The sequence below is a fragment of the Pecten maximus genome, chromosome 13, assembly GCF_902652985.1.
Source record: "Pecten maximus chromosome 13, xPecMax1.1, whole genome shotgun sequence".
NCBI classification, from domain to species: Eukaryota; Metazoa; Mollusca; class Bivalvia; order Pectinida; family Pectinidae; genus Pecten; species Pecten maximus.
Genome location: NC_047027.1, coordinates 28,475,928 through 28,620,106, shown reverse-complemented (window position 1 = coordinate 28,620,106; position 144,179 = coordinate 28,475,928). Strand labels below are relative to the sequence as shown.

At 36.6% G+C, this 144,179-nt stretch overlaps 5 protein-coding genes and 1 long non-coding RNA gene across 8 annotated transcripts; 4 read left to right on the top strand and 2 right to left on the bottom strand.

Moving 5' to 3' along the window:
- Positions 1–14,316: 14,316 nt before the first annotated feature.
- Positions 14,317–15,374, bottom strand: LOC117340971. The gene is made up of 2 exons (XR_004535525.1): positions 15,277–15,374; positions 14,317–14,804 (listed from the first exon to the last, which is right to left on the bottom strand). It is a non-coding gene; the product is annotated as an uncharacterized LOC117340971 (long non-coding RNA).
- A 39,290-nt stretch (positions 15,375–54,664) lies between these two features.
- Positions 54,665–55,213, top strand: LOC117340621. Its single transcript, XM_033902385.1, has one exon. The coding sequence runs from the start codon at positions 54,665–54,667 to the stop codon at positions 55,211–55,213; it is 549 nt and encodes a 182-aa protein (XP_033758276.1).
- Positions 55,214–55,527: 314 nt separating this feature from the next.
- Positions 55,528–56,265, top strand: LOC117340620. Its single transcript, XM_033902384.1, has one exon. It carries the CDS (start codon positions 55,528–55,530, stop codon positions 56,263–56,265), a length of 738 nt encoding a protein of 245 aa, XP_033758275.1.
- A 4,845-nt stretch (positions 56,266–61,110) lies between these two features.
- LOC117340619 lies at positions 61,111–61,949 on the top strand. Its single transcript, XM_033902382.1, has one exon. The coding sequence runs from the start codon at positions 61,111–61,113 to the stop codon at positions 61,927–61,929; it is 819 nt and encodes a 272-aa protein (XP_033758273.1). The 3' UTR covers positions 61,930–61,949.
- Positions 61,950–65,506: 3,557 nt separating this feature from the next.
- LOC117340618 (uncharacterized protein F54H12.2-like) lies at positions 65,507–66,037 on the top strand. The gene has a single exon (XM_033902381.1). The coding sequence runs from the start codon at positions 65,507–65,509 to the stop codon at positions 66,035–66,037; it is 531 nt and encodes a 176-aa protein (XP_033758272.1).
- Positions 66,038–77,595: 11,558 nt separating this feature from the next.
- On the bottom strand, positions 77,596–116,126 carry LOC117340949. Of its 3 annotated transcripts, none has more exons than XM_033902744.1 (11): positions 115,814–116,126; positions 114,195–114,497; positions 112,945–113,082; positions 110,536–110,569; positions 103,945–103,961; positions 103,020–103,055; positions 91,766–92,002; positions 91,523–91,555; positions 87,424–87,468; positions 85,779–85,891; positions 77,596–80,744 (listed from the first exon to the last, which is right to left on the bottom strand). In XM_033902744.1, exons 1-11 carry the CDS (start codon positions 116,040–116,042, stop codon positions 80,580–80,582), a joined length of 1,350 nt encoding a protein of 449 aa, XP_033758635.1. In that variant the 5' UTR covers positions 116,043–116,126; the 3' UTR covers positions 77,596–80,579. The 3 variants fall into 3 exon arrangements, with proteins under 3 accessions (XP_033758635.1, XP_033758636.1, XP_033758637.1); XM_033902745.1 differs by having other exon boundaries at positions 91,775–92,002; XM_033902746.1 differs by lacking the exon at positions 87,424–87,468 and having other exon boundaries at positions 91,775–92,002.
- Positions 116,127–144,179: the final 28,053 nt, after the last annotated feature.

The window sequence follows — 144,179 nt, the reverse complement described above, 5'->3', positions numbered from 1 at the left end:
ATGTATTGGTCGGCTGATCTTTTCCTCGATTTGCGTTTTGATTTCCTTCCCTCTTACTACGTAATTTCTCAATTTCTTTCTTGAGAGCGTCAAGTTTAAGGTGCATATCAGTCAGCATTTTCTCTGTCTCTCCCTTTTCTGTTGGAACAGGGTTGCTTTCCTCTGATGTAGCTGTCCTTAAATATGAGCGTCCATCTTTTCCGTGTTTCTCCGCTCTATTGTACGCCTCCAACTCGACCGCAAGTCTAATAGCATTAGTCAGATCCTGGGGCCTGGCTTGTTTAATTCTGATCCTCATTTCAGAGTCTGCCAGCGATTCAATAAATTGCTGCTTAGCCAGTGTGTCGCGTACATTACTTGGCACAGTAGGATATGCCAGGTTCACCAGCCTCCGTATTGCTTGACCCAACTCTGGCAAGGATTCTGAAGCTTTTTGTCTTCTTTCCAGGAGTTGCACACGGTAGAGCTCGTTTTGATCAGGAGGAGCAAACCTTTCCTGTAATGCTTTCACCAAGGCTTCATAATCCTCCTGGTTTCCTCGTGGTAAGTCACCGAGGATGCCTTGTGCTTGTCCACGTAAACTCACTGCTAAGTACAGCCCTTTTTCCCTCTTTGACCAGCCGTTGATGCGAGCGCATGCCTCAAAGTGTGCCTTGTAATCCAGCCAGGCGGACGTACCATCATAAGTGGCAGCCTTCACTGAGACTGTCCTTGAACGTCGTCTCCTCCCAAGCGTCTCGTCATTATCACTCTCTGCTCCCTCCAATTCTGATTCCAACTCCTCCTGAGCATGTCTCCTTCGTCGAGTTGAGACAACACTCGGCAGTACTAAATCAGCCTCACCCATACCTTCGATTCTGTCGCTTTCGTGGGTAGAAAACCTCACTCTTGACCTTCGTCGGTTGGGTGTACCACTATAAAAAGTAGGTAATGGACTAGCAGTCGTTTCCCTCGTGCTCCGGTTTTGTACATCAAGTTTATTCAGCTGTGCTTTGAGCTGCTCAATTTCCTCATCAATTTGATTGGAAATGCCCCTATCTCCATCATCATCACTACCGAACCCCAACCCAGGGTCAATACTGGTGGTTCGTCGTGACTCAAACCCGGAATCTCTAGGTAAGTTTAGAGTCCGTGGTAAGGAGGAATATGTGGTTCTGGGGGTGCGAGCTTCTAAGCTAGGTGTTCTATCACGGCTAGCTGACTGCTGACGGAGACCGTCAAGGCGCTCATTTATTGATTCCATGGCTTCTTCATAAGATGCCATTCTTTTAGGTAATTTAACAAATATTAATTACTCACAGAATACTGCTCAAAATATATCTACCAGTATCAACTGATATCTACATTGATAAAAATAAAAATAAATTCAAGTCACAGGGATCCCACCGCTGCCACCAGTTTTTGTAACGTGTCGGGGGTCCGTACCCATGTTACTTCTTGGGATCCCTTATATGTGCTCTTACCGGGTGCTCAAAAAATTGCCGATATATACAAAAATATATTCTGAGCATGCCTTGCTCAAGAATGGTAGCAATAATAAAATATATACACACACCCTTACTGAGCAGAACTAACTAACAATAATTACAGATATTAACTATATGTAGAGCAAAGGGCAAAACGTCTCTACCTATATCTGCTCACTACTTAAACAACACTAAATATCAACTATTAATACCAGGTAAATTATAAGAGAGAGCAAGTAATGTTACGGCTATGTCAGACCCCAGTACTCGATCCCCGAGTACTCCCACCAGACTACTACGCCGGTACGCTCAAAGGGACATAACTCTTATAACACCGATCAGCACGCACACACACAACAGCTACAATGCACCGCTGCTCACAGTCACAGCCAGCCTCAGGTACCAGTGCTCAGAACACTCCAGAGCACGCGTTACAGCGTCTGCTCACTACAGCAGGGCCCGTATATTATTTACTATACGACCGCTCTAACCTACGGGATGCATGTGAAGAGGGCAAGACTGAGGGAAAGCACTATTTCAGCTACGTCTACAGTCTGCTCACTCACTTCAACTCGTAGTTTATTACCGTACCTTTTTAGTGCTGCTGCCTGGTCAGTCATCGAAGTCTGGTCTAACTGACAAGCTAGCAGACGGCTTTATATACCCTCTCAAACCCGAAGGTAGCGCCGTCTATGTTCCCGCCGGAACTTTCCTATACTATATCTTTGTCTTTAAAATGTTTGAATGTTACGCGCTCTAATCACGCCATGCTACAAGTTTATTATTGACACCGAGGTTGTATCAAAATACGGAAGTAAACAGGTATTGTAACATTATAAACTGTATAACATTTGTACAAATAAACAAACAGCTGGATAGGTGAAAATATGCTTGTCACACTACCCACGCCTCCGAGGAAAGCGTCCTCGCGTCCAAAACTAAAAACAAAAACACATTCAAATTTGTATTTGAGTAACAACTTGTAATAACGATTGGAACACATATTGTTGATAAAATCACATTATGAGCAAAAGGACTCGCGCCGCCTGCCGAAGTCTAACACCTATCTGGAGTTGCAAACTAATAAAATCATAGCACATTGTCTTGCAAATGTTATGGTTCATATGGAAACGCAGTTTCAGCTAGTACCCTCACTGCAGCTGGACACATGTGGGACAATAGGGCCGGGCCTCCTCTACTTCAGTTTGCTCCACTTCTGTTTCACCTTCCCGAAACCTTCTGATTGTTTTGCGCGTTAGCGTTATCATCATCGGGTCGGTTTGTACTCCGGTGCTTCTGGTTGTGATCGTTGCTGTAGATCCCGCCATCAACCCTACCTTAGGAGCAGACTGGGTAGTCTGAGCGTAGTGCTGAGCCAGTTTCTTCTTAACTTCCCTCATGTTGGGCGCTGGTTTTGAAACTTTTGCCACTTTCTTTGGAATAGTTCCCGCCAGGTATTTGGCGGACACGGTTGTAGGACAACTTTCATTTTTCCTTTTCGGAGAAAATACTTGACTGGGCTTTGTTGGCTTTGAAATGGTTCTCCCCAGCTCAACGGTTTCAATAAGTTCTGGTTCATCAGGCTGAGGGGATACTACATGAGCCCGAGGGTCCTTTACCTCCTCATCCTCGCCAGATTCTTCGTCACTAGGCTCGCTTGAGGTGATATACCCAATAACACTTCCAAGATCTCCCGGGTCGGCTCCCTTCCATGATTCCACATCTGAGTCTACTCTCGCTTTCTGCGACTCAGGATCTGACTCATCTGCTAGGGACGTGATGGGATCCTTGATATGTTTCTTCTCGTGTCTGGTTAAGTTGTTTTTTCTCATTGTAGTAAAACTACATTGGGGGCACCGGAGTTGCTTACTCATTTGTTTCAAGCCACAGTCAACCATGTGTGCTTTCAACTTTTCCATGTCAATCGTCTGATACCTGCACATGGGGCACTGGTGCTCCTTGCGGGAAGTGGTTTTTGTCTTCACCATATCCACTGGAAAGACATAAGATAGGCAATTATTTATTGGTTGTACAGGAACATCAGCAAAACATACTGAGTTAATACAGAACGCGGAAGTGAAATCTGAATGCCATCGAGGCGGTCGACGTGTACGCCTGGGGCTGACTGGGACTGTTTCGTTCTGATCATTCGCACTCTTTTTGTCGTTATTTTCACTTGGAAGTGCCTCCCACTTTTCAGCATCAACGCTTTCGTAACAATCAGTTTGCTCCCCACCAGCTATGGATTCCGGTTTGCTCACTTTCGTTCCCACATCTCTCATACCTCTTATCTCTTCCTGCCCCTCACCATGTAACACTTGCCAGTGTTTCTTTCTCATTCGGTCAGCATGCACAACCTGCACTTTCCCTTTGTACCCACATCTAACTTGATAGTTGACCTCAGACATTTTCCTGACAACCTTGAATGGCCCCCTTCACCTACCTGCTAATTTGGAAGTGGTGCCCACTTTAACGTTTGGTAAAAAGACAAATACAGAGTCCCCCTGCTTAAAGGTATCATAGGACAGTTTCTGGTCATGATGCTTTTTCTGCCAAAGCATGGCGCCTTTAATATTTTCCCTTACAGTCTGATGGGCATCTTCCATTCGTTCTTGGAGTTCCCAGGACCATCGATTCTGAGGTAGCAGTGTACAGTAAAAATGCCAAATTCTGAAAAATATGGCACATGCTTTAGATATGTAAACATTGCCAGTTAACCTTACATATAACCTCTAATAAAGTATATATATTTGAAATCTGTACAACATTTGCAATTTTAATAGAGCTCTGAAGGATAAGTAAACTGATATTTTCTGTGATTTTTAGAGCTGTGAATACCATGGTAACAGCTTAAAAAATTCTCAAAAATTGCAAAATATTATGATATTTGACCCAAAATGGCACAATTCTCTACACAATTTTTTTTCTGAAACCTATTTAAAATTAAATATCTCTATCCCAAAGACAGAATTAATCTTGTTTGGACATATGTTGTAAATTAAGTTTTTCCGCTATCTTACCTTTTCTGTGGGCTTCCATTTTGCGCTGTAGGCGAAAATAAATTTCCTGTGTAAACACACGTTCGGAAAATCCGGAACCAATTTATTGATTTTTGTTTTAATAAATGTGAAGCCTGTATGTACTACTTCATACTGGATATACCAATTATAGTGTACATTTATTTTTTCATTTTTTATACATATCATAATACAGGAGTTATTTGCTTAACAAAAAAATTGCCCATGGCCAGGCTGTCTTACTGTGGTGTGCTACCTTATACATCACTTTTGTTAATTCTAATTTTATTAAAAACCCCATGAATGTCTAGAATATGTTCCGACGAACAAAATGACATATCGGGTTACCGTGTATCTTTAATAGTCACCGAGTATTGCTGATTTCCCTGACAGGTGTATTTTGACAACTTTTTCTCCCAATCCAGTAATAAGGGGAGGTAATTTTAAAGATGAAAACTCCCCTAATTCTGTATATCTCTTGAATAAAGTTGTGTTTTGAGTTGAATGTGGTACTTTGAGTCTCTGTGCATGTAATCAAGCAAAAAATACTATACAACTATCAAATTTAGCCTTGTAATATGACGTCATAGTTACCATGACGTCATCAGTAACTATGACGTCATCAGATGGTATCTATGACGTCATAAATACTCAATGGTGTCATAATAAATAACCAAATTCCTTTCCAAACCTCAGCTTAGCAACACATGCAATATTCTAACTGATAAATCATGACATGACATCCAAGATTTCAAAATGTCATGCCTATGACATCACAGTCATCTGTTTCCACCCCGGTAATTCAGATATGTACCAATGATCATATGAAAGTGTCCGCTGATCCCATTTTATGCGGAAAATGCTATTTTTTCTGCTTTACCGAAGGAAGTGACAATAATTGACAATATTGTATCAACCGTACACTCCATCAATTGAAATTACATGCTTACCAATGTATAAATAAATTGAAAATAATGGTTTCACCAAATATTTCAAAAAATAACACTTACTGTAATAGTTTCCATGGATACGGGGTAATAAATCAGGTAAAACAAACCAGAATTCAGTCTATATGGTTTGTTAGATACCCAATAAGTTATTTTGGGTTTGTTATAATACATAGAATATCTTTTCAATTTACACTGACTCATTAACATTATGCTTAATTAACCCACCCTTAAAATGGGCAAATATGCGAGTTACCTCCCTTGATTCCTCTAATATGACAAGCCAGATAATAAACAAGTTTTAAATTGTTTTTATGCATTTTTGAGCAAAAATGAACTAAAATGAAGCTTAAACAAGCATAATTAAGCACAATTTCCAAAAAATAACATTTTTCAGCCCTTATAAGGTAGCAGTGTACAGTAAAAATGCCAAATTCTGAAAAATATGGCACATGCTTTAGATATGTAAACATTGCCAGTTAACCTTACATATAACCTCTAATAAAGTATATATATTTGAAATCTGTACAACATTTGCAATTTTAATAGAGCTCTGAAGGATAAGTAAACTGATATTTTCTGTGATTTTTAGAGCTGTGAATACCATGGTAACAGCTTAAAAAATTCTCAAAAATTGCAAAATATTATGATATTTGACCCAAAATGGCACAATTCTCTACACAATTTTTTTTCTGAAACCTATTTAAAATTAAATATCTCTATCCCAAAGACAGAATTAATCTTGTTTGGACATATGTTGTAAATTAAGTTTTTCCGCTATCTTACCTTTTCTGTGGGCTTCCATTTTGCGCTGTAGGCGAAAATAAATTTCCTGTGTAAACACACGTTCGGAAAATCCGGATATTTAAAATCCGGAACCAATTTATTGATTTTTGTTTTAATAAATGTGAAGCCTGTATGTACTACTTCATACTGGATATACCAATTATAGTGTACATTTATTTTTTCATTTTTTATACATATCATAATACAGGAGTTATTTGCTTAACAAAAAAATTGCCCATGGCCAGGCTGTCTTACTGTGGTGTGCTACCTGAGGTATACTCTTTAGATTTCTTGGCATGGCAAATTGGACATCCAACGGAGTGCTCACCTCCCTTCCCAACATGACATAATTTGGGGAGTTCTTTGTGGTTTCATGCTCCGTTGATCGGTACGCCATCATGACGTAGGGCAAATGCTCATCCCAGTCCGTTTGGTGTGTGTTAACGAACATGCTCAGCATATTCACGAGGGTCTTGTTAAATCTCTCCACCATCCCGTCGGATTGTGGATGGTATGGAGTGGTGCGAGTTTTGTTGATTCTCAACAAGTGGCACATTTCCTGAAACAACTCGCTTTCAAACTGAGAGCCCTGGTCAGAGTGCAGACTGCTCGGGACTCCAAATCTTGCCACTACTTCCTCTACAAACACTTTTGCCACGGTCCTGGCTTCCATGTTGGGCAACGCAAAGCATTCTGTCCATTTGGTATAATAATCTGCAATTACTAAGATATGCTTGTTGCCTCGAGAGGTAAGTGGAAGCTCGCACAGGATGTCAACGGCCATCCTTTCCATGGGATACCCCGCTGGTGCTATTTGCATAGGAGCACGTTTTGTTTGAACGGGATTTTTCCGTCTATTGCATTGATCATAGCCCTGCACATAGTTTTTAACATCGGCCTGGAGCTTTGGCCAATAATAGCTTTGTCTAATTTTGGCAAGGGTTTTGGTGACCCCCAAGTGTCCAGACGTTTTGTTGTCGTGGCAGTGAGTCAACACGACCCTTTTTTCGGAAGCTGGAACTATGGCTTGAAGACATTGCTTCTTGTGGGGGTTTTCCCGATAGAGCAAGTCATCCTGGAGAATCAAGGATTCAAACTGTGACCAAAGGTTGGAACATTGGACTTTTCAAGGGAAAGATATAGATGTAGTTGATACTTTTTGTTATTTGGGATTAGTTTTTAATTATAATGGAAGATTTACTGTGGCACACAATACATTAGCATCGCAGGGAAGGAAAGCTTATTATCTTCTCAAAAGTAGAATTAAAAATTATATGCTTAATGCCGAAACTAAATTATCACTATTCGATACATATGTGTCATGTATACTTAATTATTGTTGTGAAGTATGGGGACATCACCCAGCACCTAAGATTGAAGCTGTACATCTTTTATTCCTTAAAGGATTACTAAACGTGAAGAAAACAGTCAATAGCTCCATGGTGTATTTTGAGACTGGTAGATATAGTTTACATGTACAACGAAAAATAATGATCATGAAGTATTGGTTAAAGTTGTTAAAGACAAATAATTGTATATTGAAGTCATGCTATGTGGCATTGCTAGAGCTCAATATTAAAAAGCCTAATTGTAAATTAAACTGGGTCTATGAGATAAAAGATGATTTATGTAGACATGGCTTTAATTACGTTTGGATTGCTCAAAATGTTAACAATGAAAAACACTTTTTAGAATTGTATACGCAACGCTTGCATGACATTTATACAAGATTTACATAGTTCCTTTAATAATTCTTCTAAGTGTCAAATTTATAAATATCTTGCGAATGACTTTGAACTTCAATATTACCTGACGAAATCTCTTAATTCTAAAACTAAACAGATTTTAAGTAAATATCGTATGCAGGCACACTCTCTTCATATTGAGTCCGGACGCTATAATGCAGTTCCGAGAGGTGAGCGAATTTGCACTGTGTGTAACAACAATGATATTGAAGACGAAATGCATTTTATTTTATTATGTCCTGCGTATGTAGAATTAAAATTAAATTTTTAAAGAAATACTATTACAAACATCCTAGTGTATTCAAGCTAATAGAATTATTTTCATATAAAAATATTAAAACATTACGTAATTTGGGTAAATATTTGGTACATGCAACAGATCAAAGAAACAATCTAATGAATTTATGAACCTATGCGGTATCGTCTATAGTGCTATATTGTACTTCATTATTTTAATGATATTAATGGTAATGAGTATTAATATTAATTTTGTACATGTATAAGGAATTATCCTCCGCCATCTTGGGACATTCTATTATTATGATTCTTGTATTATGTATTGATATATACCTATATGTTATATGACATTTGGTAAATACAAAACTTGAACTTGAAACATCACAAAGAATTAAACATAAGCTTGGGGACAAGATTAATTATGTTCCATACAATGCATTGAAACCGATATTGGTACAGGTAAACACAGATTGAATAGAATATAGGAACAATGAAAACATATCGGAAAGTTCTCTATGATAACTTCCTTTTCGCTCCAGAAGACTGTCCCAGAGTCTAAATGAAATGACACATATCCAAACATAAATAATGTCCTTTTAAATGTCCGTTTAACTTCCACTGAAAAAAGTCCGTGATATGAACACAATATATATATACATTCTTTTTTGTATATTGTCTTTTGAAATAGCACACACATTTTGTGTGTACAGTAAGGACCTTAGCTTTTAATACTTCTGCCCTTTCCCCCGCGATTTATGGTGACGAGTGTACATGGAGAAATAATCACCGTGTTTCCTGGTGATAGACCAATTATGCCGATCGATCACCGGGGTTAAATCATCAAAGATCGCGGTGACCAAGCGTGCCGCGGTGAACCTCCGCGATCGAGACACTGAGGATCACAGAGGATCACAGAGGATCAGCAGGACTCATCGGTGCTGACTCATGCGATAAAATTTACCTGTAATATGAATCGGTATGGAGTAATTACATGTATATAACTGACACCCATCAACGCTATGATCGATGTGACCAGGGACGTACGGTATAACCATTTGCCATTGGTTTTAATTGTTTCCATCTCTTATAAATGCCGTATAATTAAACATCAGTTTTACCTAGCTTGAAAATATGATTTTTTTTTTATTTGTCACTATAGTCGTAGTCTAGAGGGGACATAGATAATGTGTAGTATATTTAGATATATAAAGAACTGTAAAAATTCCGCTGTGTGTCGCTGACAGGTAAAAGAAAGTAGATTTGATGGAAGTTATTTCTTGAGTAGTAGATCTAAGAATCACTGTGTGATGATCATTTATCATTTCAAACAACTTTAATCCAAGTAAGGATATAATTTGCATACATTTCTGGTGTAGGGCCAGAACGCACTAGCCTACTATATGAAAACATTGAATGTTCCGTCACCGTTTGGTGTCGCTAAGATATAAGGTGTAAATACAATAAAAACCGGTGTGAAATCGCACGTATCTTACCAATATGGATAAATGAGATATCTATTTACCCCAGATCACCCATTTAGTCCCACCTAGGTGTTTTATTCCGTCAGTATAGACCCTTGCTTTACGCTAGTAAAAATTTCACGCTATTGACCTGCCATTTTGTAAGTGACAGTACGACTAACAACCCGAATCGGAACGCAATGGACCGAAAAGACCACATATAATTTATTGTGTTTTTCTTCTAACGTAGTTTGAATCAAGAAAACTAAGCTTATTATTTCACAAAACCTGTTATATTAAATTCACAAATTCATAATTTCTTAATTATAAGCGGTAAAATCTATAGAAATAAAAGTTGTATCATCGCACATGGATTAGGTAATTAGGCCGACCGCGACCTACAATGTATAGTTAGCAACATGGCGTCGAATCCAGAATGAAATATTGACTAGCGTAAAGGGTGGGTCTATAAGGACTGAATAAAACACCTAGATGGGACTAAATGGGTATACTGGGGTAAATAAATATCTCATTTATCCATATATGTAAGTGTTATGTCATTCCCGATTTTATTGTATTAGGACCAAACTCTTAGCGACATGCCACATGTCAGCTGTCGGAGAATTCCACGTTTTCAAATCGTAGTGTGCCAGAGGAGGCCAATAGAAACTCTGGCTAATTCCACATATGAAACTGATCAAAAGTGGGAATAACACTAATTATGTGTTATGATACTGGTTGCATAGTCAAAAACCTGCAATATATCGTATCTTAGGGCATCCATATAATATGGGTGTTAAATGCACCGGCTGTTTCATGTCTTCACATTAATATCATGTCACTGAGTTTTTTTGTTTTTTTTTTACTCTGGCCTATTTTCTGTTTCTATCAAAAATGTGATTTCAATGATTTTTATAAAATCATAATACTTGTACATTTTATTACGTAGCGTCTTATAGAATACAACACGTTTTCATTTTGTGATGAATCAACATGATAGCCGTCATTGGTGGATAGTATCCATCTTGGCTGTCTGTCAATCAAACGCAATAGAAATGGGTACCTGGCCGTACACGAATTTCATCGGTTGGATTGACAAGTCACCTTATACAAAGCAGATGACACCGAAGTTCGTCACACCTCAGTGAGCATTGTTGCTGTCAATCAAACGCCACGGAAAGGCTTTGCGCGTATTTCATTGGTTGATAAGAATGATTGACAAGTCATTATCCGTGCACAGGTAAGATTTACAAGACAGTTACGAAATGTCTTGTTATTACTATGTATCAATCTTTTACAGATAAATATATTTGCAAATAAATGATAACTATTCTTTTAAAGTTTTGCTATCAGAAAGTTAGTTTTATCACGTTTATGACCATAACGAGTTAAATACATGTATATCAATCCATAATTTTACCATCGATCATTGAAATTGTGGAAGTTATTTAATTCATGTTACGGTGTTTGTCTTGTTGAGTACGGCAATAAGATGCATGTTAAAAGCACACGATTTTTAAATGATCTCGATTTCGATAGTGATACTTCACGTATACGAAAGTCAGTACATGGTATTACATCAACAGTTTCTTTGGTATTTTTGATAATAAACATTATATTTATTTAACATTATTTAAGAAGACAGTACGGTGGTTTTTAGAAGATAAAAAACATATTTGCTGATTTTGTCATGTGATAACAATAAAATTTCAACGTATATTTTTTTCTGAAGCGTGTGATTTAAATATTAAGCTGTTAAAGCATTTCTCTATTTTATAATCCATGTGACACAATCAAATGTTTTTTGCTAGAGATCATATATATTTATGAATATATATGAATTATATAAATTGTATTTGAAAGTTCATTGCATTATCTAAAAACATTTTCTAATAAAATATTTAACATAAAATGTGTTTGTTTTTAGTCATACATGTATATAAAACTTTAGTCATTTCAGTATATATCACAATTGGTACATATACAGAGTTAAAGTTCTTGGTGTTCAAATGCTGACGTGGTGAAACTCGGTGTTAAAGTGTACCAAGAACAAAAAAAAACGATATTCAAACATGGTATTTTTTGCAAAAACCAAAGAATGATGTCGCGAACCACATCAAAATCGGTTGGCCGAGTGCCGAGATAAAATCTATGCATTATATTCTATACAAAACCCGCTTCAAGTCATGAAGAACACTTAATTCAGAAAGTAATATATTATATTCACCATGATCTACAATAGACTAAATCTCTCACGTATGAATACCATTGTTGGAGCCTGCAACAAGCTTCTACATATACAGATTTTATACCGAGGGTATTTTACATGTCATGGTCTCATGGATAACGGACGATTACATTCTTGAGAAAGATATAATTTTTATATGATCGTTGTCAGTGAAATTAAATAAAAGTGATTCGCAACAATTATAATATAATTGATACTTTATGTACAGGTACATAGTATAGGTTCTTATTAAAACCATCATTTTCGCTCAGTTTTCTAATATATATGTAGAAAACATACAATTTAGTTCATCGTGATTAATCATAATTAATACCAAAACTTATTAACTCGCAATAATTTTCGTGTATGAATTTTTCAAATTTTATTTATTTCTTTTTTATTATATATTATCATTATATTTTTTTGTTTTTTTGTTATTGTGTCATTATTGTGAAGTGATCGAGATCATTGTGGTTTTACTTTCCATTCGTGTGTCACAAGTCATATCTTCACTTAAAACAGGACTTTAGAAGATTAGAAACATGTTCGGAGAATTACGAATTGAGTGGGTTAGTATAACCGCTAAACAATTACCAGGTGTGAAATTATGGTCCACAAGCTCTCACACCTGTCACTGCACTACAGGTGTCTGGTGTTCTAATCGGCACACGCCGATAATTCTTGTGAGTTCTCGCGTTTGGTTTCTATGTACTTCCAAAAAGTTCCGAAGGTATACTTTCACATGTTGTACGTAAATTGAGCTTGAATTTTATTAAGAATTGCGTGTTACTATAGGGAATGCATTTTTAAGTTGTTGAAATCAAACATATTATTTTTGGAATTCAGTGGGTTTCGTTTTCCTTTCAAGCGAAAAAAATGTATCTCAAAGGTTTGTCTATAGAATGATTAACCTAAGTTGCCTCATTCATAAACCCACGATGTTGAAAATTTACTCTATGAATTTTTCCGAAAATCACAAATAACGGTATCTTCAAGTGTATTTGCAACATATCTATTGCTGTTTTGGCTAATAAAAATTATATTTTATTTCACATCGTGTATGAATTGTATTTTAAACTTCTATTACTAGAAGTATTATAACCGAAATCAATATTGGTATGTAACAACCCGGTAATGCCCTCATAATAAAGGCTATATGATGTAAGTCGTTATAAACGGCCCATTATTCAAATGTCATATATGTTACAGCGACCCGTTAAAATAGAAAATTATTCAAATTTTACATGTTATATACGACCTGTTATAATAGAAAATGAGTAAGATGATACACGTTGTATTTGGCCCGTTATAATAGAAAATTAATAAGATGTTACATGTTGTATATGGCACGTTATAATAGAAAATTATATGCCCCTGGTTTCGGTAACATTTGTTATTAACTAACTCACAAATATAAGTCAAAAAGTTTATTCAGCACTTTCATTATTGTTGTCTCATTCACATTAATTGCAGGCACGTGTTCACGTTTGTTTCTATATATATTTCCTATATGACGGCTCTGATCCCGTTAAACCTCTGATGTCACAGGTCAGAGGTCACCGAAACGTAGTCAACGGCTCTGGGTTCGAGAAAAATCGCAATTACTCTAAAACTAAAGTCGCTGTGAAAGTCGGCCTTTCAGCATTTTTAGTTTCATCCTAAATCACATTTAAACTTGACATAGCAAATCGTTACGGGTACACTTTAAGACCACCACGTAATTAAGTCAATTACGCTATGAAGGCTATTTTCACTCCATTCAATTTCATCTCATCTTAAATTGTCCTTATTTGTATTAATTACGAAAGAAATGCATTAAACCTCATAATTTTATGAAAACCTAGCATGTTCAAATTAATAGAGCTGTTAACAAGAAATAATAGAAATGATATCTCAAATCTTGCTAAATATATTAAATTTGCAAGGAAGAGAAAATTAGAATGGCTTAATAACCAATAATTATGTATAGTCATATAATGTTTCTCATACATATGTTGTATTACTTTTATTAGTAGTTGAGTTGTCTGTATGTGCAATTCCAGCACAAATCTATGATAGGACATTGTTTATGATGTAAATAGTAAATTAATCGTTATATACATGTATATAATCACATATCACTATGTGTAAGGGTATATATGTATACACGTGTTGTAGTTTAAGTTTAAACATATTTTATTGATATACAGAAATGACAAAGGGATTAGTCAGCAAATTTAACCAACTTATAAACGACTTATCCCGTAAAATTAACAAAACAATGATTAATAACATAGTCACATGATGGTACAATATACAAGAATATTCAATTCAAAAATGTGATAAAGAAGAGAGTATTTTGGATTAAGTTGCTTTTGAATGATACGTGTTGTAACGCGGGACGAGCCTCAGCTTGGTTATTCCAGAAATCAACACAAGGAATCTAACACCATTTTCATATATACAAATTTATTTACATATAATCACAAAAAAAAATACCAACTCATTCACTCTCCCAATCACCCTCTCTACTATACTACATTTATTCATATATCACTGAGTCTACAGTCTCTCCACACGACAGGAATGTCGTTCACTTTTCCAAGTGCTTGTGACGATTGGTGTCACGATCAGTTCACCTCGGTAATGTCAATCACGCAAATCATTCCATGTTTCACGGTGAAACAGAACAGGAAACAAACAATAAACAGCATCCGCAGCATCCGGCAAACGGATTACAATAATGGTCCTCTACTGGCGAGGATATGTGCAGTGGATAGCAACCACTTCTCCTTCTGAACCATTAAATGGCCCTATACTTGTCTTCCTGGCAGTTGACCTCAACCTCTGGTCGGCCCTGACACTGCATCATGGAAGACCCGTTGTCTATTCAGGTTGACCCATATCAACATCTGGCGATCATGTGCCCGTCATGTGAAGCTTTATCAAAATGAAAAAAAAACACTAAACATCCATTCTTTCACACTCATAATCAACATATGTTAATAACCTAAAATGTTATCTACAGTTTACCAATACGTATTAAATTATTGTAAACTACCAATAATTATATCCTAAATGTCAATGCAATACTATACAGTAATACAAAACACTAATATCTACGGTGCGTGATGAAATTCTACATAAAACATTACGTAAATAACGAATAAGGAAAACGAGCCTTATACGACGTTCATGAGCTTCCGTAGAATTTTCTCCTGCGCGCACTCACACCAGTACACCTTTATCAAAATATCACACCTGTATTCGATTACACAAATAGTCACGCATGAATGGCACGCACCGATAACTAGATGGCTTGACATACAATAAATACACAATAAATATGGCAATAAATAACCATATTAAACAAGCAAAAACACAATTTACGAAAGATAGCAAGAATACTTACCCAAATCCGATGTCTGGGCTTCTTCCACAAATTTATCTTGCGCCATAAACACGGCGAACAGGTAAAGTTCGTGAGTGAACGAAGTGGTCACCTGGACAGTCCCACATATACTGTACCTGGGTACGCTCACACACATTCTCACGTGACCAATACCATACAAAGACATACATAAACTACAGGCGACCGTGACATATATGTATAGACGAGTGAACAGGCACACATATTCATACATGTGTGTGTATTGGATGAAGATATAGTAAATATACATACATGATGTCTACTTGGTATTTACAATCTGAAAATTTTACAAATATGACAGCAATTGTTAATGTATAAGTATTTCAATTTACTATAATAATGTCATGGTCATTCTGTACAGTACACGCTAGATATCACGTCCATTTGTCGGTATTGTATGTGGCTAAAGTGATCAATAATTTTGTTATACATTTGTACTATGAATATTAGTGTGAAGGGCCTTTTGTCCGGAGGGGCTATTGTCCTAGGGGCTACTGTCCGGGGGGGGGGGGGGGGGGGGGGGGGGGGCGGGCTTTTTGTCCGTACCTCGAATATTCATATGCCTACGGTTGAGCCGAAAGGCTTAGTATAAAGAACTTTAAACTCGTCTTCGGTATTATTAATAAGGATGTTTTAAAGAAACGATCATTTAGGGATACAAAGTGAAACATGTGCAAGGATGAGGATTTTTTTAGTGTGTCTTATTCTCCCAATATTTTTTTCTATGCATATTATTCTCGGTTTTGATTTTCCTGAAAGGTTTGACATTTTATGTTCCTAAATGGTTACTTTCCCTGCTTGATAATACCGCTGAAAAAATGACGTTTGATACCTGAAATTAGCTACAGACAATTACACAACTATCAAATTATTAGGAACATGTGTGAATTTAGTTGTGTACTCATCACCGTTTGTCAGCATGTCACCCGATCACAGCCAGGTAAGTCGTGATTTTTATCACAGTTATGTTGCAAGGTTCCTTTGAACTGCAGCCAGAAAACTTTAGATCACAGTCCTACCACAGGCGCCAACAGATTACACATACCACTGTCATATCAAAAAAAAAGTTGAAAGTAATATTTTCTATGCAAGCGCCTGTGTGCTCACATGAGGGTACGTTATAAATATAAATGAAAATATCTGAATGCGTACCACTTTTATATTGTGAATGACGATGTGGCTAGCAAGTTTTATGCCACATAATATATATGTTTTAGCAGAGACATATATATGTCTTTAGTTTTAGTAACGACATATTATGTTTATGTTCGATAACACAGTATTTTATGTAGCAAATAAATGACCACGACAATGGTACACAGATGAAGATACGGCCGGAGACAGATGTCTGCTTATTGTAATGTTCAAGTCAACAATGTGTCTGTGATTTTAATGCGTTAATTGAACGAAATATGGTAATAAATAAATAATCACATGCACCCTAATTAAATTACACTGCGGTCGGTACTGACGATCTGCGGTGTCTGATTTTTGCCGAGTCTCTACGAGTTTGCTATTGTACAGGTAACTGTCTTATGATTAAATATCTCAATCAATGTACGATAACAAGCGAATCTATATGTCTGTTTATAGCCTTTACATTAATTTCATGAACGTGCAGTGACATCAGCAAACGATTAAAACTTCGACGATGTCCTTTGTAAAAATCATCTAGACATGTCAATCACACCTGTGGCAACAAATCTGAGAGTATGTGGGCGGAGCTATAGTAGGCTGTGCCTGATTATGGTGTGTCATCAGGTAAACTGTCGACCCCACTCGATGTAAGTATCTCAACTATCTATTGTCTAATTAATTGGCTGTAAAAAAGTCTTACGCTAGGATTTATGAGAGTGTCGCCCAAAAAAGAGTATAATTTCACAATATTTAGTTTATATTTACTTAAATAATTACGGTAGCTGTTATCCCGTGTATTTGTTATTAATTATTGAGATAATACACGAACACTAATTGTTGCGATTTAAAACGTGTAATTTCATTTATTTATTTAAAAAAAAAATCCTACAGTAAGATGTGAGATACAGGTAGTAGACATGGACCAACTACAGCCTACAATCCTTCTGGATAACAACATATACTCCCCTCAGGTAAAAAAAACATAGTGGTCCGATGGGGTCATTGCGAAACAGGTATACTCTCTATTGTAATTAAAATATGTGATTGACAGGTGTTAACAGTTGGTAAAAACATTTCTATAACGGTAATTACACGGCCTGTAATTGTTCTGTGTATAGAGAATTAATCGATATCGCTTTCACTAACTTCAATTATGATTATATTACGCGATATAGAGATTTTTTTCTAGAAAATAATGTACACCATTTATAACTCATTTATAAGTATGACCGTTTAATAATAGATCATTCAGTTTGATTTCATTTGGTTTTAAACGGTAATGATTTGGAATATATGATTTCCTAGCGAATTTTCAATGATTGCGGTAAAACAAAACCACGATAATGATATAATATATCTATTATATACTCATATCCGACATTCTCTTCACAGAATGTAAATATTTTCTTCTGGAACTCCTTTGTTACCTACCAGTTCAATGGAAAATTTCAAATTACATGATCTATCATCAGGCTTCGTTGGACGTAAAATAGACTGGTCTATAAATAGAGAAAGGACGAAATAGTTCACATTGTTTGGACGTTAGGTCTTGATCGTAATGGTGACGTCTGTATTGTTAGTACGTTATTTTGTTTTGCTTCCAAAATAAAAGGGACGGGAAAGATTCCTATGTTATGCTTATAATTAATTGAAATATGTTAAAATGTATTTTATAGATTTCTTTATTACATACACCAATGTATTGTTCTCTCACAATAAAGAGAGCACATCGGACTATACATACACATCATTCTGTAGTCTATGTATTTCAAACAATATTTATTTGACAATTTCCATTTAACAATATATACAACATTTATAGTATACACACATAGATTCCAATCAGTCATGTAATCGAAAAAAAAGAGACCTCGCATAATGATTTTGCTGTGACAATTTGGCTGTTAATGAAATAATGAAGTTGATTAACTACTATATATATAGTTTGGAAAATATGAGCATGGATTTCTATATCTACCGGTAATTTGAATGCGCCCAAGTGTATGTCTATGCTATTAGCCACGCTGGAATCGTCCCTGTAAACTGCAAGTAGCATATATATCAACATAAATAATGATAGTAAGAAAACACACAACGTCTTTAAGTCCTTTATTTAAACTACGAAATGTTTAAATAATTGTAGTCTATGTATGAAACCCGCTACAAAAAGTCAGAAGAAATAATTATAAGCTATAGTATTGAGGATAAAATTTGGTTTTCTTCAAACAATTACGAAACAAAAAACATACATTATGTCCCCGCGAGGACAAGTAATGATCTTATCAATGTTTATCGTCTTCTCATCCGTCACAGGTCGTACACGTATATGGATCACTTTCTCAAACAGACATCTTACTAGCTAGATACTTCAGCTATATGTGATGACTAAATTATGCAATTAAGGACTTTGCTAGATCACGTAAAAATAAGTCCGAGATGTTTCACTAAATAACGAGCCCCTTATGTGGCCTCTCCGAGGTCATGGCATCTGAGGTCATGCACAAAGCGCCATCTATAAACAGGTCAGCTAAATCAGTAGTGACTAAATGCATAGGCCTATATACAAGTATTGAATTGCAGATCATTTAAACCACATCATTTATCAACAGCAGCAATTGAGACGTTAAGGGAGTTTCGTAGACTCACTATACGGTATCCAGATTTTTTTTTTTATTTAGTTATACCCATGATCGTCACGGAGAACCATATCACTTCGAATTCGAGTCTTACATTAGGGATAGGACACTTGCATGTAAGTCACAAAATCTACCAATCGTCTCGACTGCTAGCGGTAAAAAAAATCGGTACACGTACAACGATAAGGGTCGATAATGGTCAACTGAGAGCCACACCACAGGTAAAACCGAGGGCTGAATCATCAAGATTCGCGGCGGACAAATTGGTTTGATGTTTCGCGGAGAAACGATCACCGCGGATTTTGATGAACTCATTACCACCGGGGATCGCGATGACGCCGTTTTCATGATCCCTGATAGGGATTTAGGGTGATCAGTCGCGCTGATTGACCCCTTGAATAGAAAATCAAACGCGGGCACATGGTGACTTTGTGTGCATTCCTAAGGCCCGCACTGTAATAACAGTGGATATTTTTGTTTTCAAGAGACTTAATTTAAATTACCTCTGAGAGTGTAGGAACGCAATATGTCTGAGTTTAATTTAAAGACATTTTTGAATTAGGTACTGTAGAACAAAGAGTTTATTGATAGCCGAAATGGGGTTTGAAGTTTCGACGTCTTTGATTTGGACGGAATTGTTGGTCCTGAGGCCCGAAATTTCGGTTGTTTTGCGGAATATTGTGAAAATTAACAACCGGACTATTTGCCTCAAAATTTTGTATCTTACTTTCCAGATTGAAAATAGTTTCTTTGCTGATTGAAACTTCCTTTTTGAGACATAATATTTCATCATGGTTTTCTTTTTCCCTTTTCTCGAGATATTCGTTTAACTGTTTCAGTCTATCATTTTCAGTTTGATATAGTTGAAAACATTTTGAAAAACTTTCTTGTATATCTTCATTGTAATTTTGAATTTTGCTAATATCTAGCCTCAAGGCTTCATTTTCAGATCGAAGATTTTCAATGATGAGGTTAAGCTCTGTATTTTCCAACTTTCTTGGATTTGTTTCTTGGTTGCATTTAATTGTTTGTTCTTGAAATGGGCTTCTTTTGTTTATTTTAACGAATTCCATATCCGAAAGTTCCGAAAATGGAAATGAGCAAGCGGTTGATTTTCGGGAGATAAACTCTGACATACGTTTTGCGTCCCTGCTTTGATGAAACGTACTTTTTGACTTTTGAGATTTAAAATTTTGATTGTTTGGTTCTAATGAAGGGCGTTTTGAAAAACATACCCTTGAAAAATGTCCGAATTTGCCACACTTGAAGCACTTGACTGATTTTGCCTTAGAAGTTAATTCAACGTGCTCTTGAAAACAATGGAATACCCACTTACCACATTTAAAACATTAAGTTCTGGGCGATGATCCAGAAAATTGTGGCCTGATGGGTGACATCCTGGGTCCCTGGTGCTTTGTAATCGTTGATTGGCAAGCGTCGTCGGGTAGATGCTGTAGTTCACGTGTCCATCCTCGATTGGCCGGTACGACGGGTTTAGTCTTGGGGAATACTCTAGGGTAGTGCTGGCTTGTGGTTTCCATGGTTAACATCTTCAAGTGTTGGATGTGGCGAAGATCTTGGGTTTCCAAGTATCTTGTAGTATTTGAGGTTTCAAGGATCTTGTGCGTAACTCGTCTTACACAAATCAATGTGGCAAGTTACTCCGGGTTTTCACACCAATTTTCATACAGCGTTTTGCTGTATCTGTTTAGATTCGGACTGTTGTATGATTGGACGCATGGCAGGACACAAAACAAAGAGTTTGATTCAGTTTGTAATGATTTCTTATATTATTTGTTTCAAATAGTTTCAAATCACAATATCAACCGTTTTGCAAATTATAACTGGATAATTAAGTCCACATGTATTGGTATTCCTATAAATACAATGTATATAGCTGGCGATCCAACTTTGTAAATTAAGTAAGTCCAATGATGAAGTTCTGATCACACTTGGTAATCCGTAGTGTACGTGTTGTCCATTTGCTGGTTGGGAATCCAACTGCCGCCCGGGTCTCCGGTGTGAACATATAAAATGGAACTGACCATTGTCCAAATTGACACGTAGGAGAATATATAATTAAGATGAATGACACAAAGAGGCGTTATCACAGGTAAATAAAACTGGACATGCAAGTGAACTTTTCCTGACATAACAATAGATGATGTAATCGCCTCGGGAAGGTATTAAGGTAATAAAACATTGATAAGTGGAGAGTTCGAGTGTCATTCCTAATTGTTGGTCATCACAAAGAATTAAACATAAGCTTGGGGACAAGATTAATTATGTTCCATACAATGCATTGAAACAGATATTGGTACAGGTAAACACAGATTGAATTAGAATATAGGAACAATGAAAAAAGATCGGAAAGTTCTCTATGATATATGCACCATACAGAATCACACAAGAAACCTACCTCTTCATAAACGAAGAGGGTTTTACTCCAGGGAGACAACGTTAACCCGTACCTGGCAAACCGTCTACAGTGCAATTTTACGCTACAACTAAGAAAATAATTACAATTACCAAAAATGTACCGACGCTGGACGTTTACAAGAATATTCAATATAACTGATATGATGCAAAAGAAAACATAAAATTACATTAAACCATTTTGTCAAAGAATACAATAAGCACAAAATGGCGGGAAAGGCAAATTTAAAAAAAACATCGTCTCCAGTGATTAACCAGTTTAAATTACTTTATAAAGTAAATAATTTACAACTGGGTATAACAAGAAATATAGATAATATAAAGGCCATAACTATTACCAAAGTACTTACAATTTAAGATTTCTTATTACCCTAGGAGCACTCTGTACAATATATAGGGGATGTCCATTAGGCGGATGTCATCAAATGCAAAGAATATATAGGAGATGGCCATTAGGTGGATGTAACCAAATACAAAGAATATATATGAGATGTCCATTAGGTGGATGGCACCAAATGCAAAGAATGTATAGGAGATGTCCATTAGGTGGATGGCATCAAATACAAAGAATATATAGGAGATGGCCATTAGGTGGATGTAACCAAATACAAAGAAAATATAAGGGATGTCAATTAGGTGGATGACACCAAATACACAGAGAATATAGGGGATGGCCATTAGGTGGATGACATCAAATACAAGGGAAATATAGAGAATGGCCATTAGGTGGATGTCACCAAATACAAATAATATATAGGAGATGTCTATTAGGTGAATGCCACCAAGTAAAAATAATATATAGAGCATTTTCATTAGGTGGATGACATCAAATGCAAGGAAACTATAGAGGATGTCCATTAGGTTGATGCCACCAAATACAAAGATTATATAGGAGATGTCCGTTAGGTGGATGCCACGATAAACGGAATATAAAGGGGTTGTCTAATAAGTGGATGACATCAAATACAAAGAATTTATTGATGATGTCCATTAGGTGGATGACATTGAATACAAGGAATATATAGGGGATGTCCATTAGGTCGATGTCACCAAATATAAATTATATATAGGGGATGTCCATTAGGTGGATGACACGAAAAACAGAATATAAAGGGGTTGTCTATTAAGTGGATGTCACCAAATACAAAGATTAGATGGGGGATGCCCATTAGGTGGATGTCACCAAATACCAGAAATTTATAGGGGAAGCCATAAGATGGATGGCATGGAATATAAAGAATATATAGGGAATGTCTATTGGGTGGATGACACCAAGTAAAATAAATATAGAGGATGTCCCTTAGTTTGGATGACAACAAATACAAAGAAACTATAGTGGAAGTCCATTAGGTGGATGACACTAAAACAATCAATATATAGGGGATGTCCATTTGGCTTGTTTGTTTATGTTTTACGGCCCATCGACAACTAGGGTCATTTAGGGCCAAACAATATACTAACATGGTTTATTTTTAAAGTTAAAATCAGATAAAATTTGTCATTTTTAAAAGCATCCGTATTGTAAATTTAAATCATTATGATAAAAAAGTTGGTTAAAAATGGTAAAATATATACATGTACGAATAGATTATGGGAACTTTGTTATATAAATAGAACGTCAAAGTCAGTAACGTAAAAGACATTAAAGTCTATAAAATAGATCGATTTCTTTCAAGTAGCTAAATATTGTTTTCGAATTCACGGAACTGAAAAGGGTTTTCATATCCGGGACTCGAAAGTATTTATCACGAATGTGCTTGAAATCGGAACATTCTATTAAAAAGTGCTGCACTGTGAATTGAGCATCACATGCATAACACACCGGTGGATCCTCTCGTTTCAAAAGGAACGAATGAGTAGGATATGTGTGCCCGGTACGGAGCCGAGAGAGGACTATTTCATCTCTACGATCCTTCCGACTTGGTTTTGATGTTTTAAGTTTTGGTTGTACTTTAAAAAGTTTGTTGCTCGTCTCGAGAAACCAGCGTTGCTGCCATTTACTCTGAATGGCAGACCTAGTTACAGGTTTGAAATCTGTATATTGTATTTTAATATTTGTCCATTTGGTGTATGGCACCAAATACAAAGAAAACATAGGGGATGTCTATTAGGTGGATGACACCAAATACCAAGAATATATAGGAGATGTCAATTAGGTTGATGACATCAAATATAAACAATATATAGGGGATGTCCAATAGGTGGATGGCACCAAATACCAAGAATATATAGGAGATGTCAATTAGGTTGATGACATCAAATATAAACAATATATAGGGAATGTTCATTAGGTGGAAAACACCAAGTAAAAAGAATATATAGAGGATGTCAATTTGTTGGATGACACCAAATACACAGAAAATATAGGAATGTCCATTTCGTGGATGACAACTTACACAAAGAATATATAGGAGTTGTCCATTAGATTGATGACATGTAAAACAAAGAAGATTAAGGGGATGTCCATTAGGTTGATGACATCAAATATAAAGAATATATTGGAGATGTTCATAAGGGGAATGATACCAAATACAAAGAATATATAGGGGATGTCCATTTTGTGTATGACACCAAATACAAAGAATATATAGGGGATGTCCATTAGGGGGATGACATGAACAATGAATACATAGGTGATGTCCATTAGGTGGATGACATGAACAATGAAAATATAGGGGTTGTGAATTAGGTGGAAAACACCAAATACAAAGAAAATATAAGGGATGTCCATTTTGTGTATGACACCAAATATAAAGAATAGATAGATGTTCATTAAGTGGATGACATGAACAAGGAATATATAGGTGATGTCCATTAGGTGGATGACATGAACAATGAATATATAGGTGAGTCCATTAGGTGGATGACATGAACAATGAAAATATAGGGGTTGTGAATTAGGTGGAAAACACAAAATAAAAAGAAAATATAAGGATGTCCATTTTGTGTATGACACCAAATATAAAGAATAGATAGATGTCAATTAAGTGGATGACACTAAAACAATCAATATATAGGGGATGTCCATAATGTGGATGTCACCAAATACAAAGAATATATAGGGGATGTCTATAAGGTGTATGACATGGAAAACAATGAATATATAAGGGTGGCCTTTAGATGGATGAAATCAAATATAAAGAATTTATAGAGAAATATATAAAGGATGTCCAGGTGGATGACATAAATTATAAACAATATATACGGATTGTTTATTAGGTGGATGACACCAAGTAAAAAGAATGTATAGAAGATGTCCATTATGTGGATGACACTAAAAACAATAAATATAAAGGGTGTGTGCATTAGGTGGATTAAATGAAAAACAAAGAATATATAGGGGATTCCATTAGGTGGATGTCATTAAATACAAAAATATAAAGGGGATGTCCATTAGGTGGATGACATCAAATACAATGAATGTATACATGTAGATGTTCTTAAAGGGGATGACACCAAACACAAAGAATATAGGGGGTATCCATTAGGTGGATGACATGAAGAGAAAAAAAGAATATATAGGGGTGTCAATTAGGTGGATAACACAAAATACGAAGAAAATATAGGGTATGTGCATTACGTGTATGGCACCAAATACAAAGAATATATAGGTGACGTCCTTTAGGTGGATGTCATCAAATATAAAGAATATACACGGATGTCAATTAGTTGGATGACACCAAATACACAGAAAATAAAAGGGATGTCCATTAGGTGGATGGCACTAAAACTAAACAATATATATACTTTTAATGGCTATACGTTTTTGACAAATTTTAAATGCGATAAAAAAAATTATTATAATGATTAAAATTCTTTTACTCGAGGACCCCATTGGAAATAAGCTGTACATCGGCTTTCATTGGCAATCCTAGGTAACGCAAATTTACTCCATAACAATAATGTGCAATATATAACGTGATACTTATGTCAACTGTGATATTTCAACAATATTTGTTATACTGTTCATTAATCACTCATCATTCTTATCTATTATGAAATTAAGAAAATAAAGAAATTATGCAAATATTGTATAATCATAAACTAGTATGTGATACTATTGTACTGTGTATGCTTTACCTGAATAAATATTATTATTATTAAGATGATTGGAAATAAGTTATGACTGGTACAGTACATGTTAGTACCACTGAGTCTTTTTACTCCTTCAGTTGAAATATATCTTACAAGTGTTGATTATGCTACATTATTACATTCTACAGGCATTTACTGCAACTGTCAGATGAAGCACAAGTGAAAAAATGAAAGATTGTCAATAATGAACCATGTAAAATAGTAAATATCCTATTATGTGTCATCCGATTTCATACAAATGTGATAGTCTATATGACATATAAATGTAAATTATGCCTTTTTAAAATATAGCCAAAACGTCTAGTGCGAGGTCTGAAATGAAATAATGATAGTTTGTTTTATCGATTCTTATGTCATATCTAACTCAAAATGTTAAATCGAAATTTCAAATTTGGAATATGATTTTTAATTACCTTGTAGGTGGCCTACCATTTTTTGAATTTTTGAAGAAATAAAATCTGTCTTTCACTTTATGTTTTGTAGACCAGTGTGGCAAATCCAAGAAATAAGGAATTTTACAGTCGGCTATTAATATTACAAATAGTAATTAATTATTCCTATGAACCTCTGCTAGAAGTAAATGATACCGGTATAACTTATTCTGTCTTATCTTACAGATGATGTCCGTAGCAGATCAGGAGTTTAATGCTGCCTCTTCTCTCCACTTATCAAAAGGAACACGGCTCAAAAAACAGGTATGTAATAAAATCAACCAAATGGATTATTACATACAGGTAATACCTATGCTACCCAAAGTTACACAATAATGACCTGTTGTTATATTTAAGCACATCTGAACTATTCTTTTGTGTTTTATGTACCATTAACATATATGGTTGCCATAGCAACAATCACCCTAAAGCACTTAAATACTGTCTCTTGTAAGGGAACAACCAACCAATTGAAAAAATATATGTTTGAAACAGCCCCTGTGTATAGAACGTTGAGCCAAGGATAAAATGTCTGGCAGCCACTGATTGGCCAGTATGTTATGAAGTGAGAAAATTGATATGAAGCCTGATAGGTAACTATCAATAAGAAATGTTGATATAAATTTCTTAAGTCCGACTGGTTTTTTTCCCAAAAGTTCACGTAATAATAGTAAACAGGTAAACATTTAAGATTTTTGAGAATTTTTACTGCGAAATTCACCTATTTTCAAAATGGCTACCCTGGAGAAAATTTGAGCTGAAGGACCAAACTTTTTTTTTTGATTAGGTGTTATATCAGACCCTAAACTTTTGTTATAAACCATAATCGTCATATTCAATTCAAGAATTTGAATGAAATAATCAAAAACGTTAACACTAAGGTCTATGGGAAAACAATTGGTTGGTTGGTCTCTTGTATGGTATTTTTTTAATCTGTACTCTAAATGGCAATCATAATGATTTGCAAGGATGATTTAAAATTCCAACACATTTTTTTACATGATATGTACTGTAGGCCATGCAAGCTAAATAACAATAACGAAACATTTTCCAAATGTTAAAAGATCATTTCAAAATTTTGCAATTTTGAATGCTCTGTAATAATAATGGTATTTTCTTTTTATTTGATATGCCCTCTGTCTAGATATTTCAATAGTTTTTGTTTATTGATCTGGTTATGGATGTAAACTCATTTAAAAAGTTTCTTTTTTCATAAATCAAATTTGTAATTTATGCATGTATTCCTAGGCAGTTTCCATGGTAACCAATATTGTTATTTTTTCGAAGTAGATATTTGGTTCAAAACTCTTTGTTGCACAAAATAATAAAATAATTGATTATATCATTACCTAAAGGAATACATTTTAATGTCAAATAATCATAGATTTTTGTTGCATCTTCATGCAAATTACCATGGAAATCTATATTCCATGGTTACCATGGCAACAAGCACATTTTCATAAAGTAAAAGGTGTTCTCTTCAATATATCTTAGTGATATATATATATATATAGGATCTAAAAAAGTGAATCTGTGACATGTCATGAATCACCCCTGCATGATTCTAAGGCAGACTGGTACTTAATGTTTTTCAGAGCTTTACTCACTTTTTCTTTGTCCTTGAAATATGAGAAATGTTTATTTTTGTGCACAACATCGCGGTTAACCAGAGCGTCAAAAGCAATTTTGTTACTCCTAACATATGCCGTGCATATAGTCTATGACACCGCTGTTAATGATATAAAAATGATGTAAATAATGAAACTAAAAAGGTTCCTTATGACCATTTACGGTAGTTGTCACTTTCTTTCCCCATAAAACTGAATTTCTAGTTCCTTGGTAAACCTTTAGGCTAATCTTGATCAAAACGTAAACATGGCAGATCCCACCAGTTTCCAAATTGTTTGTTTTTCCTTTTTCTAAACAAAACAAGCAGCTGTACTCTCCATTAAATTGATAACAGTTTTATACCATAGCACGGGCTGGAAGATCGCATGCACAACATTAACAGATTAACAACATGGTTAAGTCAAGAGTATTTGGTCTGGAAAGAGTTTCCCGCTTCCAATATCTTCGTCGTCATCCTGATGTTGAGTTGTAGCATCTCTGAAGATTGTTGAAATATTTCTGTGATATGATCAGGAGTTTCTGTACGACTATCAGTAATAACAGTAATGCCATATTTTATTGAGACACCCAGCAGCACACCCCAACCGGTCACATTATACTGACAACGGGTCAACCAGTCGTCACACTCCAAATTAGATCAGTTTGAATCATTTGTGGTAATAATAAGACTGCATTTGAATCAGGAATATGATTTTATTAATGTGTCATTTGAAAAGATACATCCACTTATTTAGCTTGCATTCAATCTTAACTTTGTTTCGTTTTTAACTGCATATCTGCATTTTGCATTGACCGCTACATTGACCAATCACATACTTCATCTTGACCAGCAACGCCACCTGTCGCGTCATATCCGGGGCCAAAACAAAATTAGACGGCTATGCCGATTAAACGATAAATTACATATCTTCCAACCGCAAATACATTCTGAATACACCGATGAAATAGTGACAATAATATGCGGGATGATTTTATTCTGTACAAAACATCGTGGCAATGTATGATCATGCAGCCGATAAACACTGACCGCGGCCTTCACCTTTCATGCAACATCAGCACGCGAACCAATCTAATTAAAATCTAGATGGTCATTCTCACTACGTTACATGAACATCTAACAACATCCAATAAGGGGTCACGTCAGGATGACCTTTGAGATGAGTGTATTTCACTTTCAGGGCGAATTGCCCATTTGCCGATGTCATCGAGGCAAACCATTTCGTTACATCATGCATCTGAAGCAAACCATGTGGGACGAAATGACTTGAAATAAATTGACAGAGTATGCAAGTTATGAACTTTAGTCATGCTCATTCGGACATATAAAATCGCTTCCAAGATTCTGGAAGCAGTCATTTGATTGGCTAATCCAAAAGGTCACCCTGACGTGACCCCTATTGGGATGTTGTTAGATGTACTGAACTACTTGTAACTAACGTAAACAATCAATGGCTCTATGTAAATAAAGGACTACGTCGTTTTTCATGTTAATTAAAAAGTATCAAAAAGGAATTTTATACACAATTTGCCGATGATAGACCCAACCAGTTCCGCTACATTCCTTCCTCCTTTTTTCATGTCTTCGCCCCAAAGACCACAAGTTCGGATATCCCCTTGCTAAGCTTACTTCCAATGCTTGAAACAAGGGTTGGTAAGCTAGCAAAATATTAACAAGAGAAAGAGAAAATGTAGAAGCCATACCGGGGTTCAAACTCGGGACCCTCCGAACTCTAGATAGACACTCTACCCTCCAATGATCGATTGACCCAATATCAAGTGTTTACAAAACAATACAATAGTGATGTGGCCCTATATGCCTGACTAACATTACACTGAGCACAGGGATACATTGTTGTCAATAGCATTTATGTTTTATTGGAATATATTGTTTTATCTAATTGTATTGCCTTGGCAAGGCTAAGAATAGATTCCAGGTCAGGCGATTAAATCATCAAAATGCAAATAGCATCACTTCACGACGATCACATGGGTAACTGAAAACAAACATTGATGCATACAGTGCATTCTTCAATCTTGGTGAAGTTACATAATCATTGGTCCAGTACATTTATTTTCATGAAATTATCCAAAATAAGCTTAATAAGCTGATAAAATTCATTTAAATACATCCACTATACGGATCGGACCTGGGACCTCTGGATAACTATACTCTTCTGCACAACCAACATACATTGTACATATACTCCATATAAAAATAAACGTTTGGTTATGTATTGTTTAATGTAAAACTTATCAGCAGGCGTCATTTAAAACTTTTTATATATAGACAATTTCCCTGTTTGTTACATCCATGTGTTTGGTGAATGTGTGCATATGTTCGTTTGTCTCCTTGTGGTATTAACGTGGACGAATTTTCAATTTTTTAAGATTGTTCCAGCACCGACCACCTATGTCTTTCCCTTAGCTGTCATTTAAATTAAGAATATTGGCAATTTAATCTCTCTCATTTGATTTAGAAACAGAAAATATTACCTGAAACATTAAGTGTAATCGCTTCACACATATCTTGTATTACTGACTAGGATTTATGTTCAAACAGGAATGGACTACACAAGCTTAACAAATATTCGCATTTTTTTTATTTTATTATTTTTTTTATGGCCAAGTCATCATCATCATCATTCTTTAATTCCTCATAAAGAGATACATAGAAATTCAAATTAATAAATACATTTCAATCATTTTCTTTTACAGTCTATGGTTTTCAAAATTAGAGAGAAAAAATAATTTGTCGCGGAGCGCGTGTCTGTTGATTTAGCTTTGGTCGTTGGCTGCGGGAAATGCTTGTGATGCAGCTCTCAGAAAGCGAACGGCCATTATCTCGAAGGTTTTGGAGTCCTCATTGCTTTCCTATTGTTGTCCAAAATGATTTGGACAAATCCTTCATCTGATGTATTGTCTAGAATTAAAAACATTTCAATCCCACACAAGTCCAGCACGTCTGTCAGAAACCTGTCCCTCATAGAATAAGTGGCCCCACATTGTGTGACATAATGTCGGATAAGATCTGTTCGTCTTTTCCCACATTTGAGGCATATTTGATCGTTATTCTGAGGCGGGTAAGTAAGTAGCTTCGACACAAATCTCGAGCAATTAAGGTCGGATGTAGAATTCGGGTTGACCCATAGCCCATGGGGATGGATATGCCGATGAACACATTTAAACCTGTCGAAATCGTTGTCTCGGTTCATTCTGTCCGTCCACAATTTTGTTTCGCGTTTTCTAATGGAGAAATTTACAAACAATTTCCATGATAATTTTAATGGAAATTCAGTCTTGGTAGTAGTATAGTGTTCAAATAAGTCCATGAGGTTGTATTTCTTAAGGATATCAAACATGTCGGGAATAAAACCTTTCTGTTCATGAATTTCATTATTTAGGTAGGTATAAACACGCATCAGGAAGACTTTTTTGGCAAGAAATTCATTTGGTAGCTTTATAAGTCGATAGAGAAACTGAAGATTTCGTCTGTCGATTTCTGCGCAAACACGAAAGAGACCAAGCATACTCTCCGCGATATCAGAGTGTGTACGTGCAGGGAAATTCTGTATTTTCCTGGCCGCTAAGTGTTGGAAGCGGGAGAGTTTGTCAATGTCATTTTGTCGTATATATTGTTCCACGTTTCGCAACCGTACAATATGGACGGCAATACAACTTTTTTGTATAAACTGAGGTATGTTAGTGGATTTATCGTAGGGTTATGTGACCCAATGCCAAGGCCAGAGAATAGTGATGCGCGTCCTTTCTTACAGCTTTTTTCAGTCTTTTTGGAGCACGATAAATTGTTTGAAATCGGTATTCCCAGATGTTCATGGGTCTCTTTCACTTCCAGTTCTATTCCATCTAGGATCCAGTGAAACACATTACTATCGAAACGTCCACCAAATACCATTGTACAACTTTTCGTAATATTGAATTTAAATTTCCATTGGAGCGAATAATTCTGACAAATGTCGAGAAGATTTTGCAGCGCACGCGGTGATAAGGCTAGTAGGGTAATGTCGTCGGCAAGTGTAGGGTTGCCACAGCGGATGGCATTTAGTGGAGCACCATAATTTGAATCGGACAATTTGTTTAGGAGATCGTCAATGAAGATAAGGTAGTATAACGTGGGCAGGACTCCCCCTTGTCTCAATCCACGTTCCATGTCGACCCAGCGGGATGTAGTTCCATTGCATAAGATGGTGCTTTTTAGTCCTGAATATGTGTTCCTGATGATGGTAAGTAATTTCCCTTTGATTCCTTTCTGTTTCAGTTTATACAGGAGTCCCGAATGCCACACGGTGTCAAAGGCTTTCTTTATATCGAAGAAAGCAGCATACATTTTACTGTGCTGTTCAATATTTGCATACAGTGTTTCCTGAAGTAGAAATGATGCTGTTTGGCAGCCGATAAAACGTTGAAAGCCCTGTTGTTGTTCATTCGGGAAGGTTGGGCAGTTATCCGCCAGCCACGAAGTAAGCCGTGTGTGGATAATACTTTCATATAATTTATACACTACCGGTAAGAGCGATATAGGCCGATAGTTGTCAGGGTCCGATCTTGGTTTGTTGTTGCCTTTATATATGGGTATAATGATACCCCTTTTCCATATTTCAGGAATATACGTACTACTTGTAATGAGGTTGAACAGCTTCGTCAGGTAAGTAATTAATGTCCGTCCACACAAACTTAAAATGCTCATTGGTCAATCCATCGATTCCCGGGGCCTTCCGTAGATTACTTTTCTGAATAGCTTCTACAATTTCATCGAATGAAATTTCACGGTTAAGTTCTTCACACGACTCGTCCATCGATACTTCGGTGAATATTTCTGTGGGAATACGTGTATCGGAATCGGGAGAATGATATATTTTTTCAAAAAAAAATGCAAATTGATTTGCAATACTTTCCGGGTCACTGGCTTTAGCATTGGTCATTTTGATTTCATAACAAATGTTCGGCGGTTGTTTTTATCCGTCGTCTCATTAACTGCCAAAACAGACGTATGTCGCAGTCGGCCGCTACATTCCAGATACCCAGAATGAATATTTCCTAAGGTTCAGTCTACTTCTCCGTTTTATTAATGTCATTGTATGCCCTCTCGTTCTTTTGTTGGTATTTTGCGTTACAAATCCCTCTGTGATAACTTGGTCATATCCTCCGTGTGTTAATTTATATACTTGGATCATATCTCCCCTAAGCCTTCTTTGTTTCAGTGTGGGTAATTTAAGAACTCTCAGACTATTTTCGTAGCTCAAGTCCAACATTCCTGGTATAAATACAAATACAAGCCCCATATTCTAAATGAGGCCTTACCAGCGCTTTATAAAGAAGACAGGAAGTCGTAGTATCCAAATATATGTAGGTTCTTCGGCTGGTTTTCATTATTCTATTTGAATTGATAACAATATAATGCATATGTTCGCTGAAGGTAAGATGGCTATCGGTTGTCATTTTAAGGTCTCTTTTTCTTGTTACTTCCTGAAGGGTAGTCGCAACTCCTCATTTTTAGTTTGTCTTGGTATAAATGTAGAGACCTGTTGTTGGATTTCTTTCCTAGCTGCGAAACTTAACACCTATCTGAATGAAATTTTAAAAGCTATTAGCCTGACAATTTTTGGAGTTGATCTAGATCATTCTGAAGATTGTTATTTTCCATATGATTACAGATTTAAATATCATCTGCGAATAAATACGTGGTTGCATCAATATTTTCAGGGAGGTCATTCATAATAATTACAAAGTTCGTCGGTCCTAAAGCACTTCCTGTAGGAATCCCACTTGTAACCTCCATCCATTTGGACAGTTTTCCCTTTACCGATACTCGTTGTTTCCGGCCAGTTATGAAAATTCGCACCAAATAGATGGTTTCCTGTGATAATCCATATGATTTAAATTTGCTGATAAGCCGTAGATGTGGAACCGTATCAAACACTTTCATGAAATCTGGGTATATCGTTTCGATTGATCCTCCTTGGTCTTGAACATTTGTCCATTTAATTCTTCAATAACTTTTAGTAACTGAAAAATAGTCGACCTTCCTTTTACGAATCCATATTGATGTTTACTTTGGAGATTATTGTTTTCCAGATGAGCCATTATTCTTCACCTACATAAACAATCTTTTCCATTGTTTTACATATTACGTTAGTTAACCCGTTTATAATTCTAGTCCCTTTTCTTGTGGATCGCTGTAATCCAACTCTCCTTCAAACTACAGCCAATTTACGTGAAACTGCCATAAATAACTTATCATTGAACAACGAATTTAGTAGACCAGTCAGTTTTAACATTTTCAAAAGTCAAATCAATGCATACAATTTATATATATATATATATTTTAAATATAAATCTTAAGGGTTTAATCTTTATTAAAAAGACATTTTCATTAAAACCCAAGAATAAAATATCATTTTGTACACGTCTAAGACAAAACATAACACAAAATGGTCAAGTAACTTTTTCATATTTTGTTTTGAAATATTACTAAATGTATTAATCCATTATTCTTTCTTAAATTAAAAAAAATACACAATAAATAATTTATCAATTATGTTTGTGATATTACTAATTATTCTGTGACATAAACTTACTTCTTAAAACCAAAATATCTTATTAGTATTGACTAATTAAAGATGGTGGCAGTACAAATGCTAGTACCGACAGATACGATTAAGAAAGGCATTATTGGCTTTCATGTGAGTAAATCTTGTTGACAGATATGACCAGTGTTTGTTCTTGAAGTGATGTATCCTAGTTGTAATAGGAGCACAGGACAATAACGTCCGTTGCCACGATGACGACATAATCGAAACAAATGCTATGGTTTGATGGACAGTCGACACAACATGCCCATATGTGTCTAGGTCAGACGTAGTTCGCACATGTACAACACGAGATGATTTGTCTTTTATTAAGATTTTGCCGTTTATCGTCCTTGTTTGAAGTATCTTGTGATGTTTAGCAAGTTTTCGTGCGTGATGAGCCAGACCGTTCATATATTTAGTCAAGTCTTCATTTACGGACATTTGTGAGAATTGTGGCCAGTTTCGAAATAATTTCAACGATTTCAATAGGCGAAATCTGGAATCTACAATAATCTGTTGCGGTTTCGGGGAGCTACCGTTTTGGTGACTGGGCTTGCCCACTCGATGCGATCTCTCCACATCAGGGGGACTTAAGTCCATCCCAGCAGCCTCGACAGCCTTCATGATCGTGGTAGTAGTGTCCTCCGCGCTGTCTTCCCGAAAACCACAGAAACGTACAAGTTATCTTCGGCCATACTGCTCAACATCATCTATAAATAGACAGACAGACACACACACAGTCATTCTTTATTTCCTCTTCAACAGAGATTTTGTATGTCTAACAATTTACATTTAATATAATGTGATCTGACTTAATATTGAACATGGTAATGTACATATTGATTTATACATATATATTTAGAAAAAATGGATAGATATCTTACGATATCTTCCTGCATTATAATTCTACAATATAATAGACTAATTGTAAAAACAAATATGTTGTTATCTTATACAATAATGGGCACCTTATGATAAGAACTTTTATATTAATGTAACAGATTGCAGGATTAATTAAATTTAAATCACTGCCTCCGCTAGGGATCGAACCCGGGACCTCTGGCTTACTAGTCTTACGCTCAACCGATCGAGCTAAAGAGAAGATCTCTCTAGCCGAGCGGTATATTGCGGCTAGTATTTACCAGGGTTACATACTCCCCCTCCAGGAAAGAACTCGTCCTCGAGTTTCCAGGGGTAACAGCGATGCTTTCGCAAGCAGCGATGAGTATCATTCCCGAGTCCCTACATGGGCGCCAATGTAACAGATTGCAGGATTAATTAAACTTAAATCACTGCCTCCGCTAGGGATCGAACCCGGGGCCTCTGGCTTACTAGTCTTACGCTCAACCGATCGAGCTAAAGAGAAGATTTCTCTAGCCGAGCGGTATATTGCGGCTAGTATTTACCAGGGTTACATTAATATTTTATATTTTAAGCTAATAAAGTCTCCATCTCGTACAATTTTCCATTGATATATCTAGACATATTAAATATCAGTGCTTCCCATTCTTTATCTGATAAATATACATTTGAGCGATCACCAAGTATAAAACTACATTGATCTTCATTGTTTAATTCAGAAATTTTACATACGATAGTACTTCTATAGCATTAACAACACCATCCATCATTTTATCACGACTTAAATATAAACATGGACATTCTAGTAAGAAATGCAGAATAATATCTTTACTTATTATATTACATAATTTGCATTTGACTGCTTCATTTTCACAACAAATTGAGTGTTTAAACAATTCTACGTGGTCCCATACATGCTGCTGGGATACTTCCTTAGTGCTCAAACGTAATATAGGGTTTACTCCTGGCTCGCTGTGGATAGCAGCATACCTTTTTTATTTACGTCATGTATTAATATTAGCTCTCCACCCTAAATAATAAAAATCACACAAACATCTAGTTATGAAATGCTTCCAGCACGTTCTCGGGGGTACGAATATATTCAGGACATAGTCATTAATAAACGATTCTATATTAGATTTAATCATTATGTTATATATATCAGGCCTGAATCCTGTTACAATTGTTGATGAGCTACTATACATAAACTGGCAAAGTCTAGTGATAAAAATAGAACTTAACACCACCTACGCACAATTTATTCCAAAACAATAATTTCCGTCTCTCCACTTCGCCCCATATTTCAAACGATCCTAAGCATTGGACTGTTACTGCTGACGAGGAAGTTTTGGGGAGACCAATACAGCGTCTACATGCGTACCTATGTGTGCGTTCTTCTACAGCTTTCTTCGTATAAGAGTTCCAAAGCTCACAACCATACAACATACTTGAATAAACAATACCTTTAAAAATTTTAAAACTTTATATAGGGTTCAAACCATTAGGTACCGATACATAGAAATGAGCTTAAAATAGTTCTTCCTTTTACACAAGCATCAATAATACTACTACTTGGATGTAAGTTACTGGTAAACATTATCCCAGCATACGTTTTCTGTGTGGCTATTCGAATGTGATCAGAACCAATTTTACATTTTGATAAAACATCATTTTTTACTAGTGGACATTGACGTTTGGACTGAAATATTGCTAACGAGCTCTTCTCAAAGTTATAGTGCAGACGCCAATGAGTAGAATACGTGTACACAATACTAAGCTCAAGTTGAAGAAAATCCTATTGATGCTGACAATACTAAGGTGTCGTCAGCTAGGAGTACACATTGGAACATGAATGTCTTTAATTAATTGTCCATTACCTAGTCTATCTAATTCATTTGCTAGATCGTCAATCACGGCGAGGAAGCACAAAGTAGAGAGAACTCGACCTTGACCGACACCCTGATCTATGGAGTGCATATAACTTAGTTTGCCATCAAAGATCACTGATGCTTTAACGTCAACAGATGAATTATATAAGATTCTCCAGAATTTACCCTTAAAACCTAATCCATATACTTTATACAGCAATCCTTTAATCTATACAGTGTTGAACGCCTTTTTATTATCAAGAAAAACTGAATAAACTTTTGATTTTCTCTCAATATAGAGATAGATTCTCTAACAATTAAGAAGGCAGCTGTTATACTACCACATTGTTCCCTAAACCCTTGCTGCAGTTTATGCAGGGAATTTATCTCATCGCATTTCTTAATAAATCTGAAGAATAAAAATTGTTCCAAGATTTTCTTTAACACGGGCGTTTATGTAATATCTCTGTAATTATCCATTAATAGTCTAATTCGTTTTCCACCCTTATATAGTGTAACGACAATACCATATTTAAAGTGTTTTGGATAGCTCTCGCTTTCAATGACGCTATACATACATGCACATTTTTGCTACTGGCATATTTTATATATGCTCTAATACAAACCCATCATGTCCCCCTGCATACCGCAGCTCATTTTAGAAATAGCACGTTTTACTTCAAGTAAAGGTAAAGAACGATGAAATATCCCATCCAAATTTTTAAAGCTTTCATCACTCATGTTACTCAATATAAATCTTTAAGTTTTCATCAAAATATGGTTGTCTTTCAGGATATGCAATTCTACTGAATGTAATGTCTGATTTCACAGTATTCGTTTTCTTAACTGACTTCTCTGTTCCACATTCTGTTATCTTTCCTTGTCTTTGTTTCAATATGATTTCATCTCTATTCGTTGTTTCACTTTTAATCATGCTGATTTCCTCTCTTAATTCTTTTAATTGTTCAGTGTACTTATATGTCATGTAATTTACCCTGTCCGTCGAATCGTGTCGGAGACCGACAATAAGTCGAAACGAATCCTCGATTGTGTCTCTGTCTATTGGCGCGTGACATGCACGAGAGCTACCGTCTACACCTTGGGTGGAATGTGTACCTTTCTATTCTGTAATAACTTAATGTCAGATGTCCCCGAAGGGGGCAAATTCTCACATGTGGACTAAGTGCGGTCCTTATATCGTAACACAGGGTTGAGGTCAGAAACGTTTAATGATCCGTCCACATAATGGACAAAATGTACACATCATCCAGCAACTTATCACTGGCTTTTTTCATCATTCGTTCTTCTTATCAATTGACCAGCTGGTGTCTCGCTACGTCTTTGTTTAGCCAACTCAAATAAACTATTACGAATGGCACTGATTTCAGTAGCATCTTTACGTTTTATGTATACCAGAAACAATCTGCTTAAATTTAAATGGATCATAACTGCCAACGATTTCATACAAATGATCAAATATTTCAGTATTACTTTGGAATAGTACATCATTACTATCATGACCCTCGGTGGCCCCATCACCGATACAAAGTGAGTTATTGTCCATCACTCTATCGATTTTCGGACTCAAGTGACTCTACACGCGTAAGTAGAGGCGTTATCTGCTTGCTCACCTCGGATCTGACAATATCACTGATATCATGAATGGAGACTCTCGGGGCATTGACAACACGGTTTATGTCATCATTTGAAAGCCTAAATCAACCATTACCCGGCTGTCCCGGGGGATACACTGGCTGGAAGGAAGGACTCGGTCGTTGAGAGGGTGACCCTGGGGCGGTCCATACTGGTTAGTAGGGGCATCCCTAGCAACATGCTGATTCATTTGTGACATGGTCGAAGAGCGATGCACAAGTAAATGAGTCTTCACTCTAAGATAAAGACGATTTATAAATTTTTTTTGTTATATTTTTGCGAGAGTCGGATGAGCTTGAGAAGAATGAAGACACTTCACGATTTCGTTTATCTCGCTGACAAGAATATGAACGGGACTTCTTCACAGTAGTCAGTCTTTAATCTGAGATACACACATTGATATAAGAGCAGAAAAGTAAAGTCATATGTAGCTGCATTCACATAGTCAACGTGGTGTGTGATTGACAACGACACTAGTACTCAACACGAAAAACATGCACGAGCGATGGCGTCAATAGTGTCCAAATCAAATTACCATTTAGACTCATGAAAGCACCCACCAATTCACATTTCTCCACAATACATTTAAAGTGCATTTGAAGTAGATGTTACCAAACCATATATGTATGTCCTCTGACCTCTGAGTACCCCTTTAAATGTTCATTTCATATTTCTTTTCCAGAGTCGATCGAAAATAGCTGCTTGTCCATCAGCGGCATAACTCTTCAGCGACATTTACTCATAATACCCCTTATTAAATTGATGGGAAGCGTCTGGATCAGATATATCATGCTAGATTAAGGATGAAATGTAGCTCCTTAAATGCCCATTTATTTAGCCGTAACCTTGTTGATAGTCCTCTGATATGTTTTTTGAATGTACCGATATTTTCTAGATACTAACTAAAAAATTGATAACACAAACCACAAGTGAATTTAAGGACTAAAAGAACTTTCAAGCCGACATCGTTCTGACCATGTACTGTCGCGGAGGCAGGCCACAACATGGGCTCTACACGTTAACCTATACAGTTATTGATAGCTCTCGAGAATGAGTCATCGCTACAATAAGACACATACGTTATATAAGGACAGTAGATATACTCGTCTATATCTCAACAACAAATTAATTTACGATCACCAAATTTTATCAGTGTTCACTCCACCAGGAAATGAAGCGTCCACCAATTTTTCAACGCATCGACTCTTTTTGTTTTTAAGCAATTGTACAAAATTTTACTTTTGGTGTTCCAAAACCTCAACCCACAGTATAAGGCCTCTGATCATAGATTGGCTACATAAGTATACTGTAAAAGTACACTCATTTTTTTCACTGATTCGGTTTATGAAGAGTAATACGTATACCTGAACAGGGATTCATTTTCTACACTTAGACTGCCCTGCAGGTAGGGCGTAAGAATTGTACCTGCTGCCCCCGTTGCATGATCGTAAGAGGCGACTAAACTTGGGATCTTATCTTTTCTCTTCTCTCTTAACAACTTTCTTCTTCCTAATGTCTCCCTTGACAATGCCTCACTTTTGGCCTTTAGTTGAGCGTTCGCCGCCGTGAGCTGGGTGTCTTCGGCAGTATTCTTCAGTGAGGTAGCACTATAAATCGGCAAAAGTTCCGGCCTATCACAAGGAGACTTAACACGAACATACCGCAGCCTCCCAAACACACACATACGCACTCTCCACACGCATGCATGTCGCACGCACGGGAGGCCGTCCTTAAATGACCTTAGCTGTTAATAGGACGTTAAACAAAATAAACCAAACCAAACCAATTCTACACTTAGAACAAAATCATATATTTTACACTTGCAACGCAAAACAGGAATATATGTTATACTTATGTTAATAGCAATGAAAACTATCACTGAAAATAACAGTCTATGCAGCATTGTGTTTGTTTCATTATGTTCATATATATTATATCTGTATCTTATTCTGACGTCCTTGCTCTTCTGACTTTATTATCAAATTGCCATGAAATTGAAAAAAAAACTTGCCTAATACCCCATAATAAGAGCTATTTTTAGGGAGTGATGTTCAGTTTCCGGACATTGGACTTTATTTTCATAGCGAACAGCTTTATCAAAAATCAAATATTAAATAAAGTGTTTTACTGAAGGCTAAATTAGATACCATTCATCTTCAGAGAAAATCGTTTTCATTTTAGGAAAAAACTTTTTCATCTACGTGAAATAGATTATAGTGCCAAATATATAGAGCTAGGAATCCGTAAACCTACCCTCGAGGATGAAATTGTACTAGTCCAATAATTGACCAATCATTTGGTGTTTACTATCTCACAAATTAGAAGCCGTCTTCTCTAGGCAATGCGTTGTTGTGAATGCAATCCAGTTTTTTTCTATTCCTTTCTCAGTCAAATTGAGATTATATATATATTAAACAGGGTGACTTATAAAATGGAAATATATCCAACATGAACTGTTTCGGTTGTATATATAACAGTAACTTGGTGTCCATGAACTCTACTCATCACTTCCAGCTCTGATTCTGCAGACTCTTCTCTTCGTCTTCATAACACAGGGGTTAGTGTTTGGGTGATATGTACAGTAAAGAGCATTTGATGTATACTCACCTAGTCTGTTCAGTCCATTTATACGAGATAGAGAAAGATGGACGCATATGTGGAGTTGAAGGTTGTATATGAATATAGCTATTAAGAAGTTAAACTTAAATTTAATGATATATTTAATCATATACAGAAACAGCTATCTGATCAAGGACGAATGGCTATACTTTCTCTTTTTTTAAGTTGTTCTATCCGTATACAATGATGATGATAATGATGATGATGATGATGATGATGATGATGATGATATATCCTTATTCAGATTAGTATAAATGCACTACATTTGGGATTTTTTTTAAATGATATAATAATCTAAAGAATATAAAGGCAAGACCAATATGAAAATGTCAGCTACAAATTCTTTTGTTACACCGCCAAAATAGTTTCCAGTGAAGTTAAAGACATTATAAAAATTCTAGATGTTAAGAAGGCGACAGGTCCTTGCGGTATTTTGCCAAAAAATGCTAAAATTACTATCCAATGACATTTCTTTAACCCTATCTTTTATATTTAATTATTCTCTGTCCTCTTGTTTATTTCCTGACAACTGGAATTTGTCCATGTCATGCCTATTTTTAAAGCTTACGACGCGAGCATAGTCTCTAACTACATACACATAACATTGCTTTTTGTATAGGCAAATAGTTATAGCGTATAGGTTATCAACATGTTTATAATTTCTTTATCGAAATTGACCTCATTTATAAATATCAGTCTGGATTCCTAAAACCATTCCACTACTCATTATATTACTGAGCTGTATTATTCAATAATTACTTCTGTAGCAAATTATAAGCATTCTATTTTATTGATTGATTTATTTATTTATTCTATGTTTTGTGTGTGTGATTTTTTAAAGGCCTTTGACCGTGTGTAGAACAAAGGTCTAATACATTAACTTGACAATGATGGAATCTCTTGACCTCTTCTACGGTATATAATTAGTTTTCTATCCAAAAGAAAACCCTCTGTTTTCCATTCACTATTTTCGTTTAAAACTATAAATGTTGATGTCCTGAATGTTCAGTTTTCGGTCCACTTTTCTTCCTGTTATACATAAATGATATTCCCTTTTATCTTTCCTCTCTGCCTAGGCTTTTTACAGATGATACCTCTCTTTCCTAATCCTCCAATAACTGAAATATTATTGAAGCTGAGGCAAGAAGTGATCTTCGAAAACTTGAAGTTTGGTCCAATGAATGGTTGATGTCCTTTAACCCTACCAAAACTGAGGCCATAATTATCTATAATAGACAGCATCCATTTAATCCGTCTTTCATATCTGACTATACCCCCATCCAAGTCACTAACAAGCATAAACACAAAGGAGTTATACTTAGCAATGATTGTAAATGGAACATTCATGTAGAATATATTGTAAATAAAGTAACTAAATACATAGCTATACTTGGTAAATTAAACCTTATCTTAAATAGGAATTCTTACTTATATACGACCTCTACTTGAATATGCATGCGACGTGTTTGACATCTGCAGTACAACAAATTCATTGTTATTAGAATGAATTAGAAGCTGCAGGAAAAGTATTTATTTAATTATTTCAAACTCTGCAGACCCGGGGTCCACTTACTGAATGGATAACAAATGCTTTGAAAAATAAGAGTTATGTCATAATAAAGCTGAATGATGCATTCACTCATTCAAACATAACCACAAAACATTCACTCAAACATAAACCACAAGTTTTTCTACAAGATGTACGTTACAAAAACACAATTAACATCTGTTTGATGTGCAAAGGATGCTTGGGCCACTATAAGGGGATACGATAGAGTAATAATTCATGTATTTACAGACTCGAGTATCCAATATTTCTTAAAAACGTCCCCATTTTGTCTAAAGTCTGATAAAACCCTTTGTCTTATGGCTACCAATTTTTTTTTTTTTTTTTTTTTTTGCATTAAATCGTTCAAATTTCAAAGCTTGGTATACATTTGTTTGCACGGCAATAAGTAATATGTTGGTTTAACAGCAGAATAAATGTATTTAAACAATCACCAAACTTTGGATTTCGAAATAAAATATCAGCATCTTGAAATGACATATTCTCATATGGATTGTCTAATTCTGCATATCAAACAGTAAACTCCTTGATGACATGGACTTTAAAGTAGCACTGAGATGGGTTTCAATGTCCCTTGTTCTCTTACACAAAATGTACATAATTCACACGGTGCTAGCTTCATTTTAACCAAGAGAGTGTTTGTAGGAAGAACTCCGACAAATTTTATATTGCAAAAAATTTTAATTTTGGTTTTTGTGTACACTTGAATGCGTTAGAGTATATATCATCCCATTCAACAACTGTACCCAGTCTTTCCCTTTTTACCTAATTTTCCTGACATTCCAATGACCCTATCACTATTTTTTCAATAGTCATTTAATATATGAACTTTAAATCAGTTTTAGTTAAAATTAAACAGATGATTTCCCTTACAATTTGCGTGAAAGTACTGTCATTATTTACTTCTCTCAGTTCTAGTCTCCATTTTCTTTCTAGCCTGTTTACCACAGACAAGTGCTGAATATAATTTTTAAAATGGAACATCAGTAAAATCATTAAAATCTTTTGAAACATCTCTCGCGTAAAGATCAGCAACAATGATTTTTATTTCATGTTCTTTCCATAGAGCAGCATACTTTATTTCATTATAAGGAATAAAATGTATTATACTTTTCCCATTCCTGTAAGATGTTGCCTCAATTTGAATATCTGACAATTGAAAACATACATCTTGCAAAAATTGATTTTTGGTGTTTTTTCCAACTTCTGTAAGCTTCACTTTATCTAAACAATAGAAGGTGTCAGGATCAACAGGTAATATTTCATAAAGAAGCAATTTCCATCTAGCATTAAATTCACCATATAGATGTACCTTTTTATCCATTTTACTTTTAAATACTTGATGAAAGAAAATACTAGTAAATGAGTCACGTTTAATCCGTAATTTTCCATACTAGCAATCAAAGTGTCTCACTTAATCTTTTTACATTTATAATTCCAGAAAATATTATAAATACTCCTATTAAGTGTATTCATAAACAAGTGTGTAAGATTTGGTAAACTAGAAAATAGGTGTACACATTTGGGAAAAATAAGAGTCGTCACAACAGTTGCTCGACTTTTTATTGTTAAATCCGACAAGACCAGAATATCAACATTTTGTTAATTTTTTGAAGCTTTCCATATTCTGCAGATTAATTGAGAAAGTAACACCGAGTAGCTTTAAATCGTGTGTTGACCAATCAAAGTTTAAAACTGGACATATTTTATTTTGTAAATGTTTCTTACTTCCCATCCAATATAGATTTGATTTATGCAAACTAAGCATTAAACTAGCGATCCTAGCAAAGTCCTCCAAAATATTTACTGCAGTATGTGTAACGTTTACGGGGTGTCGTACCCAGTTGATTCCGGGATAAGGCGTGTTAACAAATAACTAAATAGAGCACGAGCTGCTTTTCTAGCAGCTGACAACACTCTCTCAATTAACAATACTTAATTAGTAATATATGCAATGATTATATGATTCGTTTATTTACCATGCATGCGTCTAGCCCGACGCATGAGCCCTAACAACATATATAGAGAGTATGTTTTATTGCTTGTGCGTTATCTTCCGCACGGTAGTGTGTACCCTAACAGTAGCTACGCACGAGCAGGTGTTACTAATTGCCCCGGAGACAACTGAGTAACTGCGCACCGCGTTCTGTGTACGCTGGTGTAAACCAGCCAAGGTCCCTACGGCTACTGCGCAGTATACACACACGTATATAGTCTACTACACATACGTCTTGTGTACGCTCATGCGCCACTCGCCAAACCCTGCACAGGTCGAAAAGAGCGACGCACGAGCCAAGACGTATCACTCCAGGCCTTCGCTGTTAGTAGTACCAACCGGTCGTATGGAACACGTCTTCAGAACCGGCCCGTGAATGAGAATTTTCTCGGCCTTTTATACCCTGTCAGAACAGGAAGTCTCGCTCTAAACGAGAAGCCTCGTTCTAATTAATGGCCATCGTGGTTCCCACAGCGTTTGTAACAATAGGGTACAAAAATCATAGTAAATCAAGCTCCGAATTGACATTGACAAACACGGAAGTATGTACAGTTACAACAATAAAGGTAAGGCTATCTGAGCCTTCTAACATGTATAACTTTGATTCGTTACATATGCAAAGAGTGACGTAAACCATCTACGAGGAGATATGAATCATCTGCATACTGCACTAGTAAAAACTCTTTTTTGTTAACATAATACCTTTCATTCTACTGTCAGATTTAAGCGATAGTGCAAATCAATTGACTCCAATTATAAAAAGATATGGTAAAAGAGGGTCACCTTAATGGCAACCTTCTCCAACGTCAGGGAAAGGTGACATATGACCATTATTAATAATACAACTTTTGGAATCACGTTAAAAGATCCTGTACTTAATTTATCAATGTGCATAGTGTATTTTCACTTTCAGAATGTATATATCACACAAACACACCAAAACCATATTTTTACATATCATATCGAGGGCGTTCATACAGGGATTGGTAACTGTCTCTATATGTTAGTAACGACGTAGCGAGATGACATAAAATACACAACCTTTAATATTATGAATCAATTTCATTATAAAATTCTCGTCCAATCGTTTAACTTTCTGAACATGTAAAAAACTGAATAAATTTCACGTGCACTGAATAAGTTTTTCTAGCAAATGATTTTGAGCAAATTGTTCAAAATTTGAAAAAAATAATCACTGATTTTACATAATAACTGTTCACAGTAAATACCAAATATTACCGAAATATACTACCTTATTATTAACCACTTCTTTCCAAAAATACTCGTCTAATTTTTTTTTAAGTAGTAAAAAGCTGAATAAATTCTACGTGCACTGATTATGTTTTTGAAACATATTTTTGTAATAAAGTTGGGTTTTTTTTCGGGTTCTAAATAATTTCATTCTTTGAAAGCAAGCATGGAATAAACTGTATTGCTTTCATCTTCCCTGAGAGGTAATTACGCTAAAATGACAAATCACAATAAACCGTATATTGTTGTATATTCTTATAATGCTACCAGTCTACCGCATTATATAAACAATACCATATATAAACCCCGCAGAGACACTGGGCCCGTTACTATTCCGGTTATATATATATTTATATTATTTGATAAGCTTTTATTACGATGTCATAATTTGTTGTATATATTTGCTAGTATATCATTTAATAACAATTTTTTTTCTCGATTTCATCATAAGTTGTAATGAGTATTTTGTGAACATTTTTGCCCTTAGAAATATTTTGTGAGCATTAAGGAATTTAGGTTGATAGTTAACTTCGTTTCGTTCTTTCCATACTAAACATTTAAATGTGTACAGTATCAAATCGCAAACCGTTAGTATTATTCCATTTTTGGCGCCATCATTGTGAAAACTGACAATCATTAGTAACCAATGAACAGAGTACTTTGCATGACCTCATCCCGCATTCAAACCGAGGGCAATAACCAAGCCCTTGTCCCAGGGAGGTGTGGCCTACACTGAAACAGTCTCCTCGGCACATAACTGGAATGCAGCGGGATACAGCGAGGTAGTCTCTGCGTCTCCGTCGGCGGCTTCGTAGTCATCATAGGTACACTAGGGGTGTGGTCCAGTTTGGGTGGTCCTCTTCTGTCCCGTAGTATCGCCATCTCGTAGCTAGATGCATCCTTAATATCATTTTTACCGTACCTTGAATTGGCTAACCAGTGCTTTTCCCCTTTTAATCTTATACAAGAACAATGTATGAATATGTACATACTCAATCCATCGACTATGGCAGTACTAATGAACATTGGTCAGACCAACATATGATTATTTTACCATTAATTATTTCATATAACACATATCTCTATTTACATTTAAAGGCTAATAAAATAAGTTTTTAATTCCCCTTTAAAAGATCAGTGATGGTCTTAAGTAGGTAGGGCGTAAGAATTGTACCGGCTTCCCCCATTGCATGAGCGTAAGAGGCGACTAAACTTGGGATCTTATCTTTTCTCTTCTTTCTCAAAAACTTTCTTCTTCCTAATGTCTCCCTTGACAATGCCCCACTTTTGGCCTTTAGTTGAGCGTTCGCCCCTGTGAGAAAGGTTTTGGGTTCTGTTCCCTGGCCGAGACATACCAGACTGTAAATCGGCAAAGGTTCCGGCCTATCACAAGGAGACTTAACACGAACATACCGCAGCCTCCCAAAACACATACGCACTCACCACACGCATGCATGTCGCACGCACAGGAGGCCGTCCTTAAATGACCTTAGCTGTTAATAGGACGTTAAACAAAATAAACCAAACCAAACTTAAGTAGGTTTTTAACTACCTCTTTTTAACTATATATTTACGACTCTTATATTTCACTTTTTTTTTAATATGGTCAAAAGACATTAAATTCTCATCATCAGGGCCGAATGATCCATCATTAGCAGGATCAGCGCCTTTTTAACCACTATTAGTCGATTCTGACTCGTAAGTATTACTTTCCTCATCACTTGTTCCATTATGGTTATTACTACGACGTCTTAATGTTTTTGCTCATTTCATAAACGGGATATCTTCTTCCGAAGTATCTCGCTCATTACGGAACCTTTTCGCAATTTTATTAAGTGGTGTATCGGATTCTGATTCAAATGATGCGTCCCCACAGTCAGCCTCTTTTGGTGAATGTTCTGCATGTGCCTTGGTCGTAGTACCGTCAAGCTGATTCTTAATCATGAATGTCACTGGAGTTGTCTGTTCTATCATCCTAGAATAAGGCATCCAATTCCCTTGTAACTTGCCTTTTTTCTGGTGATTCTTATAATAAACAGGATCTCCTACTTTGAATTCAATAGGTTTACCAATTTTATCAGCATATCTGACTTGACGTTTCTTTGCTTTCTTTTAGTGTCTGTCGACCAATACAAAGGAGCGCTATTTGATGCTGTTCTTCCCTCATATATTTCTTACGAGGTCCCAATAAAATGTCAATTGGAAGTACAATATCCCGATGATAAAAAAGTTAGAAGGGCGAGAATTTCAAAGATTCACTATTATTAAACCTCATTGCTACTTATGTCTGGTTTAGATATAGACCCATGTAGTTAATTCATTATCTAATTTCTTTGACTGTACATCATGTAAGGTTCTTTAAAATTGCTCGTCCTTAGCATTACTTTGAGGGTGGTAATATGACGTCCTGACATGGCGAGTGTTTAAGCTTTCTAGAACATGCTTTACTACTCGATTATCATTCTCTGTCCCATTGTCCATAATTATTTCTAATGGAGCACCGTACCTCGGAATTATTTATTCGATCGATAGCTGAGCTATATCTTCAGCTGACATACAGAAAACGCCTCCGGCCACCCACTATATATATATATGGGGCAAAGAAGTAATTCAAACAGTGTGAACAATGAGGCTTGTTAAATTTTCGAGGCAATCCGACCCTTTATCAAAACACAAAAAATACAAATACATTCACATATTATATATAAGAAGTACTGGAAATACAATAAAATACAATAAGAATAATGTTTTAGTAACTGGAGAAACCACAATGAACCCTTCGGCAAACGTGGGCCGAAGGCGGATACTAGCGTGACTGTATCATGTTCAACACTAGAACGCTATGCGACCAACGGCAGAGATATTTTGAATTCCCCCGCACGTGAAAGTATATCGAAGAGTTCAAAGACGATTCGTCCCTAAATACAGCAAGTGGACGACATTGCATTAATATCAGATTTCAGAATAAAAATGTTGCATTATCGTCTCTACAGTGATAGATAAAATATCGTGTACAAAGTCTGAAAAGGAGCACATGCAGCAAAAAAACGTGCAAATTGTGCCCATACACTGAGTCCACAGACACGTTTAAATGTGTAATAAACAACCGTGTTTATCACATTTTACAAACACTGACATGCACATCAGCCAATGTTGTATATCTCCTCTCCTGCAAAAAATGCAAAATGCAGTATGTTGGAGAAACCAGCACAAAGCTCAACATCAGAATCAACATCACCGTTGCACCATCAAGCAAAACAGACCAGACTTTCCTGTGGCAAGGCATTTCAATTTACCTAGTCATAGTTGGAAGGATATGCAGGTGGTCGCCATTGATCACTGTCCTACCTGGAATGAAACGAAACGTCGTTCCAGAGAAAGATACTGGATACACACTCACCACACTCATGCATGTCGCACGCACGGGAGGCCGTCCTTAAATGACCTTAGCTGTTAATAGGACGTTAAACAGAATAAACCAAACCAAACCAAACCTCGTCCGGCAGAAGCTTCAACGTTACGTCCCAGTAAAACATGTAAAAGACATAGATATCTGTAATCACGTGGTACTTTCGTTAGTATAAATACAGGTGAGCTGAGCTGCTCGGGTTTCATTCTGATTCTGATTTAGAGGAGAGAAGATCAAGCAACGCTGGTAGGTTTTCTGCTGTATAATTATATAGCATAACAATACATAGAAAACAGTGTGGGCCTGAATAAGGCTGGAATACTAACACACTGTGAGGTTAGCGGGTTGACAGGGTTACGAGACTGTACTTGTATTATCACAGCGGTGATAAGGAGCCTGACAGTTGACTGTTGGCAGTGCACTGTTGGCAGGTCAGTGTACAGGTAACTCTGGGAGGCTGACCGATGTATAGCTAGCGGTCGGGTTGTTGTGTATAGATGTGCGCATACAGGAGCTCGCTGCAGACAGCAGTGAGAACGGCGGTCGGACGGACTGGTGCTGTATGCGTGGGTTAACATATACACAGACTCTAGCAGAGTGCGTATTGCAGCGGTTTTACTAGTAACGCGGTAGCGGCATTCAGAATCCCTGTTGTTAGTAGTATAGATAATTACGTAGTGGTCAGACAAACCACCGGATACATTCATACTCATTGTTGTACGCCCGGGCGGCGTTACGCTCTTATAGCAGAACACATATATGTATATATTGTACTTAGGGTAATATGTAGTAAATAGCTCGAATCCCAAGACGTGACTTGGTAACGAACCCCTTACACGTCACAGGGGTATGAACGAACGTTGAAGGACGTCTTCTGGGTGTATTCTCCATGTGACCATTATATTTGACAATTCATGTAGAAGATTTTGGTGGCAGCGGTGGGGATCCGATAATCTATGTATTTTTTTTTACCCTTGGCTTTAGATAAAAGCTGTACTTTATATATAATAACAGTGTTTTGCTTTATTGCTAATTGTTGTTAAAATGGCTGAAGGAGGGTACGATAGTAAAGCTGCTGAGGCTGAGATAGAGAAACTTCGTGGAGAGCTTTCTCAAATACTGGATAGCGGTGTAGCAACCAACACAGCGCTCACTACTTCTACACCTTATGGCCCCCGGACCGGAGATGGGTGTAGACAGGAGATGGATAACTCGGGCAGTGGTCGGAAGGACTATACCGACTATTATAGTAGCCCGAATTTCGGAAATTACGATAAGGATGGAGCGCGTGCTGGCCAGTATGATACGGAAATGTATCAAGGAGTTGGTCCTGCACCACAGGATGGCTATCGTAATAACAGCCCTAGCAGGGGTTATCGTGTAGAGCAGCGTACGGATACCGGGAGAAAAACTGTTAATATAAAACCCGCGACGTACGATGGCTCCGGCTCATGGCGCGACTACCAGTCACATTTTGAGGCGTGTGCCAGTATTAACCAATGGACTATGGAACAGAAAGGATTGTTCTTGGCAGTATCATTGAGAGGACAAGCACAGGGAGTACTGGGTAATTTGCCTGATGACCGGCAGCAACACTACTCTGTCCTGATTAAGTCTCTAGAGGACAGGTTTGCGCCACCTCACCAGACGGAATTGTACCGTGCCCAATTACGGTCAAAAAGACAAAAAGCTGGGGAAACGTTACCAGAGTTAGGACAGACAATACGCAGATTAACGACACTTGCGTATTCTACAGCACCGGCGGATGTGCTTGAAACACTGGCCAAAGAGCAGTTTATTGTTGCTTTAAGTGACGGGGATACGCGCATCAGAATAAAGCAATGCCGACCAAAGACCCTGAATGAAGCTGTACAGCTGGCGGTAGAGCTAGAGACATTTAAGCGGGCAGAAAAACGTAAGGATGACGGTACTGGTTTCCTGCGTCAAACTCTTACCGAAAATAACGAGAATGAGGACAGTACGGCTGGTAGCGAGCTGAAGTCCATGATAAAGACATTGACGGAGCAGATGGAATCATTGCAGAAGGATGTCTCTAACCTGAAGTCTGGCACCGCTTCTGGAGAACGTAAGCGACCAAGGAAAGAGAACGGTGGTGCTAAAGGCACCCAGACATTCCGTTGCTACTATTGCAACAAGGAGGGGCATATCAAGCGCAATTGTCCCAAGTTAAAGAAAAACTCCAACAAACAGGTCCCCGCCACGACCAGTGATAGCGATGATGCACGTCCAGTTGGAGCTGCCTCTTGTACTAAGGAGGCTGGTATGTTCATAAATGTGTCCATTTAAGGCAGTAAGGCTAACCTACTACTGGACACTGGGGCAACCGTTACGCTTATCTCGACCTCACTTTATGAGAAAATGATGGCTAGGCCAGCATTACACCAAGTTTCCCAGACAATCATTACAGCCAGCGGAGAGCCTTTATATGCTAAAGGCAAAGGTAGATTCTCGCTTAACTTTGGCAACAACGAGAGGATGACAGATGCGGTTGTAGCCAAGATCAACGTTGATGGAATCCTGGGGTTGGATTTTCTCATGGATAATCGTTGCAGTGTAGACATGGACAAGAGTCAGATGATGATGGACGGCGTTATTGTGCCTACCCAATTTCGAGGAAAAGTAGGTTGTTACCGAGTGAGTGTGACTTCTAAAGTGGAACTCCCAGCGCGCAGCGAATTAATAATTCCTGGGCGTATCATAGTGCCCGATGGCACGTTGGAACCAACAAATGATCTCGTTCTTGAGGCATCATAAAGTTTCCTGAAGTCAGATAGAGCACTAGTAGCCAGGTCTCTGGTCAAATACCAGCCTACTGTTCCGATCCGTATATTGAATACGGCTGATACACCACAGACAATCTACCCGGGTACTTGTGTTGCTAAGGCGACAGAGGGGGAATGCTTACAACACAGAAGACAGGCCCGGAGGAAATGGGTGAGCAGCGACCAGACATCAAGCAATTGCTGGAACGATCAAAGAGGAATTATTATTCCGGTACAGAGGTGTTTTTGCCGCCACAAACGCTGACTTCGGACGTACTGACAAAGTCAAACACCAAATAGACACAGGTATCGCGCGGCCTCTCAAACAACCAATGAGGCGCATTCCTGTGCATCAGTCAGAGGAAGTAGACAAACATGTAGAGGATATGTTGGAAAAGGGAGTCATTGAACACTCGACCAGCCCATGGTCCTCTGGTGTGGTATTGGTCAAAAAGAAAGATGGAACCACTCGTTTCTGCGTCGACTATCGTCGCCTTAACGATGTGACTGTCAAGGACGCATATCCGCTGCCGCGGATTGACGACTCGCTTGATAAGTTAGCAGGTTGCCATTGGTTCTCTACGCTTGATCTTTGCTCAGGCTATTGGCAGGTTGCAATGGACCCTAGAGATAAGCCAAAAACAGCATTTACCACCAGAAAGGGCTTGTTTCAATTTCGGGTGATGCCTTTTGGCTTATGCCGCGCACCAGCCACGTTTGAAAGGCTGATGGAATCTGTCTTGGCCGGGTTACAATGGGACATATGTCTGGTTTATTTAGACGATGTGATTGTTTTAGGTAAAACATTCAATGAGATGCTGTTGAACCTTGAGAGAGTGTTTGATAGATTTCAGGCAGCAGGGTTAAAGTTGAAAACCAAGAAGTGTCATCTGTTTGCCAAACGGGTTGAGTTTCTTGGCCACATAATTTCCGACAAGGGGGTAGAGACAGACCCCAAGAAAACAGAGATCGTGAAGAAATGGCCAGAACCCTCAAGTGTAACGGAGCTTCGGTCATTTCTGGGCCTGTGCAGTTACTATAGAAGGTTTATTGAAAACTTTGCGGGTATTGCCAAATGCTTGCATAAGCTCACTGAGAAGGGCAAGGCGTTTGACTGGAGCAAGGAATGCCAAGACGCATTTGATACCTTAAAGAACAAATTGGTGACAGCTCCGATTCTTGCACATCCACACTTTGACAAAGAATTTATTCTGGATACTGATGCCAGTAACAATGCTCTGGGAGCCGTATTGTCGCAGCGTGTTGATGGTAAGGAAATGGTCCTTGCATACGCCAGCCGCAGATTGACCAAGAGCGAGAGACGGTAATGCGTCACAAGGAAAGAGCTTTTGGCAGTAGTACACTTCGTGAATTATTTCAGACACTATCTGTACGGTCGAACATTCCTTGTACGCACTGACCATAGCTCTCTGCGGTGGCTGCTTAACTTCAAAGATCCGGAGTGGCCAACTTGCCCGATGGCTAGAAGTGTTGAGCACCTACGACATGAGAATCGAACATCGGCGTGGAGTCCATCATGGCAATGCTGACGCTCTTAGCCGTATACCATGCAAGCAGTGTGGGTATCGTTCGGATTGGGAGAAACAGTCCCGGGGTGTCGTAAACACCGCAGTAGCTGCCAGCAGCAAGAACATTGGACCTCAGTCATCAGAAACATCTTCCGTCATACAACAGCGACAGGCATCCGACAAAGACCTATGTGTTGTAATAGAATGGCTTAAAGATGGCAAGAAACCATCCTTTGAGGATATCCAGAATCAGAACTTCGTGATCAAATCCCTGTGGTCACAATGGAATCAGCTAGTATTGGATAAAGGTGTTTTATACAGAAGATGGGTCTCAGACAAATCCAATACAACGCTACAAGCGGTAGTACCGCTTGGTGAGAGAAGGGACATACTTCAACAATACCATGACGGTAGAACGGCAGGGCATTTGGGAGTTCGTAAGACTCTCTGTAAGATAAGGCAGGGTATTACTGGCCCGGTCTGCAAGGGGATACTAGGAGGTATGTTGCCGGCTGTGAAATTTGCACCAGGCGCAAAAATCCAGTTCGGAAGAATAGAGCGCCAATGCAAATAGTCCAGTCAGGTTTCCCGATGGAGCGTATAGCCGTTGATATACTGACTGACTTACCTGAAACAGGAAACGGCAACCGGCATGTGTTAGTAGTTGGTGACTACTATACGAAATGGATGGACTGTTTCGCAATGCCTAACATGGAGACAACCACTATTGCGACTCTGATAGTGGAAGAGGTCATATCAAGGTTCGGCATGCCATACGCGATCCATTCTGATCAAGGCGCTCAGTTTGAGAGCAGGGTATTTGCAGAGATGTACGAGAAAAACACGTACTTCACCGTATCATCCCCAGAGTGATGGTATGATGGAAAGGTTCAACAAAACCTTGGTGACAATGCTTAGTGCATTTGTCAACGAGCATCACACAGACTGGGATGAAATGCTGCCGTACGTGACCATGGCATATCGTTCGGTTGAACAAGAAACCACGGGTTGCACTCCAAATTACCTGATGTTAGGGCGAGAAGTAACAACACCACTCGACATACAATATGAGATGCCAGTAGACGACAAATCCATACCTGAGAATGAATGGGTGTGGACACTTCAAGAACGCATAGAAGAAGCACATCGGTTTGTGAGGTTGCATACCGATGGCGAAATGAGGAGGCAGAAGAAATACCATGACCAAAAGGCTTACTGGAACCAGTACAAGCCAAATGACAGTGTTTTTGTCTTCTTTCCAAGAGTCAAACCAGGCAAATCTAGGACGCTAACGTCCATGTGGCAGGGACCATTCAAGGTGATTGGGAAATGCACAGACGTTACATACAAGATACCTTGTGGGTACCGCGGAAAGCCACAGGTTATACATGTAGACCGTATGAGTACTACGCGGCGAGGAGAAAGTTGAAACTTCAAAGCACCAGGCAGATGAAGCCGGGCTTGAGTTATCGGAACACAAAACCGTTCCAGAATGCCAGGACTTAGCGGAGGACACTGATGTCGATACTGTCGTTGACCCGGGACTAAGACCAGAACATGGTCGCCCGCGCCGCAGCAGACATCCTCCGAGCTGGCACCGCGACTTTGTAGTATAGTTAGGTCAATAGAATAGTGTACAAATCCAGTAATATACATGTATGTTTTTTTATGTCATTGAAATGTTTGATTTGGTTACATCAATACTATGTGAAATGGGATATTTCCATTATATATTTCAGAAGTATGGTGAAGACAAAGACAACTCCGCGACAGGCAGGCAATCGCTGTCCGATGTGTGCTGGGAGATTTGATGATGAAGCTGAATGGGCAAAACATCTAGTTGACTGTGGGAACCGGCAGAGGGCAATGAAAAAATATGAGTGCTCTGGTTGCGATTACGCAAGCATAAAGAAATGTGACTTCGACCGGCACATTAAACGTACTGGACGTGGGGAAGCGCAGACCATCTCGGAGAGCGAAGATGAGTGGGAGATGCAAGACCCTGGCAGTCTTCTGAGTCCACTGTCGACGGACCAGGAAGAGATTGGTGATAGTATTGCTCCACAAGACGCCAGAGACATTACTAATGTAGATGATGATATTAACCGTCCCGACAACTTCCCTGCTAAATCACCATTGGCTGAAAAAGTGGCAAAGCTGCAGAGTTTGGAGAAAGCTCCTGTTGAGAAGCAAGTGGCACAAGACTTTACGATCAGAAAGCGCACTTCTCCATTGCCGGTATCGTCGTCTAAACCCAAGGCAGCCAGGCCTTGTACTTCCCTTGTTAACAGCAATAAGAGCACAATTGACAACTTCACCATGACAGGTGCGCATGGATTCCTCTACACAAGGCTCAGTTTTGACGCAAGCACGCAGACTGAAGCACCTGTGAAGACCTTTACAAAGAAACAGACGGTCACCTACGATAAGGATGGGAGAAAAATCATCAAGGAAGTCATTACCGAACAGTGGGTAGAATAGGTTATCAACGAGAAGTTGGACATTCAAATCCAGTAACAGTTAACAAAAGACATTTGTTTAAGGAGCAAGTAGTCCTTATAGTTGTTTAATAAAATGTAATGCATGAAACTTTCACTTGTTCATAATTGGTATGTGGGGACACTTATACCCGGAGGCGTGGGTAATGTAACGGAAAGCGAAAGTAGGTCTTTTGGCGGGAAATGGAAAACGAAAGTAGACCTCGTCCGGCAGAAGCTTCAACGTTACGTCCCAGTAAAACATGTAAAAGACATAGATATCTGTAATCACGTGGTACTTTCGTTAGTATAAATACAGGTGAGCTGAGCTGCTCGGGTTTCATTCTGATTCTGATTTAGAGGAGAGAAGATCAAGCAACGCTGGTAGGTTTTCTGCTGTATAATTATATAGCATAACAATACATAGAAAACAGTGTGGGCCTGAATAAGGCTGGAATACTAACACACTGTGAGGTTAGCGGGTTGACAGGGTTACGAGACTGTACTTGTATTATCACAGCGGTGATAAGGAGCCTGACAGTTGAATGTTGGCAGTGCACTGTTGGCAGGTCAGTGTACAGGTAACTCTGGGAGGCTGACCGATGTATAGCTAGCGGTCGGGTTGTTGTGTATATATGTGCGCATACAGGAGCTCGCTGCAGACAGCAGCGGTTTTACTAGTAACGCGGTAGCGGCATTCAGAATCCCTGTTGTTAGTAGTATAGATAATTACGTAGTGGTCAGACAAACCACCGGATACATTCATACTCATTGTTGTACGCCCGGGCGGCGTTACGCTCTTATAGCAGAACACATATATGTATATATTGTACTTAGGGTAATATGTAGTAAATAGCTCGAATCCCAAGACGTGACTTGGTAACGAACCCCTTACACGTCACAGGGGTATGAACGAACGTTGAAGGACGTCTTCTGGGTGTATTCTCCATGTGACCATTATATTTGACAATTCATGTAGTTAATTATTTAATTTGTTAAAATTTTCATAATTGCTGTACTTTTGGGGGCATCTATTCATTGTTGCTCTTTGAGACTCACATTTAGTCGCCTCCCGCCATCATGCAACAGCATCTTGGTCCGATTTGGCCCGAATCGTCTGTTTCCCGTAGCGTCCTGTAGGGACACTTCGGCATTCGTATTTCTTATGTTCTCAGTCTTGATAAATATTCGTAGTAGTTTTTCCACACCACTCTCTATAATTTTAATGATCTTAAACATATTTTTCTATAGTTTTTCGGACTTTGTACACGATATTTTATCTATCACTGTAGAGATGATAATGCAACATTTTTATTCTGAAATCTGATATCAATGCAATGTCGTCCATGCTGTATTTAGGGACGAATCGTCTTTGAACTCTTCGATATACTTTCACGTGCGGGGGTATTCAAAATATCTCTGCCGTTGGTCGCATAGCGTTCTAGTGTTGAACATGATACAGTCACGCTAGTATCCGCCTTCGGCCCACGTTTGCCGAAGGGTTCATTGTGGTTTCTCCAGTTACTAAAACATTATTCTAATTGTATTTTATTGTATTTCCAGTACTTCTTATATATAATATGTGATTGTATTTGTATTTTTTGTGTTTTGATAAAGGGTCGGATTGCCTCGAAAATTTAACAAGCCTCATTGTTCACACTGTTTGAATTACTTCTTTGCCCCATATAATCATTACAAGTAATTCGTATCCTCCATACATTTATGTGAGGATCCACTGTTATCTGGATTATACTGTTTATATTACTTTATGACCCATATATATATATCCACAAAACTTACGATATGCTTATTTCACGAGATGTAATCATAAAGTTTTCATACAAATTAGGCCAAAATATTTCTATCCAATAGAGTCAAAAGTATTGTCAATACCTATGTGTCCATTTTCTTCATGGTATTGCGTAACTACTGCCCACCGTAAGTGTTCTGGTACATAATTATAACCTAAGTACTGGCTCGTCATCTGGTTCTGAGATATAGTAAACTTTATCCTCTATTACCATCCAATGTCTCTGTATTTGTCCTTTTGCTTAACCTTCCACTAATTATTTCTTTATTTCTTGTATCTCTTTGTCTTTACTTTGCTCTACAGGCACGTCAAAAACCTGCATTTTTATGGTCTTAAACTTTAATTGGTGCTTGGTCAACTCGGGTTAAATTGATTTGAATTGAAAGCATTAATCTAAGATTTTCTGGTTTATACTCTGTCTGACTAACTTTGGTCGTCACATCATTGTTTGGAGTACGTGACAGTAAATCAGCACATGTGTTTTCTGGTCCAGCAATATACTCTATTTTACAATTATATACCGCTATACCATAACCCCATAGTTGGATTTTCTTATTCAGCCCTGGGGATTCCATAAGGTATTTCAAAGGTTTTGATCGGTTTTGATAGTGAATTCCGCGTTGTGTGAGTAGTGATCTAGTTTTTGTAAAGCATAATGAATAGAAAAAGTTTCTTTTTCTACAGTTGACCAGCGAGTTTATGTAACTGACAATTTGTGCGAGAGATAAGATATCGTGCCCCTGTCGCAGTGAAATACATTTCTGTATGTTATGTTGTTTATCCTTTTCGGTAATGGAATAAAGAATAACTTTCCCTGAATAGTGTCTATAAATATATGTAGCATAGACGTACTTGCTAGTATTAACAGAATTTGTGCCACGGTGTAAATAATAAATTAAACTAATAAATAAGTGAAAATAATCATTGTAATTAAATGGAAAACAGACATATATTGTTTCATCCATATACCATTGTCAATGGAGGAATTAAATCAATGTATAGGTAGGAAATGCATATTACGAAAATGTATCCCCAAAATGACGAAAGAAAAGGCAAAAAATGTCTTTACGGAGTGAAGATTTTGAAGTTACAGTATCGATCAAAACTAATAATACCAGAGAGCAGGGACAATTTCATATTTATCTAGTTTCATAACTGTAAACCCGTACAATCTGCAACTGGTGTAGTTGATGTCACATTAAATAAAGCTGCTTAAGTGTTTGAAATGAAAGGCGTATATGCGGTATCCGTTATCCCTACGGGTAACTGATGTTGCAATTGGTTTTGTTTTGGTTTTGTATTGTTTTATGTCCAGTCAACATTATTGAATGTTATATATGATATTGAAAAGGCAATCCATGGTAATAGGTCATATTGCATCAGTGCATAACGTCTTCACATACACAGTCGATGTTCTCCTTTAACATAAATGAGGATAAACTATTTTGAATGTAAAAATGCAAAGTTGTCAATTTTTATGTATGGTTAGCTAACTGTAAGGTCTCTATAAATTAAACTGTTAGTTTATTGGGCTACCAAGCCATTCAAACAACGCAAAGATTTACCTATTTGAGATGTTAACTTCTTGTCATAGTGGATAAAATTTCGTCGATCAAATAATGTATACAGTCCAATTAGTTATTTTTGGAAACATTGGAATTTCCTGCGCCCTTTTCCACATGTCTTTGTCCTGGAAATAGCATCTAATGGGAACACACAACGAGAATGAAGAGCATAGTAACGTTAAAAGACCAATTGATATGCATGCCTTAGTAGTGAGTATGTACGTGACGAGCTAATGAATAGAAATACAATAGATCTATTGTTTATAGAACAATGGGTCTATTGTTTGATTTCTATAGGCTATTGTTGAAGACAATAGATCAAAGGGAATCTATTGTGATTGATTTAAATGTCTATGGTTATCGATTTGAATAGGGGTATGGAATTTTTGTTGGTGGGGACGCACAGGTGTTCGAGGTCATTGACCGAGAATGTGGTCACTGGGACAGAAATAGCGTGTGAAGAATTAAGGGTATGATAAAAATAGAATAAGGTCACTGGGGAAAAAACCCAAGTGACCAGCATAGTGTTATACTCAGCATAAAAAGTCCAGGAATGCGGTCAGTAGGGGAGCACCCCGCTGCTGTGTGGATCACGTGAGAAACATATACCTGTGATAAAATAGAACGTGTTTGGAAAATTTTAAATGTAAAAACCATTGACCAATCATCTCATATTATGTTACCATGCCCATACGTATTATATCAGAAGTTAATTTTAAAAAAAAGCCACACACCACATCTTCAGTCATACCTTCAAAGTCTAAAAATCTCGTCTTGGCTTATACTCAGCATAAAAAAAACAGACTGAGAATAAGGTAAACGTTAAATGAGGAAGAAACAAGATGAATCTTGGAGGTGGAAGGACTCAAAATTGTGTAGAAAAGGAAATAACACGTCTGATAACCGATCACAGGAAACGACTTACAACACTGGAAGGGGACATTGAACAGGAACATGGAACACCCATGAAATATTGTTCATTTCCTGGTAACATTAACGTCATGTATCTTGCTTATGTGGAGATATGTGACCAATCACACAAATATGACGATCAGGAAGTGTTGGGAAAACATTTGGTGAACCTTATTAACAGTCACTGGTACCAAACAGACTGTGTGAAGAAGACATTAATCGTGTTTGACCACATTGAATATGCATCAAAACCTTGTGTGTGTGGTGTTGACGATTGCTCGGGTAAAAACATAATGACTGCTGAGATATGGATGAAGGAGACAGAGTGAAATTTATAAATAGAATTATCTGATGGTAACAGACAATTATAAATAGATACCAGAGATCAAAACAACTTGTACAATTTTCCGTGGAAATGTACAGAAAAAAACTCCTACGTCACTTTGTGCCTATATAAACTCTCCAAAACAGCATACAAGACATTAGTTTGTCAGAAGATCACTGAAGGCTCAACAGGCTCTACGAAATCTACTACCAGCTTCCGTAGAAGTGAGAAAAAAAAATGTCCGGAACTCAATCTTCACCAGTTCTAGTGCCTGTACCGTTGTTGAAGAAAAGGCATCACCCACGACGCAGAATACTTGATACAGAAGCAGCTAAAACGTTGAGAAAGAAATTGTTCATCGACGAAAATGCCAGAGAAAGTTTCGATGCAGATGCAGAAGTGCTGTTCATCGCCGAATCTCCTGTCAAAAAAGTCCAGATAGATAAAGAGAGTCCTAGAATGGTGGACAAGACACACCATAACAATGACCTCTCCGTCAAACAGACAGAATCGAGTGGCAGAGTGTCCGGTAAGGACATTTGTCAGTTAGATATTGGAAACAGCCATTATGTTGTTGCCAATCATTTCCAAGGCAGGCATTGGGTTCATATTAGAGTCTATGAGAAAGGACAGAATAACTCCACGTATCCTACTAAAAAGGGAATTGCTCTAGACTTAGAGAAATGGATGAAACTTATAACCTGGTATGCCGACGCCGTGGATGATGCCATCAAGGGGTACGACGACAACAGGGACACAGATTTGCACCTTCACCTTGGAGCCAATTACTTCGTCAGTGTAAAACAGGGATACCCAGTCGTAAATATCAGACGATGGTTTCTACCAGAAAATGAAGAAAGCATCAAACCCACTCGCAAGGGAATAACATTGACATTTCGACAGTGGGAGAAAGTCAAGGACAGTATGCTCGTTTTAAAAGATTTAATAGGAGCCGAACTTGATAACGTTAGATTCTGTGAATTGGCAGACGACCATCAGAATCAAATGGGGATGCTCCAATGCAGCAATTGTAATCCTAATGGAACTATGTTTTGATGGAACGAATGTGGAGGAATGAACAGTATTTTTAATAGATATCAAATTCATAATGTGAATGAAAGTGACATTGTTTTTGTACATTTGTAGCTAATGATTAATTGTAAATGCTCATGGTGGATACCCTCTTGTCCAATTCATGACCATGTAGTAATTTTTAAGAGGAAATAAAAATGTTTTGTATGTCATTTGAATGCATTTTTTTTTTTTTGATTATAAGTAGATTTGTTATTAGCAATCAATCATTTTACAATGTTGACAGCAGAGGAGCAACAGTACTTGGAGAGTATTTGGTCTGACCCAAAACATGCAGGGTCATTTAGCGGTCCATACAAATTATATCAGGTCGTTAAAAAAGATGGGAAGTTTAAGATCGGTCCGACACGTATCAGAGAGTTTTTATCTGGACAAGATGCATACACTTTACAAAGACATGTAAAAAGAAAATTTAAAAAGAGACGTGTTATAGTGAATGGACTGGACAGTCAATGGGACGGTGACTTAATGGATGTCAGCAACCTATCAAAACACAATGACGGTATTCATCACATTTTAGTCCTACAAGACATCTTTTCACGATTCTTGTTCACGGTGCCATTAAAACGAAAGACGGCAGAAGAAATGGTAAATGGTTTGAAGACCGTTTTTGCTAAGGGGAGACAACCTTGACTGGCAAGATTTGACAAAGCTTTCAAAACGGTCCTTGTTCAGGATTATCTTAGGTCTATAAATGTGCACGTAATTTTCACAGGAAACACAGCGACTAAAGCCAATTACGCTGAAAGGCGGATTAAAGACTTGAAGAGTAGGATGTTTAGAATGTTTACATTTAATAACTCTTACAGATACATCGATCGATTACAAGACATAACCGATAGTATCAACAACACACCGTCTATACCCCTTGGCGGTATAACCCCTGCAGAAGTAAATAAAAAAAACGAAGACGAAGTCAGGTTAAACGCTTACTTAGTGAGAACGAAGACGAAATTGAAGCCTGAAATACCAAAAGAAAAAAAAACGAAATCGAAAAGAAAGAGAAAAAAAGCTATCTACAAACTTCGAATAAATGACCATGTGAGGATAACCCATTTAAAACACACGTTTTTGCGAGAATACCAGCAAAAATGGACGGGAGAAGTGTTTAAAGTGTCAGGTAGATTTAAAAGACAAGATTTACCTATCTATAAAGTCAAGGATTTCATGGACGAACCGGTATCTGGAACTTTTTATCAAAAGGAACTCCAGAAAGTAACGAAAGGAAAAGAAACCGTATGGAAAATTGACAAGATATTACAGGAAAGGAAGTCAAAGAGTGGACCGGAAGGTCTGGTGTCCTGGTTACACTGGCCCAAAAAATTCAATTCGTGGATAAAAAAGACCGATTTGCAATCGGTATAGAAGTGAGTAATGCAATCTCTCAACGATACAACTGCTTACTTAGGACAGTAGATAACTTTTTGACCAATAGGATTGATTGTAGAGTCATACAAATATTATTTGATAGTCGGTTTATCTTCATTCAGAGAAGACAGGAAGAAGAGTAATGATCTCCAGAACCAATTCGTTTGACGACGGTTAATTACCAGACACAAGTATGAACACATCATCAAGTATCATATCCAGTTTGAATTCCGTGTACGAAAGGTACAATCTACACATAAAAGTCATCAAATGGGTTGGAGTATTTGCTTTGGTTACCCTGACAACGACGTCACTGGTAGTTACCGGAAGTTTGGCAGGAGAACATGGAAAAGCAAACGAGTCCGACTGTATAAACATCGTAACAAATACCACGAACTGTGAAGTTTCTACACCACCTATAGTAAATGCCACGCTGTGTAGTTACATCCGTCAGTACGTGTTACCAGACGGCTATTATCTGTCTGTGTGTCAGTACCAAAGACGTGTAATAATTGATCTTAGACAATTCATCAGCGGTAAAGCATCCATTAGGGGTATTGCTTTGAACGTTCGACAGTGGAATTATTTACAACGTATAACTGGTCACATCAATAACTCTATTCGAAACATGGAATGGATATAACTTGATGATAAGGAAGACAACATGGTTTTTGTCGTGTCATTTCAACATTCAAAATGTCCATAAAACCCCTCACCACGTTTAAAAAATAGCATTACAATTCAAGATGAGCATACGAATGGTACTCAAGTCTACGGACAGTCTGTTGACACATACAGCTAACGTACCTTATGATTTCAGGGTTTACTTACCACGACCGTTGACATTAAGTGGTTACTGGTCGGTAGGTCTAACGGAAATAACAATAGAGCATTCAAAGTGATTGTCAGTCAACGATACGGAACTATTTGTGTACTCTAATTTGTGTGACGACACCATTGACGGAGAGAGGGAATTACCCCTACTTAGGAGAGTATACATGGAGAACGAGGGTAATAAGGTGTTCCAAGCTCCTTACGAAGTACCTCTCAGAATCGGTCATGTTAGTGACGTTCATATGTATATAAAGGACGGTCATGGTCACCCTGCCATATTCATCACAGGTACCGTGACAGTGACACTACTCCTCAGACAGAGCCCGTTTCATTAGTGTCAAGAATGATTGGATCTACGTACGTATCGGACCCTAGAATATGGAAATCATTTTATCAAAACATGATGAGCGGGAAATTTGATCCCAGACATTACAGGGGACGTCAGTCCGGAGGGTGTATTGCAGGTATGTACAACAAAAAACCGTACATGATACCCGTGAACCCTCACGTGACCCCCGAAAATGAAAACAAGATGGTCATTGGTAAACAGGTCACGCCCACTGCAGCCATAGAAGAAAGAGCAAAATCAGAAATGAAGGAAGCAATCAAAGAGGACACACCCCACGTTCCCGTTAGAAAAAATATAAAACCAAAAAAGGTTGCTTCATCTGTCAGTTATAAAAAAACACCAAGGTAGTCACAACGTCCAAGCATCATCCACCCACTAAAAAAAGGAAACTTGGGGGGAAAAGCAAAACCGTGCAGGAAGGACGAACAATTTTCAACAAACCCTCACAACAACATGGCTTTCCTGAGTGATAAGCTTAAAGACATTGCACAACCTGCCGAGCTGTCTCTTTTCACGGTTCCACCTAATCAAGTTGCCGTAGAAAAGATATATTTTTCTGAATGCAGACCCGTGTCATCGCTTAGTACAGAAGATGCAGCAATCGAAATACCTGTACTAGGACAGGGAAGCGAGTACATGGACTTGCGGAGATCGAGACTTTACGTTAAAGAGAGAATATTAAAGACTGACGGCACTGCCCTCGCATCGCAGGAAAAATCAGGCTTTGTCAATTTACCATTACAGAGCATATGGTCTCAAGTGGATACATATATGAATGGAAAATTGGTGTCGCTCAACACCAATAATTACCCATGGAAGGCCTATCTTAAGGTCCTGTTATCCAGTGGAGAGGACGTGACACAGTCCCAACTTCAATCTCAACTGTATTATCAGGACGGCTACGACATGGACGATCCCGATGCTGCTACAGGATAAAACGTTGGTTTGATATACAGATACGATTATACACAGAAAAGTCGGGTATTTGACATGGAGGGACCCTTATATGAAGACATATTTAGGTTGGACAAGTACCTCGTGAATGGAGTCGACTTACACTTGAAACTATTTCGTAACAGAGCTCCGTTTGTGATAATGAGTGGTGAGGACAGTCCAGCATACAAGTTTGAAATACTCGACGTGGCATTCAAAGCTTGCATGGTCAGGGTTGATAGTGGCGTTCTCATCAATCATGCCGCAATACTCAAGGAGGTCACGGCAGAGTACCCTCTGACGAGAACTGAAGTAAAGATGAACACGATCTCCTCCGGGATTGGTACGTTCATCTGGCAGAACGTCTGGTCCAACAATTTACCTACAAAAGTGTATTTCGCTTTTGTTAAACAGACGGCAGTGAACGGAGATTACACTAAAAATCCGTTCAAGTTCTTGAACCTTGCGCAAGAAATCGGTCTGTACGTTAACGGAGAAAGCATACCTGCTCGCCCCATTAAAATGGACGTAGGAGACAACAGAAATTACGTCACACCATTTGTCAACCTTTTTGAAGTAGCCGAATAATGGAACGATGATTCGGGACTCACGATTACTAGAGAAAACTTTAATCAAGGATTTACGGTTTATGGGTTTACTCTCACACCCTGTGGACTTGGAGAGGAATATATAAACCTGGTCAGACAGGGAAGTGTCAGACTCGAGGTGAAGTTTGCGAGCAACACCACAGAAACCTTAAATTGTGTAGCTTATGCAGAATTTCCAGCTCTCATAGACCAGTCCAGAGACATAAAATATGCATATACAAGTATGAACACAGAACAACTAAAGTGTGCCATGAAGGAAATGAAACTTTCCGTCAATCATGGTGTTTATTCTAGTGACACTTTACCTCGTAGCGTAACGTATCCGTCTATCATCGTATGTAACACAGATCCCTCACATCTGCCAGGAACACACTGGGTAGTGTTCTGGCTTCAGAGTCCCAAGCATACGGAATTCTATGACAGCTTAGGAAAACTGCCAAGACATTACAGCGAACATTTCGACAATTTCATAAAGAAAACCTCAACTTCCTGTTTATACAATAACGTGAGAGTTCAAAGAAAAGGAGTATTTACCTGTGGATATCATGTTTTGTTTTATATCTTCATGAAATGTAGAAATGTGTCTATGTCCGATATTGTACATATAATGAGACAATGTATTTCACCAGACAAATATGTATATGAATATGTAACCCATAATTTCAAATGTGTGTAAATAAAGTAGTGTGTAGTAAAATAATAAAAAAAAAATAAAAAAAAATACGTGTGTATCTTGTCTATATATTGTGCTAAATATGTGACGATTACTCATTTAAAGTCCGACTTTTGAGAAGGATACATCATGTCATCGTGGTGGGAAACGATATCTCTATTACCCTTTAAATCACCAACGACAATATTGATTGCGGGCGCCACGATGTCCGGCAAGACTACTCTGACCTTCGATATTTTAAAACAGGCTTCTGGCATGTTTGAAGAAAACCCTACCAAAATAGTGTTTGCATACGGAGAATATCAGTCATTACTAGAACAGATGGAAAAGGATATACCAGGTCTAATTTTACACCAGGGTCTGCCGTCCAGAGAAGAAATACATGAATGGAGTCAGGGAAACGGTCACACCGTTCTCGTTTTGGACGACATGATGAATGAAGTGGCTTCAAATTCTGAAACTGTCAATCTTTTCTGCATATCAGCACATCATAAACGAATTTCAATCTTATTCCTATCTCAGAATTTGTTTTTACGCGGTAATATTTTCAAAACCATATCACTAAATTGTCAATATGTCCTACTATTTAGAAACATCAGAGATGCTCGTCAAATTGTTACATTTGGAACCCAGGTGTTTCCCGGGAAAAGCAATTACTTTAAACAGGCTTACGAAAAGGCAATGAGTATTTCGCCGTATAGCTATTTATTAGTCGATCTACACCCTTCTTCCGATAATAAATACAGACTGCGCACACGCATACTACCCAATCAAGATACCATCGTTTATTTACCAAAAGGATAACTATCAATCATATCAATTAAATCTGTCAGTCAAAATGAGTCGTTCAATGAGAGCACACGCTTGTTATCTACAACTATTGTACGAGGCAAGCGTTAAACAGAGAAAGGTCTTGATTCAGACCATCACAAATGATCAGTTACATGCCTTGTGTGAAGTAGCCCTGAATGTGTACAGAGACTCGTTTGACCTGCCCGGTGTTTACATAAAGAAACTGAAACCTTTCAAGACTGTTATTCGCTCACTGATTAGCAGGCGTGTAGGACGTAGTCGTAAAAAATCAACACTTCTACGGCGTCACGGTTTATTACCCTTATTGTTAAAACCTGCTCTACAGGCAGTTAAGGAGTACGATGGCCCAGGAACTCATTCTGATTCCCAAGATGAAATACGAGATGATGGTGACCTCTCAGTTGAATAATGAAGCCAGTGCACCTAACAATACTGTCACGAATCAACAGGAAAACCCCTCGATGAAATCGAGTACACAGGACTATCCACCGACGCATTCGTTTGTGAACATTTTGAAGTTTGTTATTCCCAACAAATTTCAGAAAAAAGCAGAAGGTTTACTAGATTTCCTGACAAGGCACGGTAACACTGTTTTAAAATTCAACCAAGGAGGTGAATTGATATATAAAGGAGACATAATAGAAGGTTCACACATAATGGACCTCATTAGAGACGCCGTGACTGTCCGCACAGCACACAGGCCACGTGGATATAAAGAGTTTTACGCTGGGATGGAGGAGATACACACACCCATTTCGTTTATCAGTAATACTGATCGTAAATCACTCCTGTCGGCCGACATCTCTCCCATTCAACGTGGTAACGGTTATATAGTCAAAAAACGTTCGAACGGACCACCACCTGGAGAACATGTGTCAAAGAAAACTAAAAAGACAGGCATTAAATGGATTAAATTTTAATATTATCACAATTGTATATACAATGAAAATAAAATATGTACAAATGTATGTCTTTATATCTTTTAAAGTTTCATATATTGACTTAGTATATATTTATACTCTCCAACAAAAAATACAAGGAGAGTATGGTAACAGGCCATTGTCATAGAAATCATACACACATGGGAATTACTGGATTTACTGGTTTTACTGTTACGAAAACGTACAAAAATGTGTCCATGAACTAAAAACATTACGTTGAGTTGCATAAAAAACGTTACACGAACGAAAAATTAAAAACCCTGTGACGAAAAATCGAATCATGACATGTACAGTAGTATTAATTTTGATACGATACTTATATGAAATAAAGAAGGTTTGTTTAAAAAATGATTCATTACACTTACAAGTGATTGGATTTTTGTTCACGAATCGAAAATGTTTTCTTTTCTGTAAAAAAAACGAGACATTAACACATTTCTTTTCGTAGAATTGTACAATAATTGTTACCTGAGCAAAATATTAAACAGCTTGGATAAAAAACCATTAGATGAAAAGTTGTATGATATTTGAAACGATGTTAATATAGAATAAAGAAGGTTTATTTAAAATACGTTACACGCGTGTTATAGAGGCGTTTGATTATTAATTCTACCGAATCAAAAACGTAAACGTTTTGTTATCACAGAATCGCTCCATGAACAGAAAAAGTTAGGGTGGTACAAAAAAAAACTGACATGAATGAAAAAAAAACATTTCATGATATATATGGACATTTTTTCAATACCCATACGGTAAGGTGTCAAATGTATCCCACTGAATACAACGTTTGGTATATACAATTTTATATTTTTTTTCTTCAACAGAAGAATGTATTTTTCTTTTTCTTTTTTGTCTGGTTATTTTGTGGGGGTTTGTTACACTAATGCTGCCGACTTCTTCACGCGGTGCTTCAATTAAACCCAACATGCTTTCAAAATTGAGCATTTTTGCATTGGTATAATTCAGCGTAAAGCCTCTTATTTTGCAAACACTATACCCTTTATATGTAATGTACGAGTACTGCTTTGGACCCCCGGATACATAGTGTGTGATGTGGTCGTCTGGGTCAAGTTCACTAGTCAGTTCGCCAAGATAATCCCCCAGGTCCGGGTTAAGGTCACTCTGCCCACTGACATATATTACGGAATCTGTGTCGTAGTACAACACGCGATTACCCAGCATTTCTAGGATACCATATAATTTAAGTCTAGCCCAGCATGTTGTCATGCTAGCCACGAATATATTGGTTTGATCGTTTTCAAGTATGAAGTGCTCATCATTCTCCCAAGTCACTTGGATGGTATCATCGGTTACGATGTGAAAATCTTGTATGATTTTTGTTCTATCGGACAAGCATTGAAAAAACTTGTCGGCCTCATACTCATGAAAATATGTAGTCTGTGGCATATTTAATCGTTGACCAAACTTTCCCCAAAAAGAATTCAAAAGTAACTTTGCGAGAGATCTCAGGGCCTTGTTTTTTCTAATATTGTCTGGATTGAGACGAATACCTTCTCTTTTGAAGTACTGCTCTATATACTGGGCAGCGTCTTCTTCCGACTGAACCCAGGCGGGCCAATCGCTAGACTCTTGCTTGATTTTAAGAAATAAATTAATGTATTCCCCGAAAAGACCTCCTTCCTCTGTGGAAGGATCATATTGACTACTTTCATTAAAATGGTACACTTCAAAGATTTCTATAACCTTGTAACCTTTCTCCACCGCCTTGAAGATTTCGGGTGTGCACCATGTGCCAGTCATCGCCCTATCACTGTCGGGGCACTGACACCGTTTCTCAGAGCATCATTCTGCACACGTACGACAGAGAGCAAATGTAAGCTTCCCGTTTAACTTTTGAGGTAAGACGGGGTGATAAAGGCCCTTTGGCGGTAAAATTGTGACTTTTGCAATGCCAAAATATTCTGAAATATCCTTAAACCCCTGTGTAATAATGATGGGATGTTTGATTGGATACTTTTCGTATTTATTGATGTAAGGATACAAGGAAGTGAAATCGACGTAGTGCAATTTTTCATCGTCTTTCACTTTATAATGTAGCTTTGTGGCGTTAGTTCTACCCCCAAAGAAAGAGTCTCTGGGATCTAGTCTCTCCTTGATATCGAGACTGTCACATACAACCTTAGCATCCTGACAAGTGTTTAGTAATTTATCAAACTCGTGTTCCGATATGCTATGATAATTTATACCTAAAGTTCTTATATAGTTTTCTTTCTTTTTTGTGAGAGCAAATAACTCGTTCATGGATTGTTTGGTACGTTGAAGCTTCACTATATTCCTATTGAGAGGAAAGCATTAATTAATTAATTCAACTTCCCAGTTCTCTTTTAAAAACTTGGTCCTGTAGACCTTTGAGCAAACCCCTGCGATGGTTATTTCATTGAAGGGATCTACTTCATAGGTTGGCTCGTCACCGTGTGTGGCGCTGCTCGTTATGTCTAATAAAATGCTTCGAAACTTGAGGCAAGTTTTTCTTAATATATCCATATCGCTGCGACAGTAATCTACGATTTCTTTTTCAAAGTCAAATACCTCTCCGCTATCAACTCTCTGATCATACCATTTCATAAATTGAACCCTATCGTTCTCACACATATAGTCACATCCATAGTATTTAGCGGCAGGAAAAGGACCTGAATATCCCTGATTTTCTGAGGTGTTCAAAAAATGAGGGAAATAACCTTTCTTGAGCTCTAATAGCATGAATGCATCGGGCAAGTTTCATGGGTAGGAAATTGAGCGAATCCAAAACTCTTATATTAAGCTCCTTACCCACTGTCATGGACATAATCTTAGAACCCGAATAAATGATATTCTCGGGGCGCAAGGCGTTGTCTATCAGATATTCTAATAAAAAGTACCCATCATAGCCTTTCATGTTATGAGCCAAGACCGTGTAGTCTTTATGACTGACATGAAGGAGCCACTTGCAAAAATCCTGTGCAGTATTTTGACCTTTGAATAATATCTCGCGAAATCCGCATAAGTTATAAGAATTACATTTGTCACATCGAGATCCGCACGCAAAACACTTAGCTTTAGGTGTGACGTCATCGTCGATGCATAATTCACACACAGTGTGGGCTACTACCAAGTTTGGTGTGTGTTGATTCTTGTTGCACCAACTCTGACGACAATTTGTACACAGCGAACACGTTTTACACGGAGTCGCGTCATCTTTGCATGTCACACAAGTTAAGTTACGAGTGAAAGAATAACCGTCTTGACATGTCAGTACTTTATCAGTCTGGCTACATTCGAAATCGAAGAAGACAAATTTACATCTAGGTTTTCGGGGGTCCAAAGCCCTGATATAACACAAGTGAGATGAATCTACATACTCGTCACAACTCTTACATTTATATTCCCCACACACGTGCTGTTCAGGTTTTCTTTTGAGGGTGTCAATGCATTTGTGACAAGACGTACATTTCCGAAACAAATCACAGTTAGAAACTGGTATCGGACTACACTTTCTTGTCTTTTTCTCGAGATGACTGTAAAAACAAGCCAATGATTTACAAGACATGTGACATTGCCGACAACTGACGAATCCGTGTCTGTTTTGATCGTCATCGTGACAACTCTTTGATTCACAAACAAACAACTTACTTTACACTCGTGCCTTTTTTGATATGCCTTGAGACAATTTTCGCAGAATTTTTGCTGCCCCAAAAAATCCCTGAATGTTAGAAATGGCATGAAAGTGAGATTGTACAAGATATATATATATTCTCTGTTTCTGACTACCTTCTTTGGGTATCTTGTAAAATCTGTTACCCATAGATGCAGATACGACCACAACATCTACATTTAGAAAATCTTCAAATTTCTTTATATCGTTGAGTGAAAGCATTCTGCTCTCCCCATGTAACCTAGTTTCAACTAGAAGGTAAAAATTCAACCAATGCAATTTATTTGACCCAGTTTTTGGGTTTCGTAATTTTCTGAAATACCAATCGGGACATTTTTTTGTATTTAAGAATCAACTGTTCTAAGGTCAAGGACTTGTCGTCATGACTCTGCAATTCTAACCATAGTTTCTGATTTACTTGATTTGCGCTTAGAAATGCCACGATGATGGCTCTTGACAGACACGCATTGTCAGTGTTTGTAATTTCAATGATAGACCTTTTGTTTTTAATACTACTGTTAGGTCCCGTCACGGACGTTACAACGTTACCCCTTCCACCCCTGGGAAGTTCCAATGTTCCGACGTCCACACTGAAACTTTCATTCAATGACAGCTCCTCGGGACTATTTAAAACTGTTTGTACCTCCTCTATGACTCTGTGACCACTTAGCTCATCAAGTGTACGAAGAGATGCTACAATAGGATTATTTAGTGCACTATGATGTATTATGATACGCCCTAGGTCCGATTTTTGAAGCCCATTTGTCGCGTGTTCAATAACATTATCAAACATTTTCTCTAACTGTGTTAGCATGGTAGATATCTTACCGCCGTTTTTATTGTTAGTAAATACTACCTTATAATGTACATCTTTGACTTTATTTTTAAATATCCGTTCTTTTATTTTAAAAAAGTCGTAGTTTAAGGTGTCTTGTTCTGTTTCCCCGTTTCCTGACTGTGAAGCATCCACAGACTTTGAGGAAAAGTCAGGACGAGTTTTACGTTCTGGGGACTGTATATGACTGGGTCCCGCGACAGCTGGTAAAATCGGGTTTTGATTGGGACCCTCTGTCGACGATACAGTTTGGTGAGGTGTCTTTGGTAGAAAGGTTTTCTGTCGTTTCGGTGGAGGCTGTTCTGTATGACTGATTGCTCTGATGCTATTGTGAGCCGCTTCGTGGTTACCATATTGTCATGTATTTAGGGGTCATTTAACTGTGTATTCTGTATATAATTTGTTATGCATTTTATTAGCCTTGGCTCGTGGACAGAGTTAAAGAGGTATTTGGGCAGCTAAGTAGCCATAGATAATTGTTTTGGTTCGGAAGCTGTAGATTAGAGTGACCGTGTGAAATCTTGTGTGGAGAAGTCTAGTCTGTGACATCACTTGTTAGGGAGGCCGAATGAGCTGACCTGTAGGTCAATCTAAAGTTATCCTTATCAGCAGCCTCGTTTTAGGTACCAGGATTCTGACAAAGGGGAGCACATTTTAGACTAGGGATTTCGGAGAGAGCGGTCAGTTGTTAGTTAGTCAGTAGCCAGCGGTCAGTAGTGAGCAGTTCGTAGGACTAGTGAGTTGGAGATCAGACAGTAAAGAGGTCTGGAGGTTAGGGTTTTATAGTAGAGAATAGAAGTGAGCAGATTCGAGGAGATCTGAGAGTTGAGAATATATTCCAGAGATTGGATAGTTATAGTAGTCTTAGAGTAGTTTGTGGTAGATAGTGTGAATAATAGTGTGTAGTTTTAGTAGTTGGAGTTAACAACTGAGTAGATGTACAGGTAGTAATAGAGAACGATTGGAGACTAGTGTGGAGTGCCTTGATATTGATTGATGAATTTATTATATGATTTATGATGTAAATAAAGTGTAAATATAATCTTACATAACTTTTGTTCAATTAATTTTGAACTGGTGGCAGCGGCAAAGACAAACGGCGAGATACAGAAACGTAATACTGGTACCAGTGGAGGAATTGTTAGAGTTTACAAAACTTGCAACACTGGTGGCCGCGGTGGAATTTAGAGTTGACAAAACTTGTAACAATATTCTTCATAATCCATGAAGTGTCCCCAAGGACAAAAAGAGCACAAGTACTCTCTCTGAATGCCATTCATGAAATCTATGTTGAAATGCATATTTTCATGTTCCCTGTACACATCATATGATCCGAAGTCATTCAGTCCACACCACGAGCAAATGAATTTGTCAGACATCTGAAAATAAATAAATGTTTTCCTTCAAAATTCTACTCAAAGGGGTAAAACTCTTAGGATCTCATTGAGGTCTTAGTACGCATACCTTACACATGTGTACGAGCGTGTGTGACGAGTGTTTACAAAATTGTTGTGAATGAAATGCCTTACACTCTCCAGACAGTGATAATCAAGCGGTCAGAAGGACCTTTAAATCTCTGTACTTGATTCGTAAAGTCAGGTTAGCTTGATGGAATTCTCTACGTTTTCTTTTATACGACCTTTAATTAACTGAACTTGAATCGTGAAGTCAAGTGAGCTTAACAGTCATTCTCTTTTTTTCTTAATAATGAATGTTGTTGACTACACTAACTATTCCACTGAACATGTTGGACTGATTGAAAAAAAAGTTGGAAACTTGCTCGTTAAAGTTTTCCGATTGACACTATACGTAATATTGATGTGCTCTTCTTTCAGTGATTGTCCTGTTTGATAAAGGTACGTCATGGACTGATAACATACGGGTCATTTTGGCCCCCTCTCCAAATTAGAGTGACATGACCCTTCCCTATACATCATATTATCATGTATTTATTTAGTTGTGTGAATGTCCTCACTAATTAACGGAAAAATTAAGCTGATGTCTCTGTTTATTGTTTCGTGTTGACCATAGGTTGTGTGCGTGATATAAGTGACATTTTTCTATTTACATCATCGCTCGGTGGGAAGTGAGATACAATTGATACATCCTGCCTTCCCGTTGAAGCTGTCTTCTCTAATTAAAATCTTAATGAAAACCGATCTGTTTTCAGAGTTATACAACTCCATTTGTTTATAAGCCTTGAAGGGTTGAGTTGACCTTAGACCTTTGCTTATCTCATTGTGATGCTTTATTTGCTTGCTCTATTATAATTACGTACTGCCCAAGTCCAACTCTGGATAAAATACGAGGTCATTGTCGTTCTCTGTACACACAGTCTTAGTTCATAAATACATTGGTCCTGATAGTAGTACGAGTACCTCTGAAAAAAACCTACAACATCTTATTTAAATAATGTCTTGGACACCTATCGAAAAAAAAAGCCTTTGACTTTACCTAAACGTTTTCCGATGAACGAATAATCTTGCTTCCCTCTAAAAACTGACAAAATGTTGGTTCAACATAATTCTATCAACTAATTTGTAAACGATAATAAAACTAGTAACCCCTCTTCCTGTTGCCCCAGTCTTTAAGAAAAAATGGCGTCTAACAGCCAAATAACGGACACACAATTAATCAATGCCATGAGGGACTTTGGGGACTTGGAGGAATCAAGAAACCTTAACAGAAGTACTGACCCATTCGGAAAGATTTTTAAGTAAGTATTTTTATTGTTTTTTCCATCATTTAAACATTTTTAGCAAACAGAAATGAAAAAGAAACAGTATATGTTACACTATTTAACATTGATCTCATTTCAAAATTCAATATTTTATGTCTTGATTTCATTTTCATTTTTAGTGATTCTATTACGTAGGATGACAGCATTGTCCAAATAGAAATAGTAGCGTCTACACCTAAAGATGGTGATATCATAGTGATCTCGAATGGCAATGAATCATCAGAGACATACCAAAAGTAAGTAAAACGTTTGATGACTATTAATCTCGATGAGATATGATACATATGGTGCGCAATGAACAAGTGTTTTAGATCACCACATTGACGCAGTCTAAAAAAACAGCACTTTTAAAAGACCTCATATGTATGTGTGTATTCGATGCTTCAATATATATTACATGTATGCTCGCACTCATGTCAGGTATACGTTAGTCAACACACGTGTAATATTTATTTCTGAATCACAATGACTTGAATATTACATGAGAATAAATTACAAAAAGTATAAATTACTATAGCAGACATGAAAGCCGCACATAACAAATATGTATATTCATCGTATATTCAGCGTATAACCAATATGTTTCCAAGTTACTTAAAAGTTCTTTTTTTTTTGTATGAAGATTCTACTTAACAGGAAAGAAGACCTGTTGAGTAAAAAGGAGTCCTTGATGAAGGAAAAAGCATCATGTGGAAAGAAAGCTCTGTGAAGTTGAAAAGGAACTGAAACAACTCATGTATTTGCTGTAAAAAAAACCTATTAATTTTACCTGTAAACAGAAGGATAATTAAAAAAAAACACGTACCTTGATATTTTCTTGATTTGTTTTTTCTTCTTATGGCAGTCTTCAACAGTAAATGATGAACTCGAATGATTTCAGCAGTAATTTGTGATGAATTAAAATGTTCAGTGAAAACACATAAAATGGAATGTTGCTAAATCCGTCAATGCAAAGTCTAAGGTGAAATTTAGGAACCGTGTTCTTTCTTGACAAAGATGCAATGATGTGTACAACGTTTTATACAAATAATTTTATAATGGACACATGCTAGCTTATAATATCGTGCATAGTGTCATAGTAATAACATCAACATAAGCTGATTGGTCAACAGTTTTTATATTTGAAATTTAAAAGGTCTGCTTAACCGATTTGTTATTATTATTTCGTATTTCAATCCACAGTTCTATTTCAGTCACACCGTAAGTGGGAAATCCCTATTCACCATAGATACATGTTCTATTTTTATCTTATCAATGAAAGGACAAGGTTTAGTTTTTTTCCCAACTAATCACATGTGTTTTTTCTTGTGTGTTTTTCCCTACTGACCACATTTGTTTTCTCGGTCAATGATCTCGAACACCTGTGCGTCCCCACCAACAAAAATTCCATACCCCTATTCAAATCGATAACAATAGACATTTAAATCAATCACAATAGATTCCCTTTGATCTATTGTCTTCAACAATAGCCTATAGAAAACAAACAATAGACCCATTGTTCTATAAACAATATATCTATTGTATTTTTATTCATTAGCTCGTTACGTACATACTCACTACTTGCCTTCTAGGATTTTAATTTTTTTTTTCAGTATAATCTTTTCTCTAATATAATAATAAATACTTTATATAAATTACTGCTTTATCATCGGAAGAAAGTCTAATTTTCATGTTCATTGAGAAACTAGAACAAAAAAATGACAGATGTGGAATTGGACATATAAATTGTCACCTACAAAATTAGAAAATGAAAACTAAAACAATTGCAGAATGTACATAAAGAGAGAATAGCAATACAATCTTATTTTTTCTACATCATGGTATAACTCGCATCAATAACATCATTTTATTCAAGATAAGTTTGAAAAAAACACATTTTGCCTATTGACTTAAACTATGAAGAAGGTAAGGAATGAATAGAATTTTATTTTTTATTATAATACATACAAACAGTTACACATGTTACATTTATTCAGATCACCATCATCTGCGTAATTTTCTAAGCACGATATTACATTTCATACATTTTAAATTTTGGTCACAATGGTAAAATAAATGAATGCTATAAAATCTGGATAGATCATCTCAACTAGTTTCAAAATGTATATATTTATTGAAACATTGTGTTTCTGAGATACAAATGCAAACTGCTTACAATGGGGGATAGGCAAATAAATAGCTAAACAGAATTCACTGCTGTTTAGTTTAGTCATTGCCATGACAACCGCAAATCAATTGAAATTGGGTCTTAAGGGTCACCTGAGTCTTAAACATATAACTATTTTCTATGTACAATGTATTTCTAAACTGTTCCAGTAAAATAGTAATATAGTTGCGCCTCTCCTCATAACACTTACCTAATTTGAATCATTTCCATTGAAATGTGATTTTCCTGCACAAACTATAGTAACGTTTATCACCTCACCAGGGAGAAACATCAAACTTATGGGTCATAGAATTTACTATTTTTAACGATGACTGCCATATCTGCGTCAGTTTGCCCTTGAAATATTGCACAATGCTTCACAAGAACAAGTTCTTAAGATTTTGACCTAAAATAGATTGTTTTTATCATTATTTTTTCATGACTTGAACCCTTTGACCGTGAATGAATGTCAAGGCCAAAGATAAGTATACCATATGTAGCATTCATGCTGCACATGTGCTCAACATCAAACCTTCATTTGATCTGATAAGTGCAGAAAACTGTTATGACCTTAGATGTTAATAGGACGTTAAACAAAATAAACCAAACGAAACCAAACTGTTATGAGCAATTTTGGATATTTTTTAATTTTGTCGGGAAAAAGTTTATCTTATATATCTGCATCATTTTTGATGATCTGACTTCGAAATGTTGTACACACCTTCATAAAACCAGGTTCTTTAAAATGTGATCAAAATTAATTATTTTGAAAGAATTTGTATTTTTTTAGTAATGTGACCCATGTGACCTTGAATGAAAGTAAAGGTCAAAGATAGGCATAGCATTTGTAGCCAGCAATACATATTATCGATGTTCCAAACCTGAAGCTGAAAATTTGCCCTTTTCTCCTTTTTTTTTTTTTATTCTCAGTTTCCAATACATTTTTTAAAGTTTAATATCTGCACCAATTTTGATGATTTGACCTTGTAACATTGCACACATCTTAACAAAGCAGGTTGTTTAGAATTTGGCCGAAATGGATTATTTTGAACGAATTTTTGGATTTTTCTTTCTTTTCCCACCATTTTGATCTCACCTTGAAATGTGGTCAAGGTTAAAGATAACTAAAATATTTGTAGCTGGCCACACAAGCTATCGAAATCCCAACCATCAAGCCTTCATATGAATATATAACAGAGCAGAAACTTTTTCGTGCAATTTTCGGTGATTTTTCTAATTTTGGCAGGAAAAAATGGCTGCATGGATTTTCTGTAATTTTTATATGATGGTCATGCAACTTGCACATTCTGTTTCAGTGTATCATGTACTTTCATTCGTAATGAAAATTACTCAATTTGAGACTTTTTTTCCTTTGACCGCATCGCAAGGCATTTTACTTTGACATTTTCTGATAAAATTGTCATAAAATAAAGTTAGCAATGACCAAATGGTAAACCAATTTATAATTAAAACGAAACAAATTATGCTTAAATATATGAGTTTCCCGTTTAAGCTATAGTTCAATAAAGCCCCTTCCCAAGGCAAAGTTATACACAGGAGTCATGAAATGTTCCATTTTTATAAAGCATCTTAAGAACTTTCCATTTATAAAGAGTATATTATTCTGATATATATTGGTTTAAAGAAGATTTTTGAAATATCAGTCAATTTGAACCCTGTTGGCCCCGCCCCTCAGGCCCCAGTGGGGGTAGGGAGGTAGGGACCATATGATTTACAATATTGGTAGACATTTAAAAAAAGGTTTCTGCAAAATTTTATCAAAAACAGCTCAGTGTTTTTTGAGAGTAAGTCGTAAATGTGAAAAAGTAAATTAACAAAGGACGACGCACATCGACGGATGGAGTCAGATTGAAAAATGTTACTGAGCTGACCTACTGACATTTATAATGAGGTATATCCTCTTTCTTCACTAGTCTGATATATAAAGTTAAGTTTCTAAAAGAGTACTTCATTATTTACTTTTATCAGTTAAAATATCTAAATATATGGAATAAGTAACCTTTTTATGAAATCATAAAATATCGATTGCAACGGTAACGTCATAAGTGCGATTTTCTTTACAGCATTTGAAATGGTAATGTTCCCAAATTTCTAAAAATATATACAGGGACCTTAAAATTTGTTATGCTCTATATGTATAAAGTACCTTCCCTACTAAGTATAACACATTTGCAAACGTTTTGGAGGGCTATATTAGAATTCGGTTACACCATCCATAGCCGAACCTCAATATCTGACACACATTCTTTCATTTGGTGTTTTGTTTACAGATGTGTCCATATATAAAGTTTCTTTTATTGAAGTCTACCTTTATCGAATATAAATAATGCACGCGACATCCACTGCGTAAGATATTTGTAGTTTCCCATGGTAAGGAAACGTTTCTCATAAGACAAAAAGTTAAATGTTTCACTCAATGAATGCATTCCTTAAAGCACATTAAAGCATAGATTTTAAAGAACGCTAAGACATATACCGGTATGTAATGGATATTATTATGAAGTACTGTCGCTAACTTTAGACACATTATATGTTTTATTGGTTTTTGGATATAAAGTCATGTAACCTTCTCCGTTATTCAATGTTATGCATATATTAATATTATTAGATGGGTTATGATGTAAATCTTTTATGACAGTAATGCAGTACATAATTATGAAATAGTGTATACAATCACAGCTTAGTTGCTGAAGGTCACTTCTCATGACTGATTGGAGTCCTCGCTGTCAGGCGGTAGTGGATCTGCACGTTTGGTGAAGTCTACATCTGCATAATCAGTTCTGTTTTCAATACCGTGTATAACATAGCTTCTGCCGTCTTCCCTCTCTTTAAATTCGATATCCAGGTAGATAAGACCATCTTGGTTCTGTAAAACGATAAATGAATACATTATCCATAAAGCGATTGATTATGTATAACGGCCGCTCGACGGCTTTGGCCCTTTTTGGCCAGACAACGTTGTGCTGGGGTATATAGTTTTGTGTATTGAATTTTAAAACAGTTGAAGCTGAAATCACGTGGTCAAGACATGGAATGATGATTAAAATATCGCAAATGAAATATTAATCCAATAAACAAATGGTAAATTGGAAGTTGTCAAATGATGATTACGATGTGTAAAAATAATGATAAGGCGTTACATTTTCGTAAAAAGATCGATCTCTTTCAAAATAGTCGATTATTCGATCAAATGCCACATTGGATACCAAATTTGTCATGATTGTAACTTGGAAGTATTTGTCACGAATAATTTCGAAATCTGAGTATTCAATAATAAGATATGCAATGGTTAATGGGAATTCTTCCCGCCTTAAAAGGTGCGAATGAGTAAAACATCTAGTGAGGACAACTTCATCTCTTCGCTTTGGAAGGCGTGCACCAATATTTGACTTGGTTTGGAATAGTTTATCTTATTTTTCAAGGGACCATGGCTGCTGCCAATCTCCCTGTATGGCAGATATAATTGAAGGTCTGATATCTGTATGAGGTATTCTCATTGTTGTGGGGTGCTTGATAAAGTATTTTTGGCTGCAGTGTTGGCTCTCTAATTTCTTGGATACCGATATGTTCCGTTATCCAGAGGAAATTTGTACATACGGAGAATAAGGTTTTACACCAGTTTATTTTTAAAGTTACGGGATTTCAAACTTGAGGAACAGACAGAGAATCAGACTATAACTGCTCTTCTAGTATTGCATTTGTCAATTATGTGAAGAGCTAAATCAATGGCAGATGCCTCTGTAGATAAAATTGAAGCTCCGTCTGAGAGCCGAATGGGGGCGGTTGAGTTTGAGGAGCAGCAGGTTGCTTTAACTCGTTATTAATGTTTGGGGTTGTAATTGTCCTTGGAGGTATGTCAGATATTTTGTTTGGTGTGATCTTCTATTTGTAATCGGAATTTGATTTGTGGGATTATATTTAAGTTGGGGTGCAAATTGTGGTGACATAATTGTTGTGAAGAATGAACGAATATAATATACAAATATACAACAGAGTATATTATCCCGACAATTGTAAGTGTAGTCTGTAGTCTAATATGGGATTTGCCACCCAATATTGTCACTGCTACCCGCTATTTGGGCCGAGATTTTCGGGACGAAATGAACATACAGCGTAGAAATACAAAAACAAAAACATTCACTACATAGCACGCGCTACAGTCACATCGATTCAAATCGCGATGTTATTTTGTTAAACATTTTAGTTATATTATTTATTTATTTACTTTTACCATCTGTACACCACCTAAGATGTTTTCTAATTAATCATAATTTGCCTTTGGCGAATTAATTATAGGCCGAGGGGGATCGTGTTCACAACATAACGATATGTATGGTTGTTTATACCCACTATACTTGTGTAACTGTTCCGTGATCTATGTCTATATGTGATCGTATGTAATTTAGACTAAAAAAGATACATTATGGCACGACCAGACGAGAAAGAAGAAACGCACAATAATAAGGTCACTCGATTTAAAGAAAATCATTTTTTAGTTAATAAGTATCGACTTGTAGAATTATAGAAAACTTATTGTTGATGCTAGATTCAAAATAATGGATGGTGTGTTGTATTGGTGGTAGAGGTTTAGATGTTTGTTTACAAGGTTAGGATGGTGTGTTGTGTTGGTGGTAGAGGTTTAGATGTTTGTTTACAAGGTTAGGATGGTGTGTTGGGTTGGTGGTAGAGGTTTAGATGTTTGTTTACAAGGTTAGGATGATGTATGATGGATAACTGGATATTTCACTGAGATTAACATTATGATTTTTATATTTATTGATATGGACATATAGGCTTCGAGTCTGATCACAAGTTCTCGTCTATATCATGCTGTAATTTAAGTCTTCATGAGTGATCGTCAATCAGTTTCAAACATAATCGACAATCGGTTTGTAATTGCAAGTCATCAACCGATCAAATTTCGATTGATAAAATCGTTTAAAATTCTTTTAGATAAAAATGAATGGAAATGAAATTTGTGTTTCGGTAACCGACTTCCGATAATGGATTTTAGTAATTGATAATGGGAATCGAAAAAGGTGAACCATTCATTTAAAACTATTCAACAACTCATGTGTCAAAACAACTTCCTTGAAACAAGACAATTTAGTTTTAATTAACCAACATAGAAACACAACAAAATATTTATCACGGAAAGATACAAAATTTGACCATGCTAATAATACATTGACAATGATCTTGATCTAAGGTTGCCATGTTTTAAATTTCAACCAATGATATATTCATAACAAAAGATTTTGTCTTAAAAAGATGCAAAACATGAATGTAATGACATTGACTTGTCACATTGTCTTTTACCTCAATGTGCATATTTTGTGAATATCTGTTTTAATTTTTGCTAACTTTTCTTTATGTAGGTGAACATGACTAACATCAATCGGTCAATTCCTCATTACATGACGTACATAGAATTCAAAGTTAAACATTTTGACTTTATTAGAAAGACAGAAGCAACGATAAGTCTGAAAACTACTATAACTCAATGTAGGTTCCCATTTTTCATTCAAAAGTCAGTAGGAAAGGCCTAGGGAATTCGAACTATTGAACAAGTCACAATTTTTGAGTAAAACTGAATGATTTTTCTAAATTTCTAGACCTAACGTTTATGCATTGCTTTCAGGCCTAACATTTTATTTTTTAGAATCAGCAATTTTTGTATTATAACTGTTGTCGTCATAACACTTAGGAACGCAAAAAAGGTCCAATTTGAAGACCACTTCGGTTTTTATTGGGACGGTGTTTCAGTTAAAGGAACACTTAAAAATGAAGAATAACAATAAGTTCTTAAAAAACAAAACCTAAAAAAAAACTATAAAAAAAATAATCACTTTCCCGTCGGATGTTCATCGCCGAATGGCAACAGTTCAGATGCTACTCCTTGATGTTTTATCTGTACACTGTACAAGTTACTCAATCAACAATAGTAAATAGCGATTGATGTTACTAGAGACCATATAAGACATGCGATTGCAAAATAGTTCTGTCTTCACGTGACAAATATTTACACTTACCTCGGATTCCACATTCGTCAAGTGAAAGCGAGGTTACTGAAATCACGTGACGCATTTGGCTTTCTCCGATATAAACAGCAAATTGCGACAGACACAACTTCCAGTGTTGTTCAACGATATTTTGAAGTTGATAAATATTGCCAATATTTTGTAAATAGTCTAATTGCAAGTAACACAGTGCTTTCTCCGGAAATCAAATAATAAAAATATTAAATCTAACCATTTTGTCCCTTTAAGCGCTTTTAAACGTTTATCTTTTAGGTGCTTGATGTGCGGTATGAACGTTAGTTTTGTGTCAAATATCAGTCCAAGAAATTTGGTCAATTCAGAACAGGTATTGGATTACCATTTAGAGTGAGGTCTGAATCATCGTGCTTTTTTGCGCTTTTGACTGAAAAGCATGCAAACGGTTTTTGATTTCGAAAAGCTGAATATGATTCCATCTGCCCACGTCTGAAGTTTATTCAAGCACTGCTACAACAGCCGTTCAATTGTGTGCATATGTTTGGATCTGTAGCAAATCAGGAAATCGTCTACGAAAAAAAATGATCCCTCTGTAGACTACCCTGGACATTTGTCTATCGTGATGATTTTAAGACTGAACCATTAGACTTACAGAATGCGTTCTTGCAAAATGCGTGTTAGATCAGAAAAACTGCGTACTCGTACTCAGTTGGAGATAAAATTTGGAAGATTACCTAGCATACCGAAGTCATGTAGGTCATTCATGATGAAATACTGCATGTTGTATCATATGCCTTTTCCATGTCAAAATAACCACCACTTGGTATTCCCTTCAAGCAACTGCTTATTGTATTCTTTAGTCTAAATTAATGATCATTTGTTTAAAAAAAACCTCTCAGAAGGGGGTTAAAACTCCAATATCAGGGAACCCAATTAATCTTGCATAAATCATTCGTTCCATATGCAGCATGTTAGTAACATAAAACGTTAGTTGTTTGGGCCAGTCATGTCCCTGCCAGGCTTCAGGATGTAAATGATAATAGCATCCTTTCACGAAACTGGCACTTGCTGAATAAGAATCTATATAGTATTTATTATACTCAAAAGGCACATCGAACATTGTTTCTGGTAGATGTTTTAGAAATTAGTATGCAATGACTACAGGGCATGGTGAGGTGTCATGAGCTTTATGAAAGATATTCCTTAGTTCTGTAGGAGAAAAACGTTTGTTGTAAACTTATCATATAATTTGAATTTGGTTTTATCAAGGTCTTTGAGGTCGAAGACACAGAAGCAACCCCAGATATCATATATAGTATCAACGAAAAGGTCCAATATGTGTCTACTCCTGAATCCATTTCAATTTTTTTTTAAATCAAGTAGAATGATATTTATTCTTTAATACTCTCTCCTGTTTCTATACAATGGCGCAAAGTCAAGATATCAAAATTTCAAAGTGGAGATATTTCTAGTTGATCTGCATTGTCACAATGTAACCTAACCAAACAAAAACTCAATATCATAATTCGTACATATTTCCCATTGGCGTAGTGATACAAACAATGTGCCTTGATTTTGTCACTGACTGACGTCGTTATGACGTAACTAAAATCCGTGATGCCGTATTGAATAAAAAGATTGAACAATGTAACTAAATGAAATGATGATAAACTATGTTTAAAAGGTGAATAAATCGTTGTGGAATACGTGTGATATACACGGACGTAAGGCTGATATTGATATGAAGAAGAAAGATAACTAAATCATTCTTTCCATCGCCAGGAAGATAGCAATGTCCTATTACCAACATGCCTATATTGGTTTCAGACAATATACCTAAAGATTAACTGCCTACATGTTTGATGAAATAAAAATAAGAATGATAACTTTACATTCAAACCTACCCTGCTGCGGGTCGGTCCTTTGTTCAACACAGGCGTGGCTCCATCCTGACAATTAGCGTAGATATTACCTGATGCTCCGTCCATATTTTCAACTTTTTCGTAAACGTTTTCAGCTGAAATGAAAAAAAAACCGTTTGCATGAAAAGAAAATTGAGGACATGTTTTTTTGTTTTTTTTTAGAAATATAACACGATTGCTTCATACTGTTTTCTCTATACTAAATGGTGCATTTCTCCTAACTTACCTTGTGTGATGCTATTGTTATTAGGCTTTTTCACCAAGAGACCCAGAGACTTGATAACGGTTTGTAGCATGATAGGTTGAAGGGCTACTATGTTTGTTCAAATGAATGACCATGACCTACATTCGAAGTCAAAGAGGTCAAATATGCTAAAACCTTTGAACAGGCTCTTATAAATACCAATAGGCCCAGTGACTTGATATTGGTTGTGTAGCATGCTGTGTTGAAGGGCTACTAAGCGTATTAAAAATGACCTTGACCTGTAATCGAGGTCACAGGTGTGAAATAGGCTAAAATATTTAAACGGCTCCTTCTCAATAACCATGAGGCCAAGAGACTTAATATTTCGTCTGTATCAAGCGAGGGTAAAAGGGTACCAAGTGTTGTTTTTTTCAAATGAATGACATTGACATTAAAGCTCATAGGGATCAAACAAGCTAAAATCTTTAAATGGCTTCTTCTTAATAACAAAAAGGCCAAGGGGATATTTGATCTGTACATTGCTTGGATAAAGAGCCACTAAATTTGTTCAAATGAATGACCTTGACCTAAATTCAAGCTCACATGGATAAAAAGGCTAAACTATTTAAATTGCTGCTTTTCCATAACCAACAGGGGCAGGAGTTTGGTATTGATTCTGTTGCATGCTGGGTTTAATGGGTATCAAATAAGTTCAAATGAATGACAACATTCAACATCCAAGGCCACATGAGTCAAATAGGCTTAAATATATTTAAACGACTCCTCAATAACCGAATGACCAAGGAACTTGACATTTGGTCTGCATTATGCTTGGGTGAATGGCTACTAAATTTGTTCAAATGAATGACCTTGACCGGCACTCAAGGTCACATTTGTCAAATAGGCTAAAATCTTTCAACGAGTTCTTCTCAACTCAGGATGCTCAGGGAATTGATATTTGGTCTCTAGTATGCTGTAGTGAATGGCTACAACGTGTTATAAAATGCATGACCTTCATCTACACTCAATGTCATAAGGACCAAATAGGCTAAAGATTTTAAACGACTTCTTCTCAATATCCAAGAGGCCAGTGCTCTTGGTTTTGGTCTGTAGCATGCTGGTTGGAAGGGCTACCAAGTTTGTGCAAATGAATAACCTTGACTTACATTCAAAGTCACAGGGGGTTAAATAGGCTAAAATCTTGAAACGACTTCCAAGTAGCCAAGAGACCCATGGACATGATATTGGGCATGTGGCAACGTTATTTCAAAGATGTGATACGCCCGTCAAATTGTCCGTGACAATTTCAGGTTTTAAGTGATGCTTTCTAAAGATACCTTAGTTTATATCTTAAATAAATTGTTTTGATACAAAGCGCTTTTGCAATTATTCAATAAATAGTTTCTAAAATAAGTTTGTTTGGAGATTGAGAAAACAATTTACCGTTTGCATCTGTTTTGTCCCTGACATTCGTCTCCGTACCGTGGCCTTTAAAATGATCATAAACATACTTAGCTTGAAATATAAACATACAAAATGTCGTTACTGATATAGACAAAATTTGGAAACATGTTAATCTCTGTTAAGCATGACCGTTTTCTCTACCTCTTCAGATATTTCACTAAAATAAGGAATATATATGCTTTTTCTAACGTCACTGGTCTTTCCCTTTTTCTAATTAAAACCTGACCTGTCCTGACTAGTAACTAGTAATATATTTGTTGTAAATAACTGAAATGTACAGACAGATATCCATAAAACGTAATTAAACAACGTAACATAACTTGAAAAATAGACGTTAATGGTCCCTTGAACAAGTTAATTAGAGGATCGGTTTTAACACATCAAGGAGTAAACTCAAACAGAATTAAGCTATTTCGAACCAGGGTGCAAATCACCTGGTGTAAGTACGGTGATCTCTGGTGTAGACTTTACTTTATTGTAAAACTAAAAATTGAATAAAATATACCACTGTATATTAGATTAATTCCAATGATTCTGTTAAGGATTGCACTCTGGACGTATGATTTAGTAATTGATTGCTATATTTCATGTTCTACTTAAACTAGTCTAGCATTTATCTTCTGAGTATTATGAGGCATTGATTGTAAGATTATGTATCATTAAAAATCAGTCATGTTTTTATTGTTATCATCGGTTGTAGTTTATTCAAACATTGCGGCTTTAATTAGTGTAATCTATTATTTCTTATTCCATAAAAAATGTTCATAGCATTATATTAATACAAAACTGCGCATAAAAGAAAATGTAAACAGTAAAGGCTTTTTTCTGGAATTTGATATGAAGTACAGGACATGTTTGTGATCACACCTTATGATAACACGTAGTTGTGTTGAAAATTTTACATCATATATCGAGTTATTGCAGGTTTTACAGCTATTATGCCAATCTTCATATAACAGATCCTTTCGCATAATAGAACTAAGCAAGACACTCGGCATATACGGAATATAGAAGCAGCCGAGGTAGGCGTAACAGTCCTTTTTGAGCCATGCCGTACTTGAACAAAATTGTCTCTCTCCTCTTTTGCATTGTCTATCAAATGTTTATATCCTGTACTAGGAAAGGTGCATGTATGCTCTCTAGTTTCGTCGACACCGTTGATACATACATTGGATATTTTTCCTTTCGAAATTGGACCTCCGATCAGGATACCGGCAAGTGGTTGAAGAGTCAGAAAAAGATGGAAAGTAATTGAGGAATCAGACAAGGAAAATACAGCCTTTTCCATTGGTAGGCTGGGATTGAAGAAAAGTAACACCCCTGTGCCCTCATAATTGCAAAGTTTAACAGCGAAATGTAAGGATGATATAGCACCGTCATAAAAGATTTATATTCCTGAAAGTCATTTGCGAAAACCTTTTGATAACACGTGCAATATGGCATGAAATTTAAACCAACAAAATGGTAGTTCTTCATATCATCTGTTACATATCTCTATTATGTAGTATCAGAACATGAAGTGGGGGATTAGTCAGTGCAAAAGAATTGCGTCAGTTTTGGTGTTCTGTAGTTACTATAGGTGGTGCCTAATGACACTAAGTTAGTCCAAATCTCCAATGCACTAGCCGTAAGGACATAGGCTGAAAAAAGTCTAAGACTTCTGAGACTACCAAGTCCTTGCAAAACGAAGCACCCCTGTAAAAGGTAAATCGGTATTAGATCCACAGCAGCAAACTGCAGCTGATAAAACAAAACAATTGTACAGAATCCTTTATACTGCACACTTATGCAGGCAACATTGACTTTGGCGCGCTGCTGTATCAAGCACGGTGCGGCGATGAGAAGGAAACTGTGCATGCTTTTCGGGGTTTAATATCAAACAAAATTGCCTTACCAGAGTTGTATCCCTCCCTGTATTTGCGTGTAGGGCAGCTCTCAATATTTCAACTGGGAAAGTTGCTAAGACCCAAGCCAATATGACAAATAGGCTTGAGAGAATAATATAGAGGTTAAAAAACGTCTTCATTAGAAAAGCTGGGCTGAAAGGTCAAAGAAAAGGTGATATGTGAAAATACGACACCTCTCTAGTAGTTCAACAACCAGATGGTGATATTCCTGTATGATAGTAAGGTTGTGCATTTAACTGGAACGGAGGATAAGAAGTTCGGCGTTATGTGCTGCCTCCTTTTACATAAAACCCTGTGGAGGCTACACATAGTAAAGTTTACTGCAAGTTTACGCCCTAACAGAACCAGGAACCACATTGTCATCTTCATCTTCTGTCCCCAAATCGGTACTCTCGGGTTTATATCTGTGGATTATATATCCCAAGTGACGACAACCAGATCCTGTACAGGCGTGGAATGCATCTAGATCCAATAACCATTAGTTGGTGATTCTTGCGGTGTGGGGCTTTTGGTGAAACATGTCCAGATCTAATTCAGGAATATGTTTGATCCATTGCATGAAGCATAATATAGTACTCGTTCTAGTATACACAAAATCCTTTCCATGAGTCGTATACCTATGTAGATGTCAGTCCCGGAGAGGTTAATAATAATATCTAAACTAGACGGTCTATCCGAGATCGAAAGCATCCTAGCTATGCTTTATGCTACGTTCTACGAAATCAGAGCCTGAGAAGTAGTTCACAATTTTCCTGTTAATTGAATATATCCGACAACATCGTTGGCCTCGTCCTATGTAACTACGATTTTTTGGAATTACATGGATCCAGCAGATAGAGGAATATCTTATCTCTGTATGACTCAAAATTATTATACTTCCCATAATATAATTGGGAAGATATATTAATGTCCATGACTCATGCTATTCGATCTAGAACATTAATTGATCATTAATTGAGCATTATCAACAAGACCATAATAATATCTTGACTAAATGCCTATAATCATTTTATAAAGGTTTGTATGTAGATAGGTTAAACAAACCATTTTTCCGGATCCGAGAGATGCCAATTGCTAATATCCCACCACCTCCAGTAATGACTGGTCACATTAACAATCCTTACGATCTTAGTCAGTAAAGTGTTTGAAAGACTATATCTTAGCCTCAATGGTATCAACGTGTATTATTTAACAATGACTAAAAACGGACTAAATGACAAATTTATTTATTGCAAAATCACAGACACAATTATCTAGGATTTCAAACTGATCAATAGGCAGATTCTGACATGTCAATACCAAAGTAAGTAAACAAATGCTCGGTATTAGTTCCCTCCATGCCCCGGTAGATTATCCGATAATTTGTTAATTTGTCATCTGGTAGAAAAGGTCGTCTGTTTAGACTAAAATAATATCGAATATTTGATATTCATCAAGATGCCCACGGTTCACTGGACACGATGTAAGTTTGACAAAAAGTGACTGGTCCCACTCAATTAACGTTAATAAGTTGTGTTTAGGACTATCTGAAGCGGTCGTAATACTAAATTGCGGTATTACCGTATTACTGAAGTGACCAATGCAAAAACATATAAAAAAAAGTACTGAAATAGGAAAGGTGGTCGTAATAGCGGGATTGGTCATGGTTTGGAGGTGGTCGTTAAGTGAGGTTTCACTGTACGTACTGTACATATTCAGTGTTAAAATTCGACATTTTATTGTTGTTTATAAGTAAGCGCTGCACAAACAGTGCGAAACGATTCAACTACCGCTACAATAAGTATGTTTACAGTATAAAATATACCTGAAGAGAGTTGCAGTCCAAAAACAAGAGTTGCTGTTAGTCAGGTATTATCATGAACTTCGGCAGTAAAATATACTTTCAATTGTAAGCATGATAGTTTTTTATAAAACATATATCCATATACATTTGTTTAATCAATATTAATCTGGTGGATTAGAAACAAAAATTAAGTATATTTGCTTTTTAGAAACATGAGATCAACTGACACAACAAAGGATATGGATATTAAAGACATATAATAACTACTCGTATTTCTCAAAACCAACAACATGATAGCAGCATACGAACGAAAATATATATTTGCATGGTAATGCCTGATTGAAGGGATACTAAAGAAGTGTAAGTAGAGGATTGGTGCTACACATACCTTTTGTTTTGTTCCCTCCCGGCTTCCGTTTATCTGTTAAATATACATACACCAATAAGTAAAATACGTTTTTGTTGTAATGTGTAAATAATAGGTTACTAATACAAAATATCTCCATCATGGTTAAACCATCATGGTTAAGTTTAGATATAATTTTTAGCATATAGTTAACCAATATAACAAGGAATACACGTTTGGTGATATCAAAAATAATATTTATTTAAAAAACGAAAAATGTTTCACCTTTTCCACCTTTTCCACCTTTTCCACCCTTTCCACCCTTTCCAGCAGGCTTGACTACTTCTGCGTATACATCATTCGTTGGTTTTGATGTTTCTTTTTTTGATTTGTCAACTACAGCGTATTCAGCATCTGGTGATGCAGGCTTTTGTTTCGATTTCTTTTGAACTACAGCATACTCAGATGAACTCCCTGGTTGAGGACCCGATGTCTCGTACAAAATGTTAGCCTTGAGTTCATCTTGACCGAAAAACAACGAAATATTCTGGTTCATTTATTGATATAATTAGTTAAATCTGTTTTAAATACATAAAAAAACAGTTTTGTTAATTTTGTTGAAAAAAAAATTAATACATTATGCCGAATAAAACTCTCCATTACTACACTCAGGTGAAGGCGAAGCAATCTATTAACGAAGTAATGGAGAGATATTTTCAAACAAACGTTATTTAATCAATGATGTGATAGTTATATGTATGCGCCTGTGAACAACGTGGAAATTATAGAGGAGGTGGTATCGACCCGTGATAGAAGGCATCATTAAGAAGCTTATCAATAAATTACAAATATATGTACATGTATATAGCATATAAGAAAAAGAAATCTGTCCATATTCAAGTGTAGATAACATTTTTAGAATTACACGTAATAGTACATCTTATTTATATTTTTGAGTCCTTTTTAAAAGTATAGTGTTTACACACAATAAGAATCTTACATGACTACACCTGGGTTTCATACACTTTTGTACACCACTGACAGCATTCGAGGTGTTCATATCAAATTTTGATTTACATAACAAACGTTTTAAATTCGTAGCTTGTCTTTTGCAATTGATAACTTAGTTGTTTTCAAAAATATGTTTCATTTTCTCACTATTTTTCATGTAAGTTTAATAATGTTTTATAATAGGTAGCATATGGCAATTATTGGGATTATACGAAGTTACAAATTGTATAATATTGGTACCTTTTTTTGAATCCTATCGGTGTTAACAGAAATTGGACCCTTTTCCTTAACTTTCTAAAAAGCATTCTGTATCACCTCAGTAGGAAAATGTTTGTTCTTGAGGTAGACTTTCAAGTTTTCTAGTCGATTATTCAACTTCTCCTTATCTCTAACAACTAAATAATTTGGATGCTAGACCATATGGAATATTCAATTTGGTATGTTAAGCATGGTTTGGGAAAAAATCCAGATGTGAATCTGTAGTTTAACTATACAAATCGGTAACTATAGTATTGCCAATAAGTTCAACAAAAATGTCAAAAAATAGCATCTCAGTGTCACTGACTTCCATAGTATAATTCAAATCAGAATGTATCGAATTTAGAATATCGAAAAAATTCTGTATGATCCTTATCCGACTCCCAAATTATAAAGCAATCATCAAGAAATCTCAGGAAGTTTTCTTTCATATAATTAGGGAATGTGACTTCAAATTTATTTTCAATTGTTTTATAAAGTCTCTCTTCCAAATATCCAAGAATAAGTGTAGGGGCCATTTTTGTACCCATTGCCGTACCTTTACATTCTTGATAGATTTGACCATTGAAATGAAATGTATTCTTTTCTAAAAACAATTTTCAATGCATTAGTAACAAACTCTTTATCAAATCTTGAATATGACTTTCCTGGGCATTCGTCTAACCAATAACTTACAGCCTCTACACCTAAATCATGCGGTATATTAGTGTACAGACTTACAACATCAAATGTAACTAGTTTACAATCATTCTTAACATGTTTTGACAAATGAGATACAAAATCTATATCATCACGTATAAAACTTCTGTGCATAGAGGCTTTAAAATGATATCCAAACAAGGGCCCAATGGGCCCAAATCGCTCACCTGCAATGCAGTGATCTTTTCATATATGGATCCTGCAGTTATTTGAAAGCATGCTACAGGACCAATATAATAATGTCTCTCTGCACTTTGGCTTTTCACTAAAAGTCATTCAAAGATTTAAGCATACTTGATCGACGTGACCTTGAATGCGAGTCAGGGTCATTCATTTGAACAAACTTGGTAGCCCTTTACCCCAGCATGCTACAGACCCAATATTAACTCCATGGGACTCTTGGTTATTGAGAAGAAGTTGTTTCAAGATTTTAGCCTTTTTGACCGCTGTGACCTTGAATGAAGGTCAAGGTCATTCAATTGAACAAACTTGGTAACCCTTTACCGCAGCATGCTACAGACCCAATATAAACTCCCTGGGACTGTTGGTTATTGAGAAGAATTTGTTTAAAGATTTTAGCCTTTTTGACTCCTGTGACCTTGAATAAAGATCAAGGTCATTCATTTGAACAAACTTGGTTATTGAGAAGAAGTCGTTTAAAGATTTTAGCCTTTTTGACTCCTGTGACCTTGAATGAAGGTCAAGGTCATTCAATTGTACAAACTTGGTAACCCTTTACCGCAGCATGCTACAGACCCAATATAAACTCCCTGGGACTCTTGGTTATTGAGAAGAAGTCGTTTAAAATGTTAGCCTTTTTGACTCCTGTGACGTTGAATGAAGGTCAAGGTCATTCATTTGAACAAACTTGGTAGCCCTTTACCCAAGCATGCTACAGGCCAAATATTAGGTCTCTGGGACTGTTGGTTATTGAGAAGAAGTCGTTTAAATATTTTAGCCTTTTTGACTCCTGTGACCTTGAATGAAGGTCAAGGTCATTCATTTGAACAAACTTGGGAGCCCTTCACCCTAGCATGCTGCAGGCCAAATATTAGGTCTCTGGATCTGTTGGTTATTGAGAAGAAGTCGTTTAAAGATTTTAGCCTTTTTGACTCCTGTGACCTTGAATGAAGGTCAAGGTCATTCATTGAACAAATTTGGTAGCCCTTTACCGCAGCATGCTACAGACCCAATATAAACTCCCTGGGACTGTTGGTAATTGAGAAGAAGTTGTTAAAATTTTTAGCCTTTTTGACCGCTGTGACCTTGAATGAAGGTCAAGGTCATTCAATTGTACAAACTTGGTAACCCTTTACCGCAGCATGCTACAGACCCAATATAAACTCCCTGGGACTCTTGGTTATTGAGAAGAAGTCGTTTTAAAATGTTAGCCTTTTTGACTCCAGTGACCTTGAATGAAGGTCAAAGTCATTCATTTGAACAAACTTGGTAGCCCTTTACCCAAGCATGCCACAGGCCAAATATTAGGTCTCTGGGACTGTTGGTTATTGAGAAGAAGTCGTTTAAATATTTTAGCCTTTTTGACTCCTGTGACCTTGAATGAAGGTCAAGGTCATTCATTTGAACAAATTTGGTAGCCCTTTACCGCAGTATGCTACAAACCCAATATCAACTCCCTGGGACTCTTGGTTATTGAGAAGAAGTCGTTTAAAGATTTTAGCCTGTTTGGTCCCTGTGACATTGAATGAAGGTCAAGGTCATTCATTTGAACAAACTAGGTAGCCCTTCACCCAAGCATGCTACAGACCCAATATCAACTCCCTGGGACTGTTGGTTATTGAGAAGAATTTGTTTAAAGATTTTAGCCTTTTTGACTCCTGTGACTTTGAATAAAGATCAAGGTCATTCATTTGAACAAACTTGGTAGCCCTTTACCCCAGCATGCTACAGGCCAAATATTAGGTCTCTGGGACTGTTGGTAATTGAGAAGAAGTTGTTAAAATTTTTAGCCTTTTTGACCGCTGTGACCTTGAATGAAGGTCAAGGTCATTCAATTGTACAAACTTGGTAACCCTTTACCGCAGCATGCTACAGACCCAATATAAACTCCCTGGGACTCTTGGTTATTGAGAAGAATTTGTTTAAAGATTTTAGCCTTTTTGACTCCTGTGACTTTGAATAAAGATCAAGGTCATTCATTTGAACAAACTTGGTAGCCCTTTACCCCAGCATGCTACAGGCCAAATATTAGGTCTCTGGGACTGTTGGTAATTGAGAAGAAGTTGTTAAAATTTTTAGCCTTTTTGACCGCTGTGACCTTGAATGAAGGTCAAGGTCATTCAATTGTACAAACTTGGTAACCCTTTACCGCAGCATGCTACAGACCCAATATAAACTCCCTGGGACTCTTGGTTATTGAGAAGAAGTCGTTTTAAAATGTTAGCCTTTTTGACTCCAGTGACCTTGAATGAAGGTCAAAGTCATTCATTTGAACAAACTTGGTAGCCCTTTACCCAAGCATGCCACAGGCCAAATATTAGGTCTCTGGGACTGTTGGTTATTGAGAAGAAGTCGTTTAAATATTTTAGCCTTTTTGACTCCTGTGACCTTGAATGAAGGTCAAGGTCATTCATTTGAACAAATTTGGTAGCCCTTTACCGCAGTATGCTACAAACCCAATATCAACTCCCTGGGACTCTTGGTTATTGAGAAGAAGTCGTTTAAAGATTTTAGCCTGTTTGGTCCCTGTGACATTGAATGAAGGTCAAGGTCATTCATTTGAACAAACTAGGTAGCCCTTCACCCAAGCATGCTACAGACCCAATATCAACTCCCTGGGACTGTTGGTTATTGAGAAGAATTTGTTTAAAGATTTTAGCCTTTATGACTCCTGTGACCTTGAATAAAAATCAAGGTCATTCATTTGAACAAACTTGGTAGCCCTTTACCCCAGCATGCTACAGACCCAATATCAACTCCCTGGGCCTCTTGGTTATTGAGAAGAAGTCGTTTAAAGATTTAAGCCTTTTTGACTCCTGTGACCTTGAATGAAGATCAAGGTCATTCATTTGAACAAACTTGGTAGCCCTTCACCCAAGCATGCTACAGACCCAATATCAACTCCCTGGGACTGTTGGTTATTGAGAAGAATTTGTTTAAAGATTTTAGCCTTTATGACTCCTGTGACCTTGAATAAAAATCAAGGTCATTCATTTGAACAAACTTGGTAGCCCTTTACCCCAGCATGCTACAGGCCAAATATTAGGTCTCTGGGACTGTTGGTAATTGAGAAGAAGTTGTTAAAATTTTTAGCCTTTTTGACCGCTGTGACCTTGAATGAAGGTCAAGGTCATTCAATTGTACAAACTTGGTAACCCTTTACCGCAGCATGCTACAGACCCAATATAAACTCCCTGGGACTCTTGGTTATTGAGAAGAATTTGTTTAAAGATTTTAGCCTTTTTGACTCCTGTGACTTTGAATAAAGATCAAGGTCATTCATTTGAACAAACTTGGTAGCCCTTTACCCCAGCATGCTACAGGCCAAATATTAGGTCTCTGGGACTGTTGGTAATTGAGAAGAAGTTGTTAAAATTTTTAGCCTTTTTGACCGCTGTGACCTTGAATGAAGGTCAAGGTCATTCAATTGTACAAACTTGGTAACCCTTTACCGCAGCATGCTACAGACCCAATATAAACTCCCTGGGACTCTTGGTTATTGAGAAGAAGTCGTTTTAAAATGTTAGCCTTTTTGACTCCAGTGACCTTGAATGAAGGTCAAGGTCATTCATTTGAACAAACTTGGGAGCCCTTCACCCTAGCATGCTGCAGGCCAAATATTAGGTCTCTGGATCTGTTGGTTATTGAGAAGAAGTCGTTTAAAGATTTTAGCCTTTTTGACTCCTGTGACCTTGAATGAAGGTCAAGGTCATTCATTTGAACAAACTTGGGAGCCCTTCACCCTAGCATGCTGCAGGCCAAATATTAGGTCTCTGGATCTGTTGGTTATTGAGAAGAAGTCGTTTAAAGATTTTAGCCTTTTTGACTCCTGTGACCTTGAATGAAGGTCAAGGTCATTCATTTGAACAAACTTGGTAGCCCTTCACCCCAGCATGCTACAGGCCAAATATCAGCTCCCTGGGCCTCTTGGTTATTGAGAAGAAGTCGTTCAAAGATTTTAGCCTTTTTGACTCCTGTGACCTTGAATGAAGATCAAGGTCATTCATTTGAACAAACTTGGGAGCCCTTCACCCCAGCATGCTACAGGCCAAATATTAGGTCTCTGGGACTCTTGGTTATTGAGAAGAAGTCGTTTAAAGATTTAGCCTTTTTGACTCCTGTGACCTTGAATGAAGGTCAAGGTCATTCATTTGAACAAACTTGGTAGCCCTTTACCCAAGCATGCTACAGGCCAAATATTAGGTCTCTGGGACTGTTGGTTATTGAGAAGAAGTCGTTTAAATATTTTAGCCTTTTTGACTCCTGTGACCTTGAATGAAGGTCAAGGTCATTCATTTGAACAAATTTGGTAGCCCTTTACCGCAGTATGCTACAAACCCAATATCAACTCCCTGGGACTCTTGGTTATTGAGAAGAAGTCGTTTAAAGATTTTAGCCTGTTTGGTCCCTGTGACATTGAATGAAGGTCAAGGTCATTCATTTGAACAAACTAGGTAGCCCTTCACCCAAGCATGCTACAGACCTAATATCAACTCCCTGGGACTGTTGGTTATTGAGAAGAATTTGTTTAAAGATTTTAGCCTTTTTGACTCCTGTGACCTTGAATAAAAATCAAGGTCATTCATTTGAACAAACTTGGTAGCCCTTTACCCCAGCATGCTACAGACCAATATCAACTCCCTGGGCCTCTTGGTTATTGAGAAGAAGTCGTTTAAAGATTTAAGCCTTTTTGACTCCTGTGACCTTGAATGAAGATCAAGGTCATTCATTTGAACAAACTTTGGAGCCCTTCACCCCAGCATGCTACAGGCCAAATATTAGGTCTCTGGGACTCTTGGTTATTGAGAAGAAGTCGTTTAAAGATTTTAGCCTTTTTGACTCCTGTGACCATGAATGAAGGTCAAGGTCATTCATTTCAACAAACTTGGTAGCCCTTTACCCAGCATGCTACAGACCCAATATCAAGTCCCTGGGCCTCTTGGTTATTGAGAAGAAGTCATTTAAAGATTTTAGCCTTTTTGACTCCTGTGACCTTGAATGAAGGTCAAGGTCATTCATTTGAACAAACTTAGGAGCCCTTCACCCTAGCATGCTGCAGGCCAAATATTAGGTCTCTGGATGTGTTGGTTATTGAGAAGAAGTCGTTTAAAGATTTTAGCCTTTTTGACTCCTGTGACCTTGAATGAAGGTCAAGGTCATTCATTTGAACAAACTTGGTAGCCCTTCACCCCAGCATGCTACAGGCCAAATATCAGCTCCCTGGGCCTCTTGGTTATTGAGAAGAAGTCGTTCAAAGATTTTAGCCTTTTTGACTCCTGTGACCTTGAATGAAGGTCAAGGTCATTCATTTGAACAAACTTGGGAGCCCTTCACCCTAGCATGCTGCAGGCCAAATATTAGGTCTCTGGATCTGTTGGTTATTGAGAAGAAGTCGTTTAAAGATTTAGCCTTTTTGACTCCTGTGACCTTGAATGAAGGTCAAGGTCATTCATTTGAACAAACTTGGTAGCCCTTCACCCCAGCATGCTACAGGCCAAATATCAGCTCCCTGGGCCTCTTGGTTATTGAGAAGAAGTCGTTCAAAGATTTTAGCCTTTTTGACTCCTGTGACCTTGAATGAAGGTCAAGGTCATTCATTTGAACAAACTTGGGAGCCCTTCACCCTAGCATGCTGCAGGCCAAATATTAGGTCTCTGGATCTGTTGGTTATTGAGATGAAGTCGTTTAAAGATTTCAGCCTTTTTGACTCCTGTGACCTTGAATGAAGGTCAAGGTCATTCATTTGAACAAACTTAGGAGCCCTTCACCCTAGCATGCTGCAGGCCAAATATTAGGTCTCCTGGGCCTCTTGGTTATTGAGAAGAAGTCGTTTAAAGATTTTAGCCTTTTTGACTCCTGTGACCTTGAATGAAGGTCAAGGTCATTCATTTGTAACAAACTTGGTAGCCCTTCACCCCAGCATGCTACAGGCCAAATATCAGCTCCCTGGGCCTCTTGGTTATTGAGAAGAAGTCGTTCAAAGATTTTAGCCTTTTTGACTCCTGTGACCTTGAATGAAGGTCAAGGTCATTCATTTGAACAAACTTGGGAGCCCTTCACCCCTAGCATGCTACAGGCCAAATATTAGGTCTCTGGATCTGTTGGTTATTGAGAAGAAGTCGTTTAAAGATTTTAGCCTTTTTGACTCCTGTGACCTTGAATGAAGATCAAGGTCATTCATTTGAAGAAACTTGGTAGCCCTTTACCCCAGCATGCTACAGGCCAAATATTAGGTCTCTGGGACTGTTGGTAATTGAGAAGAAGTTGTTAAAATTTTTAGCCTTTTTGACCGCTGTGACCTTGAATGAAGGTCAAGGTCATTCAATTGTACAAACTTGGTAACCCTTTACCGCAGCATGCTACAGACCCAATATAAACTCCCTGGGACTCTTGGTTATTGAGAAGAAGTCGTTTTAAAATGTTAGCCTTTTTGACTCCAGTGACCTTGAATGAAGGTCAAGGTCATTCATTTGAACAAACTTGGTAGCCCTTTACCCAAGCATGCTACAGGCCAAATATTAGGTCTCTGGGACTGTTGGTTATTGAGAAGAAGTCGTTTAAATATTTTAGCCTTTTTGACTCCTGTGACCTTGAATGAAGGTCAAGGTCATTCATTTGAACAAATTTGGTAGCCCTTTACCGCAGTATGCTACAACCCAATATCAACTCCCTGGGACTCTTGGTTATTGAGAAGAAGTCGTTTAAAGATTTTAGCCTGTTTGGTCCCTGTGACATTGAATGAAGGTCAAGGTCATTCATTTGAACAAACTAGGTAGCCCTTCACCCAAGCATGCTACAGACCCAATATCAACTCCCTGGGACTGTTGGTTATTGAGAAGAATTTGTTTAAAGATTTTAGCCTTTTTGACTCCTGTGACCTTGAATAAAAATCAAGGTCATTCATTTGAACAAACTTGGTAGCCCTTTACCCCAGCATGCTACAGACCCAATATCAACTCCCTGGGCCTCTTGGTTATTGAGAAGAAGTCGTTTAAAGATTTAAGCCTTTTTGACTCCTGTGACCTTGAATGAAGATCAAGGTCATTCATTTGAACAAACTTGGGAGCCCTTCACCCCAGCATGCTACAGGCCAAATATTAGGTCTCTGGGACTCTTGGTTATTGAGAAGAAGTTGTTTAAAGATTTTAGCCTTTTTGACTCCTGTGACCTTGAATGAAGGTCAAGGTCATTCACTTCAACAAACTTGGTAGCCCTTTACCCAGCATGCTACAGACCCAATATCAACTCCCTGGGCCTCTTGGTTATTGAGAAGAAGTCATTTAAAGATTTTAGCCTTTTTGACTCCTGTGACCTTGAATGAAGGTCAAGGTCATTCATTTGAACAAACTTAGGAGCCCTTCACCCTAGCATGCTGCAGGCCAAATATTAGGTCTCTGGATGTGTTGGTTATTGAGAAGAAGTCGTTTAAAGATTTTAGCCTTTTTGACTCCTGTGACCTTGAATGAAGGTCAAGGTCATTCATTTGAACAAACTTGGTAGCCCTTCACCCCAGCATGCTACAGGCCAAATATCAGCTCCCTGGGCCTCTTGGTTATTGAGAAGAAGTCGTTCAAAGATTTTAGCCTTTTTGACTCCTGTGACCTTGAATGAAGGTCAAGGTCATTCATTTGAACAAACTTGGGAGCCCTTCACCCTAGCATGCTGCAGGCCAAATATTAGGTCTCTGGATCTGTTGGTTATTGAGAAGAAGTCGTTTAAAGATTTTAGCCTTTTTGACTCCTGTGACCTTGAATGAAGGTCAAGGTCATTCATTTGAACAAACTTGGTAGCCCTTCACCCCAGCATGCTACAGGCCAAATATCAGCTCCCTGGGCCTCTTGGTTATTGAGAAGAAGTCGTTCAAAGATTTTAGCCTTTTTGACTCCTGTGACCTTGAATGAAGGTCAAGGTCATTCATTTGAACAAACTTGGGAGCCCTTCACCCTAGCATGCTGCAGGCCAAATATTAGGTCTCTGGATCTGTTGGTTATTGAGAAGAAGTCGTTTAAAGATTTCAGCCTTTTTGACTCCTGTGACCTTGAATGAAGGTCAAGGTCATTCATTTGAACAAACTTGGTAGCCCTTCACCCCAGCATGCTTCAGACCCAATATCAAGTCCCTGGGTCTTTTGGCTATTTAGAAGAAGTCGTTTAATTTTTTTTAGCATATTTGACCCCTGTGACCTTGAATGAAAGTCAAGGTCATTCATTTGAACAAACTTGGTAGCCCTTCACCCCAGCATGCTACAGACCTAATATCAACTCCCTGGGACTCTTGGTTATTGAGAAGAAGTCGTTTAAAGATTTTAGCCTTTTTGACCCCTGTGACCTTGAATGAAGGTCAACGTTATTCATTTGAACAAACTTGGTAGCCCTTCACCCCAGCATGCTACAGGCCCAATATTAGGTCTCTGGGCCTTTTGGTTATTGAGAAGAAGTTGCTTGAATGGAAAAGTTGACGCCGGACGGACGGCCGGACGGACGACGGACGGACGACGGACGTCGCGCCACGGCATAAGCTCACTTGCCCTTCGGGCAGGTGAGCTAAAAATGACTCAAACGCCGAGTGACATGGCGAGGACCTCCTACAATAGCTCTTAATTTAATATACATATATATAATCTGTTTCTTTCCCATCAATTTTTTTATCATTATTATGCTGCTGTCTTGGTACAATCTCAAAAACTTTCAAGAGGAGATTTATACATTATCAGTGTGATATTTAGTTGTACAGAGTTCGATTTCTTGGTCATTTATCCAGGATGGCTGACACGGACTCTGGCTCATTACAAATAATTTAAGTATTGTTCTATTGAACAAAAAAACAAACAAAAATAATAGGGAAAACTAATGTGACAACGTTCTTTTTCGTACAAAACTGCAGATTTTGCTTTTTTTTTTTTTTTTTTTCTTGTCAAAATGGCCGGCAAATTCAGGGTTATCATTGACCTCAAGTTACTTATCGTTCCATCTTGCTTGGTGGAATTTAGTATGTTGATGTGGTCTGGTGCTTGAAATTAAGCACTCTCCAGTTTTGATGAGAATTTATATCTAAGTTTATCGCGGTACCGCGGTCGTCATTTCCTGATTTTAAAAGGCTGAAATTTATATATTGACCGCTTTACTGAAATCTGATCAGTAAGTATTTGTTGGGTAGTCAGGGTTATGATTCTTTTCTGAAAGGGCAACCTTATAAAGTGCATTTAAATACCAATAAGTATGATATAATTTAATCGTAACTATTACTCTGTTTAAGTTCTTCTCAAAATGCATAATACTTCTATTATAGCGTTTGCACTGATACTACTAAACAGATGAAATCGGTAATTATATACATATAATTGAACGTTGTTTTATATATATATATATATATATATATATAAACCACTTACCAGATGACTCATACAATATGTTACGTTTCAGTCCGTCTGAAATAGATATTGTTTTTATTATCATTATAAGGAAATTGTGATAATGTGATTTAGTAGAATTAAGCACATACTACAATAACTTCTTAATATTAATGGTCATGTTGCCGGTTATCACCCAACATGTTTGACGTATGTTAGATCTTATTTGAATTTTAAGTAGTAATTAACATATTGTTTTTTAATCTTGAAGGCAATATCAATGTATTAAACCGAAAGATTATTGTATTCGATCGCTTCTTTATCGTTTTGGAACGTGATAATATTTTATATTTATAATAACTTAAATGAACAAACATGCTGAACACTGCTAAAGCAGTACCTGCTGGCCCCTACTACCCATTGTACTTGCTAATATTTTTTATGCTTATTTGGAAAATGAAAATAATGCAATAAGCTTTCACTGATTTTTATGTAATAATACAAGAAATTGTAATAGTAGTATTTCTACAGGTATCATTTTAAAAGAAATGAAAATTTCTTAACGTAGTAATACTGACATTGACAAACAGATGAACATAAAACTATAGTACCCCTACTCGTTCATCGTTAGGGGACTAGAAGGTAAGCATTGATATAATCATGTTTGTTAAAGAAAAGACAAGCAGACGTTCCATGACAATATATATAGTGTCAGACATGAAATTTTGAGATTGCACTTCATTGAGACGTTACAATAGGATATTAGATGGAGGTTAATGGATAGATCTTATTGGAAAGCACAAATGTCAACATTACAAAGCCAAATTTTATAACACCAGATATTAGTAAATAACAGCAAAATTATATGTAATCGAAGTATCTAAATGTACAGCGGCTTAGGATATTAGCTTTTAAAACATAATTCATTCATATTTCGAAGAATCGAATTGAATAAATATTTAATTACCTGAACTTCCACCAGGACTGCAACAAAACAAACATAATGAAGTTAGATGTTAAATGTTATATCGGTAGCCACTGACTATATAGTGAACACAGAAAGAAAAAACACAAAGGATGTTGTGCATATATAACATAGCAACACAAACGACGAAGGGAGACAATTTGATGACAGTGATCCGGTCCGATGGCTGATATCAACATAGTGACGTATATGGATGTATATACCTGGATAATTAAGTATATGATTATATGCAAATTGTACACATATTACACGTAGTCAACAAATAAAGTAACCTAAAATATTTTACCTTCGAATCAACAACATATAGCTCAAATGAAAAGTGTGTAAATGATTACATATCAAATACAGTAAATTAAATGACGAAGGGATACATTTGTTTAACTCTGGCACTGACCGGACCTCGAATACAAGGATGCGAAAATATACACATATTATAAATATTCCTCACAGTACAACTGCAACAGGAAATAATTCAAATCTTTATCTTCGGATCACCAACACATAATGCACATGATACATTATGCTAATTATTTGATACATAATATACCAACACAATTGACGAAGGAACATAATTTTATGACTCGTGCCCTGACCGGGCCACGAACTCACGATCTACGGCACCCAATCGCCTAGCTAGAAATACCCGCAGCTTATACCGCTGCGCCACATCGGCATTCTTATTAAGAACGTTTCAATGATGGTCGGCCCGATTTCCTGACATGATCATAGTGGAAGTCGTCTATTAGATAATATAAATACCTGGATCGCAATGTATTTACATACATGGATGGGAATTGTACACATGCTACAAATATCCCTTACAGTACAACTACGACAGTAAATTCACATCTTTATCTTCGGATCACCAACACATAGTGCATATGATACATTGTGTGATTATTTGATATACATTTTGCTGATTGATATGTTGTTAGCCAAATATTGAAGGATTTGAATTTTGCCGGACATATTGTGTTATATTTCAACATAATCCATTTCAGTATCTATACACTTGTGTCAGCGGTGTTTAAGGGCCTCAATGCGACTTTTATAGAACCCCCTTTCCTGGCTGTTCGGCAAGTCATCCACTGTATGTATGAGGCATCATCGAACTAAAAGTGTGAGACTAAAATAGATTTATTCAGTTTTGGAAATAGACGAAAGTCTGACGGAGCGAGATCAAGTTAATATGGTGGATGCTCAATCAATCTAAAGCCAAAATCGTGAATGGTAGTCATGGCAATGACAGACTTGTGAACAGGAGCATTGTCCTGAAGGAATAGCACACCTTTAGTAAACTTTCCGCGGCGCTTAAGTTTAATATTTTCCCGTAACTGCCTCAGAAGTGAAGCATAGTATGTGCAATTGATTGTTTGTCCCATTTGGAGATGAGATAATCTATCAGCAGAATACCATCTGCATCCCAGAAATCCGAGGTCATAACCTCCCCAGCTGATGGAACAGCCTGTTCCTTCTTTGGCAATGAGAGCCAGGGTTCTTCCATTGTTTCGATTGTTGTTTGGCCTCTAGGGTAAAATGATGGATCCATTTTTAATCCATAATGACAAATCTCTTCAGAAAACAGGATCTTTCTAAAAAAAAAAAAAAAAAAGATTGATACGCAATAATGTGCTTCTGATCAACTGGCAGTCGGTCCGAAAGCTTTCCCATTGCAGGATCCTCAGTCAGAATGGAATGTACTCTTTCCTGTGAAATGTCCACTTTACTGGCTATATATCTATTTGTGACTCGTCTTTCAGTTATAACAATATCATGAACTTTATTGACCAATTCTGGGGTTGCAACATTGACAGGCATTCCAGGACGGGGGGTTATCCTCAAGGCTCTGTCGGCCGCGCTTAACCATTTCACTGCCAACGGGCCGATTTGGGCCGATCTCAGCATGCTTTGACTGCCAAAGGCCGATTTGGGCCGATTATACATGTAGCCTGACTGCCAAAGGCCGATTTGGGCCGATGTGAATAAAAATCGACAATCGAGAAATATCGCAATGAAGAGAACGTAAATAAGAATTGCGTTGATTACACACACATGTTCATAAATACACGGAGTTATGACGTCATTGGCGTGACGAAACCATTGACGTAATATGACGTCATATCAATCTTTGGACGTCGGATATTGACGGCGTCAGTATGTGGTTGCGTGTTTTTCCTCGGGAAATACGAAAAAATAGACGATTCACCGAGAACCCACGGTTTCCGAACATGCCTCCAAGGGATGCCAGACCAATTGTATATTTTTTACTGCTTTTTCCAGAATGTTTAATGAAGTAAATCGTTCGCCAAACGAACAGGTAAATAAGCAAAATGATAAGGGTGCAGTAACAGAATTTAATTGAGTTCGCGAAATTCTTTTTACTATATATTGAAAACGTTTTTCAATCAATTATCCTGTTTTCACTTATGGGTGTATCTAACCTTTATACCCTATGTACATGTACGTTTATAACCCCAATATACATATACCTGTACGTTTATAACCCCAATATACCCTATATACATGTACGTTTATAACCACAATATACCCTGTATACATGTACGTTTATAACCCCAATATACCCTATATACATGTACGTTTATAACCACAATATACCCTATATACATGTACGTTTATAACCCCAATATACCCTATATACACGGACGTTTATAACCCCAATATACCCTATATACATGTACGTTTATAACCCCAATATACCCTATATATATATATACGTTTATAACCCCAATATACCCTATATACATGTACGTTTATAACCCCAATATACCCTATATACACGGACGTTTATAACCCCAATATACCCTATATACATGTACGTTTATAACCCCCAATATACCCTATATACATGTACGTTTATAACCCCAATATACCCTATATACATGTACGTTTATAACCCCAATATACCCTATATACATGTACGTTTATAACCCCAATATACCATATATACATGTACGTTTATAACCCCAATATACCCTATATACATGTACGTTTATAACCCCAATATACATATACCTGTACGTTTATAACCCCAATATACCCTATATACATGTACGTTTATAACCCCAATATACCCTATATACATGTACGTTTATAACCCCAATATACATATACCTGTACGTTTATAACCCCAATATACATATACCTGTACGTTTATAACCCCAATATACATATACCTGTACGTTTATAACCCCAATATACCCTATATACATGTACGTTTATAACCCCAATATACATATACCTGTACGTTTATAACCCCAATATACCCTATATACATGTACGTTTATAACCACAATATACCCTGTATACATGTACGTTTATAACCCCAATATACCCTATATACATGTACGTTTATAACCCCAATATACCCTATATACATGTACGTTTATAACCCCAATATACCCTATATACATGTACGTTTATAACCCCAATATACCCTATATACACGGGCGTTTATAACCCCAATATACCCTATATACATGTACGTTTATAACCCCAATATACCCTGTATACATGGACGTTTATAACCACAATATACCCTATATACATGTACGTTTATAACCCTAATATACCCGATATATATGTACGTTTATAACCACAATATACCCTATATACATGTACGTTTATAACCCTAATATACCCTATATACATGCACGTTTATAACCCTAATATACCCTATATAGATGTACGTTTAGAACCCCAATATACCCCATATATATGTACGTTTATAACCCCAATATACCCTATATACATTTACCGCGTTGATATCCTCCCGCGGCGGAAAGAAAAAGACTGTTGCGTTTGCTCAAACCGTGCCCGTGGAGGTATAAGACGTCGCAGTCGAACCGCGTGTATTCTATGTAAGAGAGGTCTACACAGAGAGTGCGTCAGACAACACCAATGTATAGAGCTGTAGTTTCTTAGATGGAAAACTAGTTAGCGTTCATTAATGTACAGGAAAACGCACTGGTTTGTATGATCAAGACACGTATAGGCCTATGATATTCTCTTCCAGCGAGGCTAAACTTTGAAATAGACCTGGGTCCATTCGTTATTTTGCATTGTGTCCATCACGAACATTTATCAAAGATAGGATTAAGACATTTGCAATCGTATCAATAAATATTGTTTAAACGTACATTTTACTATTTATGACTATCAACAACTGCTGCAGCGTATAACAACATTGCAACATACATTGAATTATATGGAAATATCATTTAGACATGTAGCTCTTTTACGGCATGCCCTAGAATAGCTCAATACAAACTACTCATTAAAACACATGTACCTGTGTGCCAGACTATAACAGACTATAACATTATGCAAACAGATTTACTCATTAAGTAATTTATAGGTCAATAAGCATATCCATGACTGTGATGGTGTCCAATTCAATGTAGTACCTTTATATCAACTATATTCATCTGATACTTTTTATTGGAGAAAAAGATAGTGGACTAGCTAATGAAAATATTAAAACTTTGTCTCAATAGACTTTCGTAAATATGGCGCAACTTTATAAACATGTTTTGTGAACGAATGTACATTGTGATATCACGTTATTTGTGACGTAATCAAATTAACCTTTAACAAATAAACTTTTCTGAAGAACCTCAATAGCTGTGAAAGCGCTAGAAAGTTTGTCGTTAAGTTTGTTTGTTTGTTTTTTGTTGTTTTTGTTTGTTTGTTTTTTTGTTTTTTTTTCATATATCCAACTCTACATGGACACGATTTTTGTTCTTGATATATATACATTGACACTATGGTCATGTCAGGGTATCGGGCAGACCATCACTGCCCACATTGAAACATTATTTTTAAGAACACTGATGTGGCGCAGCGATATAAGCTGTGGAAATTTCAGACTTGACGATAGGGTGCTGTATATAGCGAGTTCGAGGCCCGGTCAGGGCACGAGTCATAAAGTTGTCTTCTATGTCTTACTTAAGAAATAATTAACGATGATTCGTGTATTGTTGTAGGATATACATCGATGACCAGGATATTTTGCAATTAAATTAATAACGAAGGCCGCAGGCCTGAGTTATTGATTAAAATTGCAAAATATCCGAGTCCGAGTTGTATATCCTGCAACAATACATGAGTCAAAGTTGATTATTTCTATTCTACCATGTACTGTTAAGTACTGAGATCTACCTCTTCCTAATAGAAAAACCGGCAAAGAAACCCCGGGAAATGTGCTGCTACATGGCTGTTGCAATTCACAAGAAACGATAAGGCGCGCGTGCTAATGAATATTCAATCCCGTCAATCCCAAGCCAGTTGACGGCAACGTTACGAGAACTTTCGGGGATGTCGGCCAGAAATTCATGTAGAAATGCTCTCCAAAAGTAAATTGACCTTACAACATATTGCTAAGCAAAGTCTGCTCTTGGTTCATAGAAATCAACAATCTGGCAAATTTATCCGTTGTAAAATACACGGTCTCCGACTTTCAAACGTTTTGGCGCCGCCATGTCTGTTTACAAATGTACGATTTTGGAGGGTAAAGATTGTAACAGCCGTGACTCACGAGCGTGTATTATTGACAAGAGAGTGGATTACTGGCAAATCATACACGATTTTAAACCAATCAAAACTGGCGTTGCATAGCAAATGTGGTAGAATAAATGATAAATCAAATAATTAGCACAATGTATCGGATGCACTATGTGTTAGTGGTCCGAATGTAAAGATTCGAATTTTCTGTCGTAATTGTTCTGTGATGAAAATATGTATATATCTTCATGTTTCATTGAGAAATATTCTTATTTGGTTTTGTTAGAATTAAATTTAATGTCCCAAAATTCTGTCCATTCACCTATGTTAGATAGATCATCTATTAGAGCTTGTGCTGTTTGTTCACACGTGAAAAATATCACTTTTTCTTATCTGACCAAACCTCAGAACACTGCTTGCAAACGTCAGTGGGGAAATTTTAGATTTGCATGTAGCTCTCCGTCATATAATATGCAAGGCACTAGTGAAAAATATAAAAATATTAGCCAAACTCGTGAAATATATCTGGTTTGACTGAAGACACTGTTAGATATCCTCTCTTGAAAGGTGTATCCACGCCGTTAACGACGTGAGCTTGTTTTTACCTAATCGGTTAAGATAGAGAAATTCCAATTACGTCTTCAATTACTTGCATGAAGTTAACATCAACATTGCATACATATTTATTGCCCAACTGGAACGAGAGTAACAGTGAATTCATTCAACTCCTTGGGGTACGACAGGTCGATATAATCCTTCTTTGTAGAATTATTAGCTCCCAAAGACTCGGAAACCCTCATGATGACATCCCCTTTCCTCTAATAAATGATCATGATTCCAAATGAGTGCTTTTATATGACACCTTGCGTTAGTCTTGCTTTGGTACAAGAGAGCATTAAGATTTTAGCACATTCGCAAATAAAAGACAAATCTACTCGATAGTCATTAACAAGACATCAGTCAAAGGAAAGATAGCAATCACAATTCATACGATATGTCGAGTCTGTGACAAGGGTATTGAAAGTGTTTTGTTGTATACAAGCTTAATCTTACCTTATTTCTTCTGGGATCATTTCGATATCGTCATCTGAAAAAATCGTGATCAATTTCAAGAATAAACAATAGACATAGAACGTTTGTATTTCGAAAATAAAAGTATTTGATCAACGAAATGAACCTCAAGTATCTATTGAGTTAAAACGTGTCTTTCAACAGATAACATAAATGAAATTACTTTTACATTTAACAAATCTGAATCATTTTCTTTGATATACAAAAATATGTGTATAACAAAATAAAGATAGTTTTAGGAAGTTATGATGTATGTACGGAAGAGCATTAGGGCCATGAAGCAAAAAATATAAATTCATTTTTTCGTGTTAATAACTCGAAATTTCGACTTACTAACTCGAAATTTCGAGATAATAACTCGAAATTTCGAGATAATAACTCGAAATTTCGACTTACTAACTCGAAATTTCGAGATAATAATTTTAGTTATGGAGATTGGTAATGCACTAGATTTAGTGTCTTTATTCATCATTTGTGTTTCTATGTTAATCATAAGTATATTCAACACAATCTATCATATTCACTTAAAGGGGCATCCCACGAAAGCAAACTAATTTTACTTTTGGTTATTAAGACGAATTGGCTATAAATCATCCTGACCTAAACTGATAGAGAAGATGAAGTTGATTTCCTATTCTTGTGTGTATATATGTATGTGGGAGGCCACTTAAAAGGGGCCAACAACTAAGAAGGCTTATAGTAAATTGATAGTGGAGGTAATAATGACTATAAGGAGGGGCCTTTCATCTATGTTTTCAGTCTTAGACAAATCACGGAATTACAAGTACAGATGCTATCGAAGACTTTGATTAAATGAATTTAACAATTCTGCTTTAAACTTCATAAAAGTTGAAAGTTGGTCACAGATGTACCTGCATATACACGTCATAATGTGGTAACCTAGACGTTGAATAAATGAATCGCCTGAAGATGGCCGTTAGGCCTGAAAACGTTAACAAAACACAACAGTTGTCATATTGAATTTATATTTTTCAACTATATATACATAAACATACAGTGCATTCCTCTTAATATCATGTCCTATTTGTCAGACAAAAACATGATATTTACAGTAGTGTGACATTAAGAGAAACATGTTTTTTTCACTAAATCTAGTGCATTACCAATCTCCATAACTAAAATTATTATCTCGAAATTTCGAGTTATTAAGTCGAAATTTCGAGTTATTCAGTCGAAATTTCGAGTAAGTAAGTCGAAATTTCGAGTTATTATCTCGAAATTTCGAATAAGTAAGTCGAAATTTCGAGTTATTATCTCGAAATTTCGAGTTATTAAGTCGAAATTTCGAGTTAGTAAGTCGAAATTTCGAGTTATCTCGAAATTGCGAGTTATTAAGTCGAAATTTCGAGTTATTATCTCGAAATTTCGAGTTATTATCTCGAAATTTCGAGTTATTAAGTCGAAACTTCGAGTTATTAAGTCGAAATTTCGAGTTATTATCTCGAAATTTCGAGTTAGTAAGTCGAAATTTCGTGTTATTATCTCGAAATTTCGAGTTATTTAGTCGAAATTTCGAGTTATTAACACGAAAAATGGATTTTTTTTTTTTGCTACATGGCCCTAATGCTCTTCCGTATGTATGGTATAATTTACGGTTTAGAGGTTACCATTTATCTGTTTGATAACCTAAGCTGATACCATACCATTAAATAATGATGTGAAAGGACGAGATTCATATATATGAAAAGCAACATTAGTAACAGAAATAGCTTATAACAAAGCAGTAAGATTAAAGTGGTGCTCTATTTCCACTGATGATTCCATTTCAAAGCAGTTACCTTTGTTTCCTTTCAATCATATTGATGAATACCGATTACAATATAATGATAGTTTACTGGTATAATGGAATTGAATTAGAAGGAATTTGCATCTTTATAAGATTACGTTTGTCATAATGTGCATCAAGCAATTTGGTAACACAAACGATTATTCTAGCTTATTGTTTTCAAAAGAAAAAATAAATATCCTTGTTAAAAGTGAATTAAAGCCTCCCTTAATCACAGAAAATACGCATATATATCAATCTATATCCCGTCAGCAACAATTCTGGTAGAATCATAGCATTTTAAAAACCACCTAGAGCGAACCTTAATTGCTGAGTAAAAACGTGCAACTTTATTTACCGCATACATTTTAGTCTTTGAATCATGTCGAAACTCGAACGATTATGACAATGTCTCTATGATTATATGTGTAACTAACATGTGATTATCGATTGGTACATCAATATTAGCGATTAAATGTTGTGCAGCTATTGTTACATAACTAAAATTGCATACTCTTAGCATTGACTCATAAGATTTATTGATATTTAATACAATTTTATGTCATTATTAGCTGTATGATAATTTTAAACTAAAAAAATCATACCTCTTTTGTTTTTTCCGGATCTTCGTTTCTTTGTTACCACAATGACAACTACAACAATCACGACAATGACTGCTGTAGCGGATCCACCGACTGCTCCCAGTATTGGACCAAGGGGAGAAGCTTCAGGGGCAGGCAAAACTGAAGGCAAAAAATGTTATTTAACTTCTTTATAGTCAGTATAACTATATCGAAATACCATATCTTATGTAAAAGCTGAAAGATGCTAAGTATATCGGATCTTTCCAATGAGGAAATCTTAGTGTATCAGATAAACAATATTCTCCCTCAATACCCTGTGTTATTCAACTCTCAGAACATCAGTTAATCATTACAGCTGTTGATTAACAATCTGTTTATACCACACGCGGTATAAACCCTGTACGCATTTTGATTGGCTAACACGGTGAACTTTGACCCAAGCTGCAATTGTTATTGACGTCATCAATAATCTAATGACGTCACATCACCGGGTCCCGGACGTCACCGGCACACTCTATTTGCATACGCGAAATTATACTTGGCCACGTTTCCCTTTGATTCAAGCCGATATTATTGTGGTAGAAACAGGCCACACGACTCAAAATTGTTGGATATGGAATTGATTTCACACAAGTAAGTTATTTTTTTAAAAATAAAGCTAAAGCTCGTGTCTTTTGTAACTTTTAAAAAATAACTTACTCGTGTGAAATAAATTCCATATCCAACAACCATTCGTTGTGTAACCTCTATTTCAGTAATTAGTTGAGTATCAGAAAAAAGGTAAATCTTCTCTCGCACACAGACCGGAGATATTTATGTGTTCTATGATTTTCAAAACATTAACATGAAATATCTTATAAACTATGTCTTAATAATTCTAATGATTAGCTATAGTAATTATATTTTTCAAAATAAGTTGTATACATGTATTAGGACAGTAATAGCTATATGGTTGTGAATATCGCTATACATGTATTGTCATCTATTCTTATAATCTAATAAACAATTTGTTATTAGTAGTAACTAAATTATAAGTATTATTTCTGCAGTAATACATATACCTTAGAAATTCTTGTGACCAATTTCATATCTCAAAAGTTTAATACCAGTTAATATTACTAAAAATGTCTGTAATAAACTCTTCATTGAAAACCATTCACATAGCGGAACCGTGAATTATTTAATCGACGGGCCACGGGCTACACGCGATCTGAAAACGATTGATAAAAATACAGCAGTATGTCTTGAGGACATGCAACTAGATACATTACCTTTTGTTGTGCAGTTCACTTCACGTTCTATCGACGAGTTTCCGAATTCATTCACAGCGAATACCACGAAGAAATGCTGCGTACCTGCAGCAAGGCCAGGTATTGAAATATTAGCAGTCCGGTGTTGTCCTGGATCGGGGGTATTCTCCTTTCTGTAGATGACAAGTGTATCCTGTGTTTGACTTCTTCTGCCGACCACAAATGTTTGGGTAGATCCACCATCGAATGCCGATTTCCAGCTCAGGATAGCTTGGTCTGGGTCAGGACAAATAACTGTTCCTTCGTATGGAGGGTTAGGTTTTCCTAAAAACAAGAATTTTGCCGCAAAAATAGATAAATCCCACATTATAACATACAGTCTTTACTGGTTATTCGAACATACAAAATTGAAATGGAATCAGAGTATCGACTAAGTACCTTGCAGGATAATATTAAATTCGTATCTTCAAATTCGAGTAGGAATAAATTCAATTCATATCGTCCGGTCAGAAACCTAAACCCATTGGCTTAGACGGGAGAATTGCCATTCACAACAACTGTATGACGTCACAGAAACAATACAATGGCATCACAGCAACCATTCCTTATTACTACCTTGTTCAAACTATCCTTTCTTTCCCTGTATGAGTTGTATCTTCTCTAGAAAAAAATATCATTACATGAGTTATACGAGAAGGCTATAACAACACAGGGTTGTTTTTTTTTACTAAATGACTGAGCGGTTAAAATGTGTTCTTTTATGATTCATAGAATCAAACACGGGTCTGTTCCGCGAACAGGGATATCTCAACCCGAGTTTAAGAGATTGGCCAGTCAGCACGAATGATGACCAGCCAAACTTATACTTTTCACCTATGCTTGCAAGCAAATATTTTTACGAAAGTTTTTCATAGCGCAATCTACATTGTTTCTTGGAATGTGCGTCGAAAATTGATGACATCATCACTTACAACATGATTACTCAAAGTAAAATGAGGACGTTATGTTATTGTGAGCAGCGTCATATAGCGCAGGCCAGCTGTCTTTACCCCCTATGCGAGATCGATTTATCTTTTCCCTAGCAATCGCGAGGTAACCCTAAGAAATATGTGTGATTAATAGAGTCCAACATATGTAGGAATGGGGAATAGGAAAATTATACCCGAGGGTGTAGAATTTAACGTCCGAAGGTAGAATTTCCCTATCCCAAATATCTAACATATGATGGACTATTTTTCTCACGCCTTTGTCGTAAAATGCATGAGGAAACTGATGCAACATGGGGAAACTACAAAGAATCTATATGTATTTTTCTCGGTGACCGACAAAGTGTGAATCAAATCCAGGTGATTATCTTGACATATCCTTCGTTAACAGTTTTATTTCATATTTTTCAAGAACCCAATCGTATCTTAATTGGTCAATGATGCGAATGTGAGTTTGTGTTACAATTTAAATAATAAATAAGAATTAACGCATCCTCATATCTATCTTCTGTGAAACAATCTTATATCGGAAGAAACCAGAGATCCGTATTGGTGTGAGTGCCATATTTAAATCTTACAAAAAATCGAACTTTTGTTTCGCGACAGACGAGCACACTATCTATTGGTTTTATAGTGATAGCGTAATGAAATTACCTTGTGCTTCCACTAAAAAGCTATTCCTTCCACTTCCCTGACTATTTGTGGCCATGACGTTGTATGTTCCGTACCAGTGCTCCTGCATGTTTGTACGTATCCCTACCGACACCACAGACAGGTTCGTCGAAAAATAGGCATTGTGTGTTTCAAAGTTGCTTGTCCCGCTTACAAGCTCAGCTGTCTGTTCACTAGAAGCGTTTTGAAACGACCAAGTGAATGAGGGCATAGGATTGGCCAGAAACTTAGCAGTAATAGTCAAGTTTTCTGAGGGAGCCAAACCAAACTTATGATTATAATTTACCCTAGGGTCTTCTCGTGGTTTACCTATAAAAAACATATATATATATAATTTCAGCCATTGTGACGTTATAAGCATCAATAAACTTTTCTTTGCTAAAGCAGTTAAGTGCAAAACTAGTACCCCTCACCAATATAAAATTAGACCACTTAAATATATACAGCACATGGGGGATGCCGGAACTAAACACTCTACAAAGTATTGAGTATATGCACAAGTACCTATGCTGTATACTTAAATTTGCTGCTTGGATCCCGATTTTATTGCTTCTTAAGGCTTGTAACGTACACCAAAAGTTCATACCACTCGGCGCATATACCGCAACCTGTTATAACGTAATCAGGACCAAAGGAGTCGTTTGTATGAAGAGCTTTCGCAATTTATATGTCTGTATAAATGGTAAAATGATGTTTCCGTACCTTTGTTTTTTAATAAAAACAATTAAAGTCAAATCATGACTTGTGAGAAATATCCAGTTAACATGTTCAGAGAAGATAATCATTGATTAATATATCATTATTATGAACATTTCTTTTCTTATTTATATCTTGCATATTCTGTTGATTTTCCACTCATCGCAATCTTATCCTTGCATCGTTATTCTTTAACACCAGAGATATAAACTAATCTTAACCCTGCATTGACATGTTATTTGATAGCGTGTTGCTTCTTACACAAAACGTTGATATATATATCCCTGGTGACGGCTGTGTTAGAGACACTGTTCCCGGCAGAACAGGTGAAAAGTCCGGTGTCCAGACAGTCAGCGTTAGTCAGGGTGTAGGTACTCTCCAGGACGTCTGGGGTGGTCAGTAGAACTGTTTTGTTGGCTTTATAGAACCACTGTATTGTGGACGGAGGGAAACTATCCACCGAACATACCAGAGATATACTGCTACTCTCTGTCAGATTTCCGTCTCCAGTTTTAAAGGCGAGATCAAGTATGTTTGGTGGAACTACAAAACAAAAGACAAAAATAAAAAGCGTAACCCAAATAAACTGCAATTACTTTATACAAGCTGTTTCTATTATCAGTTTTCTAACAAACAAAAGAGGTTCGCTTTCATTGATCAAAAACGAAAAACTTGTATTTTCATTGCCAAATGTTATTTTTTCGCTGCAAATTCTTATTTACTATTAATTAGTAGTTAACAACAATATATATTGAACAACAATATTTATAAAATATTTTGTACAATAAGGATACCAGTAATCTAAAATACAGAAAGATTGGGTAACATTTACAAATAATTAACAAGTGTATATATATGACCTAAATTAACAGAAAGCATTTTTGTTTAACTTATTTTACTATTAATAATGTATTTTCTACCATTGTTGGATCACTAATACCATAGAACGTACTATGTGTTCACAAGTAATACAATAGGGATCAATATGTCTTAATGTTCTGACGAAAATCGCCATGTTGATATTATGCGTAACATAAAATTACATCATTTTAACTCGTTGACGTGCCTTTCCTGTATGACCTTGCGTCCTATGGTGAATATTTTAATACTTTCCTGATACAAAGTAGTGCTTCTATCGACCACTAAACTATATCTTTTATATTTTAATCTGTATCATAAATCCGAGAAAAATGAGAATGCATTCTGATGAAAATGTACATGTATATATTATCCAAACTATTATGAGTATTATTCCGTTTCAACACTCACGATAGTTCCATACAGCTTTACATTTGCTCAAATGTACTCTGACTTGTCACAATCTACAGTTTTGTTCTGAATTGTCCACATTTTCGTTAGTTAGTGTAATACATTTATCACGCACTAAACCTCTTGAAACTTACGTCATAATACTCTGAAACATATTTTTGGTAAGGATAGCTATTTGAAAGATTATCTAACACAATCAGTAAAATCATTGCTAGTGACGTTTCGATAACAGTTTTGTTATCTTCCTCAGGCTAGAATGACAAGTATAGCGTGCATACACCTGGTGGTAAGTGTGCACGATATGGTAATACTTGTTGACAAGTAAGCTCAACTTGAAGTGGTAGTGTATAAGCAAAGTGGCTTCACTTCCAAAGAAGTACTCTGCTGAGCTGCCGAGTTGACTGCAGATGGACTGTCTTTACGACTTCACTTTGTTTAATACCAGGTAAAAGTCATTAACCCGCTACGGGGTATCCAGATAGATTCGTTCTCTTACCGCCTGAAAATGTTGACCTCTCTGTCAGTCACATTTTAATTCCACACCCCCAATCCAGATAAGTGTTTGTCGATTTGTTGAACTTGGGCTCTGATTATCCATGTTTTGATCTGGTGAATTTACTGCCTACTTGGGCTTCAAGTTCTTTCTGATGTTCCCAAAGACGGACTCCCGATTTCTACGGCATATGAATGGTCGCAGTACTTCTATCCAATTTTATGTATGCATTCCATGGTTTCCTCTTTAGACATTTTGTCCTTAGGATGTACGCAGATATTGCGGAGTTTTGAGGGGCTTCATGGATATTGCAGTGCCATTTATCCTGCCAATTGATGATTTACGATAGAATTGCTACTTCTCCTGTCAAGCCATTATTGTATTTTATATTCCGTCTTTTACGCTTTACCGTGCTTTTTAAGATGTTGGCTTACCTTCTGAAGGTCACAGTTGGAATATCCCTATGGTTTCATAGCGGAACGCATATGATTTCGTTCTTGTAATTTGTCATATTGGTCGGTTACAATAATGTCACATCTGTTTAGTAGTGTCCGGACGAAACCCAACGTCTGGTGTGAGGGGTGAGGGGATTGGATATTTAGAAATTGGTCTGCATGTGTCTTTTTACGATACACAAAAAAATTTTCAGTGCCAATCTCTTTTCTAACTTAAGGATAGTCAAGGAAGGGCATGTTGCAATTAACTTCTTCCTCGCTGTCAAGGACGTTAATATGATATGTTAGATCCTTTTGTGGCCCCTTTTCTGCAGCTTCAAAGATGTCATCCACGTATACATTTCCCGCAAGTTAGGCTTACATTTTACCGGAGCAGTAGTTATGAATTCATTCATCATGTGTTCAATGAATTAGTTGGCTACGATAGGAGATACGGAGCTGTCCATGGCAGTCTCAAAGACGTGTTGGTATTGTTGGTATATAGCATCACGGAAGGCGAAAAATGTGAGACAATACATGAAATATGTTTAAACAATTTAAAAGGTCCCAGGGGCCTGTTCTATGACCATTGTAATATCACCCTAAATAGTAGAGTGCGTTGGTTAGTATTGATAGAAAAAAAATCCCCTACTCTTACCATATGGACTTTCATGAAGAGCAGCAAGTACACTATATATATCATTGAAACGTTCTTTTTTAAGAACGCCGATGTGGCGCAGCGCTATAAGCTTCGGGTATTTCTGGCTAGGCGATTGGGTGTCGTAGATCGTGAGTTCCAGCCCCGGTCAGGGCACGAGTCATAAAGTTGTGTTCCTTATATATATATTTATAAATATATATATATGGGGCAAAGAAGTAATTCAAACAGTGAGAACAATAAGGCTTGTTAAATTTTCGAGGCAATCCGCCCCTTTATCAAAACACAAAAAATACAAATACAATCACATGATATATATAAGAAGTACTGGAAATACAATAAAATACAATAAGAATAATGTTTTAGTAACTGGAGAAACCACAATGAACCCTTCGGCAAACGTGGACCGAAGGCGGATACTAGCGTGACTGTATCATGTTCAACACTAGAACGCTATGCGACCAACGGCAGAGATGTTTTGAATTCCTCCGCACGTGAAAGTATATCGAAGAGTTTAAAGACGATTCGTCCCTAAATACTGCTAGTGGACGACATTGCATTGATATCAGATTTCAGAATAAAAAACGCTATGCGACCAACGGCAGATATATATATATATATATATATATTTCTTGTGATTTCGACTTCAAATTCAACATTCCAGCAGACACATATTGGAAAATACATTCCAGTGATTAGTATTTCAAATGTATGATTTCTTCTTAAAACAACCTGTCCATTCTGATCCCTCATTTCACCTGGCAAACAACAATCCAAATGAACATTTCGTAGGCTTCCGTTCTTTTAATGTCCACCTCACCAACTAATCATTATTGTCTTTTTAGTTCTTTGTTGTAAATAAGTAATTGTTAAGTATATATCATCTCATTTTCGTCCTGTATATTGTGAGAGAGACGAAGTACAGAATTTAGTTAATTTTAGATTAATAGGTTTTTAGGCGGCCTGAGTGTGGGAGACAATGATGTTTTGGTCAGCTGGTGTTTCTATATTAAGAGGTGAACATACATTTTATGGAGTCTCTGATTTGGTGACCATATAGTACGGATTTTTTATGTTTTGATGTTCTGCTGTTCTGATTAGTTCTCTGGGGCTATTTATAGCCCGGAGAACTATAGCCAGCGGTCGAAAAATGTACTGCTTTGCACCTTGTAAACAGATTTTAAGCTTAACTGTGCGTTTATGGCTCTATGCTGTGAAGCCAGATTATAGGTATTGTGAAGTTGCTGTGTTGATAACAATCTCAATATTCGATATCAACTGGAATTCATTTAATTTAAGAAAAAATAAGTTTTAATGTCTATTTTTAGTAACAGCGGCGAAACACAAGCTATACCTCCCCCTAGACGACATCGTTGGGCCGAGATTCAGTGCAATTTGTGTATGGTATGTTGGTGTTATCTGGACCATTGACAGTATCAATTAGTTTTGTCGGGGGGGGGGGGGGGGGGGGGGGGGGGGGGGGGGGGGCTTCAACCACTGCTCCCTAAGGTATAGTTTACACTGAAGAGGAAACACACACGTGTGTCTGTGGTCATTGATATTATATGGTTGAAGAGAGTGTCAGAAGGGCAAATAGTCCAAGATAGCATCCCTGTTAAATTGTTTTTCTTCTGTATGGTTAACTTGCTTTTCAAACTTGGTCTGGGGAATTATTTGGTTGGTGTAATTGTTGTTGAAGAATATTGATGCACTGTTGGCTCCCAAGGAGGTGGAGTGGGACACAAAGGGACGATTATACAATTTAAATGCACATGTATTCTATAGTTATGGTCCCTTATTATTAATGTTTGTTTGAATTTATGACCTTTACCTTAAGACCACTGGATCCAGACATGCAAAAACCTTGAAAATCTTCAACTCAGTAACCTTGAGGCCAAGATACCTGGTATTGAACCTGTATTATGCTGGTGAAGCGAAGTGATACATTTTTTTAAACGCGTAACATTGACGTACATTCAAGGACACAGCAGTCAAAGTTTAAATTTTTAAACATTTTTTTCTCAATATCAAGAAGAGGTCAAGAGAAGGTGCTTCATGCAGGCCCATATGGCCTCTTGTTTGGTTGCTGCGCAATACCTTAGTACTCTGTCAGACTCGGATGTCACAGGTCAACGTCACTATTTCTGTCAAATGAAAATCAATTGCTTGGACTACTACATGTAGCTTCAGATTTGAAAGTCAAATGTTAAAGATAATGTTACTATAGATAGAAAAAATAATGCACATATCAATGAAAGACCATGCTTTCCCTAGATGAAAAAGCATTACCCAATGCTACTGGTCACACATTTTTTCGGCATAGCCGTTTAAAATTCTTTTGGCCCCGGAAATGACGCGACAGGTGGCGTTACTGGTCACGATGAAGTATGTGATTGGTCAATGTAGCGGTAAATGCAAAATGCAGACATGCAGTTAAACACGAAACAAAATTAAGATTGAATGCAAGCTGAATACGTTGATGTATCTATTCAAATGACACATTAATAAAATCATATTCCTGATTCAGATACAGTCTTATTATCAGCAAAAATGATTCAAACTGATATAATTTTGTTATCCGTGCTGAAACTGAGGATTTATTAATTAGTTCCTTAATTTATTTCACCAGCAGTTTTACATTATAACCACCAGCATTAAAACTATGCCGTTTATCTTTTTAAAAAAATATTTCTTGTTTTACATATATTCTTTACGTGGATGGATACATATACGGCAACATTTTAAATACTTTGATGTATAAATACTTATTACCGGTTAGCTTGTAATAATAATAATAAATAATGATGAATGTGTTTGGGGTTTTGGGGAGTTTTTGGGGTTTTTTTTACGTTTTGATGACACTATGGCTTCTACGATTGTATCGATACCATCACATGAAGTTAATGTGTATGTGCATTGACTCCCTCAACGAAAGCTTATATGTTTATATGCATAATTTGTATATTTATTTAAAATCTCCGACTCATCTCATCATCGTCAAGTTGGTTATACATATTATATATAAAATATATGCTGGAGATAGATGTGTTGGATAAACATATACACTTATGTAATACGCAATATTAATTAAGTTATAGCTATTAATTGGATAAGCTATGCAGTATTGTATGTCTAATGTAATACTTATCTATTGTTATGCAATGTGTATACGGGTCTAGAGTCACTGAGTACAATCCGTAATTCGATGTATTTATATGTAGGTCAGTACCTAGTTTGATAATTCGATAACTGTGTTTTACTGTAGCTTAATTTAGTGATAGAAGCTTTAATAAGTACACGTGTTGTTCAGAATATTATTTTAACCAAATTTTGAAAGTCGTTTCTTTACAATGGGTTGACGGTACCACTTTATCTGTCACCAACTATGGCGTCAACTAGCTCGATTCCAGAATGTCTGGGATTAGATTCATTAGTAATTGTGTGACAGCTCCAGTCATTTCGTGAGCATTGTGTATGGAAACCGAAGGGCTACAAAACCCAGCATAGGCTGCCAGTATTAGTAGACATAGTAGACCGTTAGTCGAAGAGTTTGAGAGAGAGAGAGAGAGAGAGAGAGAGAGAGAGAGAGAGAGAGAGAGAGAGAGAGAGAGAGAGAGAGAGAGAGTATATACGATCACAGAAGATAAAAAAGAAACATATACAGCTTCACAGCTTCGTCTTCCTCCTTCTTTTTCCTGCACTGCCTTAAGGGTTTCATAGGCTAAGTGTTGTGTCTACAGTGTTGGACAAGAAGACTGCATTTTGTGTTTTCAGTGTTTTTGTTACTTTAATTATGTTTACATTGATAACATACAATTAAGAACATCAATATATATCCTCTATGGATGTATTTCAACCAAAAATACAGTGATGTTGTTTGTTATCAATTTTAAGTGCAACATTAAATCGCATGCGTAAGTATTCTTTTAGGTAACGCAAAAGCACCGGAGTTTGAATAAAAACGCTTAGTAATCTACTGTTCAAACATTTTGGTTCTTTCGTAAAACAGGTATCAACACCCAAACTCCCGGTACTTGTCTCTCGGCTCTTTTAACAGGAAATATTGCAGGTAAACGAGGAAAGGTAACATTTTGATCCTTTGGAGGAGCAGAGGCAGCAATCAGCACGGTTGATTCAGACATTTAAAAAAAAGTACTTAGGATGCGCACAGTTACCTGTTATTTAAGTAAAAGGCATATTTTACCAAAATTACACCTGCAAAACAACATGTTGCTATGATTTATAATATATATATATATATATATATATGTTAGACATAAACATTTTTAGTACACTATTACATACTTACATTGCACAGTAACACTAGTTGTTATAGTCGACTCCCCGACAACATTCCTAGCAGTACATCTGTACGTCCCGTGCTCTGATCTGTCCAGTTGTCCCAGTGACAACACAGGTGAGACAGTAAGGTTGATGTTGTCCGGTCGTGTCCAGACAAAGGTACAGCCAGGTCTACAGTCCGCTGTACAGGTGATGTCCGGTAACGTGTCCCCCTCTGTCCTGGTGTAGGTAGTGTCGGACGGGGACAGAGCTATGGAGGTACCGGGGCCGACTGTAATGAATATTTTGATTGTCATTTTGCAACGAACGCTAATATATTTATAAACAGTATAACAGAGGAATTAATCAAAAATGATATGGGCTGTATTCCTTCTTCATCATTATAATATTACTTTACAAGGTATATATTTAATTACTAAAAGGAACATTATTCAGGAGGCGAATCGCCGTTTGTCAAATGAGTCATTCAATGTACTTCCTAAAATATACAAGACTGGTAACCCTGTGCAACCTGATAACAATTCGATTGTCAAGAATATATATGGTATACCTGTCAACCAGCATTCCAAACGGAACGGAATGTTAGCTTGTCGTGTTTTGATAAATTTTGAAACCATGTTAACAAGTTCGAGCGAAATAATAAACATATCCGACAATCTCTCGTTGTGTAACCTATATAGATACGACTTTCATAACTTTGAATTCAAGTTCAAGTTTATTTATTCCGAAGGCCTTACGGCCCATATGTATACATGTTGCAATACATACATATTAAATACAGTCATACATATTTGGAGAGAGATTTCTCATGACGACTTATAAACATATCCGTACAAAACACATGTACAATATAGATTTATAAGTATAAGAAAGTTTAACATTAGTTAAGTTGAAGTTTACAAGATGTTGAATCAATCTACCACTTAAAATGTATGGTTAATAGATATATGTCGTGCAACATCACCGATAATTTGTATTGTACCGACAGACACACAGATGGGATTTTCAGCGAAGACATTTTGCATATTTACATTTTTAATATAGTAAATATTTCATTTAAGAGAATGGGTAAAACTATTTTCTATTAGCTTAAGTGTGTTTTTTTTTCGATAAATAAATATATTTTTCGAGATTATTCAATTCCTTCACATAATCTATACTTAACAGTTGTAAGAGTTTGAACACGCTAGGTGATTTATAATCATACTTTTTGGTATGCTTTTGTCTAAGTTCTATGTAAATTGGACATTGTAGTATAAAATTGAAACCAGAATGGAGCTTTTCTATATCTTGCTTGCGTACTAGAGTATGCTGTTGACACATGTATCAAACACTGAACATTTTGTGCTAATATTGAAATTATTTTTCTTCAGTTTACTATTACATGTAATTGCAAAAAAAGCTTTTCTTGTCTGGTTAGTAATGTGTTTCTGTGTAACATTAAACTTTCCATTGAAATTCATCAACATTCCCAATTACTTTAATTCATTTACTAAATCAATTTCCTGGTTATTGCAGGTCTATTTTGCACCATCAATAGACGTCCAACTCGGATGGGTTAATCAAACATGCATATATGTATTATGTTAATGACGAATCTGTGGACGTTCAACTAAGATATTTGCAAATTATTAGATATAGTATAATGCCTGTCGAGATATAAGTACTGCTTTTAAATTGTTATGAAATGTGTATTCGGGTGAATTTTAGATAAGGAAATCTTCTTGATCAGTTAAGGTATGAAAGTCTGGAAACAGCCTTAATGTGTTATAAAAGTGTAATAGGATCGACGGTATGTCAACTTTATTGGTTTTTTTTCTAATCCATAGATATATATATTTTTAAATGCATTACATCAGGAAAAGTATGTCCCCAAATAAAGTATGTACTAATTGGATTTGCTTTGTTTCTTGTTAAATCCCCCAGCGTGAGGAACGACTTATTGAGATTAATCGATTTACACTATCCTTACTATTCTTTATTGTTATTTCCGCCTTAACCATTCATCGGAGTTCCTCGGGAAATAAGAAGGTTGCAAACAAATTGACATCGCTATTTGAGACGACACCTAAAAGCACAAACACGTGTATTATTAAACGATTCAAGACGGCTGCATATTAGCGTAAACATTTTGAAATTTAACATTGGCGCTTCACGGTGAAAATTGCTGGAAGGAATGCTTATTTGATGGAATATAAAAGTAAACACATTCTATAAAATTGTCACCAGAAGGAGGCTTCTGATCAGTCGAATCTGGTATGTTGTCCGATTTCGAAGTGGTTTTGGTTTAGGTGTATATTTTGTTATTATTGCATAACATTATTATTATGGCTTCAATTAGATTTACAACATTGGATGTTGTTTGAAGACTTACATATATGTATGTGACGGTCCCGTTACTTCTTTATATTGTATAAGTAAAAATCATACATAGGCAGGGGAAAATAAATGTTCTCCTATAACACCATTTATGCCTGGTCCTAATAAAAGCTCGACAAATCATATAAATTCCAAGGGCGCTACCACGCCGCTGACTGAACACGGTGCGGAATGAATTTATTACAGACATATAAGCAAAACATAAACACAAATATACAGCAATATTTACTATAGCTCTATATATTTCCTTCACTATACCACAAACCAGCACACTGTATAGTTAACTTTAAAAAAATGGACGTGTACGCTGTTCAATGTGAATGACTACACTGTGCACCTGCACGTGTGCCACAAACTACAAACGCGCCCCCTATCAGCAGAAAGGAGAAAACAATTTCGTTCTTATTCGTTTCCTCAAACGATCGAAATAATATTCTATCAATACTGAATATACACTTACATCTTATATATTAGTGTTCGACGTTCCCTTCTACTTTTCTCGATATGTTCCATGTATACTTACATGTATATAGTCCGACCAGAATTTTGAAATTTGATTAGCATATTAGTTACAGACGAGTCTATAGTCATTTAGGGGAAATAGGTGTTTTGTATATATATTATAACAAACCATCAGCTGCGTCATTTGTATTTATACTGGTCTAGATTTAGCCACAAAACTATTAAAATGTGAACAATTGATCTCAGAGTTACTTGAATATGTGTAAACCATGCATCAAAAATAAGTGATTCCATCCCTGTGTTGTCAATATAAAAGTGTAACAAAAATGAATGGTCCAAAACAGCACCCTGCTCGACACAGTAGTATTTCTAATCGATATGTTTTGTTAACACACCTGTGAACAAATGAAACTACCCACTTTGAATATTCCACAAAAAGGTCAACGCGACAGGTCATTCTGGTTTGACTATACCATATTGACACTGTACAGTAACACTGGTTATTATAGTCGACTCCCCGACAACATTCCCAGTTACTAACACTGGACAGTAACACTTGTTATTATTGTCGATTCCCCGACAACATTCCCAGTTACTTACACTGGACAGTAACACTTGTTATTATTGTCGACTCCCCGACAACATTCCATGCAGTACACCTGTACGTCCCGTGTTCTGATGTGTCAAGTTGTCCCAGTGACAACACAGGTGAGACAGTAAAGTTGGTGTTGTCCGGTCGTGTCCAGACAAAGGTACAGCCAGGTCTACAGTCCGCTGTACAGGTGATGTCCGGTAACGTGTCCCCCTCTGTCCTGGTGTAGGTAGTGTCGGACGGGGACAGAGATATGGAGGTACCAGGGCCATCTGTAATGAATAGTACGCTGAATATGAATTTGCAACTAATACTTATATATCATTTATTATAGACAACTAGGGACAGATAAAATAAGTAGGTCATGTTATTTTATGCAATGATTTAGCGTTGGCCTCTGCTGATTAGAACATAAACTTACTGCAATAATGCTACTGCATTCAACAGTTACATTCAGCGATGAATAACTGACAGTACACGTATTAATATTGTTCACATAGAGTAGACAACGGAATTTGATGTTCAGTTAGCAACAATGACATACACCATTTAGAGTTATCTGCTTTTATATACTATAGCCGATGTACATAAGACGAAATTGATAAGTTATATACTGACACTGTACAGTAACACTGGTTGTTATAGTCGACTCCCCACCAACATTCCTAGCAGTACACCTGTACGTCCCGTGTTCTGATCTGTCTAGTTGTCCCAGTGACAACACAGGTGAGACAGTAAAGTTGGTGTTGTCCAGTCGTGTCCAGACAAAGGTACAGCCAGGTCTACAGTCCGCTGTACAGGTGATGTCCGGTAACGTGCCCCCCTCTGTCCTGGTGTAGGTAGTTGCCGACGGGGACAAGGATGTGGAGGTACCGGGGCCGTCTGCAACCGTTTGATGTTTATAAAATAGATCATTTTCTATTCGGAGCGGAAGCTGACAAACCAAAAAATGCATTTGGGAAGGCTTTTCATTGGATCACTTGCTTAGTGTTGGATATATTCATCAAGATAAAATTTGCTGACTTACATCTAATTTGAAAATAGGCAAATCCTACTAAAGTGTAACTTTTTCTTATTGATATCTTCATTAATTTACATTTACTTGTTAAAACTTGCTTTTTTGTTTAACAACATGTTAAAACGATGAGATGACAACGCGTGCTTTTGGAGTGCAAATCGGGAGAGCTGACAACTCTGGTTAGAACTTTCTTCGCGCATTGAAGGGGAGGAGGGGGGGGGGGGGGGCGCTATGCAGCAAATGTTATTGTTTAGCTCGGTTCGCCCCACAAGTCAATGTGAGATCAATATTCAACTAATCATAAGCAGAATGATATCATTTAAAAAAATGAGCATTTAACTAATGTATTGTTATTTATATAAAAAAGCATCATATGAATATATTGAAAATTAATTTAGATGGAGTCGAAAATTGTTATTTTAGGGTCAGGATGTTCCGAATGATTTATTGTTTAAACCTATTGCAGATTCTCATTTAGTACATTACAGTGTGCAATTGGGCACGAAGAGGATGGGCGAGGTAGCTGAGGTAAGATCAGCGAGGTATGAGCACATTGTCATAACACAGTGTGAAGTTTTAAATTGTCACGGTATCAGGATTTTAAGATTACCAACGGAAACAAAAGTGTTATATATATGTCCAGTAATTTTTCGATTCTAATTTTAGTAAAAAAAAATGTTGATGTTAGGAACATTGTATGTCCTTTTGTGTATCGACATTTAACCATTTGAATTTCACAAAGCATGGCTCTGTGTAAGTGCCTTACATGCTGTTTACAACCTTCATTAAATTATGTAACATTTTTAATAGCGACCTTGATTTTGACTTTACAAATTTTGTAATTCACCAATGCCAATCCTCATATCACAATTAAACACCATGAGAAGTTTTGCAAAATTTGGATTCTACGATAATCTTCGGAAACCAAAGCGCTGGTGAATGGACTGAAGGACATCCTGATCACTATAGGACACCAGGTTGACGTACTTTACCTTTCTCCATAATGAAAATGACAAAGAAAAAGAAAGAAAGAAAATATATAAATACATGTGTTTATGTGTGCCTATACGTACAATACACAGTGATGTTGATGTCAGCACCTCTCGCACTCCCGTACCCATTACTGGCCGTACACCTGTACACGCCCCCCTGACTACGCTGTATGTTGGTGAGTTGGAGACCTGACCCTGTTATATAGGACTGTCCATCCTTTGTCCAGCTGTAGGTACAGGCCGGGTTACAGTCAGCAGAACACGTGATGGTGGGGCTAGTCTGTCCCTCTGTAGGAGTGTAGGTCACAGTTGATGGAGTCAGACTTACGGTTGATGGTCCGTCTTAAAGAAATGAATGAACTATAAAAAACCAATAAAGCAGCGAAACGGCACTTTTTTCTTCATGAGACATTTTGTTACCGAAAAATAGTAGACAACACATTCTCTTTCCTTTCTCTAGATGAGGCCTACAGTGAACTACTTGTAGTTTGCAATTCGTCGTCGAGTCAACTGTGGAATTTTGACCAGCATAAAATACGAACGGAGTTTTGTTGATTTGAACTCCGAAAGAAGAAAAACACAATAAATGAAATTTAGGCTTTTGATGTCAATGATGTTTCGATTTGCACTACTACGTACAAAATGGGGAAAAACTACTATTTAGATGGGGAAAAAATGTCTTAGAATTGATCATGGGTACCAAGGTTCTGGTGAACACCATTATTTGAACGAAGAAGTACAATGTATTTGTAAAAGAAAAGAAAAAAAAATTATAAGGCTAGATAAAATCTGCTGAGTATCATATGGCAGTATGACAAAAATCTACATTATCCATGACCTGAACCCTGGAAATTGACATACAATCGATGATGTTTCGGGGTTCAAGGTTTTAAAGATATCACTCTGACACACTAACGTTTGGTGCAAGAGGTCACATATACATAATAACAATGATACGTGGCGTACAGTTAAACAATTTCACAATTTATAATAATATTTGTGATACGATTATTAAACAATGGAGGAGCAAAGTAATGACACGATGAACGCTCTATGAGATATTACAACATTATTAACATTACAGATAACCATAAAAAAATGATCAATTATTCCTAATTGGTTCACTTTCCTCAAAAGATACAATGATACATACTCACACAATAAATTAATACTTGTACTTTTAGTCGACTCCCCAACAACACTCCTAGTTACTTACACTGTACAGTAACACTGGTTATTATAGTCGACTCCCCAACAACATTCCTAGCAGTACACCTGTACGTCCCGTGTTCTGATCTGTCCAGTTGTCCCAGTGACAACACAGGTAAGACAGTAAAGTTGGTGTTGTCCGGTCGTGTCCAGACAAAGGTACAGCCAGGTCTACAGACCGCTGTACAGGTGATGTCCGGTAACGTGTCCTCCTCTGTCCTGGTGTAGGTAGTTGCCGACGGAGACAGCGCTATGGAGGTTCCGGGGCCGTCTGCCATAATTTATATGTATTGTTAGTGAATGAGAACACACATTTTTTATTTTTATTTTTTAGACTTTAATATGATATGAAATGTAAAAACAAAGTTGTGATAATGTGTTATCACTTAATTAAGAAAACCTATAGTTCGGTGGGTTTGTAAATGATTTGGAGGATAAAGTCAAACAGAGCAGCCCTTTTTCTTTGTAAAATTTTCAAATGATGACGTAACGCCGTTTGCCATATTATCTTGAACTTCATTCCAGGTCACATGGGTTAAATAAGCTACAATCTTCAACCGACTTCTTGTCAATAACGAATAGAACCAGGGATTTGATATTTGGCCTGTAGCATGCTGTGGTGAAGGACTACCAAGTTTGTTCAAATAATGACCTTGAGCTTCATTCAATGTCACATGGGTCAAATAGGCTATAATCTTCAACCGACTTATTCTCATTGACCAAGAGGCCCAGGAACTTGATATTGGGCCTGTAGCATGCTAGGGTGTAGGGCTACTAAGTTCTTCAAATTAATCACCTTGACCAACATTCAAGGTCACAGGGGTGAAATCGGCTTAAATCTGTAAACAATAATTTTGCGATAGTCAAGAGTGTCCGAGACCGGATATTAGGCCAATAATGTGCTGGAATGAAGGACTAGAAAATGTATTGATATGAATAAACCTATCCTACTCTGATATTTGAATAAAATGTCAGCAGCATAGTATCTGTAGAAATGACCACAATCAACTTTAAAGTTGCTGTAGAGCCAGGTGAGCAATACAGGCCCATTGGGCCTTTTGTTTAATTTGTATTTTTTTTCAATTAAGTTTTACATCGCTATTGGCAACGTCACTGCAAACATTCCCGCCACCATAATAATTCAAAAGGCGAGATATGATGCCTGCAGTTGTTTTATTAAATTTCCCTGCTCACACTGTATAAAAGTATCGGTTGCTTTAGTCGATACCCGAACAACATTCCTATTCCTAACAATGACATACACCATTTCAAGTCAATATCAAACTGCTTTTATATACTATAACCGTTGTACATATGACCAAACTGATAAGTTATATGCTTACATTGTACAGTAATATCGGTTGTAATACTTGACTCCCCGCCAACATTCCTAGCAGTACACCTGTACGTCCCGTGTTCTGATCTGTCCAGTTGTCCCAGTGACAACACAGGTGAGACAGTAAAGTTGGTGTTGTCCGGTCGTGTCCAGACAAAAGTACAGCCAGGTATACAGTCCGCTGTACAGTTGATGTCCGGTAACGTGCCGCCCTCTGTCCTGGTGTAGGTAGTGTCGGGCGGAGACAGAACTGTTGAGTTACCGGGACCGTCTACAAAATATTAAATTATCTAAAAAGATATTACTTCATACACTATAATGACTTGTTGATCGGATGTACTTGAAATGCCTTTGGGTGACAGCTTGCTTTATTGTTAGCTGTACCTTCTTATTACAACCTGAATCACTTTCATAGCTTGCCATTAAGTACTATATGACATAGGATGATTTTAATTTGCCTGTTATAAATTTCCTATACCGACTGCTGACAGAAAATCCCTTAAAACACGGCTTGAGAGATGTTTGAGAAGACCCTTGGACAGATTCATTGTAAACATGAAACATTTTCCTACGCAAAAAGACTTGATACTCGTTGATATGCCTTGTTGTTCTTTATCACTTCGAGGTTGCATTTTGAGAACTTGATATAATGTATTGTTTACCGAACGTAAATGTATCCCGCTATCTGAGCAAGTATATACGTACAGTAGACGGTGATACTGACTTCGGCACCCGTCGCACTGCCGTGGTTATTAATGGCCGTACACTTGTACACGCCCTTCTGACCACGCTGTATCTTGGCGAGTTGGAGACCTGACCCTGCTACAAAATACAAGATGCAGAAAACTCTATTCTACATCGAATATGCACAACATGTTAACATAAGCTCGAAAGAGCTTTTATTTCGACAAACATAAATATTTAACAGCACTAGTTTAGGTAGTTATCAATCACAGATGTAGATTTAAAGAACACAAAGGTCTAAGAATGAAAACAACAATAGCATAGATACTATGTTACATACGGAGCAGCCTCCGAGATTCTACGTAGTTTTAACTTTCTGTAGGGTATTTGAAAGGAAGTTCAATATCCTTGGCGCCTCGTACCTGTTGTAATGGATTGTCCAGCCTTTATCCAGCTGTAGGTACAGGCCGGGTTACAGTCAGCAGAACACGTGATGGTGGGGATAGTCTGTCCCTCTGTAAGAGTGTAGGTCACAGTTGGTGGAGTCAGATTTACGGTGGATGGTCCGTCTGAAACGGGTGTAGGGAAAGAAATCAATAGAGTGTAAGTAGCAGTGGCAAAATTAAGAGCTACTGTCACAGGGCCATCTGTAAAACAATTTCCTATCTGAGAGCATTTAACAATATTGACAGTAAATATATCCTTACATTTATGTTAACGAATTTAAAACGTCCGCCATCAGATTTTAAAATTTAGTGACAATGGTATGACATAAATGTGTCACTTTGTAGTAGTGTTAACGTTATCTTATCATCTTCTACGTCTACTGTCGTCGCCCAGGCAAAACAAACAGTGGTCTTAAATGCTTTGTTTATTTGGATTTTGATGTATATTGTATTGTAATAAATTATGCTTTTATAACAACTATTTATGGCATTTAAAAACATTAAAAACATACTCAAATAAATAACTGTAAATAAATAGTCAATATACAGTGTAACACAAGACACAGGTACCCGGATTCGAAAAAAATTGAGCTACAGGTCTAGTGTTGCAAAATAACTTCTGAATTTAAATAACTTCAGGAAATGACCTGTTACAGGTTACATTGATATTTGCCCACGAGCCAATTTAATAATTACCGGATGATATGTGTAGCATTATATGAGACAACCCATGAGATATGTTTAAAAAATTCCCATGGGCCTGTTCCATGACCATTCTAATATCACCCTACACGGGACTGTGACATGGTTCCATTTTTAGTCAAAATAAAGCACATTTAATTTTTTGCTTCAAAAGTTATAATTTTCTTTAGAGTGATATTTACTGCAAATCATAGATGCACTTATGCAGCAAAAACAAAAATTACACAATCTTAAACCCCAAAAATACCTAAATTTGTAAGCCAATTTTAAGCCATGTTCACTTTTATGGAATTGGTACTAATTCCGGTTCTTGTACACCGAAAATATTTGCCAATTATTTGGACCATCATGTTAAATATATATGGTGACCTTTTTAGAAAAATTGAAAACCGGTAAAATTGTCATATATATACAACAATCTGCAGGGAGGTAATTTTCAAAATAGCCCTGCAGGTTGGGCGTAAGAATTGTATCTGCCTGATTGTAAGAGGCGACTAAATTTCAGATCTTATCTTTTCTCTTCTTTCTTAGCAACTTTCTTCTTCCTAATGACTCCCTTGACAATGCCTCACTTTTGGCCTTTAGGTTCGCCTTTAATGTTCTCGTGCCAGTTATTGGCAACTGCATGCCTAAATGCTTTCAGAGGACCAATATATAGTCACGATCCTCTTCGGGTGATTTAACCAGGTTATATATAATATGTAATAGGCCCCTGGAACCTTTTGAAATTTTTTAACATATTTCATGGGTTGTCTCATTGACTTTGGAAGTGATTATATTACACTATTTGACGACAATAGTAAATAACCATAACATTTAAACCCTGTATCCTTTTAAAACTAGGGTATTATAATGTAAATGAATGCAGTCTTCCGGTTATTCACAAATGCCATATATAAACTGAAACCGAACCTTTGTGACTCGAAGCGACAGTACACTCAATACAGTCAAATAGTCGAGATGTTAAAAGCTCAAAACAATCAAGATGATTTGAACAACCGATCGATGGAGAGTTTATGGCGTTAGTTAGCGTATTGGCGAATTGTAGGTATGCGACCTACCGGAACTTGTCTCCTCCATTTTGTCCAGTCAGTTTAGGATATAACTCGAAAATTATTGCATCCAAATATATTTTCATTCATTTATTCATATTTATTAATGTGAATGTTAAAACACAAAAAGTGAACCAATATCTTAATTTGGGGAAAAGCTGACAAATTGGAATCAAGAAAATAAGCATAATATTGTATAAAACATATCCGGCATGCAATGATATCAACATTAGCTATTGCATCAAAGAAATAGAAGTAATACATTATAAATATGGTTTGAAAGTATTTAAATGTTAACATATTGGCTCTAATTGCATGCTCTCCTCAGCAGTAATACAACCTTGTTTAAGATATCTTGAAATCACGAAATTGATCGATGCCCCTTAAAATGTTCATTTTTCTGAAATATTTTGACACGGATCACCACTAATATTTTCCTTATAATTAATAGGAATTTGTGCCGAAAACAAGTGTTTTAATGTTAAGAATCTTGCGTTTTCACCATTTTTTTTGCTTTACAGACAAGACAACAATGATTGTTTTCATTGTCAGACCTTCGCCACATATAAAACTGAGCTTACTGAAATTTGAATTTCAAATAAGCGAAAAACATCAATGGATACAAGGAGGTTTATCTTAGGACTAAATCGTGACTGTCCAATTTTGAGTCTAATCGTGATAAAAAAAATAATGGCCGACAGACAGCTATCATAATTTTGAGAGTTGGAGCATAATACTGATGCATTTCAAATAGTTCATCTTTCTTAGACTTGATATGCAGGTTCGACAGTTGAAGTTTATTATCACCAATTTCTGGAAAAGTATGCGAAGTTCTCAAACTTCAAATGTAGGTCTTGGTCGCTAGTTGTATCCATTTAATAATTAGTTCAAAGGAGAAACAAAAACTATAGACAAGCAACTATCTTGGCCTTTTATAGCTGCAGATTATTATTGTTATTTTTTGGAGAAATAATCTAGGAATATTTCTCAGTGTTTGCCTGTTTCTTTTTGTCTTTACTCTGTTGTGGTCATTTAGTTATGAGTCTGATCGGGGTAATAAAATCATCTAGAGACAGCCATCTTAGATGTTGACAGTTCAAGACTATTCTTTAATATATTACAGAAGGTTCTTGATAGATCTTTCTTAGACTACCTGTGAAGCACTCCAAAATGTTTAAAAGGAAGATAAGAAGGAAAAATGAAGTAGAGAAAATATCAGTCTTTCGTAGGACCTATAACGATCATGCAATGGTGGTGTCAGATCTTTCTGAGATGATCTGTTGGTCTAATGACAATGCCATTCGCTCGGGTGTCAAAGCCGATATTCCTTATAAAATAATGCGTTTAAGGACCTTAACAAGGGTTAAGTTTACACAGGGCCAAATCAAATGATTAAGTTGTTACTGGTATAGTGGTCATTTTCTACCCCCTTGCCCATGTCAGGAGCCAATTTTCAGTGTAGAGTTCCATGCAAACATAACTGTTGTACAAACAATGAGGACGGGATACTTGAAATGAATTGATGAAAGCAAACACAGTTGACAGATTAATGTACCCAATAATGTTATTATCATGCCAATGAAACAAATAAGAATTGTAGAGCACGTTAATTAGCTAAAATTGAAAATTTCAATATTGATAAATTTATTTAAATTCACTTTTGACCAGTTTTGAATCGATACATCAGATTATTTTTGCATACTGAAAGACTACTTTTTCAAAATCTATATTTAGATATACACACTTCAGGGTTACTTAGTAGCAATTTGGTAATAATTGGTCTATATTGACTGTTTGACCATCAACCAGAAGCTTTCTGTGGAAAATACTTACATTCTACGTTCACGCTGATATTGATACTAGACGTCGAGACAGTATTTGCTGCTGTACATCTGTATGTCCCGTGTTCTGATCTGTCCAGTTGTCCCAGTGACAACACAGGTGAGACAGTAAAGTCGATGTTGTCCGGTCGTCTCCAGACAAAGGTACAGTCAGGTCTACAGTCCGCTGTACAGGTGATGTCTGGTAACGTGTCCCCCTCTGTCCTGGTGTAGGTAGTGTCGGGCGGAGACAGAGCTATGGAGGTACCGGGGCCGTCTTTAAAAATAGAATGTGAGCAAAACATATGTTAAGAAGTACCATATGGTTTAGTAATCATAAGATGCTACCTAGAATAATGTGCAAGATTGAAATCTCCGAAACATGTTTTATTCACCATTGATGATAGCGACTCGCAATTGCATTGCAGAAAGCCTTGAAACTTTCACTAATATGAGTATTTCACTTTAACAGGAAAGAATTCCATGTTGTTTTTTCACTTTTTAAGAGCACTTGCACTTTTGGTTATGTCATGTGACTGTTAAATGTTTCAAGATTAAAATCGTAAGAGATTAAATTCAAGTGCGGCGTCTTTCACCTGATTTAACCTCTTTAATCCAGGTAAAGTGAACATCAATATTCAACTGAAAAAATTATGAATATGAAATCTTTTATAAAAATAATTTTATTTAGACAGGCTAAATATTTAGATCATCGTCTAGTTTTGTATAAGGTCCTGTAAAAGACACATATATACAAGGTACAACAACACACTTTAAAAATTTACAAGACAACACTAACAGAAAAATATACATAAATGGCCTGTCTATAATCAACATGATTAGTACATTATAATTTATCTTTATTAGAATTCAGAACAAATATATAAATTACATTTTTTTAACGTTTTTCTTCAAGACCAGTCGATTTATTATTTTTAAAAAGGACAAAGAACGGCATTTTCGCTTTATAATGAATGTTTGCCAATTTGCTGCAGAACTCATTCAGGTGTACATTTACGAGTTTTTCATGTAAATGGGCTCATTTTATCATATATATTTCATACAAAGTTGCCCTTCCTTTTAGAATAGCAGTTATGTTCGTGTTCCGATTGTGTTTTTAGTTGTTGTTTTATTTTTTATTTTTTTTTACTTTTAAATTACAGCAATACCGCAGTTACATACCTCTTGCAACATGCATAGTATAGTTTCACCATAAATATTATCAAATACCCTTTTTTGCATATTAGTAAATAATTATAGGTGAGATTGAGGTGTGGGAGAGAGGGTGTCAGTGTCATGCCACTCAGCCATTTTCGAAATACTGGTGTCTGATGTAAGGCGATTCGTAGGTGATTATTTACTTGTGTAAGTTCTTTTAAACTGTTTGTGTTTAAAACGCCACATAGAAATGCAAACAGTTTTATTACATACGTGGAATAAACTCTAAACGCGTTTGACCTTTGACCAGGCTCATGTCACGTGGTTCTATACGGATACATCACACTGAGACATTTTTTTTTAAATGCGAAAATATTCACTCTCCTACTTTCGTTTTACGTTTTAAAGTCATTTTTACTTGTGTATATATTGATATAGAAATACATTTAAACTTCATTTTAAAACTAGCTATATTTGTAGATTTCTATATGATTAAACGTATTCACAATATGTTTCTTAATTTTGGTAAATCTTATTCTAGTCTAAACATATGCCTTTCTTTTCATGACCGACCAGTAATCGATCACTGATTGTTTAAGGTAAAGTTTCAATGATATATCTTCAAGTAATTTTCAACACTAGAAGCTCTCTGCATGCTGTAAAACAGCCAGATAAAACTATATTAGATTTTAATGACACAGACCCTTTACAGCATGCAGTTCCAGTATTGATCTAGGTAATAAATGTGATTATGATGTAATGTTACATATCAATCTGAAATGCATCACTCATACCTCTACCTGTAAAGTTTTTTATTTTCAATTTTATGATTTAAAAGTCTTAATTTTCTTATTTCAACCGATTTGTTAATATTCTAGATCGAATATGTTGGTAAATAGACAGTTCAAATTGCCTATCAACAGGAAAAGATTGACAATTAATCAAATCACCAATATCTTAAGATGGTTGGGGCATCTTTAAACCATCATTACTGAAAATGGCGATAGATATCATGTTTGATGTACCCATCTATCCCATCGAATTTTTTCCGTGCCAGATGATTTTACCGAAAAACAAGTAAAAGCAAGATACTAGTTTTGTCGGGAAAAGATCGTTTTTACAGTAGATTTAGTAAGAGATAAACTGGAGAGACCTATGAATAGGAGTAAAATATAGGTCTGCTTTATTTATATAGTAAGGGAATATGTGTGTTTCCTTTCATTACTTTTATATTCTGAAATATAGTTATATTGTGACATTGGTGCTGATACGAATATAAATTAGCATCAGTACTTGTGTATGGTAAATAGGTATAACGGAATACTGTTTCCATTGTCATTCGGTTTGAGTCATGATAGGACACGGATGGACCATTTAAACATCATGGGTATCGTTTAAACAAGTAGGCCCCGCATATTTCAAAGTGCAAAACTGCCTCTAACCCGTTCTTGCTTAGTTCTAATAGTTACTTGGCCCCACCATGAAAATTTCCATTACAAATCAAAAGAAATAACTTGTTATATGCATATACAATTTGTATGTAATGTTTGATAATTTGAAGAAACAAATACATATACACGTACATGTATGCTTAAAGATAAGATATATTTGTGGCGCATCGAACTATGTTTTAAATTGCACGTGGTATAGATGTCTTCCGATAAAAAAACGTAGAACTGATTTTAAGTCATTATAGCACTGTTGTAATGTTGTAATGTTGTAAGCATGAAAAAGTAAAGGCCAGTCTGAGTTATAGTGGAAACGCAAGGTATAACCTGTATGAATGTGTGAAATGTCATTATCTCTGCAGATAAAACATTCTATAAGTTTCTCCAGACATTCACAAAGACCATGATGTACTACAAAATGAAAACCAGCCTTCTTGATTTGTAACGTCGTCCACTATCAAGCACATGACGGTATTTTGAACATAACGTCATGTCAAAATTCACATAAATTTCTAATAATTATAGTAATTTTGTTGATTTATATATGGGATCTGCGATAGCATTCCTCAAAACAGAAAGGTACATTTACAAAATGTAGCAACATAATAGTATGTAACACGCCCGGACCTGGGTTCTTTCGAATATCTTCCCATGCAGTTTTCACATTTAGCAGGATAATCAAGATTATAGCATTTGGAAAGTACAACCCCTAGTTAATATCCGTGAATTGTTTTTTTTTTTTTTTTTTTTTTTGAACACAGATTCGTTTTCAGGCTCCTACTCAGAACCACAACGCTTGCATATAAATTGTGAATTAAAAAAATGATATGGCAGTGGTAATTATCGTCTTATATGCAAGCGCCTGTGGACCAAACATAATCTCTTGTATCACTGAACGAATTTATGTTTTCAAAATATTTTCTTTTAAATAAGGCTTACTGACAATATCAAATCATATCTTAACAGAATAATCGTAATCTGGGGTGGTCGGGTGGCATAGTGGATATAGCACTCGTTTTTCTACTAGGCCGACCGGGGTTCGATTCCCCGATCGGACGTGAAAAGGTAATTAGGTCTACCTTTCCTTCTTGACTTCGTACATTTCTCCGTACTCTCCGGTCTCCTCCCACATTAAGAAACATTCGCGCTCCCATCTGAACCAGCAAGAGTGGTTGATATAAATGTTACAACCTGTTTCGTTATTGTTTCGTTATTAAATCTTGTATCGTTAAAATATCACACTAACGTAGTATCACTGATTTACAGGGAAATTTACAAACATGGTCGCAAGATGTCTGTATCATTGTTTTCCTCTTGCCTTCTTTGCTATTTTGGATGTTTACTTGTCTCCAGGATGTTTACGCGGGTTGCATTATGGGAAGATGGAATCCCCACAGTAAATAATGGTTTAATTGATGATACGTCACTATAAGTCTTCATTAAACCTTAATTTGTTCATGATTCCTTAAATGACTTTCCAACAACACATTTTAAAGGATTCATTAACTAATAAATCATAAGATAAAGAATGAAGTGTAGTAAGGGGGGATAACTCGTTATCGTTCCTTACGGAACGTAATGATAACACGAGCTTATTCGCCTATTTTGCCGGATATACATGTAATAGCGATTAGGGAGCCGAAAACATGGCTCATAGGATTTGAATGATTTTTTTGCAACAGTGTAAAACTCGGCTCGATCTAGGTCTGGGTGTATCTGGTATCCCTGTGCAAATATTTTTTTGAGATATTTTGGGTTAAGCATGGCAAAATCGTCATTTTGACCGAGAGGTTCTGTTTAAATCGCCCTCAAAATTCGAAAAAAAAATTCAGAAACATATATAATGAACATTATCAATAGATAAATGCTTGCTAAAGAAAACGTTCTGTTTAGTTTTTTGATATCTTTAATAGATGGTCCACAAGATTGTTTTGAAAATGGCCAATTTTTTCGACCTTTTCAGTATTTTTCCACTCGACTGGGGTATTTTACTATAAATAGACTGTCTCTTTTGATGACGCAAGTTTCATAGTGAAAAACTGTGTTTTATTTTATATTTGATATCTTGTAATTCAGAAATTGTAAATAATTTTGTAAGTTCACGACAGGGTTGCAAGATGGTATACATAATCTTAGCAAACAGCATATTATCCTGTTCTTGTCATGAAAGATTTTATCAGTCGCTCTAATTAGTGTCTTAAGAAATGGACAAAGAATAGCTTTCCATGCCACAGATTTTATTGCTCAAACCCCTAATTCAAATCTGTTGAGCTAACGATGTCGGGTCTTTTGTCTATAACTCGCCTTTGTCCAAACCGGACACTGGTTTTGGCATCTTTGTACATAATTATCCCAAGGTGACTAATTGCTTTTAACGTAAGCGTGTTATGTAATGTATAAGGGCCCGTCCGCCTAGGTTCGGGAATATGTTTGTTTTACCGTTTAATTATCCATGCGACTGCGCATGCTCACCTGTCCGGAGACGCTGTTTCGGTCAACTGTCTTGGTCACTTTGATTCGGACCAATAAAGAAGACAGACCTCTAAAAGCAGTTGTCTCTACATTATGTTTTACAGGTGAGCACAATATTTTTATATTTTGTATGTTCAATTTGTTATAACTTGCTATGTTTCAAATGTTGAATTAATGTACAAATTATTATTAATGATATCCAAAACTATGATTTTTAATAGGAAATCAATTGATATTTCAATTAGTTTGTTTCCTGCAGATCTTGTCTAAATATTATAAAGACTTGTGTGTATTATTTATGAAATCCTACACTGAAAGCATGTTTGTTATTTAAAATATGAATCTACTATATTTGGATCAAATTCCCAGTAATTAATAATTATTGCAAACTTGGCCACTTTGTAATTACTGGCGTACAGCCAAAATTAACCTAGATTTTTTTTGTTTATTCAGTAAGCCTTACGGCTTATAAGATTCATGACATATAACATGATAATAATAGCACACAATTGATGCAGCAATTAACAGGAGAGTGACAAATATATATAAACGCACCCTTACAAGGATACCTACACAGTTACTCACACATGATCACATCCTCACGAGTACGCATGCGCACGCATCCTCGCCCACGTACACCAATACACATACATTGTACCAAACAGTACTTGTAGTGAATGCACAAGAGAGTAACATGGCTATACATTGTCCTAATATTAAAGATATTAAGATGTACATATATAATATTTTTCAAGATTTTCATAAATAAATTTACCTAAATTATGATGCATCAGAGCGTTGCTTAAATGCAAAATGTATAAATTTCCCCAGATTATTCAACTCCTTGACATTATTTACGCTAAGTAGTTGGACAAGTTTAAATACACTAGGTTTACGAAAATAGTATGGCTTTAGGTATTTAGCACGTAGATTTGAATAAAAAGGACATTTAAGAATAAAATGAAACTCGTCCTCAATATCACGGTTATTACATACCGTACACAATCTATCTGATCTAGCGATATTCGTATATCTTCCACTTTCTATATTAAGCTGATGTGAGGACAATCGTATTCTTGAAATACCTTTCTTATATAATTTATCAATAGGTTTTCTTAAATAAAATTGCAGACCGTCATTATCTATCAAATGTTGATACAAAACACCTTTCGGAGAGTTTCTAATATTTGACAACATTTCATGTGTGTGAATTTCAAAGAATTTGTTTTCAATCAATTTATACATTGTTTTCCCTTCGTAATTACTGTTCCATAGGTATCCCAACCCTAACTTATCCAATTCTAATCTGATATTTACAGTCCATTCATCATTATCTAACAACCTTTGTTCATAGCATGCTTTCACCACACAATTATCTGTATCTTTAACTTTGATCCAATATTTCAATATTTTTAATTTTCTAACAATATACATTGGCAGTCTACCTAATTCAAAATAAACTAGGTCATTACATGTATTTTTGGCAACACCTAAGACATATTTACAGAAGCGTGTATGCACTCTCTCAACTTCTACAGCTCTGTGAAAACCCCATATTTCACTTGCATACCCTGATACACTACTTACATATGTGTCAAAAACTGAACATAAAGTTTCAACATTAAAGTTATGATTTTTCGTCTTATTTAATAATGAAAAATATGATTTCCTTCCCTTTTCTGCCGCATGTTGCTGTGTTTTGTTGAATTTGCCGTTAAAATTAAAAAGCATACCCAAATAATTAAACTCATTTACAGCTTCAATTTCAATGTTATTATAAAACCATTTTTCATCTTCTCTTACCCGTCCACCATTTCTAAAAATCAATATTTTCGTTTTATTTACATTAAGTGTAAGTTTCCATTTGTTGTTGTACAGGAGCAGTGCATTTAACATAGATTGCAAATCACCTGGTGATTCTGCTAATAAAACCGAGTCATCCGCGTACATAAGCAAAAATATTGTAATCAAACCTATTTCAACAGATGGACTGTTTGCAGTAATAAAATTCATTTCACAATCATTAACAAAAAGACTATATAAAATCGGCGAGAGAACTTCCCCTTGAAAGAGACCGATTCGGTTATTGAAATAATCTGAAATATGACCATTGTACTTAACATATGATTTTACATTATCGTACAAAGATTTTATAATCTTTAATAATTTCCCCTGGACTCCCTGCTTTACAAGTTTACACCAAAGACTACTTCTGTCAATAAGATCAAATGCTTTTTTGTAGTCTACAAAACAGCAATACAATCTCTTTTTATTTTTTAATGTTTTGCTAACCAGAGATTGGAGCGCAAATATTGCGTCGACAGTTGAACTACCCTCTTTAAAACCAAATTGGGCATCAGAAATAACGTTATTGTCTTTATCCCATTTTAAAAGTCTTCTATTCAGGACCGATGTAAATAGTAAATAGGCGGGTGACGTGAGTTATCCACCTTTGTTGTTCAGCGTTCAAGATAAATGACAGTCTGGGTAAGGAAATCTCAAGTGTTTTCTTAAAGTAATAGACATGCTGAAGGTTGGATATATGTTTTATAAAACAGGTAACTGTTGTTATAAATGTCCATATTGTAAACTTGATTAATACAGTTCTTTCCATTGTCACTGAGAGCACAAGAGGCATCACTGGCTATAGTTTGCACTGTTAATCAAAGTTTATTGTTCAGGTTTATTATCTGCTTATGTGTTTTAAATTTTGTTAATTTACTGAT

Excerpts from the sequence above, each read along its gene's own strand:
- LOC117340621 (XM_033902385.1), top strand. The coding sequence starts at position 54,665 with ATGGAAAGGTTCAACAAAACCTTGGTGACAATGCTTAGTGCATTTGTC.
- LOC117340620 (XM_033902384.1), top strand. The coding sequence starts at position 55,528 with ATGGTGAAGACAAAGACAACTCCGCGACAGGCAGGCAATCGCTGTCCG.
- LOC117340619 (XM_033902382.1), top strand. The coding sequence starts at position 61,111 with ATGTCCGGAACTCAATCTTCACCAGTTCTAGTGCCTGTACCGTTGTTG.
- LOC117340618 (XM_033902381.1), top strand. The coding sequence starts at position 65,507 with ATGGAGGGACCCTTATATGAAGACATATTTAGGTTGGACAAGTACCTC.
- LOC117340949 (XM_033902744.1), bottom strand. The coding sequence starts at position 116,042 with ATGCCCTCATTCACTTGGTCGTTTCAAAACGCTTCTAGTGAACAGACA. Across the intron at positions 110,570-112,944 it reads ATCCGGAAAAAACAAAAGAG|ATGACGATATCGAAATGATC; the intron begins GTATGATTTTTT and ends CGATTTTTTCAG. Across the intron at positions 87,469-91,522 it reads GGGAGGGAACAAAACAAAAG|GCCACGGTACGGAGACGAAT; the intron begins GTATGTGTAGCA and ends ATCATTTTAAAG.